General features: G+C 39.5%; 2 protein-coding genes across 2 annotated transcripts; one reads left to right on the plus strand and one right to left on the minus strand.

Moving 5' to 3' along the window:
- Window positions 1-5391: 5391 nt before the first annotated feature.
- oca2 (oculocutaneous albinism II) lies at window positions 5392-39441 on the plus strand. Its single transcript, XM_062395826.1, has 23 exons — window positions 5392-5633; window positions 8257-8352; window positions 9398-9589; window positions 10202-10259; window positions 11048-11120; window positions 11592-11749; window positions 11834-11916; window positions 12222-12375; window positions 14362-14433; window positions 14967-15032; window positions 15933-15989; window positions 17312-17436; window positions 18191-18329; window positions 20725-20857; window positions 22541-22688; window positions 23009-23066; window positions 23251-23359; window positions 25215-25342; window positions 25755-25814; window positions 26557-26661; window positions 27919-28012; window positions 29165-29258; window positions 36532-39441. Exons 1-23 carry the CDS (start codon window positions 5392-5394, stop codon window positions 36617-36619), a joined length of 2532 nt encoding a protein of 843 aa, XP_062251810.1. The 3' UTR covers window positions 36620-39441.
- Window positions 39442-53632: 14191 nt separating this feature from the next.
- Window positions 53633-116981, minus strand: LOC133961293 (gamma-aminobutyric acid receptor subunit gamma-3). Its single transcript, XM_062396382.1, has 9 exons — window positions 116826-116981; window positions 116468-116610; window positions 97579-97646; window positions 88002-88222; window positions 78396-78478; window positions 64116-64253; window positions 61203-61355; window positions 57352-57551; window positions 53633-55526 (listed from the first exon to the last, which is right to left on the minus strand). Exons 1-9 carry the CDS (start codon window positions 116876-116878, stop codon window positions 55248-55250), a joined length of 1338 nt encoding a protein of 445 aa, XP_062252366.1. The 5' UTR covers window positions 116879-116981; the 3' UTR covers window positions 53633-55247.
- Between the last annotated feature and the right edge of the window lie 4319 nt (window positions 116982-121300).

Genomic DNA, 121300 nt, shown 5'->3' on the forward strand with positions numbered 1-121300 from the left:
CTACAAAACTTTATATATATATGAATGCATGTGTGTGTTTGTGTATATATGTACTTATGTCAATGATTTAATTTTAAATTAAATGTGCTGAAGCCCCTTATGTTCTCACCCTTAAAATCAAAATGGTTTTTTTTTAAATACTGTACAACATTGGAATATTAATAGATGACAGGGTGTGTTCTAAACCTGCCTGTTTAAAATGTTCTGTTGTCTTGTCTGGTGTCAAAGCTCTGGAGCTACTTCAGAATTATTCCTCTTCATTAGTGAGTCCTCCTCAAACAGTTCTACAATATACAGTCACTTTTTCATTGTTTGTGGGCTGGACGTTGTGTGGAGAGGTATATATAAACAGTCTATGGTGCAGAATGATATTAACTTAGGTTCATCCTCCCTGGTTCAGCTGCAGTGAGTTTTTTATTGTAAATGTTTTTCATAAATCAAAACTGTTTATGCCTAATCATTGTTCACATGAGTGGGTTATATATGAGTTTGAAGGAATTATTAAACTGGTGTTGTTTTTTCATACATTGGAAGTCAGCTATTTCACGGTTCAGTTAAAAAACAGTGACAATCTACAGATGCTAGTTCACAACTTTTCAAAATAAAAGCTCTGTATTTCAGCTCGATATCAAGCATGTCAGCGACAAGACAAACGTTGTGCAGGTTCAACTCTGTCCACAGAATGAATACACACTGCCCCACCCCCACTGCTACAGAGCAATGGTATCCTGTTTATCAGTTTTTCTTTGTAACATTGAAAGTATATTGTGTACATTTTGACTATTATTACACTTGGTGAAGATCGTCATTAAGATCAAGGGTTCTAGAGACATGCTTTCCACAGACAGACAGACAGACTGCCAGATTCGTAAGAAAAAAAAAACAATAAAAGTTCCAATAAAGAAAAATAATTGGGAGGAATTTAGTGTCAAACAGACACTTGCGGCCACTGACACGTTTGATTCCTCATAACAATTCAATCTCCTCCATTGGGTCTGCAACAATTTTTTTTTTTATAAACAGAGTTGTTAGTGCAGCTACAGCTGTAGATGACCATCAGTGTTTATACACATCCACCTTTTCAACATAAAAGTCCTTCCCAGGACCATCATGACATCGGTCCCATGTCCCCCTGCGTCACTAGAATGTACGAACACGTGTGACGTTAACAGTGTCCAGCAGTGAGTAAGTCATTCATCGCAGGCCTCACAGTGTTCAGGCCCTGAGCTCATCTCCTCTCCCCTTGTTCCACATGTGACGGCTCTGTTCTTCCTACTATATCTCACACTAGGCCACAAGACCAGGGTGCAGTCCCCCCCCTGGACATCTTCTCTGTGTAACTTTCATCTCCTGGTGTCACAGGCAGCAGCGAGCCCAGACCAGGTGACTGCAGCCGCTCAATGGGAACCATTGTCTTTGCCGATTCTCAGAAGGAAGGAAGTGAATGCTGCTATTGCTCAGCTGTAGCGATCACTTTGAGATGTAGAGTTAATGGAAATCTATTTTTGTCGCTGAATGTGTTCAGTTCACCATACAGATCATTTTCATAGGGGGAAGGTTTTAGTGGTGGGAGTTTCTAATGACTTAAATCCTGCTAGTCTGGTTCACTGGCTCTCAATCACGGATGGCCGAATGTTAAAAATCCTAATCTGCTCTTTTGGGTCAAAGACAAATTAAATTTACGGTACACTCTCTGATTTTGTTAGCACCACCCAAAATTTGATATAATTTACATTTTTCTTATAACAGTTCACAGTTGCGTTTGGGCTCCATGTTCAGGAAACAAAATGATCATATCTGGGATGACCAACGTACAGATAACATTTCATCTGTACATTTGCATTGTAGCCTCTGGTTTTGGTGCATAAAGAGAAATATGGTTGAATTTGGGAGACAGATGCTCAGGGATCCTCTCATTTTCTTTGGCCCCCAGCATTTTGGGTTCAACCATTAACTTTCTGTGATGATTACAATTAGGGGTCATTTGATGGGCAGCTGAGAACCCGAAGACCTTTTTTAATATTTAATCTTAGGATACAAATTATTACTGGTACCATAGAGTTCACTCTCAGTTCATCAAAACAATTTGTTTAATAAGGCAGTTTTGACAGATCTTTTTTAGACTTTCTTTCTGCCCCTCTGACCTCTGACTAAATCTGGCTTAATCACCCCCTCCCCTGCCACACATTGGCATTGTTGTTGAATGAGAATGTCAGAGACATGAGAAGGTCTGTGAAAAAACAATCCTCTGATGCCCATGTGTTTTGAAAATGCATAATGTGCATTTTTTATACGATTCATGACATAATGCAAGATGAAGAAAAAAAAACATTCACAGAGGAGATGTAAACTATGGTGATGTTTTTCAAGTTTTCCTTGAAGCCTCTCTGTGTCTGACCTTCCTGACCTTTCCTCACCTTAAGAATGTGGAGTTGACTCACCCATTTATACTGAGTTAGGCTTAGTGGGTAATATGTAACAGCTCCCCCTCCCTGAAAAATCAACATCAAGGTCAGGTCCCAGAAAAGACAACGTCTCAGTATGAAAAGACACAATGGTACGATATGAATTGCATATAAAGAATACAATTACCCTCCATCATCTTTTTTGGATCACACTACTTTGATATGACTATGGTCAACATGTCTCTATGTGATAGTCAATCTGTCATAGCTTACTATCTGGTTAAAAATCCTGCATTAATGATGATATTTTACCTAAAGTCAGGAATGAATCTTGTATTTATTAAGTGGAAGTAGCTGTGAAGCTTTTCTTTTCACTGCTGGATTTGGAGCACATGATTGTGGGGTGGAGGTAAGGATGAGGAGGCTATGCAACAAGGGGAGTTAGTGAGAGAGTGAGTGAGTGAGTGGGAAAGTTTTCAGTTAAGCTGCTTTTAGTGGAGAGTTGTGCCACTCCCTCTCAGCTCCATACTCCCACATCAGCAGCTCCTCAAGAACCAGGCTGCTCAGGAACATCTCCCTCCTTCGCTGGGAAGCACAGGAGAGCAGAAGGAGCACTCTTGTCTCGACCAAGGACCTCTCTGTGCTCAGATAAAAACTTAAAAAAAAAAGAGAGAGAAAGAGAAACTGTCCCAGCATCTGTAGCTCATATCAGGGAATTAACAGGATTGTAGCCGAGAATTTCTTGTGATTTCGCAATTGGATGTTCATCATTTAACATCAATCACGTTGAACATTTTGTCCTCGGCTTCATCGTCTTCACTACCATTATCACATAGAACAACTATTGTCAAGGTAAGTTTGATCACTTTCATCTGTCGCGTTTTCTTCTCACCTAAAATGTCTTAATGTGATTTCTGATTCAGCACCTGACATTTGCTCCAGTTCTTTTGGATTCTGTGTTGATTTACCATATTACACAAGTGGGCTTCGTTTTAGTGGGTTTTAGTTTTAATTCCTAAAACAGTTGAAGAGTAGAATGGTGACAATTAGATTAGATTAGATTAGATTCAACTTTATTGTCTTTGCATAGTACAAGTACATATACAACGAAATGCAGTTTAGCATCTAACCAGAAGTGCAAAAAAAGGCAGTAAAAGTGCTGAGTATTGGGCATATTGGAATATGTAAATAAATAGGAAGTACAGGGGGGTAGGTGCGGCTGCTATCACTGTGGTGCAGAGTTCAGCAGGGTGACATCCGCAGGGATGAAGCTGTTCCTGAACCTGCTTGTCCAGGAACGGAGGACCCTGTAGCGCCTCCCTGAAAGGAGGAGGTCAAACAGTCTGTGGCCGGGGTCGGAGCTGTCCTTGTCGTCCTTAATCCGCTGATATGTATATTGAAATATTTGATAAATGCATGATAAATTGTATATTTAAATTTTGTATTAATTGAGACGGAAAATAAAAAGACAGAAGAAAACCTGTATCAAACACTGGCTGCATATAATCCTTTCTTTACAGTCTTTTGGTCACTAACCTCATCTAAATTTGTTTTTTTTGCCTTTATCTTGTCACACTTGATCCCATTGAGCTTTATCTAGTTGTTTAAATTGCTGTGAAGGAGGGTGGAAAAATTAAGACAGCAGTTTGTGTTTGTCATCACACACGGCCTCCGGGCGGGACGCATACAAAAAGGATCATTCTTCCTGCTTATATGAGGCTCATCACAAGCATTTGACAAGGATGTTATGTGAGGCATAACTAAACAAAGTGACAGCAGTCGTCACTCTGATGTTATCACGAATGTTGGAGAAGACATGTGAATTTCACAATTATTTCCGTCCCATGTAGAATTGTTCATAGGATTGTGTTTAATGTAAAACGTGCTGCTCCAACTGGTCTCACCTCCTCAAAGGGTTATTATTACTTAGAGCTGCCGTGTCACACGTGAGTTCCTGTTGCCTTTCATGTGAGGCAATAATCCCATCGAATTCATGCAGCCTTTGTGGAGAGGAGGGCCACATGTCTGCTGTAGCTGACCTCACTCGCTGACCTCATGCTGTGCTTTATGAGAGCAGAGAATCACTCAGCTGTTATTGTGCACGTTGACCTCTCTCCTTGATACTGTGGCATGACAAGGGTTTCATTTACATGTGCAGTGTTTAGTTTATACTGTATCAGACAAGAACAGTAAAAACTTTATGGATTGTGGTTTGATCAGAACTTAAGGACGGTGGGTCTGACGTACACAGCAGAGCTCTTTGTTTATTCTTGGCCCAGGGATGTGCAATAATTGATTGGCTGAAATAGGGTGTATGTGAAAAATTATAAAGCCCAAAAATCTGTGAAGCAGCTGAAGTAGACAAAGGCCTAGACAAAGACGACAACGTACAATAACACAATCCACATTTCAGTCATTTAAATGAGCTGAAATGTCAAAACTCTAAATCCACAGTCAATAATGAATCACATGACCCCTTATATCTCCAATGCATCATTCATTGTGATATAAAACACAAAGAGATTTATCACCCGACTCTGATGCTCCTCTAAATGCTGCTGAGTCTTTCAGCTGATTGCCTGCAGCTTCACTGTTCATTCTCACTGTTGTCATGTAGTGTTAACAGCAGCCAGCAGCTGTTTTCAGCTGTGGGTAACCCACTGTGAACTACTGCTCAGCAGGAAATGGAAGACAAACACATTTGGCAAATAAGATAACAACGTATTAAGCAGCTAAACAGTTTTCCTCAGGGGTGCGTGGAGAACAAAACAGAGATAAAAGCTTGGGAAATGTTGAATTTAAGATGGCAGGGTGGACAGAAACCATTTCAAATTAATATAGATGTTTCTCCATGTGTGCTGCGTTTGCTTGCTAATGTTTGAGCCATATCAACTTAACAGTTGATAATATGTTACTGCCCCCAAGTGGCTGGAATTTTTTTTATCGATAATTCTGCTGTACTTCTGTCTCCTCCAGTGGTCTCACCATGTATTTGGAGAACAAAAACAACCTGGAGATTGAGATGTCACAGACGACCGCCCAAGGCCATCAGGGCATGAGCAGCCTGAGGTCACCGCAGGCCGTCGCAGCGAACTTCGGGGAGCTCCGTCTGCTGCAGGACATTTCAGAGAGGATGGACACCCAGAAGCTCCAGCAGTCTGCAGTTCTGCCGTCGGGACAGTGCGTCATCCACACCGAGGGCTTCGTCCCTGTTCGACAGGAGGATGGGTATGACTACTGGTTTCTGCTCTCTCATGGTGCTTCACTGGCAACTCAGCTCTTTATTAGTTGTTGTGGTTTTTCCTATTGTAGGGAGAGATGATTTAGGAGGTTCAATAGTTAAAGTCACATGTCAGTGGCCAGAGTCCAAAGAGGAGCCAAGTGGCAAAATATGGCAGCAGAAATAATTAAAGTTCATAGAGGAGGAAGACCTTTTATGTATATGGCTGGTGATATGCTATATATTATTTTCAAACATAATGATTGTGACAACTATAACAAGCAGACACTCTGTAGAAAACATCTATTGCACAACTTATTCTAACCATCATAGTGGTGATGTGTTGTGTGGAGTTTGTAAAAAAGTCTTGCAGACCTCTCTGCCAATTAGAGAAACACCATGTATAACAATTAGGATCGATATGGCCATATTAACGCTGGACAAATAGTAAATTACCACCCAACTCTTCCACTTAGCTCCATGGAGGGTGTTAGTGTATTTAAGCTCACTGTTGTGGTTGTACAGTATTTGACTTTACTGCTCTGTCACCGGGTTTCCTGGAGTAAAGACTTAACAACAGTTTTAAGAATCTGAACCACACGTGGAGAATCACATTACAGATTGGTCAGTTGTTCCCTGGAATGTATGATCAAGTGGAAGTGGAAAACACTGAATTTCTAACACTCTCACTCACACACAGGCTTTGGTGTGTATCTCAGCGTCTCAGGGGGGTTGGTAATCTAAAGCCTGTGTCTGTGACGTCATTGGGATTAAACTAAGGAATTGTTCTTGCTTCATGAACTAAGTCAAAGTTGCACATGACAGAGTGTACAACGGCTGATACTTGTGTGCCTTCTGCAGGGCCGTGTTGGCTGATTCATATCATATATATTACGTATTGTTGAGTTCCTTTGGCACACAGAGGGACAATACTTTACTGTATACAAGACGTGTTAGAAAAAAGACACATTACATATTGATCCTATTAGAAAAACTAGATGATGGTTAAATTAAAAGACACCTCCAATGAAGCAGAAAATATTGGATTCATAATCTCCAGGCACCCAGAAACACAGCTCCAAAGAAATGTGATGCATGTGTAAAGCGCATGTTTGTTAATATACCGATATTAGTTTTATGGGTGAAAATAAGTCCGTTTAGTGCTGCTCCCAAGTGGCCCAAACACCAGTCAATCCAAGTCACTTCATAATAATAATAGACAAAGGCTGAAGTAAAGAGAAATGTTTTAAGCTTTCCTACAGACAGGACTTAAGTCAATCCTGTGTGGAGCAGGCAACCAGTGCATGCTCCACACAGGCCTTTAACCAAGAACCTCTTGGTTCTGGTTAAAAGCTGAGCAGCAGAGTTCTGAGTGAGCTGAACACTCTCTATTGTTTTCTTTATATATAAAGACACTTTATAGACCACCTCACATAGCATCTGAATAAATGACAGCATAACCAAAAACTGAAATTAGCACTACTCTTGTGTATATACCTATAAGAGAAAACGGAGCATGAGTCTTGTCCTATTTTCTGTTGGTCAGTATTTCTCATATTGTGTGTCCTAAAAAGACCACTGTAAACAATCCCTTCTAATTTCAGCTGTATTTTATCTTCTGTCTGGGCTCAGCATCCTTTAAAGAATTCTCTGTAAAATGCAATCTCCCTGCCAAGCTCCATCCAGGGGACAGGATCAGAGTCTTGTCAGGGAGAGAAGAGAGGAGAAAGCATTGGCAGACATGCAACAAATCTCTTTATAGTTGTATAAGAGTATTGAAAAGGATTAATGAGGCCTAATGTAATCTACTCCTTTATCCAACACCCTCGCCACATCCATGGAATCAAGGCACCCCACTGTCTGCAGCCTGTTTGATAACACCTGCAAGACTTGAAAGATAACAAATGCAACAATAGCAAGGTCTTATCATTTATTGAATGATCACCCATATGAAATATAAGGCTGACACAAAACTAATAAATACATTAATTCATAATAAGTTAATTAACCACTACACATAGGAAATGCATTCTGCTGTGTCAAGGAAATAAATATTGTGTTTAAGCACACAACCATTATAACAAGAAAAGAGTAAAAACCCCCAAGAATATGAGACAATCTAAGGCAACCTTTAATGTTTCGGCTCAGTGGGTTGGTATTCTATTAACAAACCAATCTCATGAATGGGATTTTTTTTTTTTAAATAGCAGCTCTAAAAGTATATATACTGTGTGAGTGTGGATCATCTTTGAGAGACAGGAGAACGTGTGTTCATGTGATCGCTGGATGAAACCCAGCTGTGATGCTCCAGAGGGTGGCAGCCTGCATCAGCTTCAGGGACACAGAGCAGCAGGGTGACTATAAGGCACTTTAATGATGGCCTCAGGGTGTCCAGTCACCAGCTGCTCTCCCACCTTTCAGGCACCGGTGGGCCACAAAGCCTCTGACAGGCGGCTCTGCCCACTGACTGGCAGCTGGGAGGCCTCACCTGGGGGCTTCATTATTGGGGTCAGAGGTCATGACATTTTTTAAAGGCACGGTTATTTTTTTTTTTTTTACTATCTATTTATTTCCTTCTCTTATTTTTCCTGGTTTTTAACTCACTGTACTAAATTGCATTTTCTTATCCAGACACAATCTCAGCGCGGTTAATATCCTCAGAGGGAAAACCAAGTCAGCCAATCTGACAGAGAAGTCGCCTCTGCTGAGGTTCGCTGAAGACGACGGGTGAGTCCCTCAAATAAGACTTTATGGACGAAATACATGATGATATTTTGAAATACATGATGATATTTTGAAATACATGATGATATTCTGATGAACAGAATTATTATTCTGAATTATTCCATGAATTTACGGCCTCAGGGTCAGTCACCACACTCTCAGCTTCCTGCAAATAGCATGTCCCTATAGCTTCTATTAAGCTAATGTTTAAACTAGCATGCAAAAAACTTGCTACCAAATTTATCCTGTTTGCTTCTTTTCCTTACAGTGATCACAATTGTAACTTAATTTTGAATAAACCTAACTTCTGCTATAAATAAACCCAGACCGACCTCTTCGGATATTTATCTTAATAAGGCTACATGCTACTTAGCCAGTGGGCTACCTGGCTAGTTTGCTTAGTGAGCCTGGATTAGCACTTGTCCGTAAAGGGAAGGGCCAGTGCTAATGGCAGCAGCTAGCAGGCTAATGAAATTTAAACAAAAAAAAGTTTTAGTCTTTGTAGCTTGAAATGCTGCTTCTGTATCTAGCTGGAAATTTAGTTTGATCAGTAAAAATAATAATTCTATGTCATAAATAATATTTTATCCGATTTACCATTCTTACACATTATTCACATAATTTATTTGACATATATTGTTTAATCTTCTTCACCACGGCTTACAGACAACAGTTTTTCATTCAGGTTATCTAGTACTGTCTGACTGGTGTATTACTTTTTTACTGAAGAAAAAAGATTATGGATTTTGGTTTTTAGTCTTAAATCAGAATGATATCCTAGCTGTCATTTAATGAAACGGCTCAACTTTTAAAATCACTGTTAAACCTTCTTACATTGATTCAATTGACTGCTGTACAAGGCTGCTAATGACATTGGGATTGGGTCTTGTCCTGCTACAGACATGCTTTTACCGCTCAGTATCATCAGATCTTCAGGTAAATATATTCCGTCACAGCTGGTGTCCTGAATTAAAATGTCAGGTTGGTCTCTGTCCCTGAATCTGCTGTGGTCGATGTCCAGAAAGCTGACGTGATTATTGTCTTCCAGTATGACCTACATGTCCCTACACAACCCCAGCTTTGTCGGAGGGGAAGAGCCCTGGGACAACGGCTCCCTGGACCAGGAGAAGAGGTATCGACTGGGTAGCGAGGTCACCAGCCTGTCCCTGTCCCGCTCCAGCTCCTCAGAGAAGAGCGAATCTCGGGACAACATAAACTTCAAACTCACCAGCAGTATCAAGTGAGACACCTCAATTTACCATAGAAACTAACGGATACAAATCTCTCACACAATGTGACCATCTTTTTAGGGTTAGGGTTAACATATGATAATAAAATACTAGTGTTCTAGTTGGCTGCTTTTTTTTTTATATTTCAAATTCATGTGCATTTTAACACATCCTTATCTGAAATGTTATAGCCAACCAGAATGTCAGGAAGATTAAGATGCAACACAGGTCCATGAGAACTGCAAGCTGATTTGTAAATAGATAGACTGGTGTGACCCCAACAGCTCCAACTATTTAAAATGTATTCAGTTTAATGAAATCCACAATCTGTGTCCAGTTTTATGAAATGAAGGATGGGGTCCAATTTAAATTAATCCAAAACGTTATTTTCCCTTCTGGGGGCTTCATTCAATTATTGTTTGAGGTTAAACTTCATTCAAGTTTAAAAAGACACAAAAGATTTGAGTAAAGTCAGGTAGAGAATCGTTTCAGGTTCATCTTGTGACCCCTTGTGGGAATTCTGACCTCTGCCATAGGTTGAAACATATGTGTACTATCATACTGAACACAATTCTATTGTCAATATATTTCATTTGTTTACAATTTGATTTATTTTGTTCCAGATGCTGCTTCACTGTCTCCAAAATTGCCATCATGTTCACCGTTGTCGTTCTTTGCAGTGTAAGTGGATGGTCTAACATACTTTAGATGTGTTCAATTCCTTTTTATCTACTCTGTTGGATTATTTTTTATTCCTAAATATGAAATTGGGTCAACATTTTGGAAAACATGTTTACTCTATAATATAAGACTGATACCCGTCTGCACACATATCAGAGTGATATCAATATTCTCATCCCTCAGTGTAAAACAAAGGAAAATCATAAAGCTGGATTAAGGAGTGGATTAGCTAAAAAGCTTAAGAAAGGAAATCCATTCTCAAGAGACACAGGGAAACACAAGTGCCCTGATCAGAGGCACGAGTTAACACAGAGGATAAGAACAGGTGAAATGACAAAAAATGAAGAACTAAACTTCCCATACAGGGCGAAACTCACGAGACACGATTGTAACACAGTGGAGCAGGTATCCTGTATTTGAAGGGGGTAAAACAATAGCAGTAGAGAAGGTAATTTCAAAATAAAACAGGAAACCCTAAACAGGAAGTCTCTGAATGGGAACCCTGTAAGAGCTGAATATCCTTTGCAGTGAGTTCACAGCTCTCTCACAGGTACCGTTTTATAGATAGCGATAGTCTTAACTGAACTCCAGCACACACAGTAAACTTACCATTGTGTTTTAGCAACCCAGGTTTTGCTGCATTCCACATGTTAAATGAACTGTCCAGCAGACACACACTGTATTCTGCTTTTCCTCTGCATCTCGATGCCTCTGCTAGGAACTTCTTGGACTGACTGAATAATAGAGCATGTTGAATGTATAATGAGTTGAGTGCATTCTGGTTTCAGCTGTTCTTTAGCATGTATCCAGACCGAGACAACCCCTGGAGGATGGTGGCCGTCTCCTCCACAGAAAGTTTCTGTATCCTTCCCTGCTGCATTACTGTTGATGCACACTGCTACTTAATGCTATGTTAAAAAATGGGTTTCTAAAAGGCCCAGCAGCCCTTCAATCAACACAGTCGAGAGAGGGCTGGGACGCAATGCAGCTGTGTGTTTCTTTGAGCATGCTGCCTGCTGAGATATATAGGCAGAGGGAAAAAAAACAGCTCTGACAGATTTCTTAAGTCTTTAATTCACAAGAGTCTTCAACAGGCTGTAATCAGAGGGAATGCTGCAGGAAAAAATGTGAGTGAAAGCAAATCTGAAATAAGGGATTGTAGTAAACAAGTGGTCTTTACTGTTGTGTTTCACTGTTCAAGCCAATCTTTGCCTCATATTCAACACAGAGAGGAACACTGTGTAGTATATATGAGTATTTATTGTTGTGGGTTGAAAAAGTATTTTCCTCTGGTTTCAAACCTTATTTATCTTGACGACCCGCGTCCCACAGCAATGAACCTGACAGATTTCAGGGACAACGCTTTGCTGAAGCTCCAGGTGGGGGGGCCTTTCACAGGAGGAATGGTCGACCTCACCAGCCAAGAGTACATCCTGATCCAGGTGGAGCAGACAGAGGAGCCGGGACAACGAAGGAGGAGAGCTCAGCAGGTATACGAGGCGTTGTGCATCTTTGTTGCATCATCATCATCATCAGTGAAAAGTCATTCATCATGTTGTCATGTGTGCAAACAGGTGATTTACAACTGGACCATCCCGGTACACAGTGAACGAAGTGACCAGATGCTGGTGACAAAAACTTTTGAGATGATCAGCAGGTACTCAAAACACTGTGACAGGCTGATTTGAGCGACTATAAGGACTATATTATACAGAAGGAAGGGCAGAAAAAGTAGACGATTAAACAACAAAAATGAGAAATAACACATTTATGCTGAGTAAAGTCATATGATGTGCCATAGTTTTGGGGTATGGTCTTTTCTTAGTAGACATTACAGGGGTGTTAATGGTGTGTAGATTAAAAAAGATTACAAACATTGCATGACCGAAAACTTTGTTTATAAGAGGTAATATGTCATGAAAGAAAAACATCCCAATAGCCCTTGCCGCTTTCCCCACACAGTGAACCCATCATCATCACGATTCAGTCCTTCCTGCAGGACAATGAGGTGGTGCCACTGTCCCTGACCCACCAGTCCCTCTACGTCAATGTGGAGACACAGGTGGCCATCGCTGGAATCATCTTGACTGGGGTCTATGTTCTCATCATCTTTGAGGTAAATGACCTGTGGTTCTCACACTTTTCTTCACCGATTTTAGATAGATGCATATGTCGTCTTAGTAGCTCCACTGTCTACTCAGTCTTAAATACAAAAAAAAAGTGGAAAGTACAATGCATCTTAATCAACATGTCTGTAAATGTGTTAGATTAACTGACAGGTTAAAATGATTGTGGCGATATAGGTGAATGAATATGCTACTGTAACCAAAGTCTTTTGTTATAAAAAATAAATCTAGATTGTCAGTACGCAGATGTTTTAACTCTCCAACTTAGTCTTCTTTTACCTCTGCAATGATCATAAGTTCATAGGCTTCATCTATTTAAAAATACAGATCAATAATGATCAATAGATGTATCATTACTGTAGATAATCATTTATATATTTGTTTAACCCTAACCCAGTTTGCAAGCAAAATTAATTCTTGTATTTTTTGTTCGTTGTCTGTTTCAGTATTATTATAGTTAGCTATCGATTCAAAAAAGATTTAAAAAAAAAATGGATCAACTGAAAAACTGCAAAGGATTAGACATTGACCTAAAATGAAGAAAGTGTCTCCCTTTCTCTCAACTCTCTACACACGCAACAAGTACCTGATTGATTGTCAATTAGATGTTAATTGATGATTCATTAGAGTGAGGAATAATTCAATATCAAATAAAATCACACATTTTCCACACATTAGCTGCCATTACTTTGATGTATTGTGATCTGGCGTCTCACTTTGCACCCACTCATTAAGATTTGAGCTGCCTCATGTACATCTGTTATTCTCATTCATTCCAATGTTGACAAGCTCAAATCCCAGAGTGCGACAAGGTGTGAACTCAGTGGCCAATGCTATCATGTGAGAGTCAACAGAGGGCCATTAACGATGACAACATGTCTACGCTGCAAACACACTCTCATGTGTAATCTGCGGTAGTGACAGGTCCTCTCTCTGAGGCTGCTATTGAAAGTGTGAGGGATCGTTTCAAAAGTATAAGAAGACACAGTAAAATGCATGTCGCCTGACGTCAGCATTGTCAAATCTCTATTTGATAAGATGTGTTCAACTAGTCATGTGCCTCTTAACGAGTGAGCACAGAATGTTCCTCTCACATTTTGGATTTTTTGATTTTCTGTTCGAACAAAGGAATTTTCCAGTATTATCATTTGGAAACCAATTTTCTGTTTTGGCAGAAATAACATGTAACAATTCATTCGGCTGAATAAGCCTGCCAATAAAGTCTCGTTAGACAATATGATGACATTGAATTCGTTTTTTTACCCTTAATAAGCTTGTCTTCGTCAGCTGCAGCATTTGCCACCATAGTGTACTTTAAGCGACCTACTTTCCTACAATTTATTGTGGAGGCATAAATGTCAAAGGAGCCGTGATGCATCCTGATAACACGTCTATACTAATCTTAGGGCTAAATTTTTAATAATAGATGGCATGAAACATGAGAGTAGTGGATGGAGCCTGGTGGGGAGCGCAACTATCAACAGCATTGTTGATTTGTCAGTAACATCTCAGAGTTTCTTGTTACTTTTTCAGAAGAAAATGACACATCATCATAAACCTGGTTGAGAACAAGTCTCAACCAGATATATTTGAGTCATCTGTTCAATACAGTTTGAAATGCAGCATCTACCGTCAGGCTTTTCTGATAACTGGTACAACAGGTACAACACTGGGATGATGTGTTAGGTATTAAAAAGAAAAGGTATCGATGCAAAATAAATACTTCATACCACTTAAAACATAGTGTAGAATTAACAGATGAAAAAGAACCCGGTAGCTCTGCAGCAATGACTGTACATCTATTTTAAGTCATTTGTCCTCCTTTAACGTCAGCTAGTTAAAGAAATGCCTGTTTGAAATGTTGTATTTGTATATGTGTACAACAATGATATGATTTTTAACCATATTCTAATGTTTAAATATTTTAATTTTTGAGATGCATTACATTTTGTTCTTGTAATCTGTTTAATTTTCAGATTGTGCACCGCACACTGGCTGCCATGTTGGGATCTTTGGCAGCCTTGGCTGCTCTTGCTATTATTGGTGACGTAAGTCCCTTAACTTAATATTATTTTGTGAGCTGTAAAATAAATATAATTCCCAGAGCTGCTAATCTTAAACATTAACTATACCTTTCTCAAATTTAAGATTTTACAAGTTTTTCGAGGAACAAATATGGGACTTTCATTTTGGAATTTTTTTTCAATCCACAAAGTTAAAAGCCTAAATATTTCGAATATTTATAGAGTCAGAGTTGTCTTAAACTCAGATCAGCCATTCCTGTCCAGACATTATGCAGTAAATGTACCTGAAGTTTGAGAAATGAAGCACTTTCAAAGGCTGGCTGGTTGCTTCAGGGAGAAAGGCTGGTCTGAGTCTATGTATGAACACAAATTGTCCTATAAAACTAATGAATATAAGCATGGGTATGTGTCTTGTTTTATGTTTTATGTGTCAATAAAACATGACCTTGCTTTACGTCTTCTCTCCAGAGCTCCATAGCTTCCCACTCAAGACAATACAAATAACTGTCCTTTAAAATATTGTGAAATGTTAATGATTGTCTTTGTCTCTCCCACAGCGACCCAGTCTGGTTACTGTGGTGGAGTGGATCGATTATGAGACCCTGTCTCTTCTGTTTGGCATGGTGAGACTTTCAATCAAAGATGTTCTTCATGGGTTCATTTATTAATTTCTTTATGGACAATGTGGTTTGCATAAGACATATCGCTGATAAAATCTATGTTTAATATTCCTTAAAGTTTTTACATTAGGATCTGACATTTTATCTTCCATTAACTTCCTTTCAAACACCTTGTCCAGCTACAGACAGTAAAACCTGTTGCCGGGTAGGCCAGTGAAACAGATAATAGAATATTATCTCCATGGAAACAAACATTTCAAGCTTGGTATGAAATTTACATGTTTCTATCTAGGCTGTGTTATATTTAAAGCATTAATAATTAAAAATAATAAATGATTATTGTTATAGGTTCATGACAGATCCATAACAATTTTCAATCCTCAATTTTCACATAAAATATAATGCTGCTCAATCAGTGATAGCAATATTTATTTTGTTCCATGATCAAAGATGGTGGCTTCCTTTACACAACTTAAAGGGATAGTTCACTGAAAAATGAAAATTCATTACTCATTATCTACTCACCATTATGCCTTCAAAAGCTTTAATCTCATTCCGCAAATTAAACTTCTCCAAATCTGAAAACAATTCATTTTAATAATACATAATAATGATGTGCAGAAGCATGCAATACATGCGAGACACAAGTACCATATATTATTGTATTAAAACATGATGTCATGTCAATTTGCATTTTGAGACAAATTTAATCATGTCAGTTTCTGTAATACTGTTATTGATATTATAATAAAGAAAAAGGTTGATCATGCTAGAAATAGTTCTCTTAAAAACCACAATTTCCTCTCTTACCTTGTTGCCTGTGGTGACTATATGTGGAATCACAGATTAAATGTAATCATGTCACATCATAGGAAATGTTTTTCTTTGTCCTGTTTCTTACAGATGGTACTCGTGGCCATTTTTTCAGACACGGGCTTCTTTGATTATTGTGCTGTGAAGGTGAGTTGACTGTTTTTATAGAAACAATTATGTTCTGACACAGAAAATTACAAAATCAATAGAATCACTTCAAAGGTCTGCAGCAGTTGTTGATGTTATTTTCTTAATTAAGTAATGTACCATTTCAACTTTTACCTTTAACATATAAAGTGGCAGGTCTATGACAGAAACCACTATATTGTGTCTCCTGAGCAACAGGCTTTGAGCTGTTTCTGAAATTAATACTGATACAAAACAAGCCTACAATTCATATTATCACACAACCATGCTCCTTGAAGATCCTCCTTGAAGAAGTTGAATCCAGAATTTTCTCTGTCGATGGTGTAGAAGGGCAATGCCTTTGTCCGTCAGTTGCAGAAGCACTCAGACCTGCAGGGCCATCATGCAGGCTCATGAATTTTAAGTGTGAGTTGGACAAGGGCAGGCACTTCAAATTAAAACACTTTTCTTACCCTTCGTCTTTCAATCCTGAAAGGCACTCATCACTCGGCAGGCAGCCATCTTGGCAATGCCGCTTGGCAGTTAACAGAGTAATCCGATTCAAAGTTAGATGACCCTGCCCCAGATGTGTTCTTGCTATTGTGACATAGTTAAAGATAGCATTAACAGCTATTCATGCACCTATCTGGCACAAAGGTTGCAAGTTCAGCAGTCCCACTATAGCAAGATAACCAGTTAGACCATGCCTGGCATCTTTGCAATACCGAGTTGCTAGAGCGTCCAGTTGGCCCTTAAGAAGCATATCTGCTCAGAGAGCTTGGCTTGCTATCAAATGGCTGAAGCTCTTGGTGTCACTACCACTTGGTCCCAGCCATGTTCAGAGGCCGAGAAAACTAACAATTAGCACTTTTAATGTGCTTTTCCCCAGAAGTTCTACCTCCACTATGCATGAGTAAGGATTCATGACACCAGCTTCTTATCAACTTAATAGAGAGTGCTATCTCTTCATCACAAGCTAGCAGTTTATGACTGAAGTTTGAATAACTGTTGAATGATACGTTTCCTGTTTTAGTAATCCTTTTTTGGGGGTCGGGATATGTCTCTTCTTTATGTCTAATTTTGAATATATTTCAAGGTATTTTTATGTGGCTTTTCCCTTTTATAAAAGCTGTGCTGCTGCAATGCTAATAGAAATCTAGCATTCAGCTACTCATTCGTGATGATGAAACTTGTGTCAGAAGTCTCAGCATGATACAAAACAAAAACTGCTTCGGCTCAGTCGGTTTACTTTATCCTTCCTGCAATGGCACCAATCAGTACATCCATTTAATGGGTTGATCATGTCAATTAACAGTGCTTCTTCATGTAACTTTTCTCTGCAGGCTTACCAGTTATCCAGAGGGAGAGTGTGGCCTATGATCCTCATCCTCTGTCTCATTGCCGCCATTCTCTCTGCCTTCCTGGACAATGTCACCACTATGATGCTTTTCACCCCTGTCACCATAAGGTACAGTGTTGTTATTTGACATTTATATAATTTATCTAAGCATTTGTTGAATCAGTGAATCAGTGTTAGGGTTAGGGTTAGGATCAGGGTTAGGGTTAACCCTCCATAAAGACTGTCTTTATGGAGTGGTTTGACATTTTGTCTAATTTATTAATTAATATATGTCATGTGATGTAGATGATAACACAGATACCATTTTAAATACTCTTAAGGCACACATGTGACTGCAGTGGTAAACCTTCGCCTCCCATTGACTTTGAATCTGTGTGATCGAAGTGGAAAATCTCAGTATGACATCACCTTGACCCAATACCACTTTGGCCTGATAGTAAATATGAGACACCACTTCTGCTCATATAAACCCACATTACATTCCTATAAAGAGAACTACTACACAGAAGCTATATTTTACCACAGTGTGATGTCTTACAAATTACCTATTAACCATCCACCTCTGTATGATGAAAATTATTAAGCTCTTAAAATGGCTTTTGCTACCAGATGTTTTAAACCGAGCTAAAATTTCGACTTGACTGAAAATAGCCACCTGATACACAATAATTAAGATGTTTGATAAAAGCTGTGCTCTAATATCTTAGCAGGCCAACATGGTGGGTATTCTGTTCATCCACAGTGTTAAAGGACCAATTTGTTTTATCTTTAACATCCTTTCATATTTGTGTATTTATTTCTCTCACCCGTTTGCAATCTAATCAGGGCAAAAGGGCTTTTCTGACTCTATCTGATTTTGCAGGTTGTGTGAGGTGCTTAATCTAGACCCCAGACACGTCCTGATTGCAGAAGTAATCTTCACCAACATTGGAGGGGCTGCCACAGCTGTCGGAGATCCACCAAATGTGATTATTGTATCAAATCAGGACCTGCGCAAAGAGGTAGGCACTTTTACAGCTTTCTAACTACATTTTCACTAATATACTGTAACAGGTCAAGCTTGATATAATCTGACACATGAACCAGATGCTTAGTCGGACACAACATAATCCTCTTCTTAAATTGAGTGTAACTAACTAATAAGAATGTTCAGCCATACAAAAAGTACAGCACTTTTGTACAACACAATTTAGTTTAAGGATTCCCTTGTGAAGGCAGTCTTGGGAGACGAGACTGAGATGCCCACCTACCTGCAGTTTGAATGGTGTGTGAGAGACAGCAGGGTCTGAGGACATGGAAGACAGGAGGGGGGACGCCTCTTAATGATCGACAAAAACTAGGTTGTGTTTGAACCATATTCCACCCCTAGATGTAGATTTTATAAATTAGGTAAACGATTTGATATTAAAATATTCATCTAAATACATTAATAGTCATATAAAATAGTTTAAAGCCGAAAAATTATAAATAAAGCATCAAAGCAACAGAACAAACATTTTGCTTTAACAGGAAGTGATTCTTTAAATGTTGTTGCCATGATGGAAATCAGCGCCCTTTTATTATTATTATATATTGTAGTCCAAATCGCACCAAAGCATCTGCACTTCCCAGGATTAGCCAGAAAACACTTGCCATGTGTGAAGTTGATCCGATGATATCTTACAGAGAGACGGACCGATGTTTTTGGAATTAGATGTTAGTTTCATTGACTCACTTAATACACATTGTTTTTCTCTATCACCTGTTATTCTTGAAACCCGTTAAGTGATAACTTGTCCTCTCATGTACAGTTTGGGACAAGTCAGTAAACCTCATAGGGACATTTTACTGTGTTAATGAGAGCAGCCTGTTGCTTTCTGAAAAGGACAATGACTTGTAGGCTCGTCTTGTGACATTCACTCTTCTTATGCTCAGAGGGGCATAATGTTACATCACTAGAGGACAGACATTTTCCAAGCTGCTTGATGTAACATCTGTTCACCGCGTGTGACATTTTAGCCTTTGTGGGTGCAACAGAATGTTGTCTCCCCAGTTTACAGTAGCTCGTACCAAACCAGGCTCCTGCAGCCCTCAGACTGCTGTCTAGTTTGTCTTGGCTCCATTTCCCGGGTGACAGCACCACAGGGACTCACAGGAAGCGGCGGGCTCATTCAGTCATGTCTGCCCCCTGATAAGGATAGCTTGTATGTACATGCATGCTTTGTCTGTTTGCATGTTCGCTTGTTTATGTGGAGGGGATTTTCGGGGGAGAGCTCCGGAGATAGACAACAATGATGCAGCTGTGTAGTTTGAGTTTAGGTTATTCTGCCAGTCATAAGTGTCTTTGTGTTTGATTGGTTACAGAGCAAAGTAGCATGGTGCATTAAAATCTCCTTTTGGTGTTATTTAGTTGAGGAACTCTGCCAAAAGGATCTCTTTCAATCAGGCAGAGCATTCCCCTCATGTCACATGAGGGGAAGCGTTGTGTAAAATAATTATTAGTAATTACTCTAATTTGTGGGGCTGAAGATGTGGCAGGACTCCTCACATCAAAGTTCATAATTAATACTGGATACTAATATGTAATATTCCAAATAATTCAGCTCATCATGTTTGACAACCTCATTGTCTTTGCCATGCGCTGATTGATTCTGCACGTGTGGCTATATACCAACCCTCCTCTCCCCTCTGTTGCAATTTTAAATTGCAAATCCTGCAGAGGTCACCATTTACCACTGTTGTCACTCAATATCTATTTGACATAGAGTTTATTTCTTTAAACTCTAGTGAAGATGTTATAAATGCATCTCTCACAGCTACTGAGATGCTTATGACCAGATGATATAAATTTGAAATTATTTGTTCTGAATATGATGTAATTTCTTACTAATTCAGGAAGAGGGATTCAAGCCAAACTAGAGCAATCTGGATCTGAAAAAAAGACAGATGAAAAAAGGATCCATCATCACCACTCATTCATGTTGTTCGCTCATGTATAGACTGTCATTGATTAATCATACCATGTTTTAACATTAAGGTTCACCATGTGAACCTAATTCTCGTGGATGCTATTGCCTTCTCAGAAGATTGTCTTTTCACACTTTGTCTATGCTATAGTTAAATTCTAATTTATTTGTATATAACCAAATTACAACATGCATCACCTCAAGGTATGATAAAGGGTGCTCAGTGAATCATGGGAGTCACCCCAGCAGTCTAGGTCTATAGCAGAATAACTGAGGGATGGTTCAGGATTCTTTCAGCCTTAACTCTGCAGAACTACAGAGGACAGTTTTAAGCAGCAAGCAACACTTTATACAATCATTAACCACAACCGATTAGCATAAATACTTATGTATGAAAACATTTCTGATTTTTCTTTGCTTTTAAAACTCTGTTTATTTCTGTGTCTTTCAGGGGATTGATTTTGCCAGTTTCACGGGCTACATGTCCCTCGGGATAGTCCTCGTCCTTTTCACCTCGTTTCCTATCCTGCGGATGCTCTACTGGAACAAAAAACTTTACAACAAAGAGTCAATTGAAATAGTTGGTGAGTTCAAATGCTTTATCAAACTTTTTGATACTTTGCACTTTTCCCCTAATACATTTCCATCCAGTTGATGATTGTTTGAAGTGATGATGGATGCTATCAGACAGGAATATTATCTTGTTATCATCGAACTGAAATCTTAATTATGGTAAAGCTACAGGTGCAGCGGAATCTTAATTTATTTTTTAATGATTATCACTGTACTGACCATTAACGCCCTAAGAAAATCTGCCGACACGGAAGCCTTTCACTTTTTAAAGTGATGCATTGGCCTCATAGAAATGTAATTAACGCTGCGTTATGGCCTCAGCCCTCTAACTCCTACATATTATAAATAATGACGTCTGAATTGAAGACTATGCCCCCTCTGCCTCAGGTAATTCCCATAGTGTTTAATTTACATTGTCCTCATAAAATGACCTTATCTAATGTTTAGCATGACCAGACTTATAGCTATCCCGATAAACTTTAAGCTCAAGTTTGATCAAGGATTAAGTAGTCATGGTGATAGCCCAATTTAAACAACATTAACTAGAGGAGATTTTTCAAAGCTCAGCTCGCCAGAGACTCACCAATTGTCCCAGACATCCCATGGCTCATCTCAGAAACCCACTGTTTGCTTGACCAGTTGGCAGTGAACAGATTTACTGATCAGACAGCTGCCTAGTGTATTTTATAGTTGTGCATTTGTATGAACCATTCCGCTAATATGACACACCACAGTTCTTTTTATTTGGTGATAATTATCCAATAACTGAGGAGAATATTTTTATTTAGCTTTTATTCAACCTTTGGAAAATTGCCCAGAGTAGGGGTAATATAATTAACTAGATAATTAACAAAGAATAAAAGGTTGTGTTTAATTTGGACAGTAGCTATGACCACCATCAATTCTGTGTCACTGTTAATCTTTATATATGAGACCCTGTGGATGTATTAAGGCAGAACTACTAAAACATGGATATTTTTGACTTGTTAACAATTCTCCTGCAGTCACCTCTTATCAGTGTTTACCTCTATACTGCCCCCCTCCTTACCGACACCCCTGGGAGAACCTTGGTTGGGGAAAATTAAAACGGACCGCTGTTGTTAAATTTCTCCCAATACAGGAGAGAGGAAGACACACTGTTTGCAGTGGAATTTTGTGTCACTGAGCCGCAGGGCAGAGTGAAGGAAGCCACAAGCGAAAACTGTGATGACTGTTCAATAGCCTATCTGAAAATCCCAGCCTGTGGAGTTTCCGCTTCTCCCGCCAGCCTGGCCCAGAGAGCACAAAATCACACAAAGCCCCTGTCATAATTGTGCTGATTTGCTTACTGGAACATTTTTTCCTGTGCCAGTTAGATCCTATTAGGGTCACCTAGCAACCTCAATGAAAAGAGAAGGGGACCTACTGGTATTGACACAGTTGTCCAGCTCCCTCAGGGTCTGTCTCTGCTTCAGCATTGCCTGCTCCTCAGCTGGTCAATCTGGATGCATTAGTCCCTCTATGGGAGTTCACAGCGTATTGACCAAAACATCTCAATACCCTCTTAGTCATCCTCAGCTGTAGCTATTAGCAACCAAATCCCTCACTATAAAATGCTCAGTACTGCTACACAGCTTCACACAGCGTGATGACTTTGTAGTCCATGCACAACACAAATATGTAACTCCCCAGCTCTCTACTTCCTGTTCCTACAGAACTCAAGCATGAGATCCTGGTCTGGAGGCAGACGGCTCAGCGCATTAACCCTGCCAGTCGAGAGGAAACAGCTGTGAAATGCCTCCTGATGCAAAAAGTCCTTAACCTGGAAAATCTTCACCGCAAAATGATGAAAACCTTCCAAAAGTAAAAAGAAAAGCACTGAAAGCAGATTATTTGAATGCTTCCATCACCTCGTAAAACATGTTTCTCTTTTGTAGCTTTAACTGTGTGTTTCCAATGGTTTTCACACATGTGATAAAGATTTCTGACACATCATCTTAGATTATTTTTCACAAATCCATTACAACAATTCGATAATAATACAATGCATTTTTCTATGTTGTACCTAACATTTCAAGCTGACAAAGTGATCAGTCCTCAATTGAATGTTTTATTATTCTATTAACACTTGATAGAATGATTTAAGATGAATATGGGATTGAAATGTCGCTTTGTCTGTCCAGACAAATTTCTCAGGAGGATAAGAACTGGGAGCAAAACATTCAGGAATTGCAAAAGAAGGTAAGCTTTCATACAGTACATCATCTCAGACACACTCCTCATCCACTGTGGTGCACTGATGTTATCTCAGTAATGAAGTTGGCCCAGTCTTTCAGAGTTCACTTTAGCCAAATCCTGTCAGAGTCATGATAAAATCTGCTTTTTTCCTCCCCATTCATAAAGAATATGTTTTTGTCCTCCACAGCACAGAATAACTGACAAAGTTCTCCTGGTGAAGTGTGTGTCTGTCCTTGGTGTGGTGATCTTCATGTTCTTTATCAACTCCTTTGTTCCCAGCATTCATCTAGAGCTGGGTAAGTACCACACTATCTTATTACAAAGCTGCTTATACAGGCCCCACATGGTGGTTATAGGTCCTGTCATGTAATTATGAAACAGAGCTTCCTCTGTCCTTGCATTTGAAATGAGCCCAAATAATGGGCTGACTAGAAAATGTGCTCAGCAAATTACATGGATACTGAGCTGAATTTAGACCAATCACATTATATCTATTCATCTGCTGCTTGTTCAAACTAGTGTTGGCGAGTAAAGTTCCAGTGAAACTGCACAAGGTACTTTCAGAAAATATGAGTAAGTTTCTGAAAAGGTTTTGGCAAAGATCAGCAGCAGTAACATCAAATTACAGACAAAGTACATATGGAAACATCATGTAGCAACAACCAGTTTTCTAAGCACTTTACACAAAAGATGTTTACACACATGTCAATAATTTCCTTTGTCTGTTTTCAATGAAAGAGATCTCAAAACCCAACTGTACACCACCTTCCCAGTTATCAAAGGCTGACAGACTAAATTGAAGTTAAAGTAAAAGCAACTGTATTTCCCTGAATGGACACAGACCGAAATTCCAAATTAAGACTTGCATTACTTTATGTCTGCTGAGTTCACTATAAACTGTATGCAAACATGTTGTGTTGCCATATTGGCAAAAGAGGATAATATACAGGTACAGCATGACTATGATGGGATGTCACCAGTCAGTTTATAAGACAAACAGGTTGTTAAGCAAACACAGCTACATAAAAAATAAGAAATCTGGTTACAAAATCGTATATTAAAGTCCAAATACGCTAAAAGATCTGTACGCTCCACTTATTCTTCGAGTAGCATTTCAATGTACCGGAAATCTTCATCACGGTCAAACCAGAACAAAGATCTTTTTAAAGAGTCTTTTCCATTAGCAGATGCAACAAGTTTTCTCCTGGAAATATACAAAAGGTTCTGAACCTGCATATTTCAGACATGATGTAAAATCCGGTCATGTGGTTAAGGCTGTGATCACATCTTTTCTGTCTGATCAGTCAGACTGTGATGTTTGGGATAATTGTTTGGCAGATGACCTTGACAGCGACTCATTAATGCTAACACTATCCCAAAATGAAGATGGCTGTCTTCATACAGACCATATCTTCTCTCCCCTTGCTGCGGAGGCCACTCATCCAGCAAACATGCTCGGCTGCTAATTGCAGGTGCTTCTCAGGTTACCTCTCGTGACATTTATTAAATGGGAATGACCCCACAGTGGTGTGTTTGCTGTCTCTGTGCAGGGACAGGCGTCAGTCCAAACAAGGCTCTCATTAATGTATGCAGGTCACAGTCAGGGCTGACTTACTGCTTCAAGCACTACCTACTTATTCACACGTGTTTCCAAACTAGAAGCTCATTAAAATGTAATTAACTGCACACAGTAAAATTGAATCTTTGCCTGATTCTTACCTGGTCATTTGATCTATCTAATGTTGGAGCTGCTGTGTTGTTACAACTGTGCTTTGGATGAATCCTTATTGATCGTGGTTGTAAAAATGGATCATACATTTTACTTTTAGAAATTTGTAATGATATTATTTATCATTTAAAATCTGCAATCAATCTACAAAATAAATCTTACTTGATAATGTATTTAATGTCGGCTTGACAATGTATAGCTCACAATAACCATCGTTTTCAGTATAAACAAAAATATACGGTAATTGGTTGTTACAGCATAGACCTGATCCACTGTCCAAACTCAAATCAATGCCAGTCTTATAAATCTATGAGAATCTGCTACAATGGGTTTAATGTCAACTAGATGAGTCAATTAAATATGTGAGATATATGTGTGTGTAAAGGTAGATGTCACATGGAGTCTCTTGTTCTCTCTCTCAGGTTGGATTGCTATCCTGGGCTCACTGTGGCTTTTGGTCCTGGCTGACATCCAGGATTTTGAGATCATCTTGCACCGGGTGGAGTGGGCCACACTACTCTTCTTTGCTGGCCTCTTTGTTTTGATGGAGGTATTGACTATAATACTTTTTGTAGTTTGATGGAAATCTCAACCTCCAGACATTAAAAACTACAAACGCATGCCAAACAACAACTTCTATTACCGACATATTGTGATTATAACAAACAAAAACTGGGGTAGTAAAAAATCCATCAGTGTATTACAACGTGTAAAGTATCTATTTCTTTTTGCATGAATCCACAAGTGAAAGGAATAAAATAAAGTTAAACAGTTTACATTGTCATAAAGCAGTAACAATAATCAATGGCCCTTTTTTGTTTTCTGTGTCAATAACTATAACAAGAATATATTTTTCTTTGTCTATTTGTCTATTATTAGCTTTTCTCCCCTTTGTTTAATCCCACCTATATCGTATTCTCTTCACATTTTTTTAAATGAATCTTCTCCTCTTAATTTTTCAGGCTTTAGCCCAGCTGCAGCTTATCGACTATATTGGAGAACAGACAGCGCTGCTTATAAAAGTGAGTTTATCCCTTTGTTTCTCAACCTTAACAGTCGTTTCTCAGGCACTCGGTGCGACTGGCGTAATTGATAATTGGGCACAGGTGACATGATGCTGCATTTCATGCATAGTGATCCTTTTGCTCAGCATAGCTCTGAATTCAATTATTTTGTTTACTTCTGATACCTGTCAGCAGCTGAAAGAGGCCTGGGGTCGTTCTCACCCATATTCTTGCCAATGTGAATTGTGAGCATGAAGAGAATTGCACCAGTAATAGATACGTCAGCTTGTGTTTATTCTGTTAGGCTGTATAAGTTTAATAATCAGACATGACAGTTGGCGTGCTATTCATGCCTTCTGACCTGCTCGGCATCCTCAAACAATGGATAACATGCTGGTTACAGGAGCAAGGCCTTTCTCTCTTGATGCAGGTAGTGGACAGGTGAACGGATTAGATATTGTCTCCGTTAGATGGGCCATGAATATCTAAGAGAAAACAATCAGGAGGGGTTCAAACAACATCATGCTTGTCACATGCAGAGAATTGGCCTCGCTTTGCATGTATGCCACACCTTAAAGATAAAAATATCAGAAACCACCACCCGTGGTCGTGTCTTACCATCAGACAGCTTCTTCGTCCCAGTGTCTGCTCGCCAAAGAAAGGTCCATTGTCAAAGACTTACTCAGTGATGGACTGAGGTTGGCATGTGCATTTGACGAAAGTTGCAGTTATCTATCGTTTTTATTATCTCTCCCCTCAGGCGGTGCCAGAAGATCAGCGCTTGGCCATAGCCATTATCCTGGTGATGTGGATCTCGGCTCTGGCTTCTTCTCTCATTGACAACATTCCCTTCACTGCCACCATGGTGAGAAGCATCAGATGGATGTTTTGATGTCAAGCTGCAGTATTTCCCTGCACTGTTGTTGTATCGACGGAAGATGTACAATGCACTTCAGCACAACTCACAGTCAACTTACTCCATTATCCAATGTTGATTACTCCTAGCTGTATTAATATATATGAGCTATCATCATTTTTTACGTGATATGGAAATAAAACATGTATATTTCTCCAGTAGACAGCTAGACCAGGTCGCAGCATTTTCATACTAAATTTGTGGGATCAATGCCCCATTTTGATGAATTAGTTAGAAATAAGAAGCAGAGGAAACAATGTTTGTCCAAATCCAAATACCATGCTCAAGTATCAGAGCAACTGCCACCTCACTCCTTTGTCTGTTTGGCTGAAAATGAAAAGACTGAACAGAAATCAATGTTTTTTGCTGAGGCCTGCCAGTGTGTCAATTAAAATGACAGAGAAAAGGAAGAGATGTTGTCACACTGACAGGATGAGACACTGCTGGCGAGAATGACACCATCAGATTTTTTACTCGTCAGCTTGGTACAACTGTATCCAGTTGTTCTTCTGTTCTTCTGATTCTTCTTCACTTTCCAGTCCAGTGCAAATGTTGTTCAACATGAAAAGTGAGGACTTCTACCTTGTTTATGTACCGACTATCACAATAGACTGAAATTTAGAAAAACTGTTTTCCCAATTCTGACAAGAACAAATTACATTAAAAAAAGTCAAGTTTTCTTACTCACCTTCTTGACCAGAGTTAAACAAGAAGGTTATTTCTACTCATGTCTGTATTGCTTTATTAAGCTAAAGTTAGCTTACAGCCAAGTTAGCTGTTGTTCCTCTGTTGCCGTTTTTATGCTAAGACAGCTAAAATAGCTGCTGGATTCTGCTTATTATTTGCTATAAAGACATGAATGGTATCAACTATCTTGTCTATTGTCAAGAAAGTGAATAAGTTAATTTCATTGTTCTGTGCTAAGCTATGTTAACCATATTTAGCAGAAGCATCAACTGTATCTCTTGAATCTTTATGTCCTTAAGCACAAACAAGTCTGTGATAACCAGCCATTAAACTCCACATTTATCATTAGGATACAGTATTTGTTTTTGATTTGATATTCCTTGTAAATGCTCAGTGAGGGTTTGCTTTCCCAAACCATGGGAGGCATTTTGATTGAAACAAGGCTTTAGGGTGTTAAACTAAAATCAGTGTGTGTGTTTTTGTTTTTTTTTATGATTTCCAATTTGTCTTTTCTCACAGATTCCAGTTCTCATCAACTTGAGTCAGGATGCAGATGTAAACCTACCAGTAAAACCTCTCATCTATGCTTTGGCAATGGGAGCCTGTCTCGGGGGTAAGCCTCTCATTTTATTTACTTTGTGTATTAAAGTAAAATGTACTACAATATGGCATGAGACAGTTTAGTTTCGGGCTAAACACACACAAACCTCCTAGAGTCAAGACACCAGGGACTTTATATTCTATCCCCGTTTGAAGGGTGTGGATCTTTATCGATGGCCTCTGCCAGAAGTGGACATCATACATAAATATGATGGTTACACAACGGTTTGTGCCCCCCTCCCCCTCTTGTCTCTCCTCTTTGCCACCCACCTCTCCTCTTCTCCCGATTTTTCTCCGCTCACCCCAACCTGTAAAAAGTAAATGGCCGCCCACCCTGAGTGGTTCTGCTAGAGGTTTTTTCCAGTTATTGAGGGAGTTTCTTCTCTCCACAGTTGCCAAAGTACTTGCTCATTGTGGCAACTATTGGGTTTCTATATGAATGTTAAGTTCTAAATCTTAATAATTTGGGGCTTAAATTAAACGAGAGGTGGCGTCTGATCTTTGTAACCGTGTTTAGATAAGTGTACCCAGATAGTACAAAGTTATTATTATTATTATTACTATATACTCCAGGTGACAGCCACACTGTACAGCTGTATCCCTCTCTGGGGAAGTCAGGCCATGCTTCTTGTGAGAGCAGCCCAAGGCCCTCAAAGGTCACGCCACACCAGTGGCTGGCCCTTCAGCACTGTGAACCAAGGAGAGAGAGAGAGAGAGAGAGAGAGAGAGAGAGAGAGAGAGAGAGAGAGAGAGAGAGAGAGAGAGAGAGAGAGAGAGAGAGAGAGAGAGAGAGATGTCTTAATGTTTCAGTTTAATCAACTGCACTGTGACAGGTCACTATCGATCTGCAGTATGATGTTGCCACTGCCCAGCTCCATCCCCACTCTGACACCTTTTGAGATGTGAGCGTTATCGAGCAGAAGGGTGGATACACACCCTGACTGTCAAAATGTGCCTACAATAGATAAAATAGTCAAACTTTATAGATTAAGGCAGAAAATACACAGAGAATGCTGAAAGATGATAATGATTACCAGTATTTTAATATCAGTGTATACTTGTGCCCTTGTTGAAAGATGTGTTTTATGTGACAATGAACTCAGACCTCAACATTTTGTTGTAAATTAATACATTAAACAATGTTATTAAATTTTTTTTGTCCTAGGAAATGGAACATTAATAGGAGCATCAGCCAACGTTGTGTGCGCAGGAATTGCTGAGCAGCATGGCTACGGCTTCTCTTTTATGGAGTTTTTCAGGTGAGCTCTCTCTACCTCAACAGCATTTACACAACACATTAAGCAATCTGAAGTTAGAAATGGGTCAAAAACACCATATTTCAAGATATGGCTTGCAAAGTTTTTATTGATAATTTTATCTTATCGGGTAATGTCAAACATGTTCATAACCGTGGATCCTGTACCATTGGCTATTTTGCCCGAAGTGGTGCTTCACATTAATATCGGTCATATGTTACAATGGGAGATGCCAACAATGTGAACTGAGTTGCCTCAGAATATTTATGAAACAGAAAAAAAGTATCAGAGTTCAGGGCTTAGATTTATCAAATGTTTGAGTCAAATAATCTACTGTCGTTATATAGGGTGAATATATATCTATATTAGCCATGTGCTACAACTTTCAACCCTGGCATAAATATTAATATGTTTCAATAAATTTAATCTTAATCTGAATTTACATAACATCCCCTTATAATGAAATAATTTGCCTATACACATAAAACATGTTCATACAAAAGTTATTGTCATTTTCGGCACATTGAATTTGACCATTGTTAAATATTTCAACACATAATCATAATTTCTATATTGCAGCTCTCAGTGTTGTAAAACAGTGACTTGAATTGTGTTGGTGGCGAGGGGGGGGGGGGGAGATCAATCTGGACACTGCTACTTTTTGTTTATTTGTTGAATCAGAACTAAGATATTTCCACCCGGCCTTGCTTGGGATATACAGAGCAGTGTACCATTCTGTGAGTTAAATAACTCTAGGAAACAACCTGGCAAACATTTGATGATGTCAACTGTTCCTGGCAGTAATTCTAGTTTGTGTCCTCTCCACTGACACTGTAAGGGCACTGAACACGTTTTACTATATTGGCTGTTTGAAACTCAAACTGCAGAAATATGTGTTCATGGTCGACAGTTTTGTAGCCTCAAATGAAAAAGCATAAACATTAAAAACTGTTTGGTGATTGGTTGACCTGATACTGAGTGAAAGACTAAGACCTGATTTGACTCTCTGGTGTCTGAAACCTGAGTGAATGGCCAAAATACTCGTTGTATTTCAAGAATGGTGGTAATAAGGCTGCCTCCCAGGTTACAGCACGCTGACCAATAATCGATGGTGACGCAACAGAAAAGATATACTTTGATATAATTTGCTTTGTTCGAGATAATGACTAAGATACGGTCAATGTCATTGAAAGAAGGTTGAATATAAGTCTGATTAGTCTTGATATGCAATCACTTGGATGTGGCATATAATTTGACTCACTGGGCTACTAAAAGTAATGTCTGCACAAGAAAAGAGGTAGTGTCAGACCATTTCCTTTTTCAGTTGGGGTTGCATGAAATTTCTTTATGTACAGATAGTCTTTGGCAGCAGTGCCACCATACACTACCATAATTTAAGGCTTTGTCTGTGCTAATGCTCTGATGGTTCCCAAAATTTTTTCCACTTAATCGAGCGACAAATAATGCTGGAGGCATTTGTCTGCAATTCTGCCATTCTCTACACATTTAAGTGTTTTGTGAGCTGTTTATATTCTGTTCTTTCCAATATGGGCAATCCAGGCTAAGTGCTTTTAAGATTTTACTTATATGTCACTGGGTGCTCTTTAAATGTTCATGGCAAGAGCAAACAACCATATCCCATACCCACAGGGGTTGCCCAAGACTCTGTGTTGGGGCCCCTTCATTTTACAATATACTCTACTTCCTTGGGTCCAATTATCTGCTCACATGGCTTCTCATATCACTGCTACACAGGTAACACTAATTCAAATGTTCCTCCTCAGTGTATGGGCATAATTCTCCGCTTGTCTCGCAGGCATATGTATAAATATATATATATAAATATATATATATATATATATATATATATATATATGAGGATCACCTTCAACTAAACGTCTAAGTCATCTTGGCCACTGAATATAAAGATCAAATCTCTGTCTTTCTAACACCAGCTAAGGTCAAGGGATTCTCGGGTGTTGTTTTTGATGACGAGCTATCCTTTTCTGACCATGTTGCATCTGTCTCACAGCATGGCAGCTTTGTATTGTACAATGTAAGAAAAATCAGACCTGTCCCAAATCAGTTTTACTCCTTTCTAGTGTTACAAGCCATCGGCCACCCCTTTCACACAACGCAGTCACGGTTCAGACTGTTCTTGTTTGTGATTCCCCAATAGTGAAATGAACTACCAAATGGTATCAGTGTAGGGATGTCCCACTCTTCCTTTAAGAATATATTTTTAAGGACTTATCACTTCTTTGAATGCCTCCTCTCCTAACTGTTCTAATATATTAACACGTTACTTTGCATTTTGATTAATTTCTTCCACTAAACTTCAACTCTTTGTCTTATTAAACAGATTTAGCTTGTAGCATCTTGAGGGTCTTCTAGTGTACTGAGGCTTTGGTGTTGTCCCTTAGTTGCAAGTCACTTTGGATAAAATCCTCTTCCAAATGAGTAAATGTCAATGTTAACAACTACTGATAAAAGATCGATAATAATAGTAATCATAACAAATAAAAAGCCAAGATGAGTATTAGTGGGATTACATGTGGACCAATTGTGGCTGGTTGTGGAAAAGAAAAACAACTGGTGACATCCGGCATTAAGAAAGGACATATCACAATTACCTGTTTATTGTTTGTTTCTTGTTACCTTCTCCTTCTGCTGTGAAGTGCCACTAAAGGTCAATAAAATAATTGGTGGAGAATGTCATCAGAGTTATTGTACGTCGACAACTGTGTTGATGCACTGGAAAGAGTCAGGATTGTCCATCTGCTTAAAAAAACAGTTGCTTCCTGTCAGCTCCTCTCTTGCTCACACACTGTACTAGTTTCTTTACAGTTATTGGATAGATGCATTGCTTTTAGCTGAAGTGTTGTCTGTAATTGGCTGTCTATGGCAAGGGTTACAGTTGTTCAGGGAAACAGGTGAGGGTGAAAGCAGTGTTAGTATGTGAGTCTAAGCAGCTGGGCCTGACTAGTGCTTTAACAAGCGATTTAATCCAAGACTGACACATGCATGCACAAACCTCACACAACAGCCTGAAAATAGTTCCTCAAGCAGAATAAGCAGAATAATTTGCTTGTATGGACACATTTTGCTCGGGCACTGCCTTAGTTATAACAAATTAAGTAGAATAAGGTCTTTCAATTGAAAAAATGCAGAAATAATTACCCTTGTGGCTCATATAAGCGGCAGTTGGCTCTTGTAGCTGGTTTAAGTGGAACAAGTTGTATCTGCTAAATAGTTTAAAGCCCTAAACCAAAGATATTTGGTGCAAGTTGTTTCGTAATCTTTTACATTGTTCTAATGTAAAGCTTAATTCAAATACTGTAGTAATAGTAATTAATGAATAACTACAGTGTAGTACTAAGAGCAGTAATTCCCAGTGGAATGTGTGTGTGATAGATATTGGTAAAGTAGCACAAAAAGGAATTCTTAAATCAATTTGCAAGGTGTGTGTTAATGTAATCTCCTCTTTAAACTGAGATGAGGTTGTTTTGCTGCAGGTTAATGATTGGGCAGAGACAGGGCAACACACTGAAACAAGGGTGTGTGTCAGGATTTTTGAAAATCCTACAGAGTCCTGATCAAAAACTTAATAACCACACTGTACTATATTTCAGTTATATATTTCTACTTTGGTAAAGCTCTCAGTGGACTGTGCATAACCGACAGGTACAGTAAACAAACAGGCTCCAAATCAAAAAACGATTTGAGCTCATTTAAAACTACAGAATTAATTGATTTTAACCTTTTAACTACTCTAATGTCACATTTTTTGAATGTATTTACTTTGTAAAATGCATTGTTAATAGTATTATCAATTAATATTCCCGTTCAGTCAGTTCTTTGCATCTTCAAAAGAGACAATCGTCCCCTGCACTAGAGACGCCAGTTGCGCTTCGTTTGCGTGAAATCTAACATGCAAACCAAAAAAATCCAGAAATACTGGTAGTATGTTCTATACCTCTCTACAACTGCACACAAGTCAAGTATTTTCATAAAGGGAGCAGTGCTATCCAGTGTCAAGCAGCCTCTATAATGACAGAGGTGCGTCCCCCTGTTTATCTAAAGAGCGTCTTTGAGATTGCATCTGGACTTCTGCTACATTACTCTCAAGAGATGGTGTTGTATAGGCTTTTACTTGCCTCAGGGCGAGCGGGAGGTTCAATGGTCTGATGTTTCATTTTCAGGAACAACACTTTCCAAAAAAATCCAATAATCTGTGTGAAAATGGGTTAAAAAAAACCCTAAATTTTACAACAGGACCGTGCTTCCATCGTTAGGTATTTCCCCTCATGAGCAAGACCTGGAAGAAGTTTTTTAAACATTGACTGTCTCTCTCTATGGAACGCAGTTGTATCTTACCTATTCAAGTGTGTCTGCAAAGCAGCCAAACAGAATGATATATTCAAATATAGCTTTAATTCTACACCTCTTACATGTAGCATTAGCTGGTGAGGATGACGACTTTTGCCATCAAGTGCATTTTCCAAACATTTATAAAACCATCTGTTAGTAACAGCATTCACATTAGCCGACAAAATATATGGATGCCAGCTAGAACTGTTAATCTACTTCCTTATGCCTCTGAAATAAAGAACTAATTCTTTCAAACACAATGAAAGAGTTTTCAATGGTTAATCTGGTCTGTGCAAGAATGGAGAGCTCGGAAGACATAGCAACAGTAACTAAGGGGAGCAGAGGCTTAGCTTACAGTTAATTAATACCAAATAAGCCAATCCATTGTGGTGCAGGAAGCCAGCAGAAGTTTTCTTTAAGGTTTGAATGTGAGGTATCTCAAAGAGATAGCACTTCCACATAAGCTTGACTTTGCAGAGTCTATGGAATTATTGCAATAACTGTGAGTTCATTTCAAATAATCAATCAGATTTATTCACAATCAAATTTAATATGTTAAGCAGATGTTTTTGTGATTGAAGAACAGGCAAGAAGGAAATGCTCAGGTTCAGTCTTTGTTTACCCAGCAGACTTTGTTGAAGGTTTTCCTCAGCTCCTGATTAAACCTTTGATGTTTAAATAAGAAATGATAATTAGCCCGACCTTTGAGACTCGGTTCAACTGTCTACTGAAAAAGTTTGACACTTGCAATTGAAATGCACCACCATGCCACATTGATATCATTATTAATGAGTTTGAGTGCTTGAATAGCCTCATTAATCCTTAGTTCAAATACAAATTTGACATTTCCACATGCATATTAAAACTGTTTAATTCCGTGCATGTGACTATAGAAAAAATAGTGTCACTAAAGACACGCACACATAAACCACTTAAACTTGAATTTAGGGTCCCCCTGGCTTTGTTGTCTTCTTCAATGCCGAGGATCCAATGAATGGGAACATTGTGAAAGGTCATGTACTGTTATTGAGTGACGACCATTTGTTTGTATTCCTGAGGATGAGCATGTGTTTTTTTATTTTATGTGTGCATGCACTGAACCCGTTGTTATTTCCTGTTTTTCATATATGATTAGAGGTTTGATTAGACAGTAGTTGTCTATGATGCAGTGTAACAAAGGATGAAAATGATACAATAATCTGAACATTTAATTTGGCCAGCTTTTGAAAGTATCCCCAAAACATAAATAATGTAAGACCGTGGGATCTTTATTGAGACAAAATTATACTCCGTATAATGCTCCGCGTTGCACAGACCTGAAGTGGGTGCTCACATTTTTTTCACTTGCTATGTTTGTTTTTAGACAGATTTTCCCTTAGCACGTTGCATATAAGCAAGTCAGTCCACAATCAAACATTGTAAAAGCTTTTACATTTCTTAAATTAGCCCACAGGTGCCAATAGCTCTATTAAGCGGCTGCAAATGACCCATAAGTTAGGCAAGACAAGGCAGTTTTATTTATAAAGCACGTGATTTCATACACAGATGATCACTTTAATGAAGGCCAGTAAATCAGAGAAACACAACAGATCCAGCCTCCAAAATATTAAGATAAAAGGTAAATTGCAGATGGGAAATTAGAAACAAAGCAATTACGTATGACTTGCTTCAAAACTGAGCATCAATGCTATATGAATTATGATAGTCATCACAGGCCTGAGATACTCTGAGAAGGGATCATTCTTGGAAAACACACAACAAAGACACATGTCATCTTACTTTCTTTAAAAATGGAACACATTCAACCTTCTATATGTTTGTCTGTGACGTTCTCTCTAACCTGACTGGCGGCAATGTTTTTTTTTTTTTATTCAAGTGCACATCAGGCTAATGGGTGCGTACTGCTGGAAAACACAACTGCATTTAGACTAATTGAGTCACGGTTCATTGCCATTATAATTGGTCATTCATTAGTAATAACAGGCTGTTATTTCCCATTAATCTAAATAGGAAGATAAGCACAACTAATAAACAGTAATGTGAGTCATCTGAAGGCAGCAGTAGGTATGTTCTGTTTTATTTGGGGCTGAATTATACATTTAGTCTGTGCCTCACATCTCACACTGTACTGTTACACATCTGCTCTGAATAGTATTGTAACGATACACTGCAATTCATTTTTCAGTCGGGGCACTATAGTTTGAATTAGTCCTTGGCTGCTTTGACAGAGATGAATTGTTGGCAAACTAACACTACATGTATTTTCTGCTTCTGCCTTGGTCCCGTGAAACTGATCTGTGTCACAGACTGGGGGCAAACAGTTCTCTGGCCCTCAGAGCAGCCATGTGTCCATATAGGGCATGGTACACATCCAAAGGACAAACCATCTGCAGTTTTGGAGTCATCTAAGTACACATTTGAAATTGATGATACTAATTTAGGATTGAAAACTGGCAGAGCGGCTGGCCTGTAGTGTACTTGCTTCTACTGTAGCGGCTGTGATCATTGCTGTTGCACCACGAAGCTGTTTACATTCCTGTTGTTGGTAGATATATATCACAATATCCTGAACTTTACACTGTCAGAGGCGTACAAATTCAGATTGTTGGTCAGGCGAGAAGACACGGTGGTACAGTGGTTTGCACTGTCGCCTCACAACAACAATGTTCCTGGTTTTCTCCAACTTCCTCCAACAGTCTAAAGACGTGCAGATTGGGGTCAGGTTGATTGGAGACTCTAAATTGCTAGACTGACATTTAAGTCTGGCGGTACAGACTCATAACTGTTTCTCTCCCTAAATTCTTAATTTATACAATTATTGGTGATCTCCTATGATATACATTAACACAGTAAGAATAAAATGTTGATTAATTACATTTTTGTTCTTTTTTAATTTGTCTCACAGGTTAGGATTCCCTATGATGATACTGACGTGTATGATTGGCATGTGCTACCTGCTGGCTACCCACATCGGACTTGGATGGAACATGTAATCCACACCTGTTGTACCTAACCAAAGAGACTGTGTATCTTCACCTGTGTGCCAGAGGCGGCCGTAGGCATCCAGGAGCCTTACCCCCATAAAACAACATTATGAGAAAACATCCAAGGATTCCAGTTGGTTCTCATGGTATATTCTCTGATTTGAATGCATTATGTGCACTTTCAGAATATGCTAGAAATGATTATAATTATAATATATATAATATAATAATTTCGTTGGTTTATCATAGGGGGTCTGGTGCTTCTTTTATCCTCACTCTGCCCCCTGAACGCCTCCTCCTGCACTATATGTAACTTTAGTTAGAGGACATGATCTCCAACAAGAAGCTGAAGGAATCAGTCCAAGAACGTTCCAGCGTTATGTCAAACTATAGATCAGTTTTATAGAGAAGTCATTCAAAACCAACGTTCATCTCCGATATTCACAGAGGACACTTACCAAGAATTTCTAGAGTTGTGCGTGTTTTTTATGTTCTTGAGGAATATACAAACTTTGGCTCTATTTCTGTTCAGTGAGTGGTAGGGAATCTCCACGCTACTCACAATTCAATAGAGCTGTGTATATTCACCAGCATCATGATTTGTGCTTTAAAATATTTTACACTGTTATTACATGTGTACAGTGAGCTTTTCAATTCAAAAATCAGATGACAACAGTTTATAACAGAGGTCTGTGTTCCCCACAATCTGACATTCATTCACTTTAAGCCTTTTTAGCCTTTACTCTATCTGAGTGGTCCCGCCTGTCCTGTCGTGGTGGCAAACTAAAAACCACATGTATTAAGTTATTAATCGATGATGTCAGTAGAGAAACTGAGACCATTCCGGTCACTTAAACCCTGATGTCCTGGCTGTGAGCATCTCGTGTTGTGTGTAGCAGATGAACTACATACGTAGCAGCGCTGCAGACTCGTCCACATCTGGATCGATGCATCAAAAACATTGATACATTTTCCTCCGGTGAGTGGTCAAGCGACTGACAGGTTTTCTTTACTGCTCATGAAAACTGCCAAACTGCTCAGATAAACAGGCAAACGGAATTAATATCCACTTGTGGCTGCAGGCGCTCAGTTAAAGTAACAAAGTGTCGCTTTAGATGTGTTTTTTTTTTTTTTTACAGAAAATAACACGGAATGCAGAGAAGCCTTTCACTTCTCTGGAGCATCTATTCTGTACTGAATAGTTCTATTACGAAAAAGAAACACTCAAATTAAATTTACCGTAAAGGCAACACTGCGCTAGAATAAAGCCGTCACAGCCCCCGCAGGCCACTGGGCCCTGTCACCACATCTATAGAACAATAGAGTGTATCCTGTCTGTACAGTATCAGGTTGGTTAGATGGTAGCTACAGCCTAGTGATAGTTACTGACAGTGTTGGCAAGATCCGTTCACAGTTAATAACAGTATTCAAGATCTTTCTCCAATATATCGTTTTATATAAGCTATAGTTTGCCACAATATTTTGTTCATAATCACAATATTTTACTCATTGCTTATTTATTATGTAAGGGTTTCACATCACCTACAGAGTGTTTGTCTTGGTCATAATAAGCTACAATAGGCTACCACAAAACAGTCACAGATACAGAACAGCCCATTTCGTGAATAAAAATACAGGCAACAATACAAACGTTTATGTTTATTGGTATTCTAACAAAACTTGAAATGAAACAGAGAGATTGGTGAGTGGGACCAACTTGATCGTAAAGATAGTAGAAGAATATACTTCAGACAGAGGGGGACACCTCAGTAACGTTTGTAGATGGATGACAGAGAATCCAGGGTGCACCTCACAGCTTCAATGTCAGGTGAGGCTGAACCCAGAGTGTGTCCCGCAGTTACTGTCAGAGAATTATAGCCAGTGTACCCTCAATTAACTCCACAATCTATTCAATTTGTATGTTTTGAAATGATATCTTCACTATGGCCCTTTGGAGGACAGGACCTGTTTGAAGCTAAGGAGTGTGCTCATACATGTGACCAACACCTCACTGTAATGTGATGTGAAGCCCGATTGCGTGATCAGATTACAGGCTCTGTTTGAAGCATTGTAGCCGTAACATATTTTTTACGTAAATGGGTCTTTGAGTAAAGTGCAGACCATCAGGGACCAGACTTACCGGAGCTTTGACCAAAAAAAGAGTTTTTACTGACAAAAATGGCTCAAACAATCCACGATGCTGAACATGGTGCTACTGCCTCAGTGGGTACAACTGGTGTAAGTGATCCAGTACAGTCACCTCTGATGTCAGACTTTTTGTCATTATCTAAATCCATGTCCTCTGTTTACAACCACAGCAAATGATCTCTGTTGACTTGTATCACACTGATTTTCTCATAGAGACGTAGAACACAGGTCATGATTTATTCACCCTCAGTTCACCAAGTGTATAATGTTCATATTTTAATGGAACCACAAGACCAACTGAAAGGGATTTTATAACGGTTTGTGTCAAATAGTACTTTGTTGGATTCCGAAATCTCAGTGGTCTGTGACTGAGTCTGAACAACTAAAATCAAAGACATTTGACGGATTATTTAATTACAGATGAAATAACACAGGTATAGATCTAAACTCTGTATACCATATATTGTACTGTGTACACAATGATCTCATGTAACCTCATTGATTTAGTTCAGTTAACCATGTAGAAGCAGTTTAATCGTGTAAATAGTGTCACATGAAACAGGCAACAACTTTGTAGCCCTTCCAGTTAAACTATTTATCGCACTGCCCTGCCTGAATGTCCTGGAACCTTTCAGAATGTTCAGACAAAGATCAACATGAATAAAGTTTGTGATGTTTCTGGATTTTATTTGGCTCTGAATGATTTTGTCTGATTCTTATAAGAAGTGATACTTAGCCTGAAGGAACAGTTACTTAGTCCCTTGTGGATTTGGGACTTCAGTCGGAGAACATTACCCTGATTACGTCGGGCTTTTGATGATCATCAGGCTTTTCTCAGACTGAGTTTGAAGACTTAAAATTAGCTTTTGAAAGTGGGGAAATGGAGTTTAAAAGAAATGGGAATTTACCACAGATTGTATTTTTTAATGGATAACATAGCTGCTCCCTAAAAGTGAATCCGAAGGGCCTTGATTCCCCATGTGGCAGGCTTCAGTATAGGTCATAAACCCTGCCTCTTCTATCTTAATTGACGAGACATGGGACAAACAAAAATACAAAAGTACACGTTAAATAAATTTTTCTCAAATATGGTTTCTGTGCTTTAAGGAAGCTCTTATCACATTTGGGACATTTGTAAACGTTTGTTGGGTGTCAATTTCAGTTTTGTTTAGTTATTAAATGCTATAAAAACAAGGTAAAACATCATGATTGACAGCTGAAACTCACTCCCAATGAGTTGATCATATTTATCAACGACACCTCAATACCATGACTCCATTCCCTGATCGCTTCAGTGCGAGGTGCCTTTGTTTGTGGTTATTTTAGCTTAATTTATGGATAGTGGGTGGAAGTGGAGACTTGTCGTCCATCTTTACTTACAGTTTATGGTATTTACTAGACATGTCGTATCAGATGTTTACAGAGATATATTGCGGTATATAACACATAGACGAAGTAGCTCATGGAAATGGAGCCCGACTAAAATATGCTGCTTGTCAGTTTGAGCTGTTAAGGTGCAGCACCTACTGGCACTTAAGGCACCTGTTCAGTAACGTCTTAAATAGCAAGCATCTAATTTTCGGCAGCAATCGACTTTTCTGGGTTTTCAGAAACAATGGCTCACTTGACTCTGCTTGGCATTTTGTAAACATCTGTTGTCACTCACTTCTGTTGTGGTTGTGATCTTGAGTGAAACTTTTCGGCCCCCATGAATGGACGTGACATCGGGTTTAGATATTTCAACCACAGATGAGTAATGTCACTGAGACCTGTTGTGTCTAAGGCCTGTGACTCTCACATTCTTCTCCACTTGATATGAGAGAAATCTGCTGTTATGTTGCCTTTTCTTTAGTCACCCTCGTCATTGCTCTGTCCACCGACACTTTCCCACTTTAGATTCATTCTTCACATCCACACAATGTGAGAATTCACCAGATGTGTAGCAGGTGACGTCTTCAGGTACTTAACAAAACTGCAACACTGTAATAGAAAAACTTTTGGTGATACAGCATCTACATGAACTGAGTTCTCATTTGATGCTGTGTTGTACAGTATTTCCTCACAAGTCCCAATGTTGTTCTCCTGCAGTTCTACTCGTAACGTTTATTGGCAGCAACTGAGAGTCAAAGTGACTTTCATGTTGCCTTTAATGAGACTGACTCTGGGCCAAATAGAACCAAACTACACAGATTGATGTCTGCACCTCCTATATGTCTGTTATTTCACATTAAAACTCCCGGGAGGCACAAAGTCGTTGTGAATTGGGAATCTGTTTGTGTCGTGCACCTTTGTTGCCATTAGAGAGCCTTGGTCTGGATCACAGTGTTCATTACCACCTAACTAATTAAAGACAATTCCACACTGTTATACATCATTGATGCATTTAATGTGTTGCAGGACTTGAGGTAATTTATGGCTGATGGTTGAACAGCTGTAGTAGTAATTTACTTATACACAGAGAAAAGCTATTGATACCATATGTTTCAAAACAAACATTTGGTTTATACAGTGTATTTTCACTGTCAGGCTTAAGATATTTGTGAAACTTGAATTTGTTCATATTTTAGATTACTGGCACCAGTTCCTGTTTGTGATGTACCCATGGAAGAATACTGACAACTTTACTTGGTTACACTGAAACTGACGGAAATTGTTGAGTTTTAAAGTACTTTCTATGACTTAAAAGTGAATGTTTACATGTTTATAAAGTAATTTGAGTTATGACTCAGAGAAGAAGCCCAGATTGTTATACATATTTTCAATGATCAGCTCTCACTGACCACTTGTAATGCCCTAGTGGAAATGAAATGAAAGTGGTAAGAAAACTGCTCATGCACATAATTAGTCCAGTGCATGGTGTGGTTGAAGCGGATCATGTTGTATTTCAGATACACCTGCAAGTGACACTCTTGCTTCTCTGACCATACGAACTAATTAATTATACTGCTTCAATGAGAATCCATTTGATTTCCTCTAAGAAGCCTCCTCTATCCAGGACTAATGCTCCTATTCATCAGGAAAGGATTAAACGTGTTCTGCCCGCTGTAATTAAGAAGCGGAGTGAGAGAGCTTAAGAGGATTCCCTTTAAAGGCTAGTAAAAGAAAGACTTGGATGCTCTTGTTACAAGAACTGACACCATAAGATCTGAAATAAACATTTTCTTCTTTCATGACCCAGACATAAGCTATTTTCAGACATGACCTGCGGTTGAAATCCGGAGAATTGCTACATCCACTTTCCCTTTAAGACATGCACATCTAGACAAATAGATTCTCTCTAGACATGTTTGTCGGTGTCTTCAATGTGTGTCAATGCATTTTTCCTCTGAAGATATTTGATTTATTTTTTTATTTTTTATTTTTTTTGTTTATTTGCATTTTTAATTTGCATCCACCATGCGTTAGAAGCATCATCAATTAATAGTTTTGCATGGTCGTGATCAGTTGTGTTTATAAGTGTGTCTTTGAACAAGAGTGTGCAGCCCAACCGCTTGGAACTGATGCTTAAATGATATTTACAATGCTAATATGCTGGTGTTCAATATTTAAGTATTTATATTCCACCATCTTATTACAGCATCTTATAATTATAATCTGTGCTATTTATTACTAAATGCAGAGTTAAAAGACAAAGATTTTAACTTTTAACTAAAGTATTTGACAAGTGATGATCAAAAATGGAGATCAGGCAATCAGAGAAAAATATTAATGTTTTTTGGTTATTATGACAATTGTGTTGGACTGATTTTTGAATATGTAGACTTTTTGACATTTGGACACGTAATCTCCTTAATTTGTACTCTTGGATTTTGGCCTTGTTATTCATTGTCTTTGACTTTGGATCAATTGTTTGCACAAAAAAAACAAGAGTTTATTACTTCTTGTTTTGCTTTATAGCGTCTGTTGTGTCTGTCCCTTGCTTTGCGTCCGTCTTTGTATTGGTTGCCTCCTTTGTGGTTGGCTGCTCTGCTTGGTGTGTTGCTCCTGTTATTCAACAATCTTTAAAGTTGGTGGGTCTGTTCAGTCATGTTGAATTGCAAACTTAGGTCCTTGCTGGGTTCCCTTGTGTTTTCTGTCCATCCTGAGTGTCTGCTGTTGTTTTTGCTGCCTGTGTTTTTGTGTTTTGGGTTCCTGCATCTTCACTCTGTCTACCTGACACCAAGGTCTGTTATTTAATATCCGTTTACACCTTCGTCTTTATTTGGGTCCTGCTACTTAGAAACCTTATATTGAAACCATTTGTGAACCTCCTGATAGCACTCCAGGTCAAATCAGATGAGGTCTTCTGAGGACCGTGATCATTTGTTCATCCTGCTTTTTTTGCTCTGTTTTCGGTTTCAAACACCTGGAGGAACATTTTTTTTCTCGAATTTGGCTTGCTTCTGCTGCTGACATGAAACAAATGTAAGCAGAGTGAGCAGAAAGATGCTGCTCTTTATCTGGGGCTTTGTGATTATGAATAATATCCTTCACATTTCAGTCATTAGAGAAAAAAAACAGATTGCTGCAGCTTTATAGTTTGGTTATGTGCTGTTGTGTTATCTGGCATGATGCTGAATTGAAACTGACATCACCAGTGTGACGATTTTTGGTGTAAGTCCGGGATGTTTTTTAACATCAGACTTTCAATCAAAAGAAACCAAAACAAGATAAGTAGAACATGATCAGTCCCCTTCTGTGTGCAGATATTATTTTGTTGTTTGAGATTCAAATTATGCAGGTTGATGTGAAAAGGATTTAATTTCATCCGTAAAGTTGATTGAAATTGTGAATTTGTTCCAGACTGCAGATTGCTGGTGCGTAACGGGTTCATTTAAAAACAGGTTTAATTTCCCTAAATGACATTGAAGTTTAATCGATTGTTAACTCACACATAGATGAGAGCTGTTTGATGTTACTGAAATTACGAGTAGATTTGTTTAAAAAAAAAAAAAACAGTTCGTTTAGAATTAGTAATTTTTATTTTCGCTTGATGTGACAGAGTAATTGGAACACCTTGCTTAAAGTTGTGTTCCATCGTATAGTGGAATTAATGGAAAAAAAAAAATCATGGTGTATTTAAAGATACAAACAATGAAAACATTAAATGCAAAATCTAAAATCACTGTTGTGGTCTTTTATCTTATTTTTTTTTCTGCCAGTTAGGAATGTTCTGTTCTCCTGTCCTGTGTCAAAGCTCTGGAGCTACTTTAGAATTATTTCCTGTCATTACTGAGTCCTCCTCAAACTGGTCTGCTTTTTTTTTTGTTTGTGTGCTGGACTTTGTGTGCAGAGGTTTATACAAACATCTATGGGGCAGTGATGTCATAAAATAAAACTTTGATTTATTACTGCTCTTTTCAAAATTAAAGCTTTGTTATGTGGCTTGATAAGAAGAATGGCACTTCCAAAACTAAAGTTGTTCTTTTACTTTGAATTTTTGGATGAGGATGTGATTCAATGACGGTTGTTGCCATCATGACCTGCAGGAGCTGTGATTGTCTGTCACTACTGTGAACAAAAGTTATCAAATTATGAAAATGATCACTACTTAGTAAGGGTTCAATTCAGATACACTGCTTCACCTGCACTGACTGTTACAACTATAGCTGTCTACACACTTTGTAATATGGTCAGACACACACCTGTTGGTTTTAGGAGCAGGTAAAGATTAAGGATTTCCGGATGACCACTTTGAGCATTTATTGAGGACAATGTGAAGGGGTTAAGACACTGCAGGATTTCTTACACAACGGAAATTGTAAAGCCGCTACAGTCAGTGATGAACAAGTTTGACCAGTCATGAACAACCTGGTGAATCATGTTGGAGTGTAAACGTGCACACTCTCAGACCCTGAAGGCTTCACAGCCCGCATGCAGCCTGAACACTGTATAATATAATAATATAATAATGCTTAAAAAATGATACCATAGAATGGTGTGCCTTTAGGTATTCAATACATTTGTTTATCTAAATAAAATAGAAAACATTCATATGTAAAATATTATTATTAAATCATAACTTTGGTTGGTAAAGTTACCTCAGGGCACCACCCTTCAAAGGTAGCAAGGTAGAAAAGATAGCCAATTTATTAATTAAGATCAGTCTCATTTAGATCTAGTTCAATTAGAAATCTCAATATTTACTATTAAAGATTGTTTAATGAACAGTGAAGGTTATGGAGTTATGCAACATTAATGAAAGAACATTTGGGAAAGAAAAACATTTATTATGAATATAATAAAGTATAAAAAAACACCAATTACTAACAAACGTACTAGCTAAACAAAGATAGGTATGTGAGTGTGGGTGTCTATGTAAATAAGGGGGGTTCTCAAAATGGTGGTTAACCAAACGTTTACACCTTCCTCAGCTACTAAGATGTTCGCTGGTCACCCGAAAGTTAACAGCCCCCCCCCACCTTTTTTTCTGAAGTGGGGTAGGAGATAACTAGGTGTAGAAATATGTGTGTGTCTGTGTAAATGTTAAGTCAGACAATGAAAGATTCAGAGAGAGAAAGCCTGTGAAGAGCCTTACAAACGAACCTTACTTCCCAATAACTTATAAACACAATATCAACACACATATCAAACTTAAAAACATCACACAGAATCAAATAAACAGTCTTGCTTAGCAGGAGAATAGAGCTGGCCACCTGCCTCCTTGGTAGGATTGTGGAATGATAGTGAGGAGGGGCAGTAGTCCCCTTATGTTGGCCCGGTGACCTCACAGGTCATGGGCCAGAGTGACCAGTTGGAGTGAAACCTGGTGTCTTTTTCACACCTCTGGGTGAAACTGTCCAGAACTAAAGGAACTGCTATATCCTGGGAGACTGAGTTCCTTGGCTTTCTTAAGAACAGAGACCATGCTTGTTTTCAGGCTTTGACTACATGACGGCCGAAAAGGAGGCCTGTGGTTTCACAGAAACACTTTACCAACAACACACAGAGCCCAACAAGTTATTTGTGATAATTATCAGTCACAGCCAACAGAGGTTGTCAAAGACCTATTATTTTCTTTTCAGACAGACAGACAAGAGGTTTGAAAGAGCAAAAGCTGCCGTGCCTGACTGTGCTTGAGCCTGAGATGTGATCACAGCTGATCCAAACTCACTGGTTACTGTTCCATTCCCTCATAATGGAGCATTTGCATATCTATGATGGAAAATGCATAATGCTCTCAATGGTTCTTTGTTTATAAACTTGTATGAGGTGATTGCAGAAATGGGGAAATAAGACCGCATGGCACTGACTTAATTGGATTTCTTATCTTGCATTTGTGTGCATGACAAAATAAACTTTGGGTTGGAGGGCTGAAGTCACGATCCATGCAGGGTTCAGCATTCAACAAACTTTGTGCTTTTTCAAACAACCTGAGATAAATCTACGGCTAGGGTGGGCTATAGCCCTGCCACAAATTCATGCAGAACTAATCAAGCCTAGGCTATATACCTATTTTTTATTTTTGATTATAAATATATAAATATTAAATACCACTTATGGCCATACAGAGTCTGACACCCAGTCTGCAAGCTCAATGGCTGGATTGTATCCTGTGTGGTGAGTGGGGGCGGAGCTTGTGCATATGAGGCTAGCTTGTGAGCGATGGACCGTTTTCTGATCAAAAGAAAAAGGTTGGGTAGAAAATCAATGCTCAGACTCTGTGTGGGAACTATGAGTGCGAGGGGGGAAAGGGATGACTTGCTCTTCTCCTTGTGGCTGCACTGTGGAGATTTTTTGTTTACTACTGTGGTTGTGATAGATATTTATTCTGTGTAAGCAATTATTGGCGGGAAGGCAAAACTTGACATATCATCAGGGCTGAAAGATGTTTTTTCATTTGCTTGTGTCGACTAATACACTGATCGGAAACTTAAGGGATCACTTAAATCAAACACATCAGATCTTGATGAAAACAATAATTCAAGTACAAAATCTTTACTGATGTACATTGTATAATTTGATGAGAACAAAATGACTTAACGGTCAATGGGAGCCAAAATCATCAACCCATTGAGGGCTGTATTCAAGACCACACCGAAATATAGAATTAAAAAATTTGAAATCACAGACTGATCCAGCTTGCGTTAATTTCATTACGGCAAATCATAATGGGACTCGTTGTGTATGGCCTCCCTGTGCCTGTGTGCACTCCAGACAACGCCCAGGCATGCTCCTGATGATTAGGCAGATGGTGTCCTGGTGGATCTCCTCCTAGCCCTGGATCAGGGCATCAGTGAGATCCCAGACAGTCTATGGCCGTACTTGACAGCATTGGATAAACAATACATCCTGTGCCCTGATCCAGGTCGAGGATCAGGCCAATGCAATGCTTTTTTGTATAATCCTGTGCTAAACAAACATTTATCAGAAATTGCAACGTTATGCGATGTATCTTAAAACTAACTATTTATAAGCTGAGATGAAAAAAACGTCATCTGTTGCATTCAAATGTAAAAGATTTTTAAGCAATACTTTGATCCTTAGAATAGTCATATTTACTTTCTGTTCAAGCGTTGGATATGGGGTCAACATCATGTCTTATTTGTAAGTCGTGAAATTGCCAAATATTCTTTTACTGAAAGAGCTCTGTCTCCAGGCAATGACCAGTTAACCCTGAAATAAAGTCAAAAGCTATTTTAAAATGAACAGAAACTATTCTTACTTTATTTTATTTGACTGTCAGAGCACATACCTTTACCAAGGTCAAACAGTCCCCTTATGAAACCACATTTCAATTCACTAGATCCATATATTGATTTGGAACTGCACCATATTTGAATTGTTCCCGCAATGTTAAAGAAAGTGAAAAAAACCTTCTTGAATCCACCCCCTGGTACAGAGCCGCATTCAAATAGAACAGGTTCTTTTCTGTCCAGCACCGTATCCTTCCAACAAGTTTAATGGAAAATCCATCTAATATTCAGATGAAAACAATATCTTATTGTCACAGTCTGCTCATCTCCTGTCTGCTGGTATTTTTCCACTCACCTGTCTCTGCTCCACTCTGCCAGTCAGCCACACCTCCTCATCAGGGTAACTCTCCACACCTGTGACAGCCCTGGCTGCATTTAAGCCTGCTCCTGTCTCTGCTTCAGTGCCAGATTGTTCTTGTGTCATGCCTGACTTTCCAGCGTTCTTTCCCCGGACTGATCACCTGTTGCCGACCTGCCTGCCTCGTCTCTGCCCTGGATATTACCTCAGCCTTCTGCCTTCGACCACGAGTTTCGCCTTTTCCCTCCTGGTTACGCTCCTGCTCTGCTCCACAGCTCACCACGGGACCTCTCTACCAGCTAGTCTGCCTGTGCTGCTTTTGGGTCCTCACCATATCCGTGACACTTATTGGTGGAGGTAATGAAACTTATAACTTAACACAAGTTCAAGCATAAAAATACGCTACTGAGCACGCAGTGATCTTACATCTCAATTGGACAGCTAAGGTTGGGTGGTCTGCCCTCTACAACTTTCCCTCCCTTGCTGGTTTGCACTTGATAATCAAAATAGTATCCCATATGAATATATAGATACAGAGAGAGATGATGTTCTGTGATTTCTGAGAACTACTGATTGGTGGGAGCTTTCATATAGAAGCAGCCTCCAGCTCTTAGTGTAGTGTGGAGTGAGCGCATCTGTGGGAAACAGTACAAGGTCAGAAAAGGATTATTCCGGCAGCTCACGCTCTTCATCCTACAGCCTCTCCCTCATCGTCTTCACCTGCTCCCAGCTGGCAGAACCCAAGGAAACCTGTGCAGTCACTCTGGTTAACAGAACAACATCCTCCTTTCGGAAAGCAACACGAGAGGATTGTGCTGCAAAATGGAATGGACAGCCATTGCTGCAGCACTGTGCTGGCAGAGATGCAATAAAACAATGGATCATAAAGTGTCGTTCAGTCGAACATCAAGGAGGTAAATGTGGAAGCACTACCTTGAAATTTGTAATGACAAAACCTCTGGGAAAATTAATATTTCATGTGCAGCTTCTGTCTGACCTCCACTTTCTGGATGTGAAAATACGGTGTGGATTAGTTAATTTAATAAAGCAGGGATGTGTATTATTGCTTAATATATTAAGCTGGAAAAAGTTTAACATGATATATACAGTACAGTATATCTCTAATATGTCCCATTCAGCTGTATCATGAGTGAATTATGAACTTAAGAAAATTGCATATCAGACGTGCTGCCTGCCGTCAGACTGTAGTTATTTGTCATTTTGTGCCTGCACCTGATCCCAGCCCCTGGTTTTATCAGTTTATTCCTAGAATTGAAACAAGACTTAAAACTTATCACTGGATGTGATGACCTCGCCGGCATTGTTTCTCGACTTTAAAAGGAGTTAATTCTAACTTTGGCTATTGCAATTACAAAACTTTACATAGTCCTTAAGTTAACTAACACTTACCCTGAGTGGAACAGTATATTTTTCGCCTTTTTTTTTCCTCACTTTCATCATTGTGGCAAGTGGTCAAAAATACTGTAATATTGTACATGAGGCCACTGTGACCTTGTCAATTGACCTTTGGCCACCCAAATCTAATCAGATAACCTATTAGTGCAAATGAACTTGAATGAATACATTTTTAATTCAAAAGCTTTTTACCTCCAAATTCTATTCAGTTTATCCTTGAATCAAGGTGAATGTTTGTACCAAATTTGAATAAATTCCCTCCGGATTTTCCTGAGATGTTGAGTTCACAAGACCAATAATGTATTCTGTGAAGCTGAAGTTTGACCAACACGTTCTTCTTGGTCTAGCATGTATCGCCAGTCACTCATGAACTCACAACTGCAGACTGTATTTGACTTGTGTCAGGTCAATGAGGTGAACTGCACTGTGTCGACTTCAGGATTAGATTAACTTGAATTCTGGGCCACAGACCCACATCTTTAAACCTTCTGCAGGGTCAGCACTTTTCATAGATCATTCTAATGATTGTTATGATTTATACTCTCTGTTGCATCAGAAACCTGGTCTCTCCTTCTACTGTGCATATAACTGTCGCCAGTTTTCATGAGAACTACATCAAGAACAGATGTGTTCACACTTCATTTAATCATTTAGAGCCTCTTTAGGGATGTTTTATGTTGATGACTTTCACACTCACAACCCTGATTGTGTTGGTTATGTTAAAATGTGTCTTACAGTGCATGTTCAGTGAAGAGACTCTGTTTTGTCTCTGTGGTGAAAGGACAAACACAATCGCATCAATTATTTTTGGATGTGAGCAAACAGTTTTCAGAAGGGAACCCCAATCATGATACTTGTCTTTGCCTTTGGGTGAACATCCTTTATTGGATTTCGGACAAATATAATTGAATTTGAAGACGGACTCAGGCCCAATTTGTTTAGATTTGAAAAATATATTCCTCTAACAGGGCAATAACCTGCAGCTGATAAATGGTTCAAATATTTTGCTCAGGTGGAACTCTGGAGATCAGCAGTGATTTAATTTCTCTCCTGCAGGTTGTAAGTTGTTTATGAATACAGCAGTTCCCTAATAGTTCACATTATTCATTTCATCTGGTCCCAAATTTATTTTGACATAGCTCTGAAGCTGAACAAAGAGAGGCTCAGGTAAGATATTGTCTGTCAGGCACATTTACTAATAAAATCCAGTCCAGCTACCACAATAGCTTCAAGGTGAATGCGTTTAAACAAATTACACTAAAACTGCAAAATTGCACTGATGTACATTTATGAAAAAGCAAATCTTTATTTCCTATTTACTGGTCCTTGGTATTAATGCACATTTCAGATATAAAAGAAACCATAGGTATGAAAATAGCATGGTCATCAGAGTTGAAATGAAGACAATGGAGCAACAAAAAGCAACATCTTCAAAATATAACGACAATATTATAACCCCACTCACAGGACACTACGCTGTTGAGTACAATCTCAACTATTGCACTGGACTTTACCATTGAGAAAGGACATATCTAAGTCACACTGACGCCACTAATATGTAAACACAAAGCAGAAAAGGTCATACAGTTGAGTATTGAGTACACAGCAGGTTAGATAGGAGCTAATACATGTCAACAGGAATATGACTCAGCAGTTTGGATACACACTGTTTGGCTACAGAATGAAAGCTGGTGGTAGAAGGACACTACAGCTGCAGAGACGCCAGTCAGAGCGCGAGCTGGCAGTGAGATTTCAGCCACGAATAAAACAACAGCTGATGAAATGACAAAAACCATCTTCAAGCACTTCTAGGCTAACTATTTCTGGTACGCTCATAGTTTGCAGATAAAGGACACTTCACAGTACAGCACTGAATATGTGGAAACTGAAGCCTGAAAACAAAGTCAATAAACAGCATTTCCCCATCGATCAAAGTAAAAAATGACACAGAAATGTCTTTGGCTTATTCATCACAGAGAAGCTGCTTTCAGACATGCACTGAACTCCAGAGAATCTCCGGAGGGGTTGTATGTGGGAACGCAAACGTCCGAGTGGGAGCCTCTGAACTTGCTGCTGAGTCTCTCCTGCCAGCCCCCCTCAGGAGAGTGTCCCAAAGAGAACACAGCAGGGGATCTTCTGCGAGCAGTGTTGATAAAGTCTCCAACACGTGACAGACATTAAAACAAAGATGTTAATCTCTGTACATTTTCCACAGTTCATGTCTGAAAACAGCTTGATGCTGAATGTGGCTTAGGACCAGTGCTGTCTTTGCACTGCGTGTATTGTTCTTGAAGTTTACACAAATTCCACTAACACTTTCGACAACTCTCCGTTTAAATGACAGAACTTTCCAGATCACAGAATACACAACTTTCTTAGCAATGGGTTAACACGGAACAACCGCGACAGACTGTTGAGTTTCATCTCTGTCTGTCACTGGCTCGGCCCCCCTAGATGCCCCGTCTGCATAAACCCCGCTGATCCTTGCCACAGACGACACGGCGTCCAGAGCTGGTTCACCGCTTCAGTCTGAAGCAACACACATGGCCACACTACAGCCTGAGATCAAATCCCTCCCTGCAGTGTTTATCCTCTATTCTGTGTGAGTACAGAGAGGATGTTGTGAATTACACAGCGGGGGCAGATCAGATGATCGAAAAACCAATATGTAAATTTAACACATCGGAGGCACATTGAATTTATTTTGTCGAAATGTATTTTGCGTTGTATCTCATGGGGTTCTATGAATGTTCGATGTAAATCCCTTACGTGAAAAGTTAGTAACCCACACTCAGAATTCTGTATTTGACCATATTGGACAACGGGTGGACCTATGTCCCATGTAACTATCACATGACAAAATCCTATTCAAAGTAATATCAATAAAATCTTACAGAACATTCGATAATAATGAACTTTTGAAAACTTCCGTACAACCATCTGGAGCCATGTTCACAATGACTCTTAAACTTTATCTTTTTGTTCTTATTGAGATTAATGTTACAGGATCTCTCTTGTGTCTGTTCATTCCGTGTGTTTGGACAGTATTGCCTGATAATACAGAGTCAGACCAAAACCACTTTATTTGACCCTCGGTGTGATTTTAACAGTCAGGGTCCATTTGGCAGAACACAGCCTTATGGATGAATGTGATGCAGTGTGAGTCAGTCTGCGATGGAGCAGCCTAACAGTATACGCCTCAACTCTTTCACCATCATAAAGGCAAATGTGCCACAAACACAGTGTATCTTCTTGGAGAATGCAAAAGTAATTGTAAAGTATAGCACCACTCAGAACACCTTATTGCATCGCCCTTCATATGTCAGCAGGAGGGAGTCAGAACACTTTGACTTTTGTGGTTATATTAACGTGTACTTTTTATTAAACAGCTTGGTCTTTCAGTTTGAGAGCAGGACTCACTGATTTCACGTTCAGATTTCATAATGCTCTCACTCAAATATTCCTGCTTGTGTTTCAATTTCCTTGGGCTTCGGCTCTTATCCTCACGATGCTTTTGAGCATGTGTGAGACCTCTGCTCTCAGACTTCTTATTCTGCTCTCACATGTTTTTGTGCAACAAGTCCGTTGAATGAAACTACCCCACCTTCCTTTTGGTTACTTTTGCTGTGTTATCCATAAAATACAAAAAGGATGTCTTTTTTGTTTTAATAGTTGCAAACATTTTTTGCTGCTCCACCTTGACCAGCAATCTACAGGACACCAACAGGAAGCTGGTGAACGCTGTGAAGGAAAGGAGTGCATGAACCTGGTTTCAATCCCTGACCATATGGGACTCGCGATGACACACCCACAACGAGGGAGGGACAATTTCACTTGTCAACACTACATCTGTCATTCAATTGGTTGGGGAATTTTGAAAGATTTGCTGAACAGATAAATCCTAGAGGGGAAGAAAAAAATCATAGAGCAGAACCAAAAAATCTGAGAGCATATGTTTCCCTTGCGTACAGAGCAGCTGGAGCTTGAGGAGAAGAGCTAAAGCAGGGACTCAGGAAATCTTAACACAAGTCGGGTGTATTTGAGTGCAAGTGCAGGGTTTTGAGTGAGAGCAATACAAAATCCTGAAATCAATGAGTCCTGCTCTCGAACAAAGCACACGCTCTTGAATAGAGATAGAGAGATGAGAAAAAGCCTATGGATGTCTAGATTGTGGCATCAAAGAAAAGAACCAAAATGACGTCAGTAGTTTGTGTATGTAAAGAAGATTTTGTGAGCGTGCGTCAACATCATATGTAGCTGCTTCCTGTTCGTCTTGTTTGCTGGCACATTGGAAAACACTTACACCAGAGCCGGCAGAGTGTACTGTCCTTCTCCATGTGGAAATAATGAGTGTATGTACACACACTGTGTTTCTTTTCTTGCCTTGGGTTGCCATACTTCACTGTCTGAGCAATTTAAAAAACATTAGTTTAAGAGTTTTCTGTTGAAACATTCCTGAAAACATAAATGGGTTAGTGGGCACTCGTAATATATTTGGCACATTGATAGCATATCTAATCATACAAACAAAAGAGCTAAAAAAAACGGGGGTATAAAAAGTCCTACTTAAGTATTCTGCCCAAGGCAAAGAAGTGGCCTTTGCTGAAGTGAGGTCTTCACCATGCTGAGGTTTGTACGAGAGGTAAATATCTGCTGCTCTTCTCGGCTGTGGGCAGGCTACGCTAAGGCAGTTCATCGGTTGCTAATGCCAATCCTAAACACAGGGAAATCAAATCAGGAAACAGACAGTCCGCATTCAAATTGTAAGTCTGTCTCCAGACGTATTAGAGCTTAATGAATGGCAATGGGTACTTGTCTATTGCATGCAAACAAGAGTCAACAGACAAACAGAGATGAATGGGATTATTATATTTCTGCCTGAGTTGATGCACAAATAACACCCATTATATTTAATTTGAGCGTCCTATTCAGCAATTGTGTTTTAAAACTGTAGTTTTTTTTAGAAAGCAGAAAACTCTATTCTATGTCTATTCACTTTAATGTGCTAAGAACTCCGCCAAAGCTGCTGTGCAACATATAACCATGCCATGAACATGTGTGGTATCTAGGGAAAATAACAGTTGAATAATGTGCTTGGCTGCCTTCATTCTGAGGGTGTTTCATCTTTAACTGTGAAACAATGCAGTCAACAGACTCCACACACAACTCCAATTTTTATGTTTGCACATAGCACAAGATTTGGCCCATAACTGTACAAACTCTGAAACCTAAAGCATTGACATGGGAAAAGAAAGGTATTTTCAAAATCATCTTATTGAAAATGGGCACAAGGTTGGTGTTCTGTGCTCGTTGCCACTTCTCATGACAATTAAAAGGACATCCCCATAATAACTGTAGCCTCTGGGTTCACACTGTGGACAGCTCGGTGAGAGATTAGTCCCAGCTCGATCACTACATAAACACAATATAAACAGCAATTTAAACATTGACTTCACGAAAATGTGCCAGTACAGCTAAAATGATTACTTCTGCTGTTCAGATCTTACTCTTCCCTGGAAACAATTTATTTATTGTGTATAAGCAGTAGTATTGTTGCAAGCAGGAGGAATGAGTCATGTCTAATGGATGAGAGTCAGAATGAAGTCATTGTTTCTTCATGTTGTTCTTATAAAAAATGCCTGTTTTTATAAATGTATCTCAAAGCTCTGAATGAGAGAAGCTGTGATCAGTCAAAGCCAGGCTCTTTTAATTATCACTTTATAAATAATGTCTCCCTGATTATTTTAGCAGATAGTATCTACCCCTCCAGAGGAAGGCACTATGAATGGTTTGAGTGTCATTGGAGTTTCATCAACTGGATTTGACTGATGGCTGGATAATAACGTGTCTTCACATTCCCTACATCACAAGTCATCCCCCTGACTGAGAAGTTAGGAGTCCTTCTTTGTCTATGTATTGTCATAGAAGACAGTCCATCATGTCCTCGCTGCCGCCCTGTTTGGCACAGGCCTGCTGACACACGCTGGTTTCCAGGTGCCACAACAAAGAGTTAATTTGGTGTTACCTTGTATTACACTTGAATTTCTTCTGTTAAATTGGGCTGTACTCCGTTTGAAGCCCAACAGGCTCCTGCAGAGTGCTAAAGGTAGAGATAGCCCACCCAGTAGACCACGTTGAAGAGTATGAAGGAGGTGGGGAAAAAGACGCGTGAGTACGCATCCAGTTCAAGTAGATCTACGTGGATGTGTCCTTTTCTCCATCCACCTTCTTTGCACTCCTCGAAGCAGCAGAAGAAGCTCTGGCAGTCTTTCCCATCCAGACACTCGTATACGCAAGCGTCCTCAAAGTCCTGCCAGTACATGGAGTTGTTCAGAGAGATGACGGTGTGTGGAGGTCGCACGTCCAGGACAGAGTAGTTCTGAGGAGACAGAGTGACAGTCCTAATAGCAAAAACTTTGCTGGTGCAGATTAGATGGTTTATAATTTGTTTGTGTAAACAAGAATAGGTCTATCTCCCCATTCATACAATAGCAATGTGGTATCAAACTTCCATAAAGTTTACTCAGACGGATAAAAATAGTCAAATTCTTTTTACCAGGGTCAGTTTTCCTGCTTATTCACACCATCATGGCTGACATGTGCACTTAACCTCATGTTTAGTGATACACAATATGACACCAGCAGATTACAAGGTAGAGCAGTGACCTCACAGACTGTTTACAGTTGGTGAACGCTCTGGTAACTGGTTATTATCCACATAGAAACAAAGACGTCACATCTGAATGTAGGAACATTTGACTGAACACAAGATTTATGTGACTGTACCGTTAATCCCTACTAAGTCAAACACATATACAATGCAAAGAAATGTATAAATATATTTATATAGGCTATGCTATTTAATATTGATTGTAAATGGGTTAGGGTTAGGGTTAGCCTCACAGTTATGCTCCAATTTATTATCTAATGGAAATGTTTGCAGTATTATAATATTAGGTGAATCAAAATGTAGAATATTAATCACATGCAGGAAAATAAATCTGAGAAATTCAGTCATAGTATTCTTAATTATGAAATAAATCCTACATCAAACAAACACTCCAGATTACCTATGGAGGTGGTTTGACAAAATGAGCCTATATTTAGATTTATAGTACAGTGAAAACAAGCTTATTTGGAATAAAAAAGCTCATACTTATATTGTCACAGTTCAATTCAGAGCTATACATTTAAAGATTCAATGTGTATGATCTAGGTGAAAGGGATCTACTGGCAGAAATTGAACATAAAATAATCCTAGGGAAGTTTTCAATAGTGTGTTTCATACAAATTGTACGAATTGTACAACATGTGAGGGTTCCCTCGCCCAGGACGGACAAAAGTGTAATAGATGCAACGTTTAATGGAGGACATCCAAAAAATAAGAACATTGATTAAAATAAACCGTTTGTAACATAATGGAAGGTAAATTAATTGGGAGATATTGTCAGTAATGGTGTTGTAATGTAATAAGTATCTAAGTAGGTTTATCGTATATCAAGCAGTCTGGTTGTAATCAGACCACGGTCAGCTGCTACCATGATCAGGATCCATCCCCATAATCGGATGCCACCATTATCCAAAATCCATCATCATGATCCACTGCCGCCATCAGGGTTCACCATCGGCTTCCACCTCGATCAATGTCTACCACCATTATCCACAATCAGAAGCCAACATGATAAAGGATCTGCCATTACAACTGACGGCTACCACAGGTTCTCTTTCATGTTTGGAAGGGGAGGGGGAAGTGAGGGGTCTTCAGCTGCAACATGCAACTTCACCACTAGATGTCACTAAATTCTACACACTGGACCTTTAATGTTCCTGTAATTAAAGCTTTGAGTGATGTTAGGCTCTGCTCTGCTCTGGGCTCTCCACCTTTAGTTGTTGATGGGCTAGAAAAGGCCCTCGGTCTTGGAAGCTTGTTCAGACTGATGACGTGTGTCCCTTAACATAGTGACAGTCCTATCAGAAGAGCTTATAAAGGGCAACAGCATAACATCATCTCAACGCTGAACAGTTTTCTCACTTCAGTCTTGTGATGATAAAGCCAAAGCACTATAAAAAAATCTTACTGTACCTAATAGCATCATCTCAATCTACATGTTATCATTTCCTTATAAGTTAGTTAGTGGATTCGTTTAAGGAATGCCTTTAGGGAATATTGATTTAATAGATGTGTATGGAAAAGATCCACTTACTGGTCGTTTAGGCTTCATACAGCTGAGTTTTCTGGCGCTGTTTGAGTAGTAATTCAATGTTGCATACTCCATCAGAGCAGCGAAGACAAACAGGAAGCAGACAGAGACAAACAGGTCCATGGCAGTGACATAAGACACTCTGGGTAATGACGTCCTGGCCACAGTACTGAGAGTAGTCATAGTCAGAACTGTGGTGATACCTGAGGGTCAGAAGAGAGGACGAACCGACATTAGAACTGCTCAGATGTAGTGTTGGAAATTCACAATCTTTAGGCTGATTCTGTCATATATACACACATCCTTCTCCCTGAAACCAAAGCTGGTCTTGATAAATGATTTTACTCACTCCCTGTGATATAACATTTGTTCCCTTTGACATTCAAATCGCAAGAGAGACCAAAATTGCAGGACAAACACACAAAATAAAATCTTGTCATTGTTCAAGTGCAAAATAAAACTGACTGAATTTAAGAAATGAAAATGTTCAGCAGTGACAAGCAGGATGAAGACAACAGAAATTAGGTGGATCCTGGTCAATTAAAGTTATTGAAGGATCTGTGCTGTGTTTGCCTGGAGACTCATCTCTGGAATGAAATGCACACTTTATTTTTCTTAGCATAGAGAGAACGTAGACTGCATAAAAACCTTGTTTTTTTTTTACAGTGGAGAATGGTTTTCAGACGATTTGTTGCCATGTACCAGATTTGCTACACTCTAACAGAGCTTAACAATTAATAATTTTTATAATAATAATTTGATGCCTGCGAAATGAATCAGCAGCTATACTTTGTTATAAGTTTATCAACTTGCATTATTTCCATTCATTTTTTGCTTTATTTTTACATGCAGGGACACTGGATGATCTGAATTTCTCTCGGGATTAATAAAGTATCCATCTATCTATCTATCTACTTCTTGTCCCTTCAGTTGCTGAACACTGCATCAACTTCACCTGTACCCGCCTAGTTCCTGTCCCTGCATTTCCCTAAAGGGAACCCCGTATATGGTGTGCTCCGTGTAGCCATAGATATATATAAAGGCTAGATGTCTCATCCACGTTTCCGGTCAATGGAGTCGAACGTCCGCACATGGTGGCCATCTTGCCACAGGCAGCTCGCCCACCCATAACATTGTGTTGGTAGTGGTACATGTACTTTTTAAGTAAAAAAAATTCTTGATGTATATTTATAAAGGGAAATCTTCTATATAGAACATTATTCTATTTTTTTGAAAATAACATAATTATTCATAAGTATGCAATGTCATAACTACATCTCTGACGTAACAAACCAAACCATTTAAAAATCAGTTGAGAATTTAGCAAGTTATGGTTATTTAAAAAGTACGTACCACTACAACACAATGTTATGGGTGGGCGAGCTGCCTGTGGCAAGATGGCCGCCATGTGCGGACGTTCGACTCTGTTGGCCGAGACATCGAGACTTTATATATATATCTATGTGTGTAGCTGCCAGTTCCAGGTTGTGTTTTCTACCTCATGGTTGAAGGCCCTACACTTACACCAGCCTGCTTAGATGGAGAACCTTACATGCTAAACATTACCTGCTAAACATTAGCACATTACAGATGTCATTGTAACCATGTTAGAATTTAACTAAAAGAGCTGCTTTATCAGCTTCCCATTGCTTTACTAAGTTGTGATTTCAGCCAGCAGACATGGTAACCATTAGAATTTATGGCCAATATCCACTCTCCTTTGAGCTTTTTTTTGTCACCATCTTGTGCTGATGTTGTCATTTTTGGAGCCAGAGTCTGTGCAGTATTGTGGAACTGGAACTGTGGTGTCGAGGTCCCATCAATGAATGTGCTTGGCCAATCGCAAGTAAGTCTCAGCTGTCAATCATCACATTTCACTGCATTTTATAGCATCAAATGAATAATTAGAACCAAATTAGAAACATGAACACTTAAGCATAAATCAGTGTGTATGAATTACCTAAAATGACAAAAAACATAATTTGACAGAAACTTGTCTTATAAGTTTGTTGTTTTGGATATATTTTTGGGGATGTTTTTGTTTATCACTACGAACGACCTCTTTCACAAAGTAATGTTGGTGCTCTGATCATTGGAGGAAATGTGGGGATAGAGTGCTGCAAAAAACTGTAATGGTAAAACCATAGATTCATGCAGCTTTAGGCTTCTCTGGGTTACTGCATGAAGTCAACCTCTCTTTTATTATTAACAGAACTATATCTTTATCCTAACTGGGCAAATTAGCTCATTCTGATGGACAGCAAACGTTTCTGAATTCACTCAGATTGACAATTGGCATTTCTGAATGATTTCATGTTCTCCTCCCCCCTCCCTCCATAGCATGAGGAAAAAACACATCTACGACTGTCTCACTGAGGTTCCCATGGTAACAAGCTGGCCCCATCTATTTCAGGCGGACGTCTCACACTTTTCCTTTAGCCTCTGCTTGCCACAGTGATTACCCCTACCTGCCTTCTGCTGATGCACAGATCCTACAGTCTTTATTCTTTACGATAGAATAAGCTTTGGATTTTGAGAGAGGGAAAAGTCTGGAACACATGTATCCCTACTGACCGGCAGCTTAATATGGATGTAACAGTTAGGTTTGCCATAGAATGTGCAACACAATGAATGACGTGCCAGCTGGTTGAGGGCACAATGCATGAGACGGCTTAACCCACAAGCTGGTTTACTCTGTGATAACTTGCTACAGTGCTTAGTTATAGCGTCATGTTTGTGCCACATTAGTGAGCGTGCAGTGGTACTCTTGCAAGCACATACTTTATATTTTGAACAGAAAACATTAATCTGAGCACACAAATGTTTTTCCTGTGCGCGCTCAACTCTGCCTGAGCGATCCCTTGAGTTGGCACAGCGTACTTATAATATCACAAAGTCAGCCAATCACGGAGTGGGAGGAATCAATTGTGATGTTTTACGTCCACAAGAAGCAAGCAAGGGATTTTTAAAACGACTGAGCTTGTATTCACACTATACTTTTACCCATACTTAGTACAGTTAAATATTATATTATTATATTATTCTGACTCACACCTAAGGTGAGAGGTTTGCTGCCTGGCAACTCACTCTAGTTCATTACTCCATGTAAGTAGCTTCATCTTTTCTCCCACATGGTGTCAGTTTGCCCTAGTACATTTACAATTAAGGTTCATTCATTGTCTTCATTCTTTCTCCTGATTTACAAGCAATTGTTCATGGTTCTTTAATGAAAAGATGACACACTTATTCCTTTTTTACCTTTATCCCTCTTCACCAGTGGTGAATGTAGTTTAGAGCACAGTGTGAGCAGATGAAACAACTGCAGGGGGTTTCACTGTGAGTAGGGGCTGATGTTTTCCTCACACTCACTCACCTTTGCAAAAGTGCTGCAATTAAGAGCTGAGTGAAAATCATAATGTCTTAAATTTGTTGGCCTTAAACTTTGAAGTTGGTGTATTTCAATTAACAGTTTTCACTGAAAAGCTCAGCAAACACATCTCCACTGAAACATATGAATAATGGATAAAATATAAACAGAAAAAGGCAAAAAAAAGAGACTGAAATCAGTTACCTTAACCAGAATGTTCCACAGGACTGCAACAACAACAAATGGAGTGTGTACACAGGAGGGGAAAAGCACAACACAACAGAAGAAGAAGCAGATGGAGTGACGCAAGTTAAGTGGCAAATAGATATCCACATAATAAAGATAATGACACATAAAAACGGAGCATATTCAAATCAAAACATGGCTAAAATGGAAGTTAAAAAATTCTGACTCAAAGGAAGAGTTTCAGACACACCCTTTGTCCTGGTATGGATAAACCTACTGAACCGCAGTGAGTCCACAGTACCTAAAGCCGTTCTGGCTGGCGTGGCTTCCTTTTTGATCCAGAAGGACACCCAGGAGAGGACCACGGTGAGGATGCAGGGGATGTAAGTCTGGATGGTGAAGTAGCCCATTCTCCTGCTCAGGTCAAAGAACACCGTCATCACCACATAGTCCCCTGTGGCCATGACAACAGCAGAGCTTCATGTCAAACTTTGCAGACACACACATACCTGCTGACATATACAAGACACTCTGTTCTGTTATGTGTATAAAACTCTACTCTATACATAAAAATAAAGTATTTATGATTCATTATAATATTGTGTTTTAATATATAACGACTATAATCTTTAACATACAGTGCTGTGTATATTATAACACATGTTCCTATATTCAGCTTGTGATGGGAGATTTTATATTTAGTTAAGTTTCATGCAGTTATAAGATTGAAATATTATTCTGATGTGTTCCTGTGTGTTTAAGACTGAAAACATGTGAGGGTCAGCTTGGCAGACTCAGATGTGTATTCGTTGGAGATACCTCTGTGCCTCTGTTGAGACAAGAGGTGACCAAATGTAAGTCTGAAGACAACACGCAGAGAGCTGATTGGATAAACATTCTACCTCTCTGAAAGGAGGGGCTTATTTAGTATAAATCAAATGTGATTACATTGTTCGGTGCCATTGACCCCAAGTCAGACAAATTGACATGGGTGCTCTGGTCCCTGGCCGCAGCCAGGTAGAATTGTATGAAACAGAATTGATAATTGTTTGCTGTGAAATGTAATTAAATATACCATTACAAGCTAATTTCAGATAATGTTATTTGTAATAAATGACTGTTTTATTAATTTGATATGAAACAGTGCTCATTAATCAACAGACCAAATAATGTAAATTAACCAGAGTTGGCTTTATTGGCCATTTATCATCTGTTGTTCCAAATCAGGTTTTACAAGGCAACCACGAAAAACAATATAATGACCTGTTTTATATAATTAATAATTTCTATGGACAATTAATGTGCATTTTACATGACAATCAAACTAACTACACAGACCCTTAATATAGTATAATATAATTATATGAATAACCACCTTTGATTAAACACATAAGCAAAATAAGCAAAAAAAACATGATAAAAATAAATTATAAAAATCCAAACAGTGTAATACAACACTCTGTTACAGCACACACAAAAAACTCATTCACATTGGAGAACGTGAAGTGATTACAGATAATCACAAGTCTGTTTTAAGGCATGTCTGAAGTGAATATTGAAAGGTTAAACAAATTACCAATGTTCCAAGTCAACAGGTCATTGATTGGTGGTGTGACGCTCAGTCATTTATGTTTATGGTTTTCTGTCTCGTTGTGTTTTCTATTTCCTGTTTTATTTTGTAGCCTCGCTTTCACTGTGTCTTGTTCCAGCTTCTCGGTGTCTCACTTCCTGTCTTTGATTGTCAACTCCAATCCTCATGTGTTTCACCTGTGTGTAATTGCCCCTGCCTTCTTTCTGTGTATTTAAGCCTCTGTTTCCCGTTGTCTGGTGTCGGTTCATTAGTTGTTTCTCCTACTCGTGTCCACACGTCGTGAGATATGGTTTGTCTTTTCCTGCTGTCTCGACAAGCTTCTCCTGCTTCCTCGTTCCTTGTTCTCCGTGCGCTTTGTCGCCAGAACTTACCTGTTAGTATTAATGTTTTGTTTTCGTCTTGTTAAAGACCTTTTTGCATATTAAATCCCCTTTTTGTTAAAATCTCTGCATCCTGGGTCCATCTCCTCCCTCAAACCGTAACAGGTGGAGCTGACTGAGATGAGTGTAATTTATTTTCCTGGTGTGTCTGAAGTTAGTGAGGTTTAATTTGATAGTATGTGGTCACCTTTTTAACATGCTTTTGGAATGATAGATTTGAATCTAGAATGATTCCAATGCATTTAAAATCATACGGCCCCTTTAACTTGTCTCCTTTAACAAAGGCATCACGTCAGCTTTATAAGAACCTTTGAAGGTTAACATGATGCATTAGCCTTAATAAGGACCACTATTGCAGCTGTGACTCCGGGGGTCATTCAATAATCGCACGGTTAGTGGATCGATTCCTAGCTCCTCCAGTCTGCATGTTGAACTGGATCTGTGACCTATAAGCACTTTGTGTGTTCGCGGAATCTATGATTATTATACGGCTCCATTTTGTCCTTTTAACCCATATCCGTAAAAACATTGAGAAGATGTGCATAAAATAAGACAAATAGAAGTAGACAGAAGACTGTCCATGAGATTATAAGTTAAACTATTATGACTACACTAAGCCACTTTGACGTTTCATATTTATAGATTTTTACAATACCCATGTTGTAGTTAACAGGTTAATCATGCATTGAGATGGTGCTTTGTTAGGGGAAGGGTAGACGGTTCTGCAGCTCTACCTGTCTATATCTGTTTTCAGGCATGAACTCTAACAAATGTCCGGACTTTCTCCGGAGTTTGCATTTCACACATGAACAAAGCAGCAGGAGATTCTCCCATCAGACTTGTTCCCTAGAACACAAATCTCTGGAGTGTTCAATGTGGCACCGCTTTTTCATCCTGAGATATTCGTATTGTTTTCGTTTTTTTATTTTTTCGTCTGCAGCGTGTTGGAAACGTCATCAGCCTACCACTTGCTAGAAGTGAAACGTCCGGAGGATCTCCTGCTGTGTTCTCACATTAGTTAATTTGGACATTATCCTGAGTGTTTATTACGAGGATGGCAGAATAAACTCTGGAAAAAGTCCTGGGCCTCTCACAGGGACATTTCTCGCATACATCTCCTCAAACTAATATGGGATTATTTGGAGTTCTGTGCATGACTGAAAGCATCTTGTGAAAGTCTCGGCAAGCCACAGCCTCATCATATTGCATATATTAAACCTGGGAAAGTAACAGTGGCTCTTACCTGCTGTAGTCTTTATAATGTCTGTAGTGTTTCTCAGGCCCATAAAATCAAACTGGTAGAGACGCCAGTTTCTTTGGTCAGACGCCTCCACAGAGTTCTTCCTCCACTTGTAAATCATCTCGTCTCGTGGGTATCCATCTGCAATTACATAGAGCAGTGGTTCTCAACCTTTTTTCAGTGAAGTACCCCCTTCGAAGAAAAAATTCTGCCGAGTACCCCCTAACCAGCGCAAAGCATTTTTGGTTGAAAGAAAGATGTAATGTGATTTATTAAGCCTTGTAACTAGACACATTCAAATTTAAAACTCCATCAATGTCCATAACATTGCTCATTTGTAGTGGTCTCTCTTGAACTATTACGAAATAAAAAGATATAAAATAACTAAAGACTTTTATTATTATCTCAATATAAATAAAGATTTGTGCACCTCAAAATAATTATCAACTTAAAGTGACCTCTTTTGGGATCATAATAAAGATATGTTCTCAAACTGAACTCATGAACTTAATTATAGCTAAACACTTCTTCCCAAAAAATAAATCATTAACTTAGTTTTAAATAAAAGATTAGCTCAAAACATATTTTTTTAATATTCATCATCTTAAAATATCTTCTTTAAGGAGCGAAAAGAATACTGACAGGTAGCTTGTTTCCGTTTGCTTTGGGGAGGCTTTTCGCATCGTGTCTTGAGATGACCTGAATTCAGAAAGTTTCCTCTTAAAAAACTCAGGTGGCTTACCAACATGACTTTCATGTTTTGTCTGGAGATACCGCTGAAGATGTGGTGGCTTAATGCCACTGCTGGCTAATCTCTCCCCACAGAAAAAACATAAAGTGTAAATAACCCAATCTATATTATTGTTAATATTATTGAAGTGTCTTTCTGTTATTTTATTGTGACATATTTGCTCGCTTTAGGGTCATACAATTTCATTTCCGCTTTTGTATTACATGCTTTTATTTTGAAAGGGTACCGGTAGAGACGCGGACTTATTGTTATGAATCATTAACTTCACAACGGAAAACTTTTCCATTTTAGCGCCCCTCCGAAGAGGCACTAGCTCTCGTGGTGTTGTTTAGGGAAGGCTCTCTGCTCTGGTTTCGCCATCTTTGGTACTTGTCCCTCCGTGTTTCAGCAGCATTGCTGCTGCACTTCAACTCGACTCCATTGTTGAAGTTTTCAAGGCAGGTGATGACAGGTGATGACAGGTGGCGTGTGCCAGGTTGGGTCAAACCATCGGTATGGGGGAGACTCTGTTTTTTTAGGATAATTAAATTGAAAAGCCTACTGAATATAACATTTAGTTCATGAACTTACACTTATATTTTATTGAATATTAGTTAAATAACAATTTTTTCAAGGATTTTTGAATGGATGCTAATTTTAAATATATTTAAAAAAAATCTCAAGTACCCCCTGGAGTACCTTCAAGTACCCCCAGGGGTACGCGTACCCCCATTTGAGAATCACTGACATAGAGCATGTGTGTGAGCCTAGGTGCTACATGGCACATCCTCATGATGGATATCTGTGCAGACGGACCTAGGACCACCCAGAGCAACATTTGTCTTGTGCTGGAGGCTGGTTAATGAATAGATAGTCTGGAATGAAGACAGAAGGGTTAGGGTTAGAAGGAAGAAGGAATGTAGATTAAACAAAAGCTTTGGTTCAATAAGGTACTGCATCCATCTTGATGTTGTGCCTGACCTTCACATGATGTGCACCAAGCCTAGGAGTGCTTTTACAATCGATTAAGTGAGGTTACTGATGGGTTAATGATTGCATCTCTGTTTGGTGTCGCACCAGCCGGAGTCCTTCCCGTCTTTAATTGACATATAATCATTTTAAGAAGAAAGCTAACAACATTATGATCGTCCCTAATGGCACTTTGATGTAATAGGCTTTCAATTGGGAAAAACATGAACTGTGAGAGAGAATGTTGCCCTAAATAGTAATTGTTTTTGTAACCCTCATGAAATTAAGGCTACTAACCTCAGGAGTAGTAAAACTCCCCACCAAAATGGGGCGCACTATGCGTTTTGTTCAATGTACTACCCACAAATAAGAAACCCTTTTTTTCTCCTGAGATTTTCTTATTATACCTGTAGAGAGAGAAGACGTACAACTTGAGAGTGACAAACCAAAATGATTACATACAGTAATCTATTACTGGAAACTCCGGTAAGTCAGCACAGTTAGCTAATACTACAAGCATCATGCTAGCAAACTGGGGAAAGAACTAATATGGCTGTTAACTTGCTATTTGAAAGATTACCTGTTTAAAACCAGTTGGAGTAATAATATAGTGATTATTAATGTTTCCGATGAACTTTAGCAGCCTGTTAAAATAGTTAACACCATGTTTTAATGTTATAGAAATGAAAGAGTAAATGTTAACCCTTGACTGACTGGAATGGCTATGCAGCATTGTGATTTAGAATGTGATAGGATGTGTGGCACTAAGTGTTTACAGTTCAGCCACGCAGCCTATGTTAGTAGTAAATAATCAATGTATATATTAAATGAAATTCAAGTTACACTGTATATTATTTTCATGTTTAAGTTAAGTATAAGTTAAATGATATAGTAATGATGTTATCATATAACATATTACTGAAAAAGATGTGTAAAGCAGATAAGCCCTTTGCTTAGTGATGTGAAATTACTTTATTGTATTGATTTGTATATTATTATTTGATGAAGCACATTGAAAATAGAACCAGGTAATGGTTACATGTATAGAAAAAAAGTTAATGAGATCTTATGTTAGAAATATAAATAGAAAACAGACACTGATTATTCTGCACTCTGTGTAGATTGTTTATTTATGAACACCAGAAGAATCTGAATGCTGAGATGGCGAGCTAACCAAGATCTTGGATGCAGTGTGGCCAACTGAATGATCCAGATTGAACCTGATCGTTTATCGAGAGACATAAAGACCCGGACCAGAACGGAATAGTTGAATCTGCAAGCACACACTATCCTGTGAACTGTATATATACACACACACACACTGAAAGGACAGTTATTTTATAAGAATCATATATTATATTAATTTTTTTTATGTTATACTTTTTTATATTGTGATTGTTCTTTGATTGAATCTGAATCAATAAACTGGTCATTAGTTCAACTTGTTCTTTGACATAAGCCTACCTCTCTTAAGAATCTAGGTAGATATTTAGTGCTTTTTTTTTCTGATACCAGCCCAGACAAGTGCTACACAAAACTTGGCGAGCTAGCCAGGAGAGGTTTTTCCTTAATTTTTTAACTGAAAAGTTGAACTTTTGTTTATCGCTTCTAACATACCAGTGTATATTTTTATCTGTCACTTGAAATACTTAGAGGTGGTAACTTAAAACATGGAGATAGGTCAGAGAGAAAACGTGAAAGTGCCTAACTCACTGCTAGTTAGTGGTTTAACTGGTGATGTAGTTGACAACGAAGTAATGGATTATTTAACCACATTTGGCTCAATTGAGAGAATAGTCCAAATAACTACTGATGATCCTCAGTTCAAAGACTCAGCAATAGTGGAGTTCACATCAGGTCAGCCTATTGAATGTATTAGTGCCTCTTTGCCCTGCCAAAGACCTAGTAGTAACCCAGATGTAACCCACTACATTCAACTTCTTTCTGAAGTGTATGTGGCAGACAAAAGCTCAAGCTTAACTGACTCTTACTTAGCTAAACTTAAAGGCATTGCAAAACTTAGTGGAGCTGACTTTGAAAAACTCTTATTAGATGAACTAGCTAAACTCCAGAAGTCCACTAAAACCCAGCCTGAATCCCTAACCCCTGATACTCCACTCCCAGCTAAAGGAGTCACTTAACTAACCTAGACCCACTCAGGCCTCAGCCCTATCGCTTAAGCCCTGAATACTTCACCCCTCCTGAAGTCAAAAAAATAGTGGTAGAGCATGTGATCAAGAATAGTGACCCGCCTTCGTCATATCAGAGCCATGTCAATCTTAGGCCTTTCTCTGGAAAAGTCCCATGCCCTTGCTCCGAGTCCGACTACGATACCTGACGCAGCAATGTAGAGTTCCTCCTCGCCGACGTCACTGTGTCTGACAAGCATACTGTCAGGAAGATAATGGAAAGTCCTCTGCTGCCCATATCGTAAGGCATCTAGGACCAAATGCATCACCTCACAACTTTCTCAGTCTTCTTGATTCAGCTTATGACACTGAAGAGAGGTGGCATTTCCGCTGCTGAATCAGAACTGCAGCTCCTTAAGCAGTTTTGCAGAGGCTGCTGGAATAATGCCTTAATTACCAGTCTGCAACTAGAGCAGAAGAAAAAGAACCCACCCTTGTTCTCAGAATTACTTCTCTTGCTGCGTACTGAAGAAGACCGACAAGTGGCTAAGTCTAGTCGAATGAAACAGCGATTAGGTTTCCCAAAAGCCAAGGCGCAGACTTATGTCCATTCAGTGGAAGACTTCTATACTGAAGAGACTGATATTGTAATATTTCAAAAATTAGACATGTCCTTTCACAAAAAGATGCAGAAAAACTAGTCCACGCCTTTGTTACATCGAGACTGGACTATTGTAATTCATTATTATCAGGCTCCAGCAGGAAGTCGTTAAAGACTCTACAGCTTGTCCAAAATGCCGCAGCACGTGTCCTGACAAAGAGAAGAGAGCACATTTCTCCAATATTAGCATCGCTACACTGGCTTCCAGTTAAATCTAGAATAGAATTTAAAATTCTCCTCCTCACCTTCAAGGCCCTTAATAATATAGCGCCTTTATACCTTAAAGAGCTGTTAATACCTTATAAACCCACTAGAGCAATCCGCTCCCAGAATTCAAGCCTACTTGTCGTCCCTAAATTCTCTAAAAGTAGAGTAGGAGCCAGAGCTTTTAGCCATCAAGCCCCTCGGCTGTGGAATAATCTACCACCTTCAGTTCGGGAGGCAGTCACCATCTTTTCGTTTAAAAGTAGGCTCAAAACCTTCCTTTTTGATAAAGCTTATAGTTAGAGCTAATTAGTGCGCCAGAACGTTACTTGTTCTATTTTGTGACACATGACACACGGAGCTTCTCTTTCCAGCTTCTCCTTCCTCTTCTCCATCCCTATCCCCCTTCCCCGGAATCCCTTTGCTTTATCACCCGCAGATCCAGGGCCTCTGTGGCCGCACCATGGATTACGGTTTGTGGATCGCGCACCGGGGGTCGCGGTGTTGGATCCAGTGTGGCGGATTCTGAGTCATGTGGGCTGATCGTGGTGCTGGTGGCGGACCCTGTGTCGCGTTGGCATTGGGCACGGGCGGTGGACCAGGACCGCGGTGGTGGCTTGTGATGGGTCCTCCTGGTGGGCGGCGATGGATGGTGACTGAGGACTGGAGTGGCGTCTGGTCTGGATGGTTGATCGTGGTCTAGATGGTTGCTGAGCATGGACTGTGCTTGCAGCGGGACTGCTTGGCATGTCATGTTGGGGTTGTCCTTCGGGATGTCTACCCTCATCAATGCTGCTAGATACTTTAATTATTGATGATGTTGTCCTGCACGTGGCATCTATTGCACTTCTGTCCGTCCTGGGAGAGGGATCCCTCACATGTGGCTCTCTCTGAGGTTTCTACATATTTTTACCCTGTTAAAACGTTTTTTTTGTAGTTTTTCCTTACTCTTGCTGAGGGTTAAGGACAGAGGATGTCACACCCTGTTAAAGCCCTATGAGATGAATTGTAATTTGTGAATATGGGCTATACAAATAAAATTTGATTGATTGATTGATTGATATTGCAAACAGTGCAGATCAAGCATCCCCGAGCAACACTTGTAAGCTTGAAAAGCAGCTTGCAGAGTTACAAACTCAGATGGCTTCACTTAAAGCTGCATTGATTGATGGCACACGCCAGACTCCTGTTAAACAAAGTAAGAAACAAAAGCCCACAACCAAGAACCCTGCTGGGGACAACACCTCAGTAGAATGGAGACCCACAAAGAACCCCCGCCCAGGCTACTGTTTCAGGTGCTGCAAGGATGGCCACATGGCTCCGTCTTGCATTGATGAGCGAAATCCTGAACTAGTTGAAGGGAAGCGAAGAGAGTTCCAACGGAAATTACAAGCATATGAAGAACAGAACGAACAGAAGTTAAACTAAAACCAGTCCTTGATGTGGGACTATCAAGGGCTGGAAGCCAACGTGAATTTCTAAAGCTTCCATTCAATCACACTCAACAGAAACCCAATCCCCATTCCCCAGAGGTCTAATAGGCCAGAAATGCATAGCTACTGTCAAAGTGTCAAAAGCGAACTGCAACTGTCTTCTAGACACTGGGTCTCAGGTTACCATAATTTCAACTTCATCTATCTGAATACCCCATTAACCCCCAAGTTTGGCCTGGATGTTGAAGGTGCTGATGGCCAAAACGTTCCATACTTGGGCTACGTGCCTATCAGCCTGAAATTCCACAAGAACTTTGTTGCAAATGAACCTGAGGTGTCCACTTTAGCACTTGTGATCCCAGATATACGCAGTAGCTGTGATGTACCTCTACTAATGGGGACGAATGCCCTCGACGTGATGAACATTGTCACGGGCAGGATCCCAATAACCTGTCGTCTGTCCACAGTTACAGATTATCAGAGCACTCAAGCTCAGGAGAAATGCAACCTCCACAGGGAGGATTGGATTAATGACTCTCAAAGGGAAAGTGCCACAAGTTATACCAGCTCAAGAAAGAGTCCTTCTAGATGGGTTTGTCAAAGCTAACATTGTCAGTTAGTGTGCGGTCACTGAACAGCCAACAATATCCGCCCTTCCTGGAGGAATTCTTGTGGAGTGCTGCCTTGTCACTTTGCCCAAACAACACCCTCATAAGCCACACGTGTGGGTTAGAAATGAAGCTGAACACGACATAACACTCCCCTCCCACTGTGTCATTGCCGAATTATCTTCTCCTGATGTGATCCACAAAAACTTATCTGCCTCACCCAGAGACATCGACAATGTGAAATGCTATGCTGTCAACGCTAAGCCAGCCAGTGAAACCAAAGATTCTGATCTCATGTTTGACTTTGCTGATTCTTCTCTCACTCAAGAGTGGAAAGATAGAGTAACAAAGAGTCTTAAGGATTATGCTGACGTCTTTGCCCAGGATGACTTGGACTTTGGGCACGCGTCTAAGGTGAGACATCATATAAACTTGAAAGACGAAACACCTTTCAAGCAAAGGTCTAGACCAATACACCCAAACGACTATGAAGCTGTGAGGAAACACTTGCAAACACTACTCAACGCAGGAGTTATCCGTGAATCAGAATCGCCATACTCCTCTCCAATAGTAGTCGTCCGGAAGAAAAATTGGAGACGTACGTCTGTGTGTGGATTACAGGAAGTTAAATTCACTGACTATCCAAGATGCCTATGCACCCCCAAACCTCGAAGAAGCCTTTTTCTGCCCTTGCCGGATCAAAATGGTTTTCAGTAATGGATCTCAAGTGGGGTTATTACCAAATTGAAATTGAAGAATGTGACAAAACAAAGACTGCTTTTGTGTGTCCCTTGGGGTTTTACGAGTTCAACCGCATGCCCCAGGGAATAACGAATGCTCCCAGTACCTTCTAAAGGTTAATGGAGAGATGTATGGGAAGCCTTAACCTGAAAGAAGTACTGGTATTTTTGGATGATGTCATAGTGTTTTCCAGCACACTTGAGGAGCACGAAGCCCGACTGCTAAAAGTCCTTCAACAGTTATGAGAATATGGCCTCAAGCTCTCCCCATCTAAATGCCGTTTCTTCCAAAGCTCAGTTCGTTACTTGGGACACATTGTTTCAAGTAAAGGAGTCGAGACTGTACCTGAGAAGGCCAGCGCTCTAAGAACATGGCCTAGACCTCAAACTCTGAAGCAACTCAAGTCTTTCTTAGGCTTTGCAGGCTATTATCGCCGTTTTGTAAAGGATTATTCAAACATCGTCAAGCCTCTGAACAACCTAACAAAGGGCTATCCACCGTCCAAGAAAGGAAAAAACGCCAAGTCTTGCTCTGAAGTCTACTTCAACATCAAGGAACCCTTTGCGCATCGAAGGACGCCTGCATGCCAAAGAGCATTTGAGACAGTCATTGAAAAACTCTCATCTGCACCTGTGCTTGGATTTGCGGATCCGAAGACACCCTATGTTCTCCATACGGATGCAAGCACTTATGGCCTAGGTGCAGCTCTTTACCAAGAACAAGAAGGTGAAATGCGAGTCATTGCTTATGCAAGCCGAGGGCTTTCACAAAGTGAAAAACGATATCCAGCCCAAAAGTTGAAATTCCTTGCATTAAAGTGGTCCATCGGTGAAAAGTTTCACGATTACTTATACGGAAACACATTCACTGTCATAACAGAAAACATCCGTTGACGTATATACTGAAATCAGCGAAACTGGATGCCGCCAGCTACCGATGGTTAGCAGCGCTTTATACATTAAATTTTAGCATCATATACCGCGCTGGAATGTGTAACCAGGACGCTGATGGCCTTTCCAACGGCCACATGATGGTCTGGAAGAGGATCAAGAATCTGCTGAGGAAAGGGAGCGGATAAAGCAATTCGCATCACACCATCTATCTTCATTCCCCGATCCTGAACAACAATACCTGACAGCTGACGCAGTTCATGCCTTGTGTCACCGCCAACTGTTGAGCGAGGCTGAAACACAATTCCCTTCCATCACCTTAGTTGAATCCCTCACTCTTCGCGCTGATGCGGTGCCTGACGTCTATGAAGATGTTGGAGCTCTAGGTAGTCCCACAATACCTGCATATAGTGAAGAAGAACTTCAACACCATCAGAGATCTGATCCTATCGTTGGACAAGTCGTCAAGCTGTTGGAGTCCGGAGATGGAACGAACCATAACCTCAACCCTGAATCTTTGGAGCTGAAGTTGAAGCTTAAAGAATGGAAGCAGGCTGGAAATGAGAGATGGCCTGCTGTTCAGAATCCATTAACTTCAGAATGACACCACTTACCAGTTCGTGGTTCCCAAGTCCATGCGATCTACCATTCTCCAGTGCCTCCATGACGATATGGGACATATGGGTCTGGACCGAACACTACACTTAGTTCGTTCAAGATTCTATTGGCCGAAGATGGCTCTAGATGTAGAGCACAAGTTAAAGACATGAGGGCGTTGTGTCAGAAGGAAAACGCTGCCTGAAAAGTCAGCACCTCTCGTGAATATCCAGACAACTCGCCTTATGGAACTGGTATGCATGGACTATTTATCTTTGGGGCCCGACAGTCACAATACTAAGGATATCTTAGTTATCACTGACCATTTTACTAAGTATGCCATTGCAAAACCCACAAAAGATCAGAAAGCTACAACAGTCGCAAAAGCCCTGTGGGAGCAGTACTTAGTTCATTACGGCTTTCTAGAGCGCCTACTAAGTGACCAAGGTAGGGATTTTGAGTCTCAGCTCATTAAAGAACTCTGTATCTTAGTCGGCATCACCAAAGTTCGCACCAGTCCCTATCACCCCAGGGGAAACCCTGTTGAGAGATTTAATCGGACGTTGCTTAGCATGTTAAAAACGTTAACTGGGAAGAAGAAAAGCCACTGGCGTGACTATGTGAAACCCCTAACACCTATAACTGCACTAAAAATGATGTCACAGGGTTTAGCCCATATGAACTCATGTTTGGGCGCCAGCCTCAGCTCCCTGTAGACCTTGCATTCGGTTTGCCCATAGGGAGTAACACTCCTAAGACTCACTCCCAGTATGTGAGAAACCTGAAAGCACGGCTCGAAAAAAGTTACCAGATAGCCAAAAGGAACTCACAGAAGGTTGCTGATGGGAACAAACGCCGCTTTGACAGGACTGTTAGAGAGTCAACACTACAAGAAGGCGACCAAGTCCTTGTAAGAAATGTGCGCCCACGGAACAAACACAAGCTGGCGGATAAGTGGGAGTCCAATATGTACAAAGTCCTGAAACAGATAGGAGACCTACCTGTCTACAAAGTACAGCCAATAGATGGAGACGGTCCTGTCAGAACCCTACATAGGGATCTCCTACTCTCCTGCAGTGTTTGAACCTGAGGACGTCTAAGCTGACAAGCCTGAGGACGTCTAAGCTGACAAGCCGAAAGTTCAACGGCCTAGAACAAGACATAGTCCACCACAACACTTTGTAGAAACCTCTGACTCTGAGGATGACTTGCCGGTCTACCCCATACAAGTCGAATCATCAAGGACCCAGCTTCAGTGTGTGCCCACTGCAGACAAGATCCTGCCAGTAGAACCTGCCGAGAAGCCTCCTGTAGTGCCTGAAGCGGAGGAACCTCCAGATATGAACTCTGAACTAGGGATGAGCGAATACAGCATTATCTTCCGGGGCCTAACCCGGAAGTGGGTGTGATTTAACCCGGGAGTGTGTGTGTGAGTGTGTGTGTGAGTGAGTAAGAGAGACAGAGAGAGAGAGGGGGAGTGTGTGTGTGTGTGTGTGTGTAGCTTAATTTGTAATATTTCGTTTCAGCCGAGTATCCGGCTCATCTCTACTCTGAACCTACTGAAGTGGATATACCCCCACGGGATGTCACAGATGAACCTCCTACTGAAAATGATCTGCTGGAGGAGAGAAATGAGAGTCCAGCTAAGGATGCTGATGAAAAGGATGCTTCTTCGGAAATCCAAGAGATACATGGAGAAGAAACTGACACAGAAGTGAGTCAAAACACTGACAAAGACAAAGAAAATACTCAATCAGAGTCTGATCCAAGACCAGAGAGTGAACATGTGACACGTGAAGAAACAACCTACATTTCAAACCTGCTTTATGGATCAATTGCAATAACATTTACCACCGTTATAATTTGCTATTAATTATGTTGTCACAGATTCACATCTGAATTCAAAATTTGCAGAAAATAATCGTTTACTGTTGAATAGCTTATGAATAGACAGAACAGGCCAAGTTCTGGTGAAGCATCATACAGGGCAAATATATTAAAATCCGAACACAAAATGGTTATTCATCGTCGACATATTTGGTTGAAGGAACTTCAGCATCAGTGAATTTCTAAAGAATTTCTGTAGCCATCCAGTGTTTTGTATTTCCCCTGCACTGGTATGCTGGTAGTTCGTGCCTCTTTTCAACTAACATGAATTCAAGGTCTTTTAAGTTTGCAGGATTCCTTGTCAAGCTCTCCAAAGGCTTTCAACAGATGAACCCTCGCCTCAAACACAGTTTTCCTAATAATTTTTGTAATACTCTGATTCCATCATTCATTCACTGAAAACCCTCTTCTTCTTTGTTGGACTTATTGGTGGCTGGGCACCAACGACAAGGTACATTACCACCATTGACTGCTGTGTTTCTATTTGCCCCATGGGTGAATATACATATTATTGAAATCCAGTAGCTAAACAAACCGATGCACTCCACTTGCAAAGATTTCTATTCTGGTTCCATCTGTCCTTAGAATGTTATCCCAGAAAAAGTGTATCTGGGAAAGCTGTGGTCAATCGTCACTGGTCTTATCAATGGCGCCCTACTTGGTTTAGCACATGGCGTATGGAACCGGCTGAAACACAACTCCAGATTTCTCCAGGTCACCTTGAAGCTCTTTTTATGTCCTGCGTATTTCTACAATCCACACCAGCCTTCAGACATCTTTTTTTAGAAATATCTTGCCAACATAACAAAATCTTTGGCCACTGGCTTGTTATCTTTTTGGATAACATTTCCTGTGCTCTCAGGCAGCTCTCTCCTCTTTGGCACTGTGAGAAAGAAACTGAAAAAAAAGTGGCCCCTTTTTATGCAGTACAATTATCATCCATTAGGTATTTATACATCTTTTGAAAAACTTATTTAATTTCATCCAGAGTAACCATTATTATCTGGAATACATTTTCTTATCTTCAAGTGTCATTTAAATAAGAAAGTATTTTTTTCAGTAACCTGAGGATTTTCTACTTTATACGACATATTTTTTCACATATGAAGTTGTAACGTGAAAAGAGAATAGAAATTGATTTATAGATTTTAATTGTTTTTTCACATCTTTTTCCCCCTAAACTTTCTTATCTGGGTTTCCCTGGGCAGTATTTCAGTACCAAGCCACTATGACGATAGTAACACAAAGATGCATGTTAGTTTAAAAAAAATATTTGGAAGATATTTACATGAGTCATGTGTTCCACTGTTTATAGGGACATCTGACTATTGTTTTTTGACTTGGATCAGTCTTCTCAAAATGTTTCTGTGTAGTAACGGCAAAATAATCCTCTGCATGTTTGGTCAGTTTTGCATTCAAAAAGAGAAATAGGCCAGTGTAGGGATTTCTGCAGAAATAGCCAGTGTAAAAGGGATTATCACCACCGTGCAAGAGGAAGATTAATTTACAACTGCAGGAAACTGGATAGCTCTCAGTAATGAAAAGGTCTTATTGTCCAAAAACATTTAATACTAGGTTTCAGCCTTATATTACTGAGTGTTTTGATGTCCCACATTGAAATGTCCTGATGGAGATGTGACTCTAACAGGAGGAACTAGAGCAAATACAAAAAAACAGACTGTAAAATTACAGTAAATTCAGTTTGAGTGGAAATATTTCACGAATTTAGAAATATTTTCACAAAATCACATATAATGCAAACATGTAGCTGTGACCAAAGTAGCCAAGTGCAATGTTATGGTTTGTAAACGACTGTTAATTTGTCATTTTTTGACTGCAACAACTTATCCAGTTTTTTGATTAACACGTTAGCAAACAAATGCTCTTTCAAACATCCAGCAGATGATATGCACCTATGATACATTCTTTTTATTGCTTAACATTTTGTAAACAATGCAAAAAAGATGTGTATTTATGATATATTTTTTTAAATACATTTTCTTTAATGAATCAAGTTTTTAATAATTTCGTTTTAATTGTATTTCTAGTAATATATTATAAATTATATGATTAAATATATGTTCGGAATATTTGGGAAATTTGTTTCGATGTGTATAATTATGTATTGGTTTCATACGTTTTTTTTTACAACATAATACCTGCATCGGTCCCACAAATACATATTCTTCTATTCATTTTACTATTACATTTTTTCAGATTTGACCTCCAGGTTAAATCTGGGGAAATAGCTACAGAGTTTTTCCCAGAGTTTTCCTGTCACACAACACAACACAGCAGGAGGTTCTCCGCTCAGTCGCATTCACAACAGTGACAAAGCCTCTGCATCATTCAGGCGAGAGGTGGAACCGCCTGGGGCAACAGACAGAGGCAGGATTATACGTATTAACACTTCAGAGATCACATGATCATATTTACATTACCACAACCCCATTGTCAGCTCTTATCGCCACAAACTCTCTACATATCTACTTCGGTGTATTCTACATGTTTGACACCGCCCTACCACACACACACACAAACACACACACACACATACACACACTCGCTCTCAGTGGATCCCCTTCTGCATTCACACATCGACCTCTCCCAAGAAAATTTCTGCAGAAATACAGGAACTGTGGACTTCAGTGCATGTCTGAAAGCAGCTTTAGTAAACAACCTGATAACTGCACTCCATTTATGTCTGTTTATTTATGCTTCATATTTGGAATTCACTTAGTTGATCATTCCAATTCCCCAGAGACATGATGGATTTGTAATGGCTAAAAAAGGTTGTAATGTCCCCTCAGATGAAGCCAAGCAGTTATCTTGATACCAAACATGAAGGCCACTATAGATCCACTGCAGATAACATGTCACTCATGCAGCATGATTCATTTAGTGCTAGATACAGGACAGTTAAAGTTAAGTAGATGAACGACATTCACTCTGTCGAGCTGTTATGAAGCGTATTAGCTTGAGCCAAAGATGAGTCCACAGTACTTTGGGTCAAGTTGTGTTTTACTTATAATGTGATAATATAGTATAGTATATGTGATAGGTTGAGATTTAATTTGTACTTTCGACGCAGTATTCTTCAGTTTATAGTACTTTTGTGGACAGAGGAGCAGAATAAGGTTGCCATAGCTACCTGCAAACCAGCCTCTTTATGAGAGGCTTCAGATACAACATGCTGCTGGCTTGTAAATTAACATGTTTTGGGGGCAGGTTTTGGCGAATGAGCAGCAGCCATGGTGCATGTTACATGGATCTCTAATGACAATGCAGCAGGCCAACAAAGTCATCAGTGTTTACGTGTTCTTTTCCCAGAAGAGCCGATGTATCTCTACTGCTGAGGCTTCCTGAGACTCTTTGGAGTTAACTTTTAATGAAAGCAGCTATAGAGATCAATGTGGTGTGGAAGGTGTACTTACAGCTGGAGAAGATGAGAGGGCAGGAGTGCTCGTCCATGGGAAAGTTGTGTAGCTGAAGCTGGCATTCTGCGTTTATTGTCAGTCTGCAAGGAAAAGAGGGAATGTTTACTGTTTAGCTACAGTAGAAAACCACATTGGTAAATACATTTTTATTTTATTTACTGGCAAAGAATCTTGTATAATTTGTATTATTATAATACAACATTATCATATGAGTGAATGCAGTTGTCCCTCAGCCTCTAGAGCAGTGGTTCTCAACCTTTTTTCAGTGAAGTACCCCCTTCGAAGAAAAAATTCTGCCGAGTACCCCCTAACCAGCGCAAAGCATTTTTGGTTGAAAGAAAGATGTAATGTGATTTATTAAGCCTTGTAACTACACATTCAAATTTAAAACTCCATCAATGTCCATAACATTGCTCATTTGTAGTGGTCTCTCTTGAACTATTACGAAATAAAAAGATATAAAATAACTAAAGACTTTTATTATTATCTCAATATAAATAAAGATTTGTGCACCTCAAAATAATTATCAACTTAAAGTGACCTCTTTTGGGATCATAATAAAGATATGTTCTCAAACTGAACTCATGAACTTAATTATAGCTAAACACTTCTTCCCAAAAAATAAATCATTAACTTAGTTTTAAATAAAAGATTAGCTCAAAACATATTTTTTTAATATTCATCATCTTAAAATATCTTCTTTAAGGAGCGAAAAGAATACTGACAGGTAGCTTGTTTCCGTTTGCTTTGGGGAGGCTTTTCGCATCGTGTCTTGAGATGACCTGAATTCAGAAAGTTTCCTCTTAAAAAACTCAGGTGGCTTACCAACATGACTTTCATGTTTTGTCTGGAGATACCGCTGAAGATGTGGTGGCTTAATGCCACTGCTGGCTAATCTCTCCCCACAGAAAAAACATAAAGTGTAAATAACCCAATCTATATTATTGTTAATATTATTGAAGTGTCTTTCTGTTATTTTATTGTGACATATTTGCTCGCTTTAGGGTCATACAATTTCATTTCCGCTTTTGTATTACATGCTTTTATTTTGAAAGGGTACCGGTAGAGACGCGGACTTATTGTTATGAATCATTAACTTCACAACGGAAAACTTTTCCATTTTAGCGCCCCTCCGAAGAGGCACTAGCTCTCGTGGTGTTGTTTAGGGAAGGCTCTCTGCTCTGGTTTCGCCATCTTTGGTACTTGTCCCTCCGTGTTTCAGCAGCATTGCTGCTGCACTTCAACTCGACTCCATTGTTGAAGTTTTCAAGGCAGGTGATGACAGGTGATGACAGGTGGCGTGTGCCAGGTTGGGTCAAACCATCGGTATGGGGGAGACTCTGTTTTTTTAGGATAATTAAATTGAAAAGCCTACTGAATATAACATTTAGTTCATGAACTTACACTTATATTTTATTGAATATTAGTTAAATAACAATTTTTTCAAGGATTTTTGAATGGATGCTAATTTTAAATATATTTAAAAAAAATCTCAAGTACCCCCTGGAGTACCTTCAAGTACCCCCAGGGGTACGCGTACCCCCATTTGAGAATCACTGCTCTAGAGCAGTTAGGATTATTACAAACGTCTTGACCAGTTAACAGTTGCCGTCCCTCTGCAGTTTAGGGATTTGATGAGAATAATTCATTAGCGTGAGACTGAGCTGTGAGATTGAAACTCATTGAGCTTCAGAACATATATGGACGGGAGCTGGGAAAAAGCTGCCCTTTACAGCCTCATTCAGTTTCTACATAAATTGTCAATCAAGTTCAATTATTGTTAACAAAGACCTTAAGACCGCTTTTAAAAATAACCACCAGCCCTCATTGGCAGCTGTGGCTCAGGAGCTCGAGTTGGTTGCCCACTAACCAGAAGGTTAGTGGTTTGATCTCAGAGCCGTTCACCCCCATTCAGGGCTTTGATTGGTCATTACAACTAGAACAGTGCTTTATAAATACAGATAGCAAATTAAAGGTTGTGAGTCCTTGTTCTGTTTGGATTTTGTAGATGTGCACAAGGGGACACATTCATCAGCAGGTAATAAAGTAAGTATTGTAAATGCAACATCATTGCATTCTTGTTAACATGCTGTATGCTTTATATTATTTATATTATTATATTATGTAAGACTGCATTAAATGAGAGCTATTATCTATGAGAGAAATAACCTGAACTGGAAACACCAAGATGTATTCTGCTGACTTTTATCGGCCTCCGAAGGACACCTAGGCCCTGCAGTGTGGACAGACCTTTGACAGCTTCCATTGGCCAATAACTTACAATCGCATAAAACACACATTTCTAGATGTGATGAGTAGCTGTATTGAGAAACATTGGTGTGGTGTGAAGATGGACCCAGTTTGACATTGTCTATATTCCCACTGTTCTGGTGCCATGTGTAGCTTCATAAGAAAGTATTGACAAGCTTACACATACACTTCTTAGGAAACAGCCGATTTCAATTTTCACATGGAGGTTCTGTGTAAATCTTTGTATGGTGTAGCTACAGGCCAGCTGTCCCTTAAGACAACACAAACCTGCGATTTAATTTTGAAATCAATGTGTGGTTGGTGTTCAATTATAAAGTGGTTGAAGCAAACAAATAGTGAATCTCATGTGCTGACCTCTTAAGCGTGATTAAGTATTTTACACATCAGATTGAATTAACAGAGCCTTAAGATAAGAAGGTTGTTTCAGTACACTAGGAATATGTGTTCCACTGAAAATAGCATTCAAATCATCTGACTGAGAAGCTTTCTGTTCAAGTTTGGGCTGCAATTGCAGTCATGCTTAAGTAATCTACATTTTTTTTTTTGTTCGGTCCGAGGATTGTGTCAATTGCTGAACAGAACTGAAATAGCCGACGTGCAATGTCTAATGTTAGTGTATGTAACAGCTTAACTCAATCATTCAAACTTGAGGCCAAGAAAAGATTAAAGATTAAAAGGGGCACTGCACTAGTGGATGAAAATACGCAGTTGACTCATTTGCTTGGATAGTGGCGATCATAACATGGATTAACTTTTACTGCAAAGCACTTAAATAAGTTTTGAGTTTTGTTTGTCCAATCATATATATGCATGCATAGACACCTATATAACCTTTCTCATATTATTAAAAAACAGTGTTTGGCAGTCTGAGAAGCCTTTCAATTCACACATTTTTGTCAAATATTAGAATTGCCATTGTGAGGATGGTAGCCAGTCAATATTACATCCAGCTCAAAGCACCACTCTAGCCTCTCAGAAGCCCCTTTTTATGAGGGCGTATTCAAGGCAGCAAGGCTGCAGCTTTGGTCTACCTCACAATTATGTATTAATGGCATGAACCTGGATTCAAGGAGGCATTGTTCTTCTGCCTCTATCAATGTGTGTGCAAAAGGAAGATCTAGAAACGCCAGACGGACGTGGACGCTGTGACACTGTTTCTGGCCTTGTTTGCAAAGGCTTGAAACAGACATTTAGTGGCATTTTTCTTTAAAAAGGGTCTTTTGTCCACTATATAGCAATTCCAAGAAAATTTGTATAATAAATATGTAAGATAACATAAAAGACTAGAGCTAGAAAGCACTTTAAAATCCCTCTGCTCTGGTATGAATTTCATTACAGCATGGAATTGGGAAAATACCATGTGGATGGGAGAGGCATGGATATCATGAAATGTCATCTCTGTTTATTCCAGCCAAGCCACTGCACAATTAATACTAAATGACATTTCACTTAGGGTGACCATACGTCCGTATTTCCCGGGACATGTCCGTATTTCACGTCCTGTCCCGTGTGTCCCGGGTTATTTTTAGAAAGTGAGGAAATGTCCTGGTTTTTAAAATTACCTTCTTTGGACCATTACATTTACATGCACTAGGGCACTGCCCACGGCGCTGTGTGCGACGTAGCCTAATCCCCGCCCCTATGCTGTCAGCCCTATTAATCAGAACGTAGACAACGTGACTGTCAGTCATACGCAAGCAACATGCCGAAGCGCAAGTGCTCGTTTATATCATTTTCAAAATCTACCAGTACTTCCACATATACACTGTGCGCACAGAGTCCCTCAAAGAGTACTGCGATTTTGTGGATGTGGAATACAAGAGGATGCTGTCACACAGCAAGACCAGGTGGCTCTCTCTATTCCCAGGAATAGAGAGGATGCTGCAGATGTTCCCTGCTCTAAAAGCATTCTTTTTATCCCAAGAAAAGCCACCTGTGATGATCAAGGTTTTTTTTGAAAACCCTTTTAGTGAGGTGTATTTGTGGCACATGCACTCCCTCATGTCCATCTTCCACTGCCACATTCAGGAGATGGAAAGGGAGGACAACTCCATCATGGAAATCAAGAAAATATTGAGCAGCATCCACAACGTTGTTATTGAACGGAAGACCAATAATTTCATGTCCCTGAAAGTCAAGGGACTGCTTGCCGCACACCGCAGAGAAGGACTTGGAGAGGGATGTGACAAGTTCATGGCGGATGTGCTAGGCATGTATAGCTCATGCTTGGAGTACCTGGAGAAATGGATGGCGCCCATGGAAGAATTCACACCTTTCATGTGGATGGACATGAGCGAGGCACCTAAGTGGGATGATGTGGAGGCCTGCATCAAGTACCTTGAGGAGAAAGGGGTGGCAATTGACGATGTGAAATGCTTTGACCAAGTGTCCAATTTAAAGAAATTTGTGGAAAGCTGCAGTGAGGATGAAGCATTCATGGGACTGCAGGTGCACCAGAGGTGGGTCAAGTACTTCGAGAAGGCCAAAAGCATCGGATGCTACTCGGAGCTGCTGAGGATGGCACAGTTTGTCTTCGCACTTTCTCCACATAATGCAAATGTGGAGAGAGTGTTTTCACTGATGCAGAGCCAGTGGACAAAGGAGAGGAACCAGCTCTCAGTTCCATCTTTGAAAGGGATCCTATTTGTGCAATACAATCTCAAAGATATGTCATGCAAGGACTTTCACACGTACATGTTGGGCCACAAGACACTGCTGAAGAAGATCAGCTCTACAGCAAAATACAAATGGACAAAGAAGGACGAGGAAGAAAAACCAGACGAAGAGGAGGACAAAACAGATGAAGAGGGAGACGAGGATTAAGCAGGGAAGTTAAGATGGTGTGTTGATATTTATTATTTTTTTTGTATATTTTAAGTTATTTTTTCGAGTATACAAGAGGGGTTTTTTTTGTATTATGCTCATTTGTTAATTTATTTTCTCCAATAGGCTACCTGATTGTAAATTAGCTAATTTGTTATTTATTTTAATTATTTTCAATGATTGTTAATCAGCTCATTGGTTAATTCCCCCCCCCCAATAGCCCTACAAAACAGACTTTATTTTGTTCATAACTGAGGCTAAGTGAGAGTTATTTCGAGTTCAGAGTTATTGATAGTGAAGTGAAGGATGTTACGATGCGACATTATTTCTTTCATTGTGCTGTTCATTCATTACAGGAATTGTTGACTAAAGCATTTTGAATAAATACATTTTGAATAAAATTATCATTTGTTATTGGAGTTATTGTTATTGACTTTTACTGAAAAGCATTTTTAATAAACCAACTGTAAATATCTTGTTCTATCTATATAATATAATATACCGGTATAATTGAATAATAATAAAATACTATTAAAGCAGCAGCATCCTCCACATGACCGCCCATCCCCCAGCCACCCCCCCCCGCCCCGCCCAACCTTCAACCCCCCCCCCCCCCCCCCCGACAAGGTGTCCTGGTTTTCCCAAATGAAAATATGGTCACCCTTATTTCACTGTCCTCTCTCAAGCCACCAACGGATTTAGTGCTAAAAGTGTGCACGCTCCTGAATAGCCAACATCAAAAGGACTGCATGAGAAAAGGATGCAGCTGGGCTTTGTATGTGACTCCACTAGCTTTCTATGAATTGTTACCTTTCCCTGGGCCCAACACAATGCATCACAGATCGTGTAATATTCCACATCTGCAATACATCAGTAATTACCTGACAGTAGCAATTAAGAATCTGGAGTTATCAAGTTGTCATAATTTGTTTTTCATGGAATAAGCGATAGTAGTTGCAAAAATAAAATACTGAACATCCTCCCTCCCAATCAAGGGGATGAGGCGGTACCAAGAAAAGGAAAATTACGACTAAAAACAGACAACTAAAAAATTCAATTATAGTTCTCTATCATGGTGGCAGACTGTCTGTGGGGATCACAGGAGCATTTCCCATTGGCATGAGGGTGGTTTCGGTTTGCAATGACCACTCAACTTGACCAGCAATGATATAACAAGCTGGAACGAGTTGATGGATCTCTTGGCACAGGCACAACTCTTTGCTTACCTGTTAACCTACCATGTTGGCTGCTCTGCTGGACTGCAGTGGAGCAACTAATACCAGGTCTCTCTTTCTACAATTAGTTTGTCATGGATACATTTTTACATTTGTTGGACGATTATATTTTCTTAAATATATTTAGTTATCTGGTTGACTTTATTGCCCGATGAACATAGTGGCCATAGTCGTCTTCATCAAGAAAATAGGATTAGTTTACACAATTAATGGTCTCAAGGACTCCTAGTCTCTTGGTTTGTGGAAGGATGGCCAGGGATGGAGTCAAATTACCAGCCTGAATTATAATTTCTATCCGCACCTGTTGTGTTTATCTACTCTTTTCAAGATGCAGGCAATTCATTAAACCTCTCTTCATGTGTATATGACAATCAGGTTGACTAGACCTCTAGGCTGTAAGAATCATAGGCAAGTAATGTATTTTGGCAAAGACTGAAGCATCTCTCTGCGATTAAGAGATATATGGAGGAATATTCTTGGGTGAGAACCCAAGGAAAACAAAAAATGATGATGGATTATGAATGTTTTGGGAATATAGTCAAAAATGAACTTCCTGAAAGTGCATATCTTCGCTGGCCGGGACGTCTCACACAAGCACAATAAAGGAAAACCGCAATGCCAAAGCCACAACACAACTACAAAAGCGTCTCACAGAATCAAAACCACAGTTAACGTAAGTGACAATGCAACAAGCAAAATAACTTACTGCGGTCATTACCGCAGTAAAAACATCGGTTTAAAACGTGGACAAGCAAGCCCCTGCTTATAATGAATTTGTCTATGCCATTTGTTAGGGTACAGGTGGAGCAGCCAAAAAGGGAGAGAGCTAAAGTTTTTTAATAAAAAAATGTTGGTGAAATAAGCACCTCTATCCTAACACCTCAAATAGACAGGGATCACATTTCAAGCGGCAGCTGGCTTGTCCGGGTTTTCAGAAAATGCCGTCCCACTGTCAAAAACCGTTGTTACTCATTTCCTTTGTGTTTGTGTTTCCGTTGTGTGGCTTTTGTATTTGTGTTATCACTTTTGCATTCATGTTTTCTGTAAATGCGCTTGTGTTAGACATCTTGGTCTCTGTACATAATGTTTAAACCCAGTTTAGATCAGACTACCACTGCTGTCTTACCTATATGTTCTCAGATGGTGTGACGTTTTTGATAAGGTCATAATGCTGTAAATCAGCACCTTAATTGTGATCTAGTATATAATCCAGTAAATATTCTTACACTCATAGTATGTTATATTATCTATTGTATCGCCAAATACTTATATTTATACCCGTACTATATATCATATATTATATCATACTCTTTATATATTCTTTGTATATATAAGTCTATATACACATATTTATACATGTGTACATGTTATTATTATTATATTTTACTATTATTATTATTATATATACTGTTGCTGCTCTTATTACTATAAACTGCTATTATATTGGTATAATTACTTTCATATATAAATATATATTATATACTATATACACTGTACTATTTTTTATATACTGTATAACAATAACATTACCAATATATCATCAGTACTATTACCATCATCTGCCACTGCACCTTATCTATCCATTTATCTTGTGTTTCTGTTTTTATTCTTTCTACCGCAATATTCTATATTTTATATTTTATATTTTATTGTATTGTATTGTATTTTATTGTATTCAAATGTACCGGCTGCTATGACGACTTAATTTCCCTTTGGGGATGAATAAAGTAATCTATCTATCTATCTATCTATCTATCTATCTATCTAAATTATCTAGAGTTATAGTAGGAAGTTTTGGGGAAGGTTCATTTTTAGGGACAACTGAGAAAGGAAGTAAACTTTTTTATGACAGATATTTGAATGCTGGAATACCTTTTGTGCCAAATCCCAAAGGTACTGTCATTCCTGTATTAACATTCAAATGTTATGACAATGCCCGAAAGATGCTTATTAGTGAAAGAGCCCTTTATACTAGAGTGGAGTGCTACAATTAAAAAGTGTGATTTAAGGCACAAGGGTGGCTGCCTTGGTAAATTGATGTTGGAAATTAACTGCAGTTTGCGCAGCATTTGCTAATAATAGGGGCTAATTGCTTTGTAGTGTTCTTTTTGGGGAAAGTTAGCATCACAAATTGTTTCACATGAGAGTCTTAGTGATAAAGGCTGGCTGCTTGAATTTGTGAAAATGTTAACAAATGGCTTTATTGATAAATATTATTGGTTCCAAACAGGTCATATAAATTGTCACACTGCACAGAAAATTGGGGATTTGTGAATTGCATTACAGGAACAATGTTAAGAAATGCTAATGATGATTTCAGATAACACACTATGTAATAACCCATAAATTAGACTGAATGTATAAATAGAGATTTAAACTACATTAATTGAGTTATGCTCAGGTTTAAATCATCCAATTTAAAAAGGTAATTATTTCCATTCTCAGTATTCTCTCAATCTATAATAGCCCCTAGCCCTACAGCAATGTAAGCAACTAATTAGGATAATGTCGACTATCTTGACTCAAGAGGTTAATAAACATAGCGTATGCCCCAAAATGGGTTAGGGTAATCCTCTATTTAGAAAATCTGAATCTGCAGTGAGTATCACAAGGGTCATAGAAAAGGGTGCTGATGGAAAAGTCGGGTGACAGACGTCTAGTAATTAAATAATATTTGATTAGGTTGTCAACCAGATTCAGCTATTGTATCTGTGAAATGCCAATCCCAGGCACATTAATAACTTGTGTGATCTATCATTTGGTGGAGGGTTTCAATATGATCACTTTCCATTATTGATTAATCAAAATAAACGGATTAATCTATTAATAGTTTTCCTATAAACAATAAGATCACATTGCAATTTCCCCCGGAGATCTGGATTGTTGAAACAAGAGAACATTTGGCATTTTGTCTTGAAATATTACAGAAACATTTAAGATGAATATATGCATGACGTAAATGTTGCAGCTCTACAATAAACCTAATCACCTATAATTGATGATACTGTCTGAAACGTCACTGTTGACATGGCAAGGTTCAGGTACAGGTAATTAACTAGTAAATGGGTGCAACAAATATGCACAACCGCAGATAACTGCTAATTATTTTGCTGGTATTTTCCCTGACAGACTGCAGGAGCACACAGAAGAACTGGTGATAAGACATCCTGTATAATTAAGGTCGAAACTCCCAATATATGTATATACATTTTTTAATCCTCGTCCTAAATGGTAAAAGCTTTAGCTCCATTTATCTCTTAATATGTGTTTTTACCTTAAGGTGTAAAGTATTTTCCCATCATTCCATATTCTGAGCAGCTGGTTCGGCATCGTAATCCAGTGCGAATCCGCATTCTTGGAGTTCCTGAAGATGGTGTCTGGCAGCCAAATAAGTCCGACCATATTGCTGTTTAGAGTCAGTATCTTCATTGTGCTGTTGTATCTCAGACGGCTGTCAATCCACGTCTGGGCAAAGATGATGTCGATTTGGTATTCCTAAAATAAGGAAAAACAAAACATGGAAGTGGATAATTGTGCTGTGTCACTTGGTTTCGTTTCATTTCCAAAAAATTATAATAATTCAGTTCTGTATTCTCAGCAAGAGACATACAGAAAGGAACAAATTCACCTGCAACTCAATAGAATCGATTTTCCTTATAAATGGCGAAGCATTAGAAGAGCAGAAGCATTATGTGTTTCAGCAGCACATCACTGTGTGCCATCTACCATTCATCACTTTCAACAGCAGCACCATTTATCATTTTACATGTTCACTGGGCCATATGTGGGGCACAGACCTCACCTGGCATCTCTCACTGATCTGCCTAACTCACCATTGTGCTGACCAAAAACTCCAAGGAAGCAGTGCATGTGTTTTCAGCAATAACTGCACACCAGCAGAAACTCTATTTTGTTGACAGAGATTTAAGTTGGAAAAACACAATCTATTAGATCTGAAGTGTCACACTTCAGATGAAGTGTCAGGTTCATGAGTATGCCATTGATATTGACAACTCCAGCCAATCAGAGCGCAGCATCGGGTGAAGGTGGTGACAGTGTTTTTTGCACATGCCTGGAAACAGGGGAAATGCATGAAATCAAGTAATAACCATGCATGTGTTGGACAGAGTAACACAGACTCAGTGCAGTTTATATTAACTGCATCGGCGTCGGTTCCAGTTCAGACAGAAAAAATGAATGCCTTTCAAGTTCAAGTCGGTAGTTTGGCTTGGACCTAATTATTCGTCAAGAGCTGTATGGAGCTGCTCTCTATTCATTCTTTCACAGGTTGACACTGAAAAGCAGATTGATCATTCAGATTCACGTGTCTCTTGTTGCTTGTGTGTTTTGCTTGCGGTTAAAGTAGTTTGGGGTCCAGTCTGGGATGACCTCCCCCATCACCATTCAGTTGTCTAGTGTGAACTCAAACGACTCCAGGACTCCTGATCACACCTGTGAACTGTGCCGCTAACTGTCAAATTTGAAAGTTGTGTAGTGTGATCTCAGCTTTAGTGGGGCCACACTCTCGCACAAACAAATCCACAAATTCTCCTCATCAACAGTTGGGCTTTAGAGGCATCTTTGGTGACAATATATAAACAGATAAGTATGTAACATAATGACAATATTCAGTGTGTCCTGCAACTTTCATAATGCTGCCCTACCTTAATTACATTTGATCTTCTACCAAGTCTCTGCACCAGTTTGAATAGCTCACTAATTAGAATGACGTCTATAGTCAAGTGAGCCACTAGGTGCTCATGACCTGTAATTGTATGGCACTCAGCAGATTTTAATAAAGGAGAAGAAGAAAAAAACTGAAACATTTTGTTAGATTTAATGACCAGAGGTGGAAAAGTGCTGCAAATCAAGTAAACAAGTGTAAAGCACTGGGAGAATCACACTAGGAAATTGTGAGTTACAGAAAACACACCTGAATCTCCAGCTTAGTAATGTTTTCTATTGTTCCACATGAGAGTGTACGTTAAACTATGCCGAAAGAGTATTGATCCCACCCCCCCCCGCCCTTGCGGCTGCTTGCAGCTGCTTTGAGCCCTTACAGGAGGCTGCACTGTGAAGAAAATGGGTCTATCACTGCAAAACCTCAGAGGAGCTGCTATATTAAGGCTGCTGAGTTAGAGGTGCTGTATATACTTGCAGTAAAATAAAAGCTACTGCTGCACACTGAAGTGGACCCTACATGATGAATTTATTCAAACTGGAGTGCGGATCAGTTTTACCCCAGGGAAATGGGAAGCTCGTGTTTTGCAATGCAGAGGTACACACTGTATAGCCAAAAGTATTTCTGTCCTATAGCTTTGGTGTATTTATGGTCTTAGGCTGGTCATTCAGGGGCCTGTGCGACTGGGGTTAATTAACATTGACTGAATAAATAATTGTAACTTTTACATGATGAGAAAGAGTGTAGTTTGGAATCCAATATTTGAAGAATTCATTATTTTCCTTTTACTCAAATTAGTTTGAATGAAATCTCCTGTCTATGCTTATTCATATCTCAACAGAAAAGTTAAAGATGCAGAACAATTATGAATTTTACTTATTGGACAGTCTTTGGTTTTTATCACCGTTCGCTAAATTAACACATGGTTTTTGCATAACCGACTTCCCATCATGGATTTACCACTGTTTTATAGCTCCTCCTCTATTAATTATATTGTAATTGTCATGTTGCAATTCAACTTAAACACTGTTAAATGCAGTTGTACCTGCTGCTCTTTTTGTCATTGTGATCTGTTGACCACACAACAAGGCATGACATTTAGTACATTTTTAATAGAAAAACTGCGGCAACAAAGTGGCATCTAATAGTATTGAATACATCTAAATTGCTGCGATACAATTTAAAAGTTAAAATCAAATACGTATTGTATATGTGCTAATATATAAGTGAGAATAAGGACTGTTCAGTGAATCCAAATCAATTTCACCCTAATTATAAGGGACTGTAAATTAATTTTGTGCTGATAATTGGTAAATCTAAATCCAATTCACCCATATAGTTAGTAAATATAGATTCATTTCAAATCCACTCAATAATATTAATATATATAATATTACATGTAGCTTTGTTGCCATAATATTTAAGCAACTTGATCACAATTTTTACAGTTCAGTTCCTCTTAAGAAACATCGTACTATTACAAAACACTATTTTAGACACCGAGTGCAGTGCCTGTTCTAAACATGCCTGTTGCGGTGGACTGTTTACTTGGGAGGATGCTGGTTGCAGCTTTCCTTCTGAAACTCCACACTTTTATAGTCAATGTTTTGTATAACATGAAACTAAATTTGCTATATTACTGTTCACATGTGTGTCTTATATACAAGTTTGAATGATTTACTCAAGTTATTTGTTTCATGTATTGCATGTCAGCTGTTTCAGAGGACTGTGGGAATCGACACAATCTTCCGTCTCAAGTTTACAGCTTTAAAAACAAAAGCTCTGTAATTCCACTCAATATAGAAATCCTTGCAAAAAACAAAAGGAACAAGGGTTACACGATTGTGCTCCAAGGAATTTTGCTGTCTTGTCAGAAATCTGAACCAGTGAATGTCAGTCCAATATGGTGAAATAAAATAAATAAATTTTTCGAATGATCTGGCAGAGATTTTGACCTGAGGTTGAACCCAGGTGCCGACCACTGCTTTAGTTTATCAGAGGACATAGAAGAAGATGGTCCTAAGACTCCCCAGCCTGTCTTATTAAACATAAACAGAGAAGTTCTATTGTCCTTATCTGCTCCTTCTCCTAATTTCCTATTAGCATCCCCATCTGTCCTTGATCAGTGCTGTTCAGTGTAGAAGTTACTCCTTTTATTCAGACAAGAAATAGTTACAACTTTAACACTTGAACATAGGGGTGTGCCCAGTAGCTTAGTACGCATCCTAGCTTACTGGTATGCGAACCAGAGTATGAGAGTTAGATGGGGGAGCTGCTTTATCACCCGCAGATCCAGGGCCTCTGTGGCCACACCATGGATTACGGTTTGTGGATCGCGCACCGGGGGTCGCGGTATTGGATCCAGTGTGGCGGATTCTGAGTCATGTGGGCTGATCGTGGTGCTGGTGGCGGACCCTGTGTCGCGTTGGCATTGGGCACGGGCGGTGGACCAGGACCGCGGCGGTGGCTTGTGATGGGTCCTCCTGGTGGGCGGCGATGGACGGTGACTGAGGACTGGAGTGGCGTCTGGTCTGGATGGTGGATCGTGGTCTAGATGGTTGCTGAGCATGGACTGTGCTTGCAGCGGGACTGCTTGGCATGTCATGTTGGGGTTGTCCTTCGGGATGTCTACCCTCATCAATGCTGGTAGAGACTTTGATTATTGATGATGTTGTCCTGCACGTGGCATCTATTGCACTTCTGTCCGTCCTGGGAGAGGGATCCCTCACATGTGGCTCTCTCTGAGGTTTCTACATATTTTACCCTGTTAAAAGGTTTTTTTGTAGTTTTTCCTTACTCTTGCTGAGGGTTAAGGACAGAGGATGTCACACCCTGTTAAAGCCCTATGAGATGAATTGTAATTTGTGAATATGGGCTATACAAATAAAATTTGATTGATTGATTGATTGATCTTATCTACCCCTTTTAAGGTTGGTAACGGGGTCAGGCAGGGGGGTATATTATCCCCAGCCCTTTTCAATCTCTATATGGACGACCTTTCCAGCCAGCTGGGGGGATGCAGAACAGGTTGTATGATAGGTGATTTCCTGGTCAACCACTTTATGTATGCAGACGATCTAGCTTTACTTTCCCCTAGTAGCAGTGGGTTTCAACAGCTGCTTAACATATACAGTAATTATGGGGTTGATTTTGATCTGAAATATAATGCCAAGAAGAGCATGGTAATGTTCTGTAGGACTAAGGATGACATGGATATTAAGTTTCCTGCCTTTCATCTTTCTGGGCAAACTCTGGGGGTAACCAATAGTACCAAATACTTAGGGCACATTATTACAGATAGGTTGGAGGATGATGCCGCCATTTTCAGACAGAGGGGATTGCTCTATGTCCAAGCTAACATGTTGATTAGAAAATTCCACCACTGTACAGTTGATGTAAAGATAATTTGTTTAGAGCCTACTGCACACTCTGGGTGAATTACAAGATGGAGAGCTTGCGTAAGTTGAAAGTAGCCTATAATGACTGTCTTAGGATACTCCTGCTCTAGTACTCCCAGGAGTACTAGAGCAAGTGAGCTGTTCTGTAATATGGGTCTAACCAACTTCATGGCCTTGCTGAGGAACCTTACTTTTAAGATTATGAGTCGGCTGGACCGCTCTACAAATTGTATAATTGATATGATGACAGTAGTCCACATCTAAGATCTGGGAAAACTGGCATGAGTGCCTTTTTTAGCCCTTTTTCCTAGTATATTTTTATGTAATGTATTGTTTGTATGTATTTTTTTTTTTATCATGTGGGCCTTGAGCCTGTAATAAAGTTTATATATAAGTAAAATAAACATGTTCCTGCCTAATTGTGTGGGTATATTTAGGGTAGAGGGCTGACTTAATGTTCAAAAGTCCAGTTCTCTTCTCTGCTCTACTGTAAATTAGGACAAAGCATGCAGCTCCAGCTCGGCAGTGCGAGGCAGAACTAGCAGTAAAAGCCATACAGTCCATACTGTATCTGTCCTGTGCTTTGAGACATCTTGTCATGTTCCCTTGTCCGGGACCTTGTGTCCTCATTAGACCCAGTTTAAGGTCACTTGCAACAAAGGAAACTTCATCACCCACCTGGAGTGACCTGCTGCTCGTTGCCAAGATCACAGACACAGTTAGAAGGAGGAATCTCTACTTTGGTCCTAAGTGCTTCAGTGCAATAACAGCCAGGGTTGCACTGACCACATATGCACTTCCTATGTGGGGTACTTCAGCAATCGTTTCTGAGGTAACCAGTCCAACAAAGATCAGGGTCAATGCTTTTACATTTCTTGATGTATTTCAATAACAATTCAGGAAGCACAATAGGTAAAAATAAAACATTTTAGGTTACCAATTTTTTTAGAATTGCCTGCTAAAAGGAATATAATACACTGTATCGTGGCCCTACATCCAATTATTAGTTAAATGCCGAATCTAATGCACTCTGTTACGTGAATTGTTCCTTTTTGTTTTTTACTACATCCAGTATCTGCTTCAAATATTACCCCTTCTGAAAAGTTAAGGGCTTCGATCTTGGTAAGTAGAACGATAGAAGTACAGGCTGTCTATTCATCGCTTATGGGAATCCAAACCTTACATTACTCTTCAAATGAATTCAGGGACTGTCTGTCGTGGCACTAGAAAAGACACAGAGGGAGATCGTAGTGTGTTCACACTGGTGTCCTGAAAGTTGAGACAACAGGTCTAACAGGAAAGATCTATTTTGATCGATCATTACATTCTGATTGAACGGCACTGGAAGCATATTAATATTCCACTGAGATCTGCTGTGTTTTGGCATTACCAAGAGCCCCATTACATGATCCTCATGCTAGTGACTTCATTACCAAAGTCTTTCAGCCAGAAAAAACGAACAGAAAAGTAATAGGAATTAGATGAACCACTGAGGTTTATTGAGGGAAATACACTTTTTGCTTTTGCTACCTGAGTCATCCAATAACTAAGTTGGACCAGCTAACTTACCCTTTGAAGATAATAAAAAATATCAAGCCCATCTCATTTCACAGCAGGTATGAGCCAAACAATTAGTGAGCTGCAAATTGTGGGGACATTGCAAATGAATATTGTGCTGGGAGCCAAAAGAAAGCCACAGTACCAGGGATGTTGCTTTAGACCTGCCAGCAGCTCACTTATGCAGTTGGAAATGAACTGGCATGAACACTGTATTTCTCTGGGTATCCGGTGTGTGACAGACTTTGAGTGAGTGGCTGTATCCACAGATGACAATAGAATTGGGGATCCCAATGGCGTCGGCTTTTGCTTTGGAAGGAAAATCTGGATTGTACAAGGTTGCCTTTGACACTGCATGACCTCAGTGTAAAAATAGCTTCTGTATAATTACAAAGATGCTGCCTTCTCCAACTTAACATATTGTTTGTTGCTTCTTCTGAATAAGTCACTCATGCTTTGGTTCATCATTAGTGAGTCTGTGGAAGAAAAAAATGACAGACGAGTGGATGGAAGGTAGTTGACAAAAAATAGGATGCTCACTACAAGTGTAAAAAAAAAAACGACTGATCACAGTCAAATATGCATGTAGAACGTTTTTGCAGACTTGCGATAGCCTGTAATCTCTGGATAGGTAATATGCATGGAAACAGCTACTAGTAGCACGTTGGGAATCAGATGGATTTCACAGTTTGGTCAACTACAACATATGACGCCTGCAGCATTGTATTGTATTTGTTGAGATATTATTGCAGCCATTTTCAACCAAGACACAGTGCTTAAATTGTAGCGTGAGTCCATGTACACATGTGGAAAATTGCAAATTCAGTCCCAGGGTCATTTTGATGCCTACACCTAAAGGAGTGGAAAGTGAAAATATTAAAATATCTTATAAGAATTGAACATGTCTTCTAAGTGAAATTCCTGTTTTATACACAACAAATATTTTTTCATGTATGCACTTTGTCAGTGTTTATATTTAAACCAAGCATTGCTGTTTTGGCAAGAACTAACCAAGTGGCTTCGCTGCCTGAACCTCACAAAACAGCAAGTGCCAAATACAAACAATCAGAAAGGAAAAACTTCAATTAAGCAAGATAAAAATGCGTGCAACCAAACAGTGTGCCAATGAACAAGCTCCATTCTTACCATGTGAACTACATTCTTTCTCATCTATGCACTCAATATTTATGCTGGACTTAATCATAAACTTGTTTTTCGTAAAAAACCTCACCAAGTAGTTGTATTGCCAAAACGTTTAACAGCAAGATGAAATAGATAAAAAAATACATAATCAGTCTATTAATTCCCCAAAAACTCTGTAGATCTTGAGAACCATCCTTCTTATCTGCTTCAAACTTAGAAGGTGTAGAATAGACTCCAGCAGCCACTCCTCTCAACACATTCAGGCATTGTATGTAGGTATCCCCACCTGTACGTCAAAAGTCTGATACTTTAATGAGTCAATGTTATAAGTTCATATCCTTTGAATACTGCACATTTTTTTGATTGTACTTTGATGTGAAAACGCGCCTAGTTTTCCTCTAAAGAGAAAGAAATGAATCACCATCTATCTCTTGGAGAAGTCATGACACTCTGATATGACAAAATACAAAAATGACAGGGACTGCACAATATTATAAATTACACAACTAGCAGAGATGTAAAATGTTTCATTGATTAGAATACGCACATTTTAAGTGTCATCTTACTGTGTCAAGTAAAATACATCTATTCACAACCATTCTATTGTCAGTGACTTGCTGTTTGTTGGAAGCTCACACAGATCTGTGCAAGCACAGCTTATTCCTTTTTCAGCTACTCAGACCCAATGCTGAGTTCAGCTTATACAACCAGCAGGTGTTCTGCAAGAGGTGGCACCAGACCAGGTAGAAAACACACTCACACATCAAAACAGTGTAACATCCGTGTGTTACTCCCAACTTAGACTTGAAAATGAATCATCCAAACTAACTGATAATGCTAGTGTAGTTTAGCTGGGTCTTTCTGATGATTTGATCTGAAACACATCTGTTTAATGATAATATCGGATAAGTATTCCTGTTATTTCCATTAAAATGCCTTTGCTGTACAAATAAAGAATAATATGGTGTAAGTTGAGAAGCAAGAAGAGCCTACTGCAACAAAAAGCTTTTGATGTATCTCACCTAAACCCAAATATATTTACATTACTTACGCAGTATACTTAAGTTTAGATAATATACAATGCTGCTCTGTTAATTGACAAAATTTAAATACCAATTATCACATAGTATCAGCTCTAAGTCACTTAAGGAAGAGAAACTGTTTTGCAGAGTACAAGCTAAGGAAGAGAGCCATTATAAGCACCACCCAGTGTCTTGATTTAGCAGTGGAGCAGAGGGGTCGACAGTAACACAGCAAACAGAAGGTATTTAAGTGGCTCTCATTTCTAGTGTCAAATTTCAGCCTTTCTCCAAAGTTTGTTGGTCCTCAGGGACATTATCCTATGTAGATTATTAGTACGACACAAGTGATTAGAATCTTGTCATTCAAAGAGAAAATTTTTTAGTCATCTTCGTACTCGAACCACAGTATCAACACCAGTGTTCTTGGTGAGGTGGGCTGTCCAATAAAGCTGCTTTCAGACATACACTGGACCCCGGAGTTTCTCTTCAGATTCTATGGAGCAATGTCTGAATAAGAGACTCAGAGTTTCTGTGGACTTTCCGCGCCTTACCCCCGGTATAGGTCCGCAGAAGTCGCTGTGAGAACACAGGAGAGTTAGTGATGTAAATGCATCTGAGCAGAGAACTACACTGGCAAGTAAAGTACGATGTTAATGTCTACCATTCTTTTTAATTTTGCAACAAGTACAACTCCTTTTTATTTATCCATCTTCATTACTCTGTGTCGTCAAGCAGTCTGTAACTGTTGTATGTCAATGCAGAAGAAATCTGTGAAAACTCCAATCAGATGTTAGAATGAGATTGAGAAAAATAGATGTCTATATAACGCGACTACGGTCACAATACTCCACATGCATGAATCAATCATTGGTTAATCTATGTGTGACTTTATTCAGGTTAAGATAATCAGAAAATACTGTTTAAATGACAATGTCTTATTCAGACTCTTGTCGGAATCTGGTTAACATTGGAATATTGTAAACATAATCTCTGTTCCCACCATTGCACCAAACACCTCATGAGCAACAGTTTTAGCTCAGGTCCACTTACCATATTTATTGATGACACTGGTCCAATGCTGTTCACAAATATGTCGACATCTATGACAGTTGGTTTAACTGTGGAGAAAAGAGCAAAAGAATAATTAAGTCACATTTAGATAGCATAGCTTTGTCTTTTGTGAATCAATGAGAGGCAAAGTGAAAGTAAACCAGTGACTTAATTGTACAGAATCTTTTGCGTAGTGAGTGAAACAATCTTCAGGGAATCTAATTGTAAATTAAAAGATATCATTAATGTCATATGATGAGGAATGATGGGTCAATCTAAAAAGGCTGTTGATCATGTCCAGTTAAAGTGAACGCGTAACTATACATAATTTTTGACTTTGTTGTTGTTATTTGTGGATGTATGTGTATAAGCGTTAGGTTGTGTGTTTAGTCCTTTGTGTGACTTCTTCATGACATCACTTTTATAATGTCATAAGATGCTGAATCATTTTCTAATCAATATTAGCTTTACCAGAGGTATTTTGAAAATGTTTTTTTCAGTCAATTTATTTTCTTGACCTTGAACTTCGGCTGATCAGCTCTAATCTGATCATCAGAAGATACTCTCCCAAGTAATATTTTGTATACACACTCACTGACACGAACACACACCGACACACACACACACACACACACACACGTATATTTTGCAGTGAAAATATGAGTTATAAAGTGACAGGAGCAAAAGGAAAAATGCCAAGAAACTGCTTGGGGTTCAGTTACATATATTACACCAAAATATAATTTAGTGCAGCTATATGCAAAACAGGGATTCAATGTTCCCCCTTATGGGTGGAGGAGGGGGAGTTTAGTATGTGAATCTTTTTTCCAATACTGGTGCAAAATCAATACCTTTTTATCAGTGCTGGTCTCTAGACTGTGCCAGAACTGATACATTTGTGTTTGAAAAGAACAATTTTTTTTTTTAATTAACTGTCGACAGTTCAAAGTTTACTTAACTTAAATATACAGTATATAATATATACAAATATAAATAAGTGCAAATCTCAATTTCACACAATAAAAGCAGATTCGAAATAAAACCTAACCAAGCTACAATAATGTAAAAATAGATAACAGTTCCAGTGCTGAAGACAGGATAAGAGGTCGGTTACATTGACTTGGCTGATTTCTTTACACTACACATGTCTGTAATCAGGGAAATTAACATAACCATGTGTCAAATCACTGACTGAAAGTCTTTTACATGAAATATAGCCACACCCTGGACTGTTTAGCTTGAGGCATTTTGTTGCCATGCCAACTCGAGTTTGAGGTAGCTACGAGCTAACTGTAAACTAGGGTTATGTGCTGCCAGAGCGATGAAGAGTGTGTGATGCCAGTGAATAGTTAGGTGTAATGTTTATTATTGATGTTTCCTGTAAGCAGGACAACAATTTCAGAACTGAGCTCGGGCAATGAAATCTGCATTGTGATAGGCAATCAATCACAATTGTGATCGGCAATCACAATGCAGCCCTAACAATCTAAGGCTGAATATGAACCGCTGCCTGATTGACACAGTATTTTGATGCCCAACCCTAGAGATACAGATAAGGCCTGCAAACGTTTACAGTTGACAACAGCCCATTTCATTCAAGGTGACTCATTTTACTCCCTCTGCTTTGACAAAGTCAATACTATGTGTCTCCTGCTTTTAGCTGCCAGAGGTGCCGAGTCAGATAATTACACAAATTCCACACGATCACCTCCACAAGAAAGATCCTGAGGAAAAAGGTGTCACATGCAATCTTTCATCTTGATTTCATAACCTACAGTGACACATCAACATACAGCAGTACAAACAGCTCATATGTGAGGCTGTTGAACGGTAATGGGATTCTTCCTCCTGGTTCAGACTGCCTCTCTCTTGGTGGAACCCCCCTGGCTTTCCCCAACGCTGCTGCTCTTCAGGATTTCATGCTCAGTGTACGAGTGTCACTTAAAGCTTGAACTTTTTAGCCAGCTAAGTGGCAGATGTGACATAGTGCTGCCATGAGCATTTACATTTGCATAGCAAAGAGCTCCTCCATCATTTTACATTACCTGTCTTTGGAGTCTTTGTGTCTCGGCCGATTAAATCCATAGCAAGAATTTTTCCACCTGCCAGTTTCCATTTCAGCTTTGGGTTCACGTGCTAACAGACGGCACACTAGAGAACACTTCTGCAGAGTCCCTGCTGATGCAGCTTTTCTAATGCACTATATTCGTCACAACACAACACCTGGTGAACAAAGAGACTCTATAAAGCAGTGAAATTAGGACGGCTTAAAAGGTTTTAGCGTCAAATGATTCTAAAGCATTTTGTGATAACTCACTTGTATGTTTCTGTAAATCAAGTCTTAATCAGCGACCGCTTCATGCCACATAACCAGCGACAGGATAGGGCTAACTAGTCAATGTGTGTAACCTGTCACGTACCAACGTCAGCTCCGAAGCGGTATGTGCTTTGACCTGGGAAGCTGCCACCAAGGTAAGACATTTAGCGCAGCGAATCAGCCCTGCTGGTTTGTCCTCAACTCACCATGGCTCTGCTTCTCAAGCCTCCTCTTGTGCTTATAGGCAGACAGCCTGCTGTTACCACTCAATGGAGGCTTTAATGATCAGAGATCAATAACGACCACAGGAGTTTCAAAGAGTTTGAATCAATTCACTCTCTAATAGTAAACCAATAAGTGAAGATAAGGTCTTCCAATAACAGAGTTTTAGAGCAGTCATGATAAAAACAGACAAAGAGGAGAAGAGAAAAACATGATACTTTTGTGATCCCATTGGAAAGATAAACCAGTTCATTACACTGTTTCCAAAAGAGAATATCACCAGTGCTAAAAAGGTTTCATTTTAATTTCAGTACAGCACATTATCCATTATAAAAAGGTCCACTGCTACGTAATCCCCTTTCATATGAATTAGACTGATATGCAACTAATTGCATCAGTAATAATGTTCAGCAGGAAGCAGTCTTACATTCATACAGTGCAATGAAAATTAAGAATGTGTGGGTCCGTTTAGTGGATGGGCGCACAAGGATTTTGATCAAATTCACTGAGAGTTTGTCTATCTTCATGCACAGATTAGGTTGGAATTGATTCTCCTCACCTTGTGTCTCTTTAGATTATCGGCCCCTTAAAAGCCATAAAGGATGTCATGTCCAGCTGTACATTACACAAAGAAAACCAGCAGGAGCACCTATAGAAACACAAGTTGTACAATGCACTCACAGAAAAAAAGATCAGCAGGATATCCACCTTTTAATCTACCATGTGGAAATGAGACTCAACGACATGTTATATATGTGCCACTACTTTCATTCATAAGAGCACAGTGTGCCATTGAAGGAAGAGTCAGGTGAAGTGGAACATAAGTAAAGGCGTGGTGGTAAACTATTATTTTCCCAAATACATTTGTCTCATAGATGTTTTAAGATGCCTTTCACAGTGGTGCATTTCAGTGTAGAGCAATTAACATATTGTGGTTATATCACCCAATTCAAATGACTGATGCTGTGGACAATGGTCTGACTTACACACCTTGCAAACTGAAAATAACAGAATGCATGACCCCTGCTAAACAGTGTTGGCATTTGCACGTAAGGGGGGGGGGGGGTCGGCATCACATCTAAAATGGCTAATTCCTTACAAAAACAGAACAAGACGTATGTTCTTCATCTTCATCAATACTTCCCATTTCTAGCTCGGTGGTTGTTTTTGTTCATGTAACAAAAGGGCATATTAAGAAACAGTAACATGCTGGGAGTGGAAGGGTAAGATAAATCTGCAGTAAGCATTGAAGGGCAGATTTGTACCAACTTCCACATCCAGTCTGAAGCCGTTTATAGCCATGAACTTCTAAGAATATTCTCACAATTGAGTACTAACTTTTTCCGGGTTTACTTTTCATCCATTAACAACGCAGCAGGGAATTCTCCAATGAGACGCATTCACAACACTGGAGACTCCGAAGCCGTCAGGTGAGGGCCGGCACAGCGGGCAGAAGCAGGATGTAACGTATACGTTCCACTGCTGGGATCATTTTGTTTACAGCACATCAACACTGGCCTGTTTTACCATAAACACTTACATCTTGTTGTTTTTCTAAAGGGACATCATCATCAGTGTCCTCTATGTGTATGACAGTTCTACGGCTTAGACAGGAAATTGTCGTACCTTGCAATGAAACACCAAAGGGATGGATGATGCATATTCCTTGATCAGGAAAAGTGATGTTCTGTAGCATTGCTTGTGTCAGTCTAAAAAGACAATCCTGGGAAATGTGCTGTAAACCCTAACCCAATTGGCTTTTCAATGGTTTTTCATGTGTTTACTTTGTCCTATTGACATTTTCAATATAGGTAATGAAGCTGGATTACATAACTTCCTTTGTTATACAATGCTAATTGTGTTGGAGCCTATAATTCTGCACCTGCCTACAGTTCCACTGAGCAGCGTCAAGGCTGTGACTGGTCATTCAGTAAATGGTGACAGCTAATTAACTTTAGGGACATAGATAACTGAACTCGAAATTAATTAAAGTTGTGTGTGGGCTGTTTATCAGTGCAGCCATCTCTGAATAGTCAACTCCCAAATACACTTTACTGTTTGTGATGCTTTCTCCTCAAATGCCGATAAAAACTAAGCATCTGAAACTGGGTCTTTTTAAATAAGCACAGTTTAGATGAGAGAACAACAGAGAATGAACTCTCCCAGGGGGATGGTATACTCTGCTCTGCAATGGGTAACAAGTACTTGGAGATAAAATCAAGCAGTTAGGGGGAGAGGGAAGCAATAGCCTCTTGGGAGATTTTTTTGTCATCCTGACTGATAGTTATGGAAAACATATTGAAATAGTATTTGAGTGAGTTTGTCAGTACGTATTTTCATTCATACAAGACCGAGTAAAAAAAGCAAACAATGTAATGAATCTATTCAGCCTTTATAAATTATGTATTGAGGAGTTTAAATCCTGTAAATCTCTTCTTTTCCACCTCTCTCAATACTTGACTGTCTGTGTGTGCACCATCTCAGGAGACCAACTCTCTGTTTAGAAACGTCTGAAATATTTAATGACTTTCTCTGATGTTAAGGTCAGACTGATCAATTAGTTTGTCCTGTGATGCCCTGTGTAACGTCCAGAGTGGGTTTTTCATCTTCCCACCACATTCTCTCCTGAACGCCTCCTCTGTCTGGATGATAATCCATCTTTGATTTTCAATAAACCCTCATTACTAATCACAAAACGGTCCGAGGCAGTGAGTAGGTGTTGCCCACTCTACATATTAGTGACTGTTGATCAGTGCTGGAATTAAGAGGATTAACTTCATCAATCAAAATCACAATACTCACTAAGAAAAATTTCTTTTAGATGATGAACATCGAAAAATCACACTTGGTTTAATGGTTCATAGAACTAAAACAGAAAATGTTCTTATTATAACATAATGGGTTGTAGCTTATATTAAAGTTTGAATGATTTACTGAACTGTTATTTTTTTCTTACATTGAACGGCAACTTCAGAGGTCTGTAAGGCAAGCAACACAATTGTATTGCCACTTGATATATAGAATTGCAGCAACAAAAAAGAACATGCTTTTAGTTTGTAGAGAAATGACAAAAGAGGAGCTGATTCAATGAATGTTGCTGCCATGATGGAGATCAACGCCTGTGTCTCTTGTGATCGTCTGTGTCAGTCTGATATGGTGAAACTAAAATAATCAAATCATCAGAATGATCCGAAGGGATATATTTTATTGCTGGTGCACCAGTTTTTGAAATGCAGGCCTCCTCCCAGACATTTGGTCTGTTAAACCCGGGCCCCACTGACTGCAAGGCGCTGTTTACCTGTTTATTTAAAAAAGTGTTAATACTGAACTTATCAGGTGTCCAATGCTACACTGCACTTCCTTGGGCCATCAACAATACACATGTATTGTAAGCCAACATGAGGTCATTGAGATATGAGTTCCACATACAAACAGATGGGTAGGGTAATAAAAAGATTTCATCGACATACTGCAGAGACGCCTTCCCTTAAAATAAAAAACTCCATTATTCAGTGATCAAGATTTGTATTTATAGAGTCATCTTTCCAGTTTCTGCCTCATTCTTATTCAAGATTTCATGATCTGAAAGTTTTACTTAAAAGTTGATTTAACAACCCTAACCTTTGTTATTACTGTGACTTACACATATCTATGAACCTATAACATAAAACCGACATTTTCTCATAACTTAGATATATTGTCTCATAAAATTCACTGCAAGATCGTGTTTTGGTTTACACAATATCTACCATGGTGTCGGCTCTCATCACCATAAACTATCTTGGCATATTCATCGATGTCCTCTACATTCACCCAGAGATGTTTGTCTTATTTTAGTTTTTATCAATTGTATGTGTTTCACATGGGATTCTGCGGACTTTACACTAGGGGGCCAGGCGAAGAAAGTCCGCGGAAAGTCTGGAGGCTCTCACTCGGGCATTTGTTTTCCCACCAACTCCTCCACAGACAAACTGCAACGGATCCCTCAGTGCTAGTCTGAAAATAGCTATCTCACCGTATGAATCAAAGGCAGTACTGTTTCTTTATTTCCTTCATATACAAATGGAAAACTTCAAGAGCAGATCGGTTCTATTACTGTGTCGATGCAGCAAGCCTTGTGTTTTTTCTTTAACTATTGTTAAAGTGGCCGCTGCGTTGTCAAGTAATCCATCACTTCAATAAGCAGGAAAGCAGTTAATGTAGTCAGTCACACCATATTCTTTCTGTAGTCTGTGTTTTCATTCTCTGAGCCGTAGCATGATAACTGATGCTATAAGGATTTCAGCCTCTTGTCTCATTGTCTAGGTTTGCTACTTGAGAAATGCCAAAGGCTCTGAAATATTCAAAAAGCAGAACAGATCACCTCCCTCAGGCAATACTGTACCACAGCCGTTCATCTGTCACCCAGTAAGGAAGGCAGCAGAGCTAGTTAAATGAAAATAACCGCACAATGGCATGAAATCCTTGACCCTTATTTAAGCACTAGTGCAGTGTCTATTTTAAACCTGCCTGTTTAGAATATACTGTTCTCTTGTTCTGTGTTAAAGCTCTGGAGCTACTTCAGAATTATACCTTGTCATTAGTGAGTCCTCAAACAGTTCTACAATATAATGTCACTTTTTATTGGTGCGGTGCAGGAATTTGTTTAAGGTGCAGATTGAAGTAAGAACACTTTGTGTTCATTCTACCTGGTTTGTCTGCAGTAAAGATTTTAGGGTTTAATAATTGTCACAAATGGAGCGAACTTTGCGAGCTAATTCAGGCAACCAACTCGAGCAGCACTGCTCTAATCATGTGACATACTTAATTTGACATACCTTACCCTCCACAATCATCTATGATACACACACCCACCCTATAGGTGGTCTTTTTAAGCTGAGAAAATGTCCCATAACTCCCTTAGCTTGCCCCCGCCGCTGCGTCAGTATTGCTGTTATCTGCAGAAGCACCTTCTGACAGATCCTGACAGACATTTTGGTAAACAATATAGTTACTGGGTGACAGTCTAAGTCTCTACTTGTCTATGATTGTTCTTGTGTGTGAAAAGGTGCTGGTTGAAACAACATCTTCCTTTTGTACTTTCTTCTACACCATTATTTTTTGTACTTATATTTCTAAATCTTCTATTTCGTTGTGCCTTGCTGAAAGCCTATTATGTTACTGTGAAGGTGTCAGCCTATAAGTTTTGTGTCTTGACATAATGCACAATAGAGAAACAAAAAATGCTGCTGGCAATTACAAAGGGATTTTCTCCAAGTCTGTTGTAGAGAGACACTTGGAACTAGTGTTACACTGTGAAGTTGTTAGTTAAAATGCTTCAACATCGCCAACGTCACTTTACATTCAAGTCATGTGGTCGAAATGCCCCTTTTGTCTCACCCATGGTCATTTACAACCTTTCAAAAGTCACATTCATTTATGCTCAAAAGGACAAGGTCAAATTACTTAAGTGCACCGTCTGCTATGTAAGGGCCAGCATCACAACAGGTGACTTTCTAATTTACTCATCTCTGGTTTGTCGTTTGTGGAATTGAAAATAAAAAGCTAATTGCTCACATTTAGTCTATTGTTGTAGCTTTTAGGTTGTCCATACAAATTAATTTAGTCCACGTTGGCCAGGCAGCCAGGGGGAATACAGATCTGTTGTACACTCAGAATATGTATCTGAAGCCTCAGACTTTGTATCTGGATAAGTGCTAGGTACAGACAAAATAATACATGTAGTATCCTGTTCAAACATATGGCAAAGAAATTGAACATGTAATAATATTCTGACTTCTGTTTGACCGTCTTTGGTTAAGTTTGAATTTACAATAATAGACCGCACAAAAATTAAATTACAGTCAGTTTCTCTCTGAAAAGGCTGTAACCGAATTTATGGAAAACTTGTTATCAAAGCTTTATTCCCACACAAGAAGATGATCTTGTTAATCTTGCAGCAGCTTCACTGCATACAACATTCAACACTGCTCCCCCTCTGAAAAAGAAGGTAATTCATCAGAGGAGATTAGCTCGATGAGAAAATTTACTAACACATGCCTTAAAGCAGACCTCCGGATGTCGGAAAGGAAGTGTTGGGCTGCATTGAAATTTCACCAAACTGGGTGAATTTCACGCCATAATACCAGAACCTCTTATTATTCATCATTAGTAGAAGAACAACCTCAGGTTCCACTTCAGGAGTGTAGACCGGCTGACAGAGAGTCATAGTTCTATTGAGCTTCCTGTTCCTGCAGCAGTAACGAATTCATGAGCTTCTTCACATTTTTCTTTTAAAATCATCAGAGAAAAATTCATAATTTTCTTACCATGACTGGTGGTAGGTTAAGTGTTGTCCTGTACAGCAGCCTTCAACTCCACTGTAAAGCCTGATTTATTTGCTTCCCCTCTATAGATCTCTCTGAGCTGACTTTAATAGTTATTTTTATCTTAACCATCAACTTGTCTTTCAGACGAAGGCTGCTGACTGTAGAGATTACAGTTATTAAACCCGGACTTTAAAATTCTACCCTTGACCCAGATATTTTAACACTATTGACCTATATCCACCCTTTAATTTCTTTAATCCTTGAATAGGCTTTTACAAACCAATTACATGATTATTTGTGCAGGTTTGTTTGAAGATTTTCAGTCAGGATTTAGATCTCATCCACGCACAAAAACAGTACCACTGTAAGATCATAATGAAGCTACTGGATCTTAGTGCTGAATCGATATAAAGACACTGCACTAGGCTGATTAAAGTCATATGTATCATATTTATTGTAGGTTTATTGTAGCTCATTTACTCACTGACTCACCGATTCACAACAAGTTATTGATGGAGTTCCACAAGGTTTTGTGCTGGGACATTTTACACAGATGAAACACAGCTTTAATTATTTATGAGGCTAGATGTAAAATAGAGTACGCACTTCTTGACTTGTATCTTGTGGAAAGTATCTCATTAACCCAATAGATCAATACATCATTCTCAAAATACAAACTTACTTATGATTCCTATATTATCTAAGAGTATAGAATGGGAGGCATTCTACCAGAGCTACAAGCTACCAGAGGTACCAGACTCCTCTCCTGTGGAATCAGTTTCCAGTTTGAGTTTCAAGAGAGAGACACCATCTCTACATTTAAAGTTAGACTTTAAACTTCACTCTTTGATATAGCTTATAGTTCGGGCTGGCTCTGAACCATCTCATAGTTATTTGAGTACTGGCGGAAGTCTCATCATGCACAGAGCACTTATTGTTCTTCTACTACATCTTCTCCATCCATGCATTAATATCAGACCACTACTGTAAACCACTAACTGTGTCTTCTCTCTGTCAGAGTTTTCCTCTTTCCTCTCTCTCCCTGCCCTTACTCTGAATTTTCAAACTTGCAAAGTTTTATTGATACAAGGTATGCCAGTGAGATAAAGCTCTTTTTCAAATATGACTTGATTAATTTTACAATATAAGAAACAATAATCGACAAATGTAAAAACAATTATGAACACGTAAGAAATAAAGCCAAATAAACATAAAATGCAATGTAAAAAACACACAATATATAACATTAAAACAATATATAAACAAGTTTAATTAATACACAAGCATTGAGTTAGCCCTGTGTCAGCTAAAACGGTTTTAATGAGATTAAAAAGGGATTAGCTCATCTAATTTTGCTTTTTTCTTGTGGGATTAATAAATTGTAACAGTCAATTTCTCAACCATGAATCTCATAAACTATTGAGACCTAGTTCCGTGTGAAGGTCAGCTATAGCTGAAAATAGATTTCAGGTACCCAGGAGGTTTGCCAATATGTGCTTTGTAGATACAAATAAGGCTTTGTTGTTCTCTTCTCTCAGCCAACAACTGCCACCCACTTTCTCATGATGCCCTCTTAAGTCGTCTGTAGTTATGAATCCAAGGGTGCAAAGATATTCTGCATCAAGAGGTTAAAGCACAGAGGCAGATAAGTGCCAATAAATGACATTACAATAATCCACGACAGATAAAAAGGTTGGCTGAACAATAAGATTTCTGAAATGACTGTTAATACATGTGTTATTTATATGAAAGAATATGAGTTGTGTGTGTGGATGTGTCTAAGGTTTCTTGGTGAAAAGGTCCTTTTCATAGTCTGTATATGATTTTAACGCGTCTCCATCTCCTCCCTCTATCCAGAAAAGATGACCTGGATACAAACACTGCCATCTTGCACTGAGGACGTTATTTGGAGCCATAGAGTGCGTAGTAGAGATTGGGGTATAGCGCTGCAGTATGAAGTCCCGTCGACACACTTTCAACCACTCGTTAGTCAGTCTCAGCTCTCAACCATCAAATGTCAACCTGTTTAGATCAAATAATTAATCAAAACAAGATCTACTGGGAAAAGAACCCAGCAACAAATCCCAGTGTGATGAGAACTAAAATTACAGAAACCATTGGATTACTTCCACATTGAATTGCAGTGTTGGAATGCGGCGTTGTTATAGTCAGTGGAGCAGCAGCAGTTTAAGCTCTGTGTCCGCGGATGCGGCGGGGCAGCTGGATGCGCTGGAAGGGCAGCTTGCTGATCAGCAGCTCCGTAGATTCCCATTCATGTCCGGGTGGTCGTGCAGCGGTATGGAGGCGCGGGTCTCAGCAGGAACACCCCCATGCTGAACACCTTCGTCTCGCAGATGTGCATGTAGGTGACCGGCACCGCGGTCAGCAGCAGGATGAGCTCGCTCTGTGAGTCCGCCATGTCGGCCGAAGACTTTAGGACCCTGTAGGTGATGCAGGCTTGCTTCTCTGTCTTATTGATCAGAGGAGTTTTGTGGTCCGGCGGCATTCCTGCTGCGGGTGAGGACAGCAGCCCAGTGCCCTACTCTCTTTCGCACGTTTTAATCGGGCACCTTGGGATTTAGAAAATCGCGTTTTATCATATCGCCATTTTATCGCAATTGCAAATAATCGTTCAGCCCTAGTGTAGTCCTTAGTCCATCCATTAACATGGAGGAGAAAAGTTAAGGACCTTTGTTGAGTTATCTATGCTTCTCTGTATCTTGTGACTATATTTTACCTATATCCTGTGAATAAATATCAGCTGTATAGTCTATATAATCAATAGTGCATAATACAAAGTATAAACTTTGAACTGTGAACTGTTTAACTGAAAACAACAGGTTTTCTACCGTTGGTTCCTCAGACGAACTGTGAGCCAGAAGGATGGAAACAGGAAGCTGATACCCAGACAATACTTAGAATAAGCTTACGCTACAACGTTTTTTTTCTTTGAATAAGGTGTCATCTTTTGACTAAGACACAGGGTCAGACACAGGGCAGAACCACAGAAAGAGCAACAAAACAGTAACCAGATATAGCAACCGACTGGTAACCATGCACATGAACTTGTGACAATATGATAAAGTAAAACACAGTTTGAGGTGATGTAAGGTGAACAATCTGCATAGCTGCACATTGAGAAAACAGCATACATTAGACCAATAACCGAGTCTCTTCAAAAAAGGACCTCCTCTGTGCCCACCCTGTGTCTCATTATTTATACTGTGGACTTAGAAAGAAACAAGGCTTCTTCTTGACATGATCCAGAGAACCTGGTGACGTGTCCGGCAGAAACCCAGAGACTCTCTGTAAGTATTGTTCTTATACTATAAACTTGTTAATGTGAAACTTTTGAACATTGAACTTGTCTAAATCATTGCATTTCCCACTTGAACCTCGAATCTACGAAGACGACGCTGTCCGGTCTGGGCGAGGACCGGGCTCAACACCTTTCGACAGCCAGCCACCAGGAGGCAGTTAACAGGTTTTTGGCTTCCCTCCACTATTATGCAAATTGTAGGAGATAGTCTGTTAAGATGAACAGCTGATTTACTTGATTTTACATTCTAGCCTGGATGCCAGACGAACTTAGCCCCGCCCACAACATTTGAGGTCGGGAAGTTCGGTCTGGCATCGCTCTGTTTGGGGAGAAACTATGCCCGAACAGAATCTCTTTGGACCAATCAAATTGTCAGGGCGGGCTTTATACGATGATGGACAGATGATCAACAGTAACGTAATCAACCACGTCACCAAAGAGCACTTGGACCCCCGGACTCTTTTCTGTGATGCCTCAGACGAACACGCTTCTTCAGCCTGGTCTCCTTTGTCGTCTGTCCATTTTTTAAACACAGGAATGTCGCATTCCAACCGTGTTATTAAGTTCTTATAGGACCGACAAATGCGATACGATTTGTTTGATGTGTTGTGGAGTTGTAATCCTAAACGAATAACTTGTTCGTACATGCATTCACCTTTACGCCGGGTTCACACCGGAAGCTGAAACAACGCCAAAGCGTTGCGTAAGTGCAGCGCCAAGCCCTAAAAAACAACTGGCTCCCATACACTCCCATGTTAAACCTTTTATGCGGGTCCCACCGGAGGCTGAAGCGCAAAGGCTGTCTTGCGCCGTGCAGCGATCGTTTCGGCGTCGAGTCAATTTTTTGCGCTTGACACAAGCGTATCGCGCCAGGAAACACACTCAAAACGATATCGATGACATATTTGTTATGATATAAAAGATCAAATATGCATCCCATACTTTGAATTCCCCTTCTGTTATCCTGGAGTTTTAATTTTACCAATTTTAGCAATGATATTATTAAATGTCCCCCTCTGCCCATCCACTACAGCCACACAAGCAGTCCTTAAGATAAAAGGAGGGGGGGCTAAGTATTCGCCACATAGGCTTGAGTGGAGAATACATAATTTATCCTCGACACCCGACATTTAACGGGGCAAACAGCGGAGAAGTTCTCCAACATGAATGACATTGAATTAATAATTGAAGTGGAGAAGTACAGTGAGTTGTATGATCCTCGGAACATGTTGTATAAAGACAACACCAAAAAAGACAAATGTCGGGACGCTGCTGCTTAATGTTGGCGCAACAAGTAAGTATATGCTTTTAATCTACTGGATCAACGGGTGATATTATTAACGCTACCCGGCGCTTCATTGTCCGGTGTGAACAGCCAAGCGCCCGGCGTTACTGTTTCTCTCAAAAATGCTGATCTTGCTGGTAAGTTCTCTGTGTATCCTAAAATTATTTTACAACACCAATAAAAATCATTTAAACTGTTCTTCTTCGGGGGCGCCCTTAGCTCAGTTGGTAGGGCGTCCCCCCCCATGGGCCTCGGCCAGCAGCGGACCCGGGTTCGATTCCAGCCCGCGGTCGTTCTCTGCATGTCTCTCCCCTCTCTGCCCCATTTCAACTTTGTCTCTAAAAACTATCAATAAAAATAATCTTTAAAAAAAATAAACTGATCTTCTTCCAGCGTGTGTGCAGTTGAGTTCTGTTGACAACAACTATGCATCACATACTACGTTGCTCTGATTGGTTGTAGGTCTATCCAATTGAGCGAAGAGGAATTTTTTTTTCCTGGTTCGGTTGTAACACGCCCCATAATCACAGCCCAATGGAGCGGTCTCAGACTCATATTCTGACTAAAATATTTGTATGACAAAGACGTGCTAATAACATTCTCCATATTATCTTAAATGTAAGTAATGCTTTTTTCCACTGCCCTTAAGAGAGGGAAAAGGTAACATCATATATTGTAAGTTTAAAGTGCTTAAACACTATCATGTATTTGAAAGCTCCTGATTGGTTACAAAATGGTATAAGAGGTGAGCTTGTGTACAAGGCTACAAAGAAATTCTCCTCTGTAAAAGTATAATTCCTGTTTCCTATTTCTTTTATTGGTCCTGAGGATAAAATTATCAAGTTTTCCTGACAAGAAGGATTTATATAAATGTAAAGACACAGTTAATAACACTGAGACTCTACCGGATTGGGTTTTTAGGTAATAGGTGCCATAAGGTTCTAGTGATAGGATTCATTCCCCTGTTTCTCCCCTCACTGAGTCATTTACTTTCTATCTGGTTAGGAGGCTACCAGCTGATTCGTCAACATATATGCCTGGATGGCTATGCCTGGACACATATGTCTCCTGATGCTGCTAGAAAATCTTAAACTTATAACACTGTTTTTTGTATTTGTTTCGAGAGACAAGCTAGGATTTAGAGCATGGAAGGAGGTAAATTAAATTACCTGAAAGGAGTCACAGCATGAAGCACAAAAAAAACACCATATGGGTTTGGAAGCATGAGGAGACATTGGAGTCAAAGTGGCACTTATGGTGTGAGATAATCTTTCTCACGAAAACATCAAAAAGTATTTTTCACGGCTCGATGTGTGAGCAGTGATGTTACATTACATTACATTACATTTCATTTAGCTGACGCTTTTATTCAAAGCGACTTACAATAAGTGCATTCAACCCCGAGGGTACATACCAAGGACGACAAGAATCAAGAAAGTACAATTTCTTCAAAATATAGCAAAACTACAAAGTGCTATAAGTAAGTGCCATTTAAGTGCTACTAAAGTGTTAGTTTCCAAAAGTTGTTAGTAGTGTTTTTTTATTTTTTTTTATTCAAGGTATAGTCGGAAGAGGTATGTTTTTAGTTTTCGGCGGAAGATGTGTAAACTTTCTGATGTCCAGTGTACCGGTTTGTTCTTTTATGTCCTCTCTCTCTCTGTCAGATGGAGTTTACCTGGTGTGGTATCCATAGTAACAGATGTAATAAAATACTCAAGTAATGCATTGTTAGACCATGAATAGGATCGACCCTACAGTTACCCAATTAGCTAATTCAATTACCTCTATGGGCCCTGGATCCTCAAGGGGCACAGGAGGACAGCAGTTCAATGTGTGGAAACGATGTAAGATTTTTTGATTATTTGCACATTTGTTATGTACTGTATTATACCATGAATGGAGCCAGCAGTTGGTTAGCTTAGCATAGCATAAATCATAGCACAAGGAGGAAAGTCTAGCTCCATCTGGCTCAGTCCAAAATAAAAAAATCACCCTAAAAACACATTGTCTTCTTTATTCAATGCAAACACCAACAGAAATGTGAATATGACAGGTTGTAGTTCTACTTTGACAGTCACCCTGTAGTGAACAGGAAGTCACTGTGATTGGTTAAGGACACCATGTGACAGTACTCTTCTGGCTTTCTTTCCTCCTTTTGATATTAAAGCCAGTCAGACACCATATGAGACTTCCAGCATACACATATTTATTGTCTTCTTACCATGAGTTGAATTGCTTGCCGTTCCCGTTGCAGAGACGAGGTGGATGAATGCTTGTGTGGTGTGAATTTGTGTATATGAGGTGGCCTGACGTCTAACTCAAGTCAACCGGTAGCTTAACGTATAATAATTAAATAATATCTGAATCCAAAGTGGCATCATTTCAAACGGTAATTAACGAAAATCGACATACTTCAGAGCGTGTGGTTGAAAAACTGTTTCTCAGGGGCGTCTTTGTCTCTGGTTGCCTGGTTTCATTGACCTCATTCCACAGTCTGTGAAGTCACTGGCTGTATTAGTCTCAGCTGGTCAGCTAAAGTCAAACTTGTTTTCTTAAATGATTTTTCTTATCTAAGAAAGAAAATAAGTACTTCATTGAAAAGGTCAAGGCAGATTTTGGATGATTGCGTAATCTTGAGGCTTGTGGTGTTGCTGTAAGGTGCATGAATCATTACAAATTAACTATAGCTACGTGACAACTACCTACTGGAGAGCTGCGTGAGTTCTGGAGTCAAGACATTGTATAAAGCTGTTTGCTGGTTTGGTCTGCTCTGTGCTCTGTGCATTTGATCCACAACACAGGATGCGGAGCCAATGCAGAGATTAGTTACCGTCTTTTTCTTGTGTCATTGCAGTGACCTAGTATAAAGCATTGATATGCATCATATTATGGCTGCTCCCTGAAAGCCAAATACTCATATCATCAGTCAGCCTCCCCTTAGTCTACTGAGGTTCTTCAATTTGAGTATTTCCTTTTTTTGTCGGTGCAAAATTTACTTCTTGGGACTCTGCCCGGTCAAGCTCCAAGATAACATTTTCTTCTGCCATCTGTTTAGACGTGGTGAATTATAGATCCACTTGGAACATATTCTTTTGTATTGTATTAGGTGAACATTTCTGTCACCCAGAATGTCCCACTGAACCCTGTTCATAAATATGGCAGTTCAATCAATCATGATTTATAATCATAGAATATTCATATTTTAGAGCCAATACCAATTAGACTGACAAATCTTCTTTGGATGTGGCGCAACAGCATTCATGTTCAGTTTGTATTTACATTTATCGTTGTCCACTTGGGGCATTCCAACATGATAATGTAGCAAATAGATTTGTTAGCCTAGAATTAGCGAGTAGCTACCTCTAGACGACACAACAAGAGTTTTGCTTTCTTTCAGCTCCAAGCACCTGTATCAAAATACCCGAAATAGAATTGCATCAAGCTTCGGTTGCTGTGATCGTGCCCGTGTTTATTACATTCTTTCATAGAGCCTAATATTTTTAGTCGCGCCCCTAGCCACACATGAAGAAAAGTTGTCTAATTTTAGGAAAAACCTCAACTATAAAAACTTCAATCCAGATAAACTAGGTAGGATGAACACAAAATTCACTTTGCACCATGTTCATATAAACCTCTGCTCACCCCATCCAGCTCACAAACAATACAGAGTGTTAGTATATAGTAGAAATGTTTGAGGAGGACTCACTACTGACAAGGAATAATTCTGAAGTAGCTCTAGAGCTTTGACACAGGACAAGAGAGCAGACAGGTTTAGAACTGGAACTGCACTAGAGGCAATCATGTCTGAGATATTGCATCCTCTCAAGACTGTTGCTTTAAAACCAAACAGCATGGATGGTTGAAAAATAACACAAACCATGATATTTTCTAGAGAGATAGAAGTTGCCTTGACAGACATTTGGAGTAATAGAGGCAGAGCCAGGCTCATCAAAACCAAGAAGTAACACATGGTCTGATCATCTCACATGGCGTGAGAAAATGGAAAAGGCACAAGAGTAATTGAATTGTAGCACTCATATCTCTCTCCTCCACTCAAAGTTTCAATCTCCAAATGTAATTTGTATTCATGAAGACAAGCTGATGAGTTACATGCTGACCTTTGCTACTGTAGGTCAGCGGGTAGGCAACAAACATCTGAAGAAGTGGGTCATCTCACTTGGAGACAGAAACTAAGATAAGACTGTGCACAGCCTTAGAGAAAGATTACACCTATCTTTCTCTAGGTAGTATACATTAAACCTAACTATATTCATATTGTTAATCTAGTATCACCTAGATGTGTAACCTAGAAGGGTCAAATTTCAACTTGGCTCGTTCATAATCCATTGATTTTATGATGAATTTTATTCTTTTCTTTTTACATTTTAAGCAAATATTATTTAATCATTATCTTCATCAAGTGTGGAACTCACCTTAATTCAAAGTTACAAAATCACTAATTACTCTACCTGAATATATGATGAACCGATGACTGCTGATTTACAGTATATTTACCATATAAGTAGATTTACAGACAATAATATGTTGCTAAAATCTAATTTCTTCACAGCTTCTTGTACCTGTGGACATTTTAGTAAGATATCTCACTGTAATATTAGTTTGATTAAATGATGATAGGTGTAACTTAAATAAACCTGTTCTTGATTACATGGCTTTGGTTAACAATTGGATGTACTGCTGCCTATTGATTAGTTAAGTGTAATTCAAACCATGCCAGATAAACAGCTGACGTGGTCTCATATTCTTGATGGTTCCAAAATGAAGACACAAGACTTTCAGCTCATGACCACACTCCGTCCTCTCCGCCTTCACTTAGGACTGTGTACATGAGCAGCTGACTGCGTGGCAGATATTCAGCATCTTCTTACACTGACAAACAAAGCCTGTGCTTCATCATATTGTACAGAATTCAAAAGGTGCAAACTTATGAAGACAGTTTATGTTTATACAGATATAAATCGAATAGAATATCTACAGTTTAAACAGGGTTTAATTTTCACTGATATCACCCCAACACATCACACCCATTTGACCAAAAGCACAATGTGACACTTACACCACTGTCACATTATATCAACAAAATCATAGTGATAAATGACTGTTGTAGAAATGTTCCAGCAACTCATACATTACATTATAGCACAACTGATATATTCAAAGTGATATACAGGCTCATATGTAAAAGCAGCTTTTTTAATGAAGTGTTGAAGATTAGATGTTAGTATTGAATTAATTACAATTGACTAACGATTGACATACATCATATATTTGTTCATATATGACACTGCAGGTCAGGTCACTTTGAACTCGATATGCTCCATACACCCCTCAGCTCCCTGCATGCTAGGTATTTGCAATCGGCAGCTCTTTAGATGATAACACATCTATTAGGACATGAGGGACAAAGGTGACATTACCTCCGATATCCGGTCTGAGTTTCTTATCGTACTCTTTCAGCAGATTGTTGAGTATTTCCGTGGCGTCGGTTTCATGTGATTTAGGAGCCAGCATTTGGTTCACTGTGACATCCTCGTAGTCCTCGTACTCCAGTGTCAGAGAGCTGCGGAGGAGGAAGGGGGTTAAAACAAGCGATGCCATGCACGGTGTTGTGGGGCACACTTGTAAACATCAAGATCACGTCCACGCGGCTCCTGCCCATAAACTCACACAAAGTTTACTTTTGGTTGACAAACATTCGCAGCGCATCGCTTTGCTGGATCACAACATGGATTCGCCTTTACGCAGATGCGCCACAAAGAAGAGTGCGCCACTCACCAGGTGTGAAGCAGTGACAGCAGTAGGACACAGGCCAGTGGTTTGGTTGACATGTTTCTGCAGGATTACAACAAGTGGAGACGTGTGAGAGGAAGCAGCGCAGCCGGGAGCGTGTCACAGAGCCGGAGAAAAGCGCGTCATGGTTTGTACTCCAGCAGAATTGCACTCGTGTTTAAAAGTCTGGAGACGGAGTTGTCACATTCTTCCCAGCGGGTCGTCTCCACGCGAAGCTGCAGCCTCTCTCGCAGTTGCGGTCGCATCCTCGGTTGCGGACGCACTGCTGGTCGAAGACGCGGGTGCGCGCACTCTGAGTGTATCCAGAGCTCCTCCAATTCATCACCAACTCGACTGTGGGTAAGTGTGCGTCACTTTCTGAAGGACTACTTCCAGTTCTCGTGCAAACAGGAGCTATGATGATGACTATGAGCTCTCTTTTCTCTTTCTCCAGCACGTCTGGGCATATGTGGCAAATACAGTACATGCCTCTGTAACTGGGTTCCAAAGAAAAAGACTTTGCAACAATATTTTAAGATAGATCATTTATACCAGTACCATTAACTTTAACCTTTAACCTCAAAGAAGCAAGTCCTAATCAAGAATATATATTAACATTTAAATATATTGTCATTGTAATTAAATAGTTAAAAGAAAATGAAAATTCACTGATTATCTACTCACCACTATGTGATGGAGGGGTGTGTGAAGTTTTCACAAAACACAGTTTCAGGAGCAAACAGTCTGCAGCAAATCCAATACCATTGCTGCAAAGTCTCCTGACTTTGGTACAAGAAGTATGTCATCTTTTCATTGTTCTAATTTAATGATTATTATTTTGGTGCTGCACCTGCAGTTTGAGTCTATGCGGCCGCTCTATTGTATTCATTTGAAAGTTTGAATTTCAATGTGCTGCAAGAGCTTTTTACAGCAGACCAATGCTACTAATTGGTATGCTACCTGTCACCAGGGTAACCCTGATCATGTCAACAGGTAACCCTGATCACTTCACCGGAGTAACCCTGATCACGTCACCAGGGAAACCCTGATCACGTCACCAGGGTAACCCTGATCACTTCACCAGAGTAACCATGATAACCAGCAAAACCTAGATCACGTCACCAGGTTAACTCTGCTCACATCACTAGAATAACCAGGATAACCCTGATCCTGTCACCAGGGTAACCAGGATAACCCTGATCCTGTCACCAGGGTAACCCTGATCACGTCACCAGAATAACCAGGATAACCAGCCAGGATAACAATTATAAACCTGATCACATCACCAGAAAACCATTATAACCCTGATCACGTCACCAGATAACCAGCAAAACCTAGATCAGGTCTCCAGAATAACCCTGATCACGTCACCAGGATAACCAGGATAACCCTGATCACGTCACCAGGATAACCAGGATAACCCTGACCACCTCACAAGGATAACCAAGATAACCCTGATCACGTCACCAGAAAACCGTTATAACCCTGATCATGTCACCAGGATACCAGGATAACCCTGATCATGTCACCAGATAACCAGCAAAACCTAGTTCAGTTCACCAGGTTAACTCTGCTCACATCACTAGAATAACCAGGATAACCCTGATCCTGTCACCAGGGTAACCAGGATAACCCTGATCCTGTCACCAGGGTAACCCTGATCACGTCACCAGAATAACCAGGATAACCAGCCAGGATAACAATTATAAACCTGATCACATCACCAGAAAACCATTATAACCCTGATCACGTCACCAGATAACCAGCAAAACCTAGATCAGGTCTCCAGAATAACCCTGATCACGTCACCAGGATAACCAGGATAACCCTGATCACGTCACCAGGATAACCAGGATAACCCTGACCACCTCACAAGGATAACCAAGATAACCCTGATCACGTCACCAGAAAACCGTTATAACCCTGATCATGTCACCAGGATACCAGGATAACCCTGATCATGTCACCAGATAACCAGCAAAACCTAGTTCAGTTCACCAGAATAACACTGATCACATCACCAGGATAACCCTTATCACGTCGCCAGGATTACCCTGATCACGTCACCAGGATAACCCTGATCAAGTACTGGGATATCCAGGATAACCCTGATCACGTCACCGGGATAACCAGGGTAACCCTGATCACATCACCAGTATAACCAGGATAACCCTTATCACGTCATCTGGATAACCAGGATAACCCTTTATCACATCAGCTCAATAACCGTGATTATCTCACCAGAATAACCCTGATCACTTCTACAGAATAACCAGGATAACCAGCAAAACCTAGATCACATCACCAGAATAACCCTGATCCTACACCAGGATAACCCTGATCACGTCACCTGGAGAACCCTGATCACTTCACCAGATAACCAGGATCACGTCACCAGGATAACCAGGATAACCCTGATCACATCACCAGTATAACCAGGATAACCCAGATTACGTCACCAGAATAACGATGATCACGTCACCAGGATAACCCTTATCATGTCAGCTGGATAACTGTGATTATCTCACCAGGATAACTCTGATCACTTCTACAGAATAACCAGGATAACCAGCAAAACCTAGATCACCAGAATAACCCTCATCACATCACCAGGAAACCCTGATCACGTCACAAGAAAAACCAGGATAAGCCTGATCATGTCACCAGAATAACTCTGATCAACTCACCAGAATAACCAGGATAACCAGCCAAACCTAGATCAAGTCACCAGAATAACACTGATCAAATCATCTGATCATGTCACCAGAATAACCAGGATAACCCTGATCCCATCACCAGTGTTATCTGACAAATGAAATTAATTGGCCGCCCCTATTAAATAAATAATCACACTACCCTTGGACAGTCAAATGCAAAACGTCTCATGAACACGAGAGGAAATAGCACAATTGACCACATGATATATACGAGGGTACCTTCTGTCAGTATTAAGAAGTGAAGTGGCTCCTTTAATCAGCCCCTCTAGAGGAGCAATGAGAGTTTTTTTCTTTACAGAATATTGCAACTACATCCCGGCCCCTCTTACTTATCATTTGAGATGGATGTATAATTCTAGCAGAGCCTGAGTGGCGCACTGGTGCACAGAGAAAGAAAGAATAACAGCAATTTCTGCCTTTGTCTGCCCCTGGAGGTCTCTTACTGACAAACACAGAGGATTCTTGTAGGCTGGGAATCGACTGCTGAAATATATAAATAGTTTCATTTGGATCTGATGACACCAAACAACATGAATCATGTCTACAGCATCAGAGTGAGTCCGACAGCAGATCTTCATGTCAAAACCACAAAGCCACAGCTCCATACAGAGACTCACATGTCTGTGCATGTCTAAAGGTGACTGGTTCAGTATGTGGCTCAACAGACAGGGATCCCCTGACACCCATTCTGTTCTGTGCTGCTGCAGCTGACTGCTGTCGTCCTCTGGTGGTTAAAAAGAGAAAAGCAGAAACTAGATAGTGAAGACTGATGATATCATCAGGACTTGATAGGGAGGGAACCAAATCTGCGGGAGGAGCACAAACAAACTTGGTCAGGACATATATCATCTACATGAATCAACTGGGACCTTCGTGCTTTGTTAACTAGAGGTTCATAAACCACCCACTGTAATAGAATTACACATAAAAAGACTCAAAGGAAGTGATTAAGAACACTTGTTTATAAATTTATTACATTTATTAAATACAATTATTCGTAATTTCTATAATTCTTAAAATAAACAAACATCTATAGGACAAAAGTGAGGTTCCAAGAAAAGCACAGTATGATTTAGAAAATAAAAATTATTGAAATTTTGCGGGAGTAGCGGGGGAATCTTAATTACATACACAACTTAACATTTGTAAGATACCTGTTCAGCACCTGCCTGTTTGGAATGAGCTATTAGCTTGGTCTGTGCTAAAGCTCTGGAGCTATTTCAGATTTATTCCTCAGTCATTAGTGAATCCTTCTCAAATAGTTCTACATAAACTGTATTCTATATAAATACAGTATTGTTTTGTGTGGCGGACCTTGTGTGCAGAGCCTAAGATGCAGCTTGAAGTTAGAAAACTTTGTGCTCATTCTACCTGGTTTATCTGCAGTGAAGATTTTAAAGTCAATGTTTTTCATAAAATTAAACGGAATTAGCTTTATAACCGTTCATGTGTGTGGATTATAAAGAATTTCCAGTGATTAAACTGCGGTTATTTTTCCATACATTACATGTAGTCTATATCAGAGGTCTGCTAACAGTATTCAGACCTGCACTCTACGTGTTTAATCAATATTTGAGCCTATGAACATATACAAGAACATTGTATAAGCAATCATCCAACCACCAAATTAAAAATACACACTTTTGCCACATTTCCTACAAAGTGAGAATTGATTGGCAAGGGAGTAGAATAATGTGTTGATTCGATTAAAGGTCACACAGATAATGTCACATTACGCAGTGTTGCCTTGGATGTAACAGTGTG

The sequence above is a fragment of the Platichthys flesus genome, chromosome 9 (assembly GCF_949316205.1).
Source record: "Platichthys flesus chromosome 9, fPlaFle2.1, whole genome shotgun sequence".
NCBI lineage: Eukaryota > Metazoa > Chordata > Actinopteri > Pleuronectiformes > Pleuronectidae > Platichthys > Platichthys flesus.

Coding starts and splice junctions, on each gene's coding strand:
- oca2 (XM_062395826.1), top strand. CDS start 5,392: ATGTATTTGGAGAACAAAAACAACCTGGAGATTGAGATGTCACAGACG. Junction 10,260..11,047: donor CCGTTGTCGTTCTTTGCAGT/GTAAGTGGATGG, acceptor TTCTGGTTTCAG/CTGTTCTTTAGCATGTATCC. Junction 11,917..12,221: donor ACTTTTGAGATGATCAGCAG/GTACTCAAAACA, acceptor TTCCCCACACAG/TGAACCCATCATCATCACGA.
- LOC133961293 (XM_062396382.1), bottom strand. CDS start 116,878: ATGTCAACCAAACCACTGGCCTGTGTCCTACTGCTGTCACTGCTTCAC. Junction 97,647..116,467: donor ACTCAGACCGGATATCGGAG/GTAATGTCACCT, acceptor TTTTCTCCACAG/TTAAACCAACTGTCATAGAT. Junction 78,479..88,001: donor AAAATACTTTACACCTTAAG/GTAAAAACACAT, acceptor TTTTCCTTGCAG/ACTGACAATAAACGCAGAAT.